The sequence below is a fragment of the Mastigoproctus giganteus genome, chromosome 6, assembly GCF_048544385.1.
Source record: "Mastigoproctus giganteus isolate SK-2022 chromosome 6, ASM4854438v1, whole genome shotgun sequence".
NCBI lineage: Eukaryota > Metazoa > Arthropoda > Arachnida > Uropygi > Thelyphonidae > Mastigoproctus > Mastigoproctus giganteus.
In genome coordinates this window covers 171,785,394-171,929,572 of record NC_143580.1, presented here as the reverse complement: position 1 = coordinate 171,929,572, position 144,179 = coordinate 171,785,394, and the positions used below count along the sequence as shown (strand labels likewise).

The following is a 144,179-nucleotide window of genomic DNA, read 5'->3' as shown; positions in this document are numbered from 1 at the left end:
AGACTAGTTTTAAAAAAAAAAAAAAGCTAATCTTAACGTGTGTGTTTTTCGCAGTGATCCATTAGACAGAATATCTAATAAGTAAATATTTTCAACGTGCTCATGGGAACATAAGTTGCAAACGAAAAGATATCGTAAATAGCACCAAAAATCTGACTATTAATAATAAGTAAATCGATTTCTGATCTTGTTGCTGTAATACGTGGCCGACCGGTAGCAAAGATTTAGTGCAGTCGTATTTCTAATGCATAGAACGTTTTAATTAAAAGGTACAGGGCCAATCTCTCTTATTTTTAAGTTAAGGCTATTTATTACCTAATCATTTTTGACGTATTTTGCCTGAAATTGATTTTGATGTGAAAATTGGACTAAGTTTACCATTTAGATTTTATAACTTGAAATTTAAAATTTGCACGATAGCTGCTTTTTGTGTCTCGCTAAAGTTATTTCCCCCCCCCCCTCCTCGGTGTACTTCGGAAATGAAACTAAACTAATTTTTATTTGAATAAAAAAATAATAATAATGAAATGAAATGACACTACGGTTGTAACTTGAGAAGATGCGATACAAATTGCTCGTACAGCTAGACCCGCGTGAATTATTGAAGAGTGAATCACATATAACAATTGTTTTCTTTCTTTCTTTTTTTTTAAATTGGTTTACATTTCTTTACAGAAGGACACTGGTTTTGGAATAAATCGAGAGCGAGGAACAACTTTCCCATTGAGAGAGAGCCGGTTAATTAGGCAAATCTTGAATTTAGAAATCGTAAAATATAAACTGTAACAATAATTCCAATTTTAACACGAAATTCAAAAATAAAATTCAAAAATGCCTAAATACGACAAAACAGTGCAGACGACAAATAGCCAAACGAGCTACAAGCGAAACAGACCCGGGTGCCTTTTAATTAAAACACCGTGTATGAGATGCAATGGCGTGGTAGAAACCTTCGCATAGTTCTTTAATTACAAATTATCTGGCGAATTGCCAATGTCGGTAACATGGTAAATGGCGATTCATTTTTGAGAATGGAAGCAGAGACAGTGCGAATGTTTCGGTGTTTTGTGACACGGAACATTCAAATCTCTATTTGATCTTAACCGATTTGGTTGTGTTCGCGCACTTGGAAATTATATATTAATCTCTGACGATGGCGACCAGGTTGCTGTGAGCATAAAGACATCCATCAAAATAAAAGGAATTCTCTTGTAAAGCCGCCACTAATCATTAATTACTCGGACGTCAACGTAACTTCGCCGAATGTGCAGAGAATTTCAAATACATCGATCGGCCAGTTCAAATATCAGTTAGTCTGCACTTCCGATATCTAATCCTCTGGTTGCTGCAATCAATCAGTGAAGCCCGGGCAGCACAATCCATGTCCTTTAGCTTTGTTTAGCGTAGATCTCGATAAATTATTAAGTTAGTTTTCAGGAAAATAACGTACTCAGTGATTGTTGGATGTTTTGTCTGAGGTAGCTGTAATATGCTAATATTTCTTCCCGGAACTTCCGTCGATTCCACTAACACATCCCCTTAGCCAACACTCTCGCAATCCTTTCTCAATATTTTATTCCAATTAGTTTTACTTTGAGCAGTTTACATTTTCCGCATTATCATCCTCTGGCAGTAATCTCCTTTCGCAGAGCCATTAATGGATGGATCTGACACTTTATTGGTCGAGAAAGTGTGCTGATCAGTGCAAGTTCCGAAGCTTTTAAAGGCTTTTCGATATGGAACTGCAGTGCGATGCTACCCGCTTACTTTCTCTCTACTACCACGATTTGGTATCACCCAATTAGCGGCCAGCATAGCTAACGTGGTGGGTGATGATTGATTTGCCAGTGTGGCTGCTCATCTTTGCCCCAATCTCTTAGGAATTACGTAAGAGAATTTGTCCATATACATTTACGTTCTGGCTGATGAATGGAAGTTGTTTCCAACTTTGTCAAAGGATTTAGTAAGAAGAGATTTATCTCTCTAGACTTCGTTAATTCCTTGAATGTTACCTGCCTATTATTAAAAATTTAGACCGATAGCTCAATCAAGATGGAGGAGGCAATAAAGAAACTATCAGATTCTCTACGTAATCTTAAGTCATTACTTGTCGTTCACCGCCATGAAACTTTGGGGCACGCCAATATTTGAGCCATCACAGAATTGCTTAGGTTGTAAGTTGATTTCTGCTTCTTAACATTTTGTTATTCTATGCGTCATACTAATGTACGGTATAAGGATTAAAGAATTAACTTGCCTAAATCATTATTGCGTTGCCGATATTAATTAACCAGTGCCACTCGTTGTAATTAGGCGGACCAATGAATCGGCATGGCACGCTGTCAAGCTTCTGGAGAAGGAGTAACCCTACGGAATAAATGTTAAACACATTTGTTCTTCTTTGTAGCCACATTCTTCAGACTCTAATTACACGTGACTGGTTGATTTCCCTCAGGGATCGAATTGCGATTTCTCCTCTTTCATCACACGGACGTTGAGATCCTTAAGGGTTTGTGTCGACACCTCTCCGGAGGAGATGCGACTCTTAGTATCGACACAGTCGATGAGCCGTAGTTGCTGACAGTCTTGTGCTTTTGTTTATCTTTGTGATTACTACTGTAAATTGTGGGGGGGGGGGATTGGAAAGAATAATTTTATTCTACGCACCCTGGGATAGAGATGTCGGAGAAACACGTGTTTGTTCATAAGTATCGTAAATTATCTTTAAAGGAAAATCCAGAGTACCCAGAGAAAATCCATGAAAGTTTCACAGACATGCTTTATAGCACCGATTAGCAGATTGTCAGTCATTCCCTTTGTTAGCTGCATCATCCATCCTTGCTTACGCACTCTTTATCACTTCCCCTGAGTCTGTGGAGAAATCCTTCTCCTGACAGCTACTTCAGTGTAAATATTAAACGCCTGAAATCCTGTCATTGGCAACACCGAGACATTTCTCTGTGCTAATTAGATATGATTATTTCAGTGTGAAGGGCTGCTGTCTTTATACCTTTGAATATACGAGGACATCCGAATGGAAAAGCAATGTTCTTCTGTCATAGTGCGTAGTGATATTATTTTACTCAGTTTAACAAGGCTTTCCATGTGATTTATTCCTTCATTTATAGCAGATGCACATATGAATTGGCGCCTGTGATTTCTTATGCTTTTAGTTCTGCTCCAAACATTGTATAAAACTTTGTTTTGTATTTATAGAATGCTGTTTATTAATAATTTTTTTCTGCGAATATAAGAAACCAAATAGATAAATTATTTTCGCTGTTTATCTTTTAGACCTGGTTGTGTTGAGGTGTTAAGCCAGTTGCGGTCTTGAGATAACTCTTTTTAATACGATTGTTGGTATACTGCTTTTTAACTTCGGATTCGTGAACTCCTGGAGGGTTTCCTAAGTGAATCGCGAAATCCTTAAGTAATTTCACAGAAAGTACCTCCCATAGTATATAAAATGAAATAAATTTTATTGAACAAGTTCAATCAAATAACAAAGTACGGTCCCTGAGGCTTTTTACATACAGTTCTCCTGGTATGAGAGCCAGGACTGCTACCTGGTAGCATCAAACGCTGATGGAGCTTGATATTCAGATCTGACCTGCGAGTCAAGTGGGCTGAATTTTGGCAGATCTCTATCGCTCCACAACAATCAGATCTTGTGCTTCCGCCTTCACGGATGGTGGCAACCTTGAGCTTTTCCTGTATGTGCAAGGCCAGAAGCACTGCACCTAAAATACTAGAGGCGACCACCTACACTTGAACTAAAGTAAACAGCGTTGGTTGTTGAGTTTACGAGCATCGGCGACTAAGGCCATCTCTAAATTGCGTATGTTCTGACGTCGATTTTCTGTTCCGCTGGGCGAAAAACCCGAGTTACCGTTAGAAAAAACGATGCTACACTCGTCTGAGACCGACTAATTCAGCCACATTGTGAAAAAGACCCATAAAAATTCCTCCTGTCATCGATGGGTTTCAGACTCAGGTCTTTTCCACCCGGTGTGGGGAGGGCAGCGATCCTACCAACTGTGCTACCCACGAGGACAAGCAGAGTTGGGGGGGGGTGGCCTTCACATTGCACAGAAGAATGGGGTGTGTGTGTGACGAAGTCCTCTGTTTCACGAAGCAATACTAGATGGTGATGATTCTCATCATTCGGTACAATAACACTTTGATTATTTATTGAAGGCTTGAAATGGTGAAACCCATGTTTAGTTTCTGCTGCAAAGCTCCGACAATTCCCATCTCTTCTTTCATATAGTATGGGTCGTCTTTTCAGGTTATGATGGGCATCATGGCGAGATCCAGTATTCCTTACATTTTGGAGGCAGACGGCTAGACAGTCCACCGGACCCATCCGATCCTATTGACAACTCTCGTGGGAGCATCCGGTCAGAAATTGCATAATCTCATTGTCTGTACTCTGCTAACTAGTGAATGAAGGTAGTCCGAGTTGTGGGCATGCTGGAGGAATTGTCGAGGGAGGTTATGTTATGCAAAGCAGCTGGATATGTTCTTGTTGTGTGTATACACCATATCCAAAAGTATAATTAAATCATAGGGCAGGTTTTCCTTTCCCCTCATCTCCTAAATGCATCATGAATAGTTTTCCGAACTCTGTAGATAACTCGAACCTTTTAACTTCCTTTCTTTGAAATTGGCTTTCTCTAGTCTAACGAGTCTAACACTGAAATTATTTTCTTGATTATTTTAACGTTCGAGACTCCAGATAACTTCGGACCCATCTGGTCGAGATCTAATGCCTTTACGAATACTATTAACTTCACACGTTTGTTTCCCCTTCCCCACACGCAAAACATTCTTGATTTTTGCACCAACCCAAGTACATGGTCAGAATTAGTGGTTTTCTAGGCACCTCAGATCACAACCTGGTGATGGTATCGTCTTCTGTGGAGCTTTTCCCCATGGCCATTCTCAACTTCGTGTTGTTTGCAATTACAAGAATGCGAAGTTGGACGACCTGCTTGGTTTCTACTCATTTATTTGATTACTGTTTAAACCTTTATCCAACTTCGGTCTTTATCCAACCTTGCTTTTTCAATAAATGTGTTAAGGCTGTTGTTCAAGATACGTGTAGCATATCTCAATTGGATTGTATCCAAATTTCCAAACTTATCTACCTATACTAAAGCTCGCTACAATTGTAAAACAGTTATTAATCATTCTAAACTCGATTTTGAGCAGGTTAACAGTGGAAAACTTGGTTATTGTCCAAATGGTAGTCAACCCTTCTAGTCACTAGCCAAAGCTGTTTATTGGCTGCAACGTCTGATAATTTTTATTCTTTTTTTTTTTGTTGTTGGATTACTCAGTTGAAATCTGATACATTCTTAGCTAAAGATAAAATCGACGACGACGTATTAACGTCTTACTTTTCTTCTAACTCCTACACCGATGAGCCAAAACATTATGATGTCGGTTCTCCACATGCAGCCAAAACAATTCGTACCCGCCGAGACATGGACTGAACTCTACAAGATTTCTAAATGTGTCTTGTGGTATCTAGTACCAACACGTAAGCAGCAGATCCTTTTAACTCCAGTAAGGTCCGTGGTTGAGACGCCGCAAATCGGAGTTGCTGTTCCAACACATCACAGATGCTCGATGGATTGGTGTCTGGGGAATTTCGAGGCCAGGCCAATACTTAGAAGCCTTCCTCCGGGCAGTATGGCATGGCGCATTATCCTGCTGAAAGAGGGCACCGCCAGAGGGGAAGACCATTGCCACGAAAGCGTGTGCCTGGTCAGCAATGATGTTTAGGTAGGTGATAGACGTCAGAGTGCCCGGCACATGGATGACTGGAAGGGTATCCCAGCATAACATCGCCCAAAACATGACACCGCTGCCACCGGCTTGTTTTCGTCCCACGATGCATACAGGTGCCATTACTTGCCCTGGTAAATGATGCACACGTACCCGGCCGTTCACATGTTGCAACAGGAAACCTGATTCATCGGACCAGACGACCTTCTTTCACTCAAGTCCAGTTTCGATGCTCGCATGCCCATTGCAGGCGCTGTCGCCGGTGAACCAGGGTTCGATGTACTGTGTGTTGTAACACATTACTCCCGTCACCAGCATTCCAATTATCTGCGAGTTGCGCCACAGTCGCCCTTCTGTTTTCACGCACCACCCGGGAGAGCCTTCGCCAACACCTCGCAGGTCGTTCGTGGGTTCCCCCTACTCGGACCACTTTCGGTAGGTATTAACCACGGCTGACCGTGGGCATTCCACCAGCCGTGCCGTTTCGGATATGCTCTGACCCTTACAATTTGGCCTTTTGTCTAAGTCGCTGCCTTTCCCATATAAAGAACAAAGAAACACTGATTAACGGAGCTCAGTATCAGGTGTTTTTTATACCATGTCCTGATCCGCGCACGCGTCGTAGTTCACGTGCAGTTGTTTCGATTTGCATAACGACTCGCTGATCATAATGTTTTGGCTCATCGGTGTATATCGACACTCCACTGAATGGCTTCCATGTTCTTCCCACAGAAGGGTTTAGAAGAATTCTGAACAATCTTGATGCCATTAAAGCTCCAAGTTCTGGTGGCATTTCTTCACATGTTCTCAAAACCTTGCTCATGTTTTCTACACTTTCTTATTGTACTGATCTACTTCTGCATATAAACTTGCTCTTATCCATCCATTTCCTGAAAAGGGTGACAAATCCCTTCTATGTAATTATCATCCCATTGTACTTCTACTCATTATAAAGTAACAGAGAAATCTGCAAATTGTTAACTCAAACTATCTCGAAATCTTTCTTCTAATCAACGATAACCAATATAGATTCTGTCAGTATCGATCTACTGGTGATATATTGGCCTATGTTACTCGCCTTTGGACAAATTCAACGGAAGCGTTTGACAAAATCTTTTTTTCCTTTGGAAGAACCTTCCTTCATGTATATTTAGCATAAATTACATTCTAGAGAAACTGAAGTCTAATGTCATCAAGCATAATCTGCCTTCTAAACTTTCAACTTGTATGGCATAAATATTAGTAGGTGTTAATACTTTTCGTGTTTGGGGATTTCATCAAAATTTCTTACTGTAAGAAACATCATTAAATAATGTTTCTTACTGTTTTTCCTTGAAATTATTTTTGACAATCTTGCGTTTTATAGTTACGTCTAAGAACCAGATAAACTGAACCAATGCACCTTTTTAATTCCTTAAAAATAGACTTTTTCTCTAGACTTCCGTATTTATTTATGTTTTTTATTTACATCATGTAGAATGTACACTTCTTCCTGATACGGCCGGATGTGCCGGGGTCAGCACTTGAGACTTATAAGTATTTCAGAGGGTTAGAGATATTTATCTGAACATGAGGAGGCGGGTTTGGTGTAGGCTTTCTCCGCACATATCCGTCACAATCAATATAGGGTTGGTTGAAGGAGTCTAGTATATTGGGAGGGAGATTTTCATTGCCTTATGTGAATCTAAACATCGGAATGGGATTGGATTATTCCATTTTCTTTTCCAGTTGGTTGTTGTAAGGTTTTAGGCCCATCGAAACTCCTTATATATTATGTTTGTAAATTGAATGTGTTCTGTGGTCGATTTCCTGTTTGCTGGACGAAAAACAGGAGTTTCCGGAAGGGGGAAAACCACGCAGCCCTGGATTATATGGAGGTTGGATGTGGAGAGAGAGAGAGAGAGAGAGAGAGAGAGAGAGAGAGAGAGAGAGAGAGAGAGAGAGAGAGATCCTGATAGGGGTCTTAAGTTCTGATTCAATTTCCTCATCTCTTTCTGATGAGGAGGTCTTTGTTAATGTTTTGGTATCATCGGCATTAGTTAAGTAATTTCTTTTACCAGTATTATGGCAGCTGTGAAGAATAGGGAGAGATGCCCTACCCTTGGGATACACCGGCAGAAATATCACAGGAATTAGTTTTCATCAGTGGGGATCAAGATACGATTGGACAGATTCAGATGTCTAGTATCATTGTTGCGGGCTCCCGAGTTCCCCCCTCCCCATTATTTGCTGAGTCCTCTGTGCTGGGCATAGCTCAAGTCATTACTTCCGGCCAGCAGCAGAACATGTTCTGCCGTTGGCCAGACCCAACAGGCGTATAGCAGCCAGGCTGCACCAGACACCAGGTCTACCGCCGCCTGATCCCCATCCCTAGTCGCATGGAGGCACGCCGGGTTCTACTATCGATGACTCTTTACTGGGGTCCCAGGGTAGCTCGAGGACCCCAAGTAGTAAGTGAAGGGAGTTGGTGATAGTGGAAGAAGTTTGGGATGTTTGGGTGGGGAGGATAAGAGGATAGTAATTTGGGAATGAGAGAAGGCATTCCCTATAAAACTAAGTGAAGAGAGGAGTAACAGATTACAGATTGAAGTAATGATCGATTACTTCAATCTGTAATCTGAATCTCACTATTTCAATCTATCTTCCGGGACAGATTGAAATAGTGAGTCGATCCCATCTCGGAAAGGGGTCAGCAAGTCCACCTTAGTGATGGGTCCCGGAGGGGTTGATATCCTACCCTCTAATGGTTAGCGAGTGATTCTCTGGTAGGGAGTCTACTAGGCCGATGTCTGTTTCCCACTCAGCGTGACTCAGTCAGATTATGTAATCCCACCCCAATATGGGTCAGCTGTCATGGTCTGGAGTGTCTTCCGAGTTTGGTAGTCATTGTCAGTGGGTTCCTCTTGTCTGGAATTCTGCTAGGATATGGGTGGAACCCGCAGACTGGTCATGTCGGGGTAGGATCCTAGTTCGGGTGAAACATCAGACGTCGCCGCCGTTTGAATACACGTTCTGCGAATTCATTGAATGCGGCAAAGTTTTCCTTCGTTTGTATAAGCAAAGGTGCCTGTTCCGGTTCATATGCCTCTGTGAGAGTTTGAAGAGGCATTCGCAGGCCTTCAATCGGACAGGTGAAGGTAATGTGGTGGGCGTCTCTAGCAGACCCTCATGTGCAGGCAGGGTATTGTACCAGGCCCAATGCATGAAGCTTTGCGTTGATTCTTCCATGTCCATTTAGCAGAAAAGTCGTCTGTAAGCTTGGTATGAACCATTTGTTGAGCTGGTTGGGGTGCTCCTGTACTGTTGGCATGTAATTATGGGTGGTTCTTCCAAGTGGGTTGGCGACCTAGGAATTCTGCCAGATGTAGTTGACGTTTAAGTCTTTTATTCTCTTCTTGGATGGTGTCGTTCAGGTCCAATACTATGTTGTTGCTGCTGCATGGGAGATACCGTTTGTTATATATATTAGATAATGGTATGCCACCTCGAGATGAAGAGGTAACTTGCCGGATAGGATCTGCAGCGCAGGAGTAGAAACTGTTCTGCAGGCCCTAGAGGTCATCAGGAGGATGGTGCGATGTGCTTGGTTTAGCTGTCATTTTACTACGGCTACGGTGTAGTTGGCCTTATGACCTCAAGCACCGGCCCCATAGGTGGCTAGTGAGAGAAAAATGGATTAATAGTAGAGCTTTAAGGTCCGCCCCTTCAGACCTCAGTTCTTCCTGGTGACCCTCAGGAGCTTGCCAGCATATTTTTTGATCTTCTCCTTGATGACAGAAGGACAGTAAGGAAACGCCTCCACGAATGTGGTAATGATACCTGAGAAGGCAAAGATGCTGGGGGCCGATATTTCATCGAAGGCGCTGATTTAATATCCAGACAGATCACAAGCTCCTCTTTACCTTCCGGGGCACCAAGGATATGGCAAGATACAGAGACAAGATTTGTGATGGCTGATTATCTTGATACAGAAAAATGTATTTGTAGAGGACTCTATTAGGACTTGGTTCGAGATATCGGATTTACTTAAAGGTATAATCGCTGTTAGTTGTAAAGAGAAGAGATTTTGCTTTCGTAAAGGTGACTACAGCGGTCTTATACAGTTTTTAAATTCTTTTCAGTGGAACCAACCGATAATGTTATAAACTGCAAATTTTTAATCAAAGCATTTAGGAAAGTAATCGTAGAAGCGACTAAGTTTTTTTATATCAACTAAGAGATGTTCAAGGTTTGGAACCAAATGGCTGTCAGATTGAGACATCTATCAAAATGCATGCATGCGATGATTACAAATTATTAGGAAACACAGTGATGAGTACTACAGTGAAATCACTAGGGGATTAGACAAGCTAAGGAAGATTATAAGAAGAGGCCTTTGAAGCGAATATAAGTAACAAAATTCTTAATGTTAATACTAAGAGAAAATGGATGAATCACATTGTCCTACTAGATAGTGGCAAAACTGCTGATGATTCTGTTTAGGTTGCTCAAAAAGTCACAATTTTGAAAGTGCGTCTAATGCGAAGACGTTTTTATGGATAGGAACAGCAGAAATACACCAAGTTATAACTGGGAGCTAAATGATTTTGTTACAACTGAGAAGAAAGTGGAAGTGCAATCGTTGAAGCTAAAACTAAGTATGGTAATGGAACTGTCCAGTTATATTAATAGAGGCAGCAAGAGAGGTAAGCAAACCTTTATCCATAATTATGAGAGAAACCTTGGATTCATGGGAGGGACTGTTGGATTGACGATGAGCAAAGGTTTTTCCTATCCACAAAGGGAGATAAAAGGGTGAGGTGAATGATTACAGACCTGTAGTCATTCACCTTCGCTTCTGTTCCAGAAGTCAAGGCTACAGGTCTAGTTATTCAGAGAAAATAATGGTCATTACTCAGAGTGATGTAATATCATCGTGATGAATGTAGTTATATGGCAATCACATACTGTTATTACCCTATAACTATATTCCTCACGATTTAAGACTTTGGATTTAAGAGTATCCAATCCAGGATTCAATTTTGGGCTTATTGCTGTTTTCAATATTTATCTTAAAATTAAACTTGAAAAAAGTTTAATTTAAATTTTTTAAAATTATCATGTATTAAACTTGATATGCCTTCATTAATGAAGTTATATCAAGAGTTCTAAGTTTGCCAATGATAAAAAGTTCCAAAGTGGTTAATGACAGTAATCAGGATATAGCAATCCAACAAAACCTAGATAAAATTAGGCAGATGGACTGATAAGTGGCAATTGAGTTTTAACATTGATAAATGTAAGGTACTGCATTTGGATAACAATAATCCCAGAACAACCCACTAGTTGCTTCGTACCACTCAGGGTAGTGGAGAAGTTGAAAGACCTAGGGATAATTGTACATTCCAACACGAAGTTCTCAGAGTAATGCAGACAGGCTGCGGGGTTTTGATATACAGGGTTTCAAAGGTGATGGTCAATAATTTAAAGGTGAACTGTACAGACTATAATATGCAAAAAAATCTTGTTAACATGGGTCCTTAAGTGAATCGTTTTCGAGATATTGCACATTTCTAGTTGGGATTCACCACTGACAAGGTGAACTGTACAGAGTTTGGATCCACCACAGACTTGTTTGTTTAGGTTAGGTTATGCTCATTCTCTCCGTTTTCCCTCTCTCAATGCTCTGAGACGTAGCCGGAATTTTAGTACTTGTCAAAGGATAGTCAACATGGAAAGAGGTTACACCAAGGAAGAGTATGCGAACATGCATTTCATGTATGGTAAAGCCAAAAGCAGTGAACTTGAGGCTGCACGTTTGTACCAAGAAGCATTTCCTCGCCGAAACTGTGTGCCTGTTGGCAGCCCAACAGGCACACATTCATCAGGGTACATCAACGCCTTAGAGAACATGGGCGCTTCGCACATGGAGTACGAGCAGGTAGGCCTAGAAGCATAACACCTGTTGTTGAGGAAAGGTTGTTAGAAAGAACATCCTGTAACATGTAACATCTGTAAAATCCTGTGGTGTTGAAACCAAAAATTAAAAATGTATTATCTTATGTTTGATAAAACCACCCTTAACAAAGGATTCACAGATTTTTGCTAAACTAGTGCTCCCATAGTCAGTGGCAGATCTTAACAGAAAATGTGCATTATCTCGAAAACGGTTCATTTGCTGCCCGATGTTCACTGGGACTTTTTTGCTTATTTTAGTTTGTACTTTTCACCTCTAAATTATTGACCATCATTTTTGAAACACCCTGTATAGGAATGATATAGAGGAATTTTGCCAGGTGGTATAAGGAGGTGATTATCTCGTTGTACAGGACGGTAGTTAGGCTACACCTTGAGTACTGCATGCAGGTTTGGAAGTCTTATTTTGAGAGGGAACGCGGAGAAGCTGAAATGGATGCAGAGAAGAGCAGCAAGATTAGTCAGGGGCACAAAAAGGTAGTCTTATTAAGAAACACTTTAGTTCTGTAAATTTGTGCCTCTGAAAACTAGGCACCTGCTAGGAGATCTGAGTGAAGTTTTTGCGGCTTGAAATGGTTTGAGTAAACTAAATGATGACAGCATCTTTCCCTTTGCTCAGCAACATACATAAACAGATATAAATTGAAGAATGATAGCTGCAGGATAGATGTGCGAAAATCAGCCAGAGAGTGGTTGATTGTTGTAGAATAAATTTTCATCAGATATTGTAGAAGTGGACAATTTGAAGAAATTTATGGAGGATTAGACAAATTATTAGAGAGGATAGATAGATAATGCGGGTAGTTTTTTTTTATGGGCTGCTGCTGTATAAGCGTGATATAAGATGCCTTTTGTGAAAACTTTGTCTTTATTATAAGTATTACTATTTATGCAAGAGTTACCTTTTTTCGAGGCTTCCTGCCCTGAATTGATTATGGCAAGGCTTAACGTAGCAATTCTCTCTCCATCCAAAGTTCTCAATTGAAATTTATCTGGTTTTCGCAATCGATGTTTCCACCTTTCTCATATGAATTAAACATACCAAGCCATAAATCGCAGTTTGTCCTAAGATTAAAATTGCAATGAAATGCAATCCTACCAGCAATTAGTTAAAGCTTGCCATTTAAGAAAATAAAAGGTATTTGAAAGTGTATCACTCTAAGAATACGAGCGTAGCGTATTATAGTGATATCTATCGCTAACTTTTATACTGGGTTTTATCCTAAAAAAAAAAAAAAAAAAAAAACTTCATTTTATTGTGCATGCTGACCACTCGTGGAAACTGCATATTTAGAATCTACTTTGTCTAATTGTGAATTGGTTAGAAGTCCTTTCTTTAGAATAAGACTAAACCTGCATTTCATTAAGCTTAAGACGAAGAAATTTATTTGATCATAAATCATTACATAATGAAAGTGGCAGCTTACTTCTGGGTACCAATTAATTTTACATATCGTGTTTAGAGACTGTATGTGTAAATTTATATGGCGATCGTTCATTATTTTTCAAATTAGGAGGAAAAACACCTTCACTAAAGGTAATGCTTCCAAGCTACTGGAAACATTTGTAAGATATTCCCTTATGTAAGAGCTCTGTAAGATATTCCCGAAGTGTAACCGGATAAGACTGATTATTTAGTTGGATAATACATCTATAAAACAGTAGAGATCGTGTACATCTGAATGGGCAACGCGGGACTTAACCACGGTTAACTACAACATCAGGTAGGTGTTTTTTTTCACAAGCCAAATTAAATATTTTCCAATTTCTAATTTGACCGTGGTTCGAGGTCACCTGACCACTAAATCGGTTAATGATTGTATTATTGACAAAATGATTATTTTTAAACCCATCTGACCTGTAATGGTCATGCCGGATTATAGTGTTTTTTTTTTTTTTTTAAAGAAACAAATGTATGGTCGTTCTTCACGGAGGGGTGAATGCAGCTTAATAGGAAATTTTTTAATTTAAATTTAAATTTATGAGTGGAATCTGTCCACAAAGGATCTGTAATATTTTGAATTTTAATCGTAGTTTTTCATCACATTTGAAAGTAGACCTATTTGCAGTCAAGAAATTTCAATAGTCGCAAATAATAGAAAATACATTACTTTTTTAAAGAGAGTTAAAGGACGAATTGTTCTTGAAGAATTTTAGCAAATATTTAATTCATTACCAGATTGCTTGATTACTTTTATACTTTTTGCGCTTGCTTTTATTAGCCTGATTCTTTTCGCCATGCTGTCATTGCGCGACACTTCTCTGGAGAAGTGTATTTGCGGTTTCGTAACTTCAGACTTTGCTACCATAAGTAGTTCTCTGCGATTTAGCACTTTATGCAAGAGCTTTCATTATTGAACAGGTATTTTTGCTGCTGCATGTTTCTGAATTTTTTTAGTAAGAGAAACTGTGTTCATATTGGTCATGCGGAAAAGGCATCTAACTCTCAAGAGGAGAGAATTTTATTTTATTACCAGTGTGTAGGATAGAACGCATCTTTCTAAATATAGCAGTGGTAGTGGGGATACGACTGATATATTTACAACAAAGTGCAGACATTTTTAAAGATTTCGAAAAGAACTATGCCAAGTGATGTGATGTGATCCATAATGCCTCCAGCAGTCTGGGATGATTGAAGATTTTGGGATGATAGCAGAGAAAAGAAATACAACGTACACTGATCTTAAGTCCAGTCATCTGAAACAGTGTGCACTAGGAATTCTGAAAGGAATTTCATATATTTTTTTTTATTCAATCTTAAGGTCTCCTGCATCTGCGATAAGTTGTTCTTAAAAAAAAATCCCCCTAAACAGATAGAAGAAAAAATGTACTCGATAAATGCTAGTCCCCAAGTACTTTAAAAAGATGAGAAGGAAAAAAAATTCTGTAGAATATTCTTTGCTATCAGTAATGGCAGAGAATGAGACCTTGTTGTATTCATATCTGTTTCCACATCTTCTACCCATTCTGTGAGAGGAGACTTAGCAGCTTTCACTTCGTCACCGTCCTCCCTCCCCAAAAAAAGCGGAAGTGAGCCGTGAACGGTGGCCATCATATGTAGGATGGAACAGCTGGCCAAGAAGTACTCGGTCAATGTTGCTTTCCCCAAGGGTATCCGATGTATCAGAATGAAAAAGCTTTCATTAAAAGAAAAGCGAAACTCCAAAAATTCCCTTGCTGTCAAGGCTTTCTATTAATATTGTTTCATCATATTTTTTATAGGCTTATGTGGTAAATCGCAATTTAAAATTCATTTGTTTCATTTTTTAGACAGAAATTGGCAGTATTAAGCGTAAGCGATATACTGGAAAGTCAAGAAGATTGGTTTCAACTGCCTCTTGATTTGACTGTGTTCAGCACGACGATAAAAAAAATAAATAATAAACTTTGCTTACGCCAGTCCCTTTAGACAGTTGACTTGCTCTTATGGAACTGTGGCATAACAACGTCGAAAAATCAAGCTCCAACAGATGTCAGGCGACTTGTAACTGTGATAAAATTAACACGCAACCATTGCGATTCTCAGCTTCAATATCTGATGGTTCTCATTTTTCTTCGACACCAAGAACCAGTCCGTGTCAATAACTATGTCATGTTTTCTCTGTAAGAAAGAAATAAATAAAAAAAAGTGCCTGACTTATCGTAACCCGGCAAGAGTGTTCGGAAAAGTAGGGCAGGCTTCGGTAGTTCATCTGACACGCACAAATGCAAGGTCAAGAGGGCACAGACTAAGCAGTTACCAGCGAGGCGTGGTTTATATCTTCTTTTGACGGCAGAAATCTCTTCGCATCACGATTCTCAGAATGTTCGAAAGGGGGAAAAAAATTAAGATTTTGAAGTGCACGCTTGGTGGGGACATTTAATATGATCTGGATGATGAAAGGGCGTTCTGACGGCACGAGAACAAGCTGGGCGGAACCGCAAAGAGACGGTGAAAGCAGTACAAGCTTTCTGGAAAGGGACTGATGATAAATGTACCCTGTCTACCTTTCTACGTGTTTTGTGTCGTTACGTTGAGATGGAAACGCTTCAATATTTGTGCGGATCGTAAACAGTAAATGTTTGATCACCACCGCCGTAAAGCAACTTCGAAATCTGAAGAATCTTTCACTATAAAGCAGACAAAGAGATGCGTCTTGACGCGTAGCATCGATTGTGTCGCTATTTTTCTGCTATTTTCCCTTATGCGTTCTTCGTGCTCTCTTTTGCCCATTTCCTCCGAAGTCTCCACATTATCCACCCTCGCTCTTTCCTGAATTGTCCCTTATTTATTCAGCGCCCCTTAATATTTCTTTCTAATGGTTTCTATATTATTTTCTCCATAGATTCGGAATACTTTCCTTAATGAAGACTTGTCAATAACCCCGCTCCTTGAAAAATTTTCTGATAAATTGTCACACTTAATATTTTTGCTAAACTGCTATCTTGAATTCATTGGTTTTTTTTTGTCTTTGCGTGTACAGAAAATCAATCTCTATTCCAAAATTGTCTGGAGAGGTGTTCATTCTCCCTAATAGACGGGATATCACCCTAATGTGAATGTTTTCAAAGTACCGAACAAAACAACATTATCAAAATTAATAAACTGCGAAATTTCTTTTACGTTCCACGAGTTTAAACGGAGTTTTGGTAACTCTTTCTACGTACGGCGTAGTTATCTTTGTTTTGCTAGAAGCTGTTCATGCACTGCATCAGGCGAATTTATTGAGCGAGTTTCTTCATAGATGCTATTTCCATGGATACACTGTGTGGTGATGCTACACTGCGTATTAGCATTGATTGTTTGAAAGACCTAATGTAAATCGTTAAAGCGATCAATATATTGTAGCATGCGTAGTCAAGTGGCCAAGCGGACGGTTGTAGGTTCGTTCCCCCACTCCATAGAAGCACTACACTCTGGTGCATCCACCCATGAAATGGCAGGGGAGTTTAAGGGCTGTCGGTGAGATTTAAGCCTCATCTTTGAATGGAAATCTTCGGCTCTTTCTATTGTATTCAGACATCGAGTGCATCTGGGCAGCCATCATTAGTTTTCAGCTCGGTCTTAAGCATGCAAAGTAGCGACTAATGTTTATAATGGGAGTGTTATCTCTTCCACTATCCATGGACTAATTAACTCTTCCTTACTCTCTCTTGAGTCGAAGTTTTTCGTTCAGTTAATTAAAGGGTTTAGTGTTTTCCTAAAAGCCTAGTGAAGGGGCTAATTTCTCTGCTTCTAGTGTCTAATAGGGGTTAGTGGGATTCCTTTATTTATCTAGTCTTGTGTGAACAATTGTTGACTCCAGAGGAAGGCTAAGATGTTCGCTGGCGTCTGGCGTTAACTGTGTTTAATGGTAATACTTAGTAGTTTTAATTACACCATCGCCAGGGGACCTCGGTTGCTTTCTTTCTTCTAATTCCTTTAGAATGGCTGCACATAGCGGATCAAGGATGCCCTTTAGCTTCTGAGCACGATCTGTGGGTTCTACTGTTCGCTCATTACCGGCTACGCTAATTTTCAGCCATTTAGATACAGCAGTTCCTTCCGAGGTTATCTGAGATTATTATTGTGGACTGGGGTGGTTTATGTATGTGTACGGGGCAAAGGGACGGAGAGAGAAGATTAATTATTAACATTCCATGCTACGTTTCTCAGGAACTAAAACTTCGGTAAAATATTAAGTAACTTGGATGGAATTGTGCTTGCCCCATATCTCCAGGGACATCGAAAGCAGTTCCGAGCTATCAGCTGACTCAATCCTTTTATTGTCTCCATAAATAACGAGGTAATGACGAAAATACGTATTCTCTTACAGATTTTTCATTCTGATCACGTCTCTGTGTTCCAAATTCCACCTTGGATGGCTTAGAGATATAGTCAGCAACTTCTCAAGATGACTGAATTTAAGTTTTGCTCGCGTGGCAGAAATTCTGACCAGAATTATTCTTAACCTATGCGGAGGTTTCTAAGAGACGTGTTTGCACTTTCAATAACTGGCGGAGCTGATATTTCTGTGTCGGTTTCCGATTCCTTTAGAACAGTCTTCGTTAGTACACTTTCAAGATATGTATACTTATGTCAAAATCTTGTAATCTGTCAAGAGTAATCTTTTGTGCTGCCGACGGTTGTTTTTGAGAAAGGCAGGATATTACAGTTCAATAACTTCAGTTCAATTTGTACCAGTCGCAAAACTTCCAGATTGTAGTTGGGAAAGCTGAGTAAATTACTGGAAGGAGGCAAAACTCTTTTTAAATTTAACATAGAATTAATGATGGGAAGAGTGACGCCTCATGGCTGTTTTAATAAGTCGAAGATGTGTTCCAACATCACCGCTTACGCTGGTGTAAAGAACGGAAGCATTGGATATAAAAATGGCAGGACGTAATATGGAGTAAGAAATCGTTGTATTCTACTGTTAACAAGAGAGCTTCTTTATTGATGCGTTTCACCTACTATGAATTTCGGATATCAAAATAAGCATTTGCATTCATGGATAAAGCCATACATGTACGTGCCTATTTTGATATCCTGAAAAATTCTGCGTTACTTCTGTTGTGGCTTTTCTTTGGTGATTGCCCGGATTTTTATCTGTATGACAGCGGTCATATAACGGTCGTTGCCCTCATGGGTAGCACAGTTGGTAGATTCACCGCCCCGGATGAAAAAAGACCTGAGTTCGAGTGCCGTCAATGGTGTGAGGAATTTTATGGGCCTTTCTCAAAACGTGGCTTAGTTAGTTTGTCTCAGGTAAGGATAGCAGGGCTTTTTCCTCCTGGCAATTTACAGATAGTATATACAGAGCAATATGGTCTTAGTCGCTGATGCTCCTAAAACCTTATTGAAACAACAACAACGATGGTTTACCCAAAATAATATAGTAAACCTACTATTTTCAGCCCAAAACCCAGATGTGAATCTAGTCGAACACCTTTTGGACGTTTTCGAAGAAGTTAAAGCCAGAAAAAGATACCTTAAATCAAACAAGGAATTAGCAGCAGCAAGGTTCCAGCCTCTACGTATCAGAAACTTGCAGAGAGTTATTCCACTCGGTTGTTATTATATCATTTGTTGCTCATTGCTTCACCTAACAGCCTTCACCTAGAGGGTCTGTGTGAATTTGAACATTGCAACAGGTAATATACAGATAAAAATATACATCAAACAATACGGAAGCATAAAATTATACATCAAATTTATACGAATATACAATATTACTTGTAAATAATATATACTATTAATGCAATAGTAAATAATAATATATCGTAATGCAATGGAAAATAATAAATATATCGTAATATATACACAGACCTCTGTAGCCGGGTTTTCAGGAGCAGGAGTGCAGTAGCACACGCTCTTTGAGTAGACTAGGGTTCAAGCCCCTGACTACTAAATACGGTCGAACTGCCAACCCGTACTGGACCAGCGTGGCAGATTATGGTCCATTTCCCTCAACACGAGGAGGCTTCTATCCTGCAGTGCCGACCGGGCTAGCCGAGTGGGTAAAGTACCTGCCCGGCAACCCAAAGGTCGCGGGTTCGATTCTCGCCTCGGGCTTGGATCAAAGTACTGCAAAAACCTGGGGAGGTGCAATATGGCCACAGAAGCCGATGCGCCAACAACTACCAAATCAAAAAAAAAAAAAAAAAATCTATCCTGCAGTGGATTGATAATGGCTGCGGCTTACCTTTTGAAGTGAAATTTCTTTAGGCACGCTCCAGGCAGTTTTCAGATGGGAGTAACTTGCGTTCGTGGATTGACAAAAAACGAAACGAAAATGTGGCCGTTGGCATAAGTAAATGCATTACAGGCACTCTGAACAGCCAACTATCGTACTAGGTTAAATGCTCTGGTTCTCGTGCGAACACTTGAAGTTAAGCTCGGTTAGTAATGGGGAAGATGATCACCTAGAATACCTGGTGTAGCTGATTTTTTCCCTTACTTTCCTTTTTTATACGTGAAAATCGGAAGAATATTTTCCTGTGGAAAATATTCTTCCGATTTTCACGTATCATTTAATTTTTTTAATTGTTCAAGTAATAAAGTGTCAACTTGCGCTTTATAACTTCGGATAATATTCCATCTATTTTTGCTTATTAGAATCACCGTTAATAGAATTAAAATTCAATTCGTAAACGAGATCACAATGACCGGCGCTTATTACATATCATATTGTTTGTTTGTTTGTTATTTGGTTTTTAGGAGCATTAGCAACTAAGGCCATAGTGCTCCGGGAATATGCGGTGGTCATTCCCTGACCTTTCCGCATCCTCTGTATTTGGTGGTGACGGGATATAACCTCGGTCTAATCAAGAAGCGTGTGTTACGCACTGCTGCTCCTTCCCACCTGGCTACGAAGGCGGCTTACATATCATATAGTGAATGGTATTTGTTATGGAGTGCCCATCGTAAAGTGATTTGATCGTCCAGTGAACCAATCGTAAAGCAGGTGGTCCCACTGTACTGAGCGCTGTAAGGCGTATAGTGCACGTACACGTGCAATACGTCCGTGGATTGACAAAAATCGCCAAGAAAATGCGACCGAAATGATTCATCCCTCCCTACTGATTGCGTCATTCTCCGCCGTATTTAATAAAAAAATTCCGACGGAAAAATTTATAATTCTACATATCGAAGACTAATAGTGAGCGTTGTAAGACGTATTGAATACAAAGGAGAGATCTACGCTATATGAACAGCGGAAGAAATTACAGCGTGAGATGGAGTTGAACAAAGAGGCCTGAGAAGTTTCATCCACATTTTCAGAGCCTTACATCTCCCCAGAAATGTTAGAAGTGAATTTGGAAGGAGTCATGGACGTTGATACTGTAATTGAAACGATGAAGAGTCCTCGAAGCCCAGTCGCAAGCGAAGAAACCAAAACCGACTGCCAAAAGTACTCTATCAAATCGTTCAACATGTAGCGGGCGTAAGCGATAGGATTTTAAGAAATACCGAAGCATCCACGCACAGTTTAAACGTACATTCCTGGATAATGATTTCGGTTCAGTCTATTCCGTGTGTTTGGTTCAAGAACGATGTGAAGATTGTAGCAGCTCGAGATTACGCTCATATTCAGACAGCATTTCCAAATGAGGATGAAAGTCCAATGTCGGCCTGTAACAGCTGTCGTGGATCGGTCAAGAACAAAGTGATTCCAGCTCTATCGAAGTCCAATGGTTTTAAATATCATCCGATGCCACAGCACTTGCTGAAACTAGATTTGGAAACGGAACGTCTCATATTTCCGATTCATGCAGATTCGTCGCCTGGGTCATTCATAAGGTCAATACGGGATCCTCAGCGTGTTCGGCACACATACATTTTTTTCCCATTTTTAATATATACACGCAACATTTAATCACCTTCAAATAATGTATGAGACTACCAGATTATTCATATTATTAAAGCTCACAGGGATCATATTGCACATTTAAAGATTTTTTTTTTTTCTAACCAGATATTTCTTCACTTAGTGTTACAATATATGTTGTGAGATAGTGGGCATCTGTATGGATTTGTGCATTTTTGATTCGAGTAATTTTATACCACGTTAGAAAATAATATAATATGAATATATCGTCACTGAATTCAATTGCAAATTTTAAAATAGGAGGAATCAATGTATTGTATGTGAGTCGCACCCTTGAAGTAGTGTGTGTTTAGTGTCAAACAGCACCAGGGGGTTCCCCCATCTCCGCGTAGTATACATTTGTGGGTGCGAAACAGAACACTGTCAATGCCAGAGGTTTAAAAATGTATGGATTTTGTATATGTGTAGTGTCGTGTACCATTGTTCGTTTAGCCATTGGGCCCCTAATGGGACACAACGTTGTCCACACTATGCCCCGTGGAGGCAGACCAGGTACACCAGTATTATAGTTATTTACTCTGGCAGGTCCTGCCACCTAATTTCCTGAGATTTCAGTGGCTAGGATCTTAAAAAAAAAAAAAAAAAAAAGGTGGGGAAAAGAAATAAGGTTAGTCGAGGTAATTAAAAATTGTGTTAAGTTTTTGAGTGTGGAGTACGATTACTAGGGGATGGTTTGAACACTAATCATTTAAATTTAAGAGAGAGCAGGGAGAGACTGAAGGCTGGGCGGGAACAGACAGAAATATGGGATCAATAGAGAAGGCGACCCCAAGGTTGTCAGTGGGGCAGGCCAGTGCCCCACCAGAGGGAAGGAGGGATCAGCGGGGGGAGGAGACAAAGAGACCGTCAGCTCCCGCCGCTAGGAGGAAAGGGTTAGAAAGGACCATGCAAGGGAGCATGGTTTTGAGATCCAAAATGGCCTTGAACATCAAAGCTGTGGCAAGTCTTCTTAGGAGTTCACGTTCAGCGAGTCCAGTCCGGTCTAAGAAATGTCACTAATGGGAATGGTGTCCCATCTTCCAATCTGTCCTATTTATGGTCTGAGTCGGGTCGCACTTGGGACGCCTGTCCCGTCCAATTGTCACTTAAAATGTAGAGGGTCGTTCAGTGAGTCTGGTCCGGTTTTGGTAGTCACTCTTGGGACTGATGTCCTGTTCTTTGTGTTCCTGTTCTTATTGTTTCAATAAGGTGACGATGACGTAGTGATTGGTTGGTTTTCACTTTTGTTGTTACAGTCTGGTTCTTCGGGTGTGTGATTTCCTTGCGGCAGGTTGACCAGGGCTTGAGGTTATATCTGCGGTGGATCCAGTAGGTTATGATCAGCAGGTGGTGGAAGTGTCTAGCAAACATCTTTTGGGCAAATTCAGAAAAGGCTGTGTAGGTGATTTCATCCTCCAGTAGCTAATGCTCCTGATTTGTATGTATAAAATGAAGTTGGGTGACAAGTAAATCACGGAGATCTTCGTACAACTCGCACTCGTACATAAGATGGTGCCAGAACTCCAGGGAGCCGCAGGCACACCTTGGATCATCAATAATCCCAGTAGATTTAGTTTGCAGCGGATTTCTCCGTGCCATGTGAGGAGGTAGGTTGTATATAAGCCTGGGGAGAACCAGGATGGATACTGTGGATATGTGGTTTGTACACTTGGCAGGAACTTTCGTGTAATTTCTCCCTTTGTGGAGTCTGTCCAGCGTTGTTGCCAGATGGTCATCAGATGGGATTGTAGTCTTCTTTTCTCCATGGATCGGTTATTGGCAGGATCTGTGGTAAAGTTCATGAATGTCGTGCTCTTGAAGTAATGGAACTAATTTTATGATAAACATATCTTTAATATGAATCGGTGAACTCTGTCTTCTGAAGTATCTTCCTTGTGAAGCTGCACATTTTAAAGACGTTTGCACTGTTGAAATCATTTCTGAAAAATTTTCAAAATATTCGCCATATAATATCATCAGTGATCATCAATGCTGTATAATATTTTTATTTTCGTTGTGTTTTTCAACTTAGTACAAAGAAAGAAGTTGCAGTGAATAAGGATTATGAACAGTTGGCGTGATCTCTCTCCCTCTCTGTGTTATTGGCAAAAAGAAAAAGGTTTTGCAGAAGACGCGTTGAGTTGGCGCATTGTAATGGCAAAGAATCATACAATTCTCCAAAGAACTTTCCTTTTAAGGAAAGTGATGCAATCGGAATGAAGCTCTCTCAACGGTGCAGATAGGCTACCAGGGCGGCTTACCGGATTCTTTCCGTGTATAAACACATGGCTGGATCATATCTTGAGGCTTCGTATACGAGTTTGGAAACAGCATTTCTGAAATTAAGCAGTCCTGTTAGAAAGAATTGGGAAAAAGTAACGAGGTTAGTTATGGCTGCAAGGATATTTTTAGAGGGAGAAACAGCAGTGCTGTAAGTTAGAGATCTTTTTAGATGAGCGTGTTTCAGGCGGCGTGCTGACGCGCTGCCTGGCTGGTCCGGGGCACAATGCAACTGGACGTGTTAGACCCGCGTGACGCGCCTATTTATTTTCGAGATAGGCGAGGTGGACTACCGCGAGCGGTTGACTCTCTTCAGTTATCCTCCAGTACTCTTTGGAGTTACGTCTTTTTATTTGTATTTATTTACGATACAAATGTTGACAGGGTTGTTAAGGACACTACTGACGCTATACTGCTGCAACAGGATCTGGAAAGGTTGAGCAGATGGGCTGAGAGGTGGCAAATGAAGTTTAACATTGACAAATGTAAAGTACTACATATGGGAAACAGCAACCCCAGGCAACGTATCAACTCTGTGGTACTACACTGACAGTGGTAGAGAATGAAAAGGACCTGGAGGTAATTGTGCAGGCAGATATGAAGTTCTCTGAGTAGTGCAGACCGGCTGCAAGAGTAGCTCATGGTGTCTTGTCAATGATATACAGGAATTTTTCTAGCAGGGATAAGGAGGTGACTATTCCCTTGTATAAGGCAGTGGTCAGGCCACACCTTGAGTACTGTATACAGGTCTGGAGGCCTCATTTTAAGAAGGATGTAGAGCTGCTGGAACGAGTACAGAGAAGGGCAACAAGATTAGTGAATGGAACAAAGGGTTGCTCTTACGAAGAAAGGCTTAAGTTTTGCAAATTACAGTGTCTGGAGACTAGGCACCGGCGAGGTGATCTGATAGAGGTGTATAAAGCCTTGAATGGTTTGAGCATGCTCAATGCTGATGGGATTCTTCCTGTTGCTCAGAATAATCACCTGAGAGGGCATAAATTCAAATTGAGGAAAGACAGATGTATGATAGTTGGACGGAAGTTTGCCTTTAGCCATCGGGTAGTTGGTTGGTGGAACAGACTTCCATCCGTTGTTGTGGAAGTTGATAGCCTAAATAAATTTAAGGCTCAGCTGGACAGTTATTTCGAACGAACGGAGGGGTGAAGTGGAATTTTTTTTGGCTGATGCTGCATAAGCTTTCTTTCTTGCATCATATGCCTCTGCTAATGCTATTTATTTTATTTTATTTTATTATTTTTGCTTTTAAAATTGATTAATATGAAAAATTTATTAGTGAAGTTGAAAAACGTCTAGCTGTACACGTTACCAGATCGAAGGAATATAGAAATCATCAAAGCTCTCCACTGATATGCGGTAATACAAAAATAAACTATCGGGGAATTTGCTCTGATCATTAAACTTCGAGTGAAAAACACTTGTCAGCCTATTCGACAAGATAGGATTAATCCACCAACGTTGGTATCTTTTTAAACGCAGAGTGCACGTAGACCGTACAGCTGGGGTTATATCCATTTCTGATGTTCAGTTAAGATCAGATTACTAGAAACCGCTCGTGCTACCCATCGCGTTACACCGTCCGTCTATATTGCCTTGTAATTTGACAGCTTTCCGCGGGATTATGGGATCTTTTAGATTTTTTAAAAGATCTCTTAATCTTCCGATCTGGTTCTGAATCGTGTATGAATTAGAATTTAAAAAAAGATTAAAAATAGTTTCAAACAAATAATAACGAATAATTGAAGGTTTCATCACGTATTTCTTACAAGTTGTTTTCGATTTTAGCATGATAATAATGCATAAACTTTTCCATCCTTGTACCACAGATTATAAGCAATAACTGATTTTTCTGAAGAAAAAAAATTCTATCCTAGTTATACTACAGGTCACGCACACTCCAATAGAAAGCGCATCCATGCCGTGACTTAAAACAAACAAACAAACCGGCTAATATATCTGTAAATCTTCGAAAATTGAGAATTATAGTGATTCAAAGAGTGGCATTTTCAACATACGAGATACGAGATAAAGTTACACTGTCTTTTTTACTGAAATTCCAAATGCAATTTAAACTCTTACCGAAGAGCTGTTTCCGCACCTCAGAACAACTTTATTAAGTTTTAACTGTTGTAATCAGCCGAATAAGGCTGATTATAACAGTTAAGAATAAGGCTTCATAGGTTGAAAATCTTAAATAAATCTCTTAAATATGCTATTTCTACCTCTTTTTTTTCGCTTATTTTAATAAAGGCTACGTTCGAACATTGCAAATTTTTCCATTCACGATTTTTGAAAGTTCTTTGAAGATCTCAAGATTTTTGACTCTTCGATTCTTTAAACAGTGATTTCCATGACCGAGATGCAAAGAGAACGTGGAATGGGGTTGAGTGGGGGAGGGATTGAACTTTGGTATTCGAGTCGGTTAATGGAATTTACAGCGACGATCTGGTTGAAATCTTCCCCTCATTGACCGATCCAACCCTTATCGTAGGCCTATTCAGAAAACTTCTTTGCACTCTCAGAGCCTCAGCTGACGTCTGCAATCCCAAATCACGCGGTCATGTGCTTAAATTGTCCAACTTTCAAAGGAGAATAAATTTTCACTTCCGACTTTGACTCGGGCGTCACCTTGCTTAATACTTTGTGTAGAAAGTTGAGCACGCACGCACACACTCGTACGGAAGAGAAGTCTATCAAATACTCCCGCACACAGGCGTAACGAAAGATTAACGAAAAAAAGAAGCAAGACTTCGTAAGGTCGTCTTTACGACAAACACCCCTAAAGATGTTAGAGTAAAACCCTAAGGCATCGGTGAACCAATTTCCGCTGAAGCTCGTGAGGCAAGCTTTCGAATGACACCTTGCGCTGAGAGACGGGGAGAGGTTACTGTCAAGCTCCGTATTGACCCGGAAAGTACGCTCAGTGTCGCCAGTAAAAGCGATAAAGAACAAACGAAGGGAAAATTTTACTTCTTTCTTTGACAGTTTCTTCGTCTTTACGGCTTTTAGCATATGGTGTTGGCGTCTTTGTCCTGGACCTCGGTGGAGGGTCGAAGAACGAAACGAAGTTCTGGAGGAAAAAGTAAGTTTATGTAATAAGTGCGTGCTGCTGTAGATTGTTAGCTCGTTCTTTCTAGCTCAGTTGAAAGTTCGGGCCACATTTACATGTGACAGTTACTCAAGGAAGGGAAGGTCGAAGAACAGAAAGAATATCCGTAACTCACGTGGACCGTTCAAAGGTAGCCTTAGAAGCGAATAGAAGACACGTGTGTTATTTCCTCTTAACGTAAAGGGTTTTTTTTTAGTAACACTCATGCTGATCACAAAAAAATGCATAGAATAAATGAAAGTACCACTATAATATTAAATTGGGTTAGGTATCCAATGATATGGTACCATTTATAATATATATATTTTTTATAATAGATGGTACTATAAAAAATATTATTATAGATGGTGCTTTTTTATGATTTTCATAAAGTTATAAAATGCTGTTTTCATATTAAGTGTCAGCAGTACTTTGTAAAGTATTATCCTGATTGAACCACCGACAGTAAAAAAAAAACTTCCCGAAATTTGTAGCCGATTTGATGGAACAGAATTGGAAGAAAAGGTGCAGATGAGTAGAATAAATGATTTAAATTATAATTATAAGGTGACTGTTTCTTTAATTTTTGCAGTTAACTGGAGGTGGATGATTCTCATCAACTTTGCTTAATGGAGTGACTAAGTGACAGAAACTATTTGGTCTATAGGAAACCTACGTTCACTTCCCTGCCGTTCTTCAATCACGCGGTATTAGTTCTGTCTTTTGATATCGACCAACAACATAGCCAGGTCCAATACTTCGTATATTTTGAGGGAACATATTTAAAGCAGTTTTCTCATCCCAGTCGCTAGATATGTAGCAGGCTGAACCTATTTGTCACGCTCTAGGAGACAACTGGATTATCTAGTGCAGCGTTTCCAAAACTGGGATCCCTATAACAGTTCCAGACGGTCCGCGAAACGTTCAGAAGGGGTATCAAGTAATATATCTTTATACATACGTGTGTGTGTGTGTGTGTGTGTGTATATATATATATATATATACTGAAAAGACAAAATTCATGGGATACCTGGTCCCTCGCTAGTGGACGAACCCACCGTTTGGTAGGTGTATAAGTACACTGCATTCACGTAGACGGTAATCCTATGTCAGTATGGATGAACGTCGTGAGATAACCGACTTTGAAAGAGGGATGATAATAGGTGCCCGAAGCATGGGTCGCTCTATCGCGGAAGTGGTACAGAAATTGCACTATCCCCGTTCGACAGTATCAAGAGTGTATCGGGAATACGCCATTTCCTGAATAACATCTCATCGTGGACGTGCTATGGGCATAGAAAGGTGGTGGATGAACGTGGCCGTCGACGTCTGTCTCGCATTGTTTCGGCCAACCGAAGAGCGAGAGTGGCACAAATCACCGACGACTTCAACGAGGGGGGTGCCAGAAACATCTCCACGAAGACCATATCAGGCGATCATTAGCCGTAATGGGTTATGTGGGACACCGACCCACCAGAGTCACATTGCTAACGCTACGAAACAAGACTCTACCCATCAACTGGGCGAAAGAACATCGGCACTGGACCTTGGATAATTGGAGACAGGTCTCCTGATCCGATGAGTCCCGTTTCTAGTTATTTAGCACCGACGGGAGGGTGCGTATCTGGCGGAAACCGAACGAAGCTATGCACCCACCATGTCAACATGGAACTGTTCAGGCAGGTGGACGGTCGGTAATGGTCTGGGGTGTGTTCAACTGACACACGTTGGGACCTCTGATACGTCTAGACGCATCTCTGAACGGTCCAGGTTACGTGTCCATCCTTCCAAATCATCTGCATCCCTTTATCGTCATAGTGCACCCACAGGGCAATGAACTCTTCCAGCAGGAAAATGCTCCCCCCCCCCCCCCACAGAGCCGTGGTGACTAGAACATGGTTCGGAGACCATTCCGCAGATTTTACCACCATGGAATGGCCTCCGTGTTCACTGGACATGAACCCTGGAGAGCATGTTTGGGATGCTGTGGAAAGGTATGTTCGAGCTTTGGGTCCTCCACCCAGCAATGTGAACGAAATTATGGACAGCAGTGCAGCAAGCATGGATGGAAATACCTGTGGAATGCTTTCGTGAACTAGTGGACTCAATGCCTCGCCGTGTAACTGCGTGAAAGATGAGCCTACCCGTTACTAGGTAGGTATCCCACGATTTCTGGGATTATATTTCATAAGTCTATAACCTTGTTATTATAGTAAAGGCATAATAAGTACATACAGGTGCTGAATAAGTATAATTCAGCACCTGTATGTACTTATTATGACTTTTAAGTTTTATATAACTATATATTTATCCCTATTGTTGATATATATATAATATAATATATAAAAGATTGTATTAAAGAGTAAAAACAGAAAACATCAGAGAGTTAAATAAACTGGATATGGTAAATGCACCGAAGCGCGCAAAGCAGCAGCAATGGATGCAAATGTAAATATATGTATATTTTAATTAATATGATAAATAAAAGTAAAGATAGCAGTTCGAAACTCCGGAAAGCTTAAAAAATTACATGAAAACGTTAAAAGAAAGTTACGATAGCCTACATCAGATAAAGGCGGGAAAAATTTACTAAACACAGAACTCCGAAACGGGGAATAAAATATGAAATATTAATAAATAATGAAATCTGATGTCAGCAAAATAAATATTGATGCTAAATCAGGTATTTCATCGGGGGACTGCACCTGACATAGCATCAACGGACTGCGTTACCATACTTGCCCATAGTTATGCAAGAGAAAATTTATAAATGTAAATAAACAAATATAAAAATGTAAAAAAAAAAAAAAACGAAAAGGTATCTCTTACAAAGTATGGACAAGGTAGTCCCTACGCAGTATTATAATGAAAATATAATTAAGAGAAAAGGGTGAATATTATAAAAAGTAGAAGATTAAAAATATTATACCTGAAAATGGCGAAGCGAAACTACATGAGGTCAATACGATAGCTGCAAACAAAACAAATAAAACAGCTACTAACGAAAAAATAGATGACTAGTGACCTCATTATTTATTAATATTTCATATTTTATTCCCTTTCGGAGTTCTGTGTTTAGTAAATTTTTCCCGCCTTTATCTGATGTAGGCTATCGTAACTTTCTTTTAACGTTTTCATGTAATTTTTTAAGCTTTCCGGAGTTTCGAACTGCCATCTTTACTTTTATTTATCATATTAATTAAAATATATATATATATATAAAACCTAAATTAAAATAGGATATTTGCCAGTAGAGTGAAAAAGAACTTAGCCAAATAAAATAACATAACAATAACAGAAAAATATATAGGGCGATAAAGAAGAGGGTAGTATTGAAGCAACGTTCCTAAAATAATTTAGAAAATTAAGCCAATTAAAAGAAATTTAGCGGCGTCCCCTTGATGCACCCGTTTCCGAACGTTTCCACCTTAGTGAATCTCACTAAGGTGGAAACGTTGGCTAAAAACATTACATGACCAAATAAATTGAAATAATAATTAATAAAACGAAATAAAATAAAATAGACTGACCATTATGCCCAATCTCGACAGAGGACCATTGGATTATATTTACATGGGGGTATCGTGACGAAGTGCTAACGCTGCGTTTTTGTTTCTATTTTTCAGTTCAACTATTGTTTTGTCAGCGGTGTGGTTTGGCCATGCGAGTACTAGGCTTTCTGTTTTATTATTTTTCGCTGCATAATGACCACCGCTATGCAAATCTATTTCATCGATGGTCTGATCTTAGTATTATTCTGTCGTTGCATTAAGTCGTTATGTAAATTGAAGCAACTGCATGGGAACTACGCGCGTGTCGGGACATGCTATAAAAAACACCTGATACTGAGCTCCGTTAATCAATGTTACTCTTGTTCTTCTCTTGGGAAAGGCAGCGGACTTAAGCGAGTTTGACAATGGCCAAATTGTAATGGCCAGACGACTGGGTCAGAGCATATCCGAAACTGCACGGCTGGTGGCATGCTCACGACCAGCCGTGGTTAGTACCTACTAAAAGTGGTCCGAGAAGGGGGGAACCCACGAATCGCCGACGAGGTTTTGGATGACCACGGCTCATCGATGCTCGAGATGAGCCAAGACTATTGCGGACGGTACGTGGCAACAGAAAGGCAAATTGGCGCAACTCGCTGGTAATTGGAATGCTGGTGACGGGAGTAATGTGTCACAATACACAGTACATCGAACCCTGCTGGAAATGGGGCTGCGTAGCCGCAGGCCGCTCCGAGTGCCCATGCTAACCATGGTTCACCGGAAACAGAGCCTACAATGGATACGCGAGCATCGGAACTGGACCTTGAGTGATTGGAAGACGGTTACCTGGTCCGATGAATCATGTTTCCTGTTGCACCATATGGACGGTGGGGTGCGGTGCATCGTTTACTTGGGGAAGCGATGGCGCCTGGATGCACCGTGGGACGAAAACAAGTCGGTGGCGGGGCATCGGTGTCATGCTTTGGGCGATGTTCTTCTGGGATACCCTGGGTCCAATCATCCATGTACCCGGCACTCTGATGGGCATATGGATGATTAGACCCAGCTAAAAAACCACCTACCTAAAAAAAAAAAAAAAAAAAAAAAAAAAAAACCTGAAACTCCAGGGGCTGTACCCTGATGGTCTCCAGAGCTACAGAGGCTTAGGCAGGAGGTGCACAGGAGAAAAACTCCTCCAGCAGGCAAGGCACTCCCGGCCAGCAGCGGAAGTGGAGGCATAAAGACAAAACTTCCGGGACACAAGGAACCTGTTCACTGCAACCATACGGAAGCGTAAGATGCGCAATTGGGAACTGGGAATTATAACCCCCTGGGGTGTGGTATGCAGAGTAACCACAAACAAACTCTCCAGGGGTGAAGCCATGCCAGCGACGAGGACACGGCAGGGTACTTACACCCAGACCTGGCAGGAAACAATTACTAACATCATGGATACCATGTTTCAAGACCATCTTGCCCCCCCTACCCCAGAGCAGATCTGTGCGGACAATGAAACCTACTGCACGATTGTAACAGAAGAACCTTTCACCAAACTTGAACTGGAAACAGCTGCCATGAGGATTAGAAACAAGAAGTCTCCTGGCTCTTATCTTTTGGAGCCAGAGATTGTCAAGAAAGCCATCCAAACCATTCCAGAGGTGCTTCTTAACTTATTCAACCAGTGCCTCAAAGAAAGCCTGTTCCCCCAGGCCTGGAAAACTGCAAACTCATCCCCAAAATTCCCAACAAACGGCTGGACCTTCCGGGGTCGTACAGACCTATAGCACTCTTATCAGTCCTGAGCAAGCTCTTTGAACAGCTATTAAGAAACAGAATAGGAATCCACTACACTACAGCCGGCCTGCAGTCACCCCAACAATATGGATTTAAGAAGGGATGCTCAACCCTCGATGTCTTGGAAAATATTACTGATGCTGCAACTACCTCAGTTCAGAAATACAGAAGTATTCAGAGGATGCCACAGGACTCAATTCTGCGTCCAAGCCTATGAAACCTGGTTTTTAGACGGCTTTTTGAGCCTGGAACTGGGCGACGTCGTCCCCATTGCCTATGCGGATGATTTGGTTCTGATTCTGCTTGGGCGTGTCTAGGGCGCAACTGGAGAACACCGCCAACAGAGCAATAGAAACGCTAGAGGACTGGGCTAGCAGCAGTAACTTGAAGATCTCATCCTCGAAGACAAGATCTGTATTGTTAAAAGGAACCCTAGATATCAGACGACCCCCTCAAATCAAGATACAAGATAACACAAGCTTACCACCGAATTAAAGCACTTTGGAGTCATAACTAGACAAGAATCTGAGTTTTACACCACATATAGTGCACTTATGGAAGAAAATTAGAGGATACTCCGCGCTTTTGGCGCGAATCACACGCAAGAAATGGGGTTTGCGGACAAAAACCCTCAGCCTCCAAAAAAAAGCTATTTCCCTGCCAGCGATTACATATGCTGCTGGAATATGGCATCGCAAGGCCACCACTGCAATGAACTGGAAACTACGCAGCGACACATATTCATAACCATCTCGAGAGCATATAACACTGTAAATACCCACGCACTCCAGTCCCTAACGGTATCGCTCCCTCTGGACCTGGAGATTATTAAGCATGGGCTACTCTATCAACTGACCAAAGGCAGAACGGCAACATGCCTCGACTACACCATAGATCTGTCAAATGTTCCCGAAGTAGAAAGGAACAGTCTCTGCTTACCTCCAAGAAACTTGGCAGGCCCGCTGGGAGACCTCCAGCAAAGGTGCAGTAGCTAGGAAATTTCTATCCAACATACGGCTGTATATCCGGATTATCCACCGTGGCTCTCACCGGGACTCTACACCACCTACCTGCTGATGGGGCACGGCGCCATCAGAGACAAACTACAAGGATTTGTACTGAGTGATATGCCGTTTTGCATCTGTGGTAAACGTGAAACGTGGGAGCACCTAATGTACAGTTGCCCACTATGTGAGGATCTCTATTGCAGGTTCATCCCTAGAACACAGCTTAACCTCCGTAATCAAGAAGACCTCGCCATAACTGAAGTCGACACATACAAGGCGTTCGGGCAGCTGACCCAGGACCTCTTCACAAGAAATACACTCCCTCAGCTACTGCTGTAAACAACCATGCCGTGCAGACCAGCAGAAAGTCTACACAACGGAAACCTACCCAGATGATGAACTGGACATGACCAGGGTGAAAGAACCATGGAATTAAACATCATAGCCGAATCTGCAATTCAGCTATGATGAATCTCTATGACGACCCACAGCTGTATCCACCTGACGTGACAATCTCATCTAACACATGAACATGACATCCATAAGATAACTGTACCTGACCTCTACGTGACCAAATAAAAAAAATAATAAAAAAAAAAATCATCACACTGTGACAACTTTGACAACCTGATCAAGACAACAAGATCCCCATGCAAGGACTCAGAGAAATGACTGCAGCACATTGCTGCCATCTAGCCATATGGCGATCTGGCCTGGTAACCTTGATCAGCCTGCTTTCACTCCTATTCCTTGGCAGGGGGAGACTGCTCGCTGTTTTCTCCTCCTCCTGCCACCCCTTCTTTCCCTGGGCATGCCCCACTGACTGCATGGGCCATCTGCCCTATCGGCCCCTTATCTTTCTTCCCCCAGCCTTCAGTCTCTTTACTCTTCTCTTGACTATACACGGCGAAAGCCCCACACATCCAAATTTAAATTAATACCAAAATTATTGCCCGCCCCATTAGGCTCCAAAACTTGTCATCTTAGCGTAAAACCCCGTGGTCATTTCAGCGAACAAACCCCACATACATACTGTTTATTAATAGCGATCTTGGAATAATACCATCGCCATTATCATTAAAAAAAAATTTTTTTTTTTAAGGATCCAGCCGCTGAAATCACAGGAAATTAGGCGTCGGGACACCGCCAGAGTATAAAAAATCATAAGGTACACCTGGCCAGCTTCCTCGTTGGCATAGTACGGACAACGTCGGGACCAGAAATACAATGGGAACAACACATGATCCACACACTTTTAAATCTCTGGTCTTGACAGAGTACTGTCTCTCGATACAGCAAACATTCGCGGAGATGGGAGAAATTCCTAGTGCTGTTTGACCCTCAACACACTTTGTACTTGTACTTAAACATCCTTGCTGACCAGCTACTCCCTTACATGGCAACGGTCTTCCTCTTTGGCGGTGCCGTCTTTCAGCAGGATAATGCGCCATGCCACACCGCCCGGATTGTTCGAGACTGGTTCGCGGAACATGAGGAAGACTTACAGGTATTGCCCTGGCGTCCAAATTCCAGAGACACCAATCCCATCGAGCATCTGCGGTTTGTGTTGGAACAACAACTCGGATCTGCGGCGTCTTAACCACGGAACTTTCAGGAGTTAAAGGATCTGCTGGTTACGTGTTGGTACCAGATACCACAAGACACATTTAGAAATCTTGTGGCGTCCAAGCCTCGCCCAGTACGAGTTGTTTTGGCTGCACGTGGGGGACCAACATCATATTAGGTAGGTGGTAATAATGTTTTGGCTCATCGGTGTATAATCTGATTAAATATTTAAAAATTAAATATTTAAAGTCACGTTAAAAATTAACGTGACTTGCATGTTTTTTATAAGATCCCCTGCAGTTGCTGCTTCTGTCTCTATAAGCGGAGTTTTCCTTCCAATGTATAAAACTACACTATGTCAATCGTCAAACAATATATAATCTGATTTCGGAATCATTTTTTTTAGTTTTCAGACATTCCGTGATTTATTAAACTTTGAATGGCTTTCGTTTTGCTGGCGTGTACATAAATTCCTGCAATGCTTTTGTGCGATTTTTATGGAATTCCGAAAATTTTCTGTTATATTTTTCCTAGAATTTTGTTTTTCAAGTTGACTACAGAAATGTTTTATGATTACTTTGCGTCATTAATGAACTTATTATTTGGAGAGAGAGAGAGAGAGAGAGAGAGAGAGAGAGAGAGAGAGAGAGAACAACAACATACTTATTGTTCCGTACAGAATGAGTAAGATAGCAATTCTTCATGATTAAAGTGATGCAAGATTAATTCTGAATCACTTATACCATGACTATTAGTCGATGACCCAAATTTGTTGTTGGCGTCGGCAGCGACCTGGTTGACCGCTCCTACATCTGTGTAGTTATTAGGTTCTCTCATATTTAGTATAATGGTTAGGATCCTTCCTTCCACACCATTTTGGGAATACCTTTTTCGCCCATACAGTTTTTTTTTTAGGTCCTAGCCGCTGAAATTTCAGGAAATTAAACGGCAGGACCTGCCAGAGTAAATCCTGGTCTGCCTCCACGGGGCGAAAGTGGGGCAACGTTGGGCCTCAGCAGGGGTCCAGCGGCTAAACGACCAGATGAACAACTGTACATGACACTACACACATATACAATATCCATACACTTTTAAATCTCTGGCATTTCTTCGAGCCCGTCACCACCAAATACGGAGGATGCGGAAAGGTTAAGGAATGACCACCGCATATACTGGAGCAATATGGCCTTAGTTGCTAATGCTCCTAAAAACCAAAAACAACAACAACAACTGCATTTCCTAGTAAACTGGTTCACCAACAATTAAAACAACGCGGAGATGGGGGGGGGAACCCCTGGTGCTGTTTGACTCTAAACACACTTTACCATTTGGGAATAAAGCTGTCTTCTGGTGGTCATCTGAACTGCAAGTACTAAAGCACCATGTTAATATCAGCCGCAAACGTTTTCAGCGTGCTCGAAGGTTCATGTCCTGAGACAGCTCTACCTTGAGGTCAGGAATGAGTAACACAGCCAAAATCAAGCTCCGCAAAAGGCGCTCCTGGGAAACTCGTCTTCACGAAAGGAAACAGTGATCCTTGGGGAGTGGTGTACAAAGTCACCACCAACAAACTCCCCAGGGGAGAAGTGGTCCCCTCCACTAAACTGCCACAAGGATCCTGTACAAGAACGCGAAAAGAGTCGAACAATAATATCCTGGACACTGTCTTTCTTCCACCGTTTGATCCCCATACACTGGAACAGCTAAAACTCTATGAAGAGAATGAAACTTACCAAACGTCAACCATAGAGATCGCTTTACCCTGGAGGACCTTAACACTGTAGCATCCAAAATGAGCAACAAGAAAACACAGGTGAAGATCAAACTGAACCCAAATTAGTCAAAATGTGTTGAAATCATACCACATTAATCCTTGATCTCTTCAAAAATGCCTCCCAGAGGGCACCTTCCCCTCTTATTGGAAAACTGCCAATGTCCGACTCATACCAAAAAATCCGATCAAGCCCTCCCTGGGTCCTACCGGCCCACTGCCATGCTGTCAATGTTGAGTAAACTACTCGAGCGACTTCTTCACCAGAAAATAGAAACACGCTATCAGGAAGCTGGACTCCATCACCGAGCCAACATGCATTCCGGAAAGGGCGCTCTACTGTGGATGCACTCGAAAATATTAAGGTTGAACTTGCCCAGAAAGAATGACTATTTGGTCCTAAGTATGTGTTCGAGGCGCCGCTTCCATCAGGTGGTGCTCATTCTAGTAGATAATTACAGTTATAAGTAGAAATTATTAAAAATTAATTAGTAGTTATTCTGTGAAGAAGGTAAATTTAGTAGCTTAAAATAAGACCACGTTACTCAAGCTTGATTGTTACTAAGCATTTTTTTTTTTCTCACTGTAAGTTTTGCGAACATCTAAGTTTAATAATTTGTTTTATATTTGAGAAGTGAAGGGAAACAAATATAAGCAAGCTCTTATATTTGTAATTTAATTTGTTTGCTGTTTTATTTATTATCATCTGGACTTGGCGCATCACGGCCTTAGTCGCCCTTGATCCATAAAAACCAAAACCATTTATTATCATCACCAGGAGTATAATATAATTGTCTGGAAGTGTTTCTATATGTATTTTATTGACTGACTCTTATACAGAGATTTAACTACAAATTCCTAACCCCCGCAAGGTTTTAGTTTATGAGAATCGGTCAATAAATAAATACAGAAATACTGCTCTCAAACATTTTGCATGTAATGGCCACGTAATCCAAAAGTATTAGTTAACTGAGATATACTTGTATAATAAATCTTCTTATACAAGAGATATATTTTTCTTAATAAGAAATCGTTAATTTGTTTATAAGCAATAATTTATTATTAACCTGCGACATCTGTTGATTCATCCATCTGAAGCGAAAACGTTGGACTCGCTTTTACTTGTCTTATTAACTCCGTTAAGCAATTTTCTGACCTATCCTTGATTCGTCGAGAATCGGAGTTGTCAGAAACGGGCACAGAGTTAATGTTTTTAAGAAATTTCTCATCAATTGTACACTCTACCAAATCTTTTGCGCATTGTTTTATCAAATCTGCAATTGTATGAGCTTCACCTGCTCTTGCAATGTGGTAACTAACACAGTATGAAGCAATAAGAGCACCTTTGTTGTCCTGATGGACAAACGAACGAAATGTAGCTTTCCTTTCATTTAATTGCAAACACTTTCTTTTGAAATACTCGGAAGTTCGATTTTTAAATTGGGAGTATTTGGTTTCTAGATGCCGTTTTAAATTTTCTGGATGCAAACTGTTGTTAGTCAACACTGTTCCACATCCAATACACAACCCACTAGGTTCATTTTCATTACCTGTCCATGTAAAACGATATTCAATAAAACTTTCATTATACTTCCTTTTCCTGCTTGTTTCGGTACTTCTTGCGCCATCCTGCGTTGAAGTTCTTGCACACGACGATAACGCCGATAAATTCGTATTAGGCCAAGGCCTGGGAAGATTTTTACTCGTATCAGATTTATTACTGATATTCCGCCACTTATCCATTATAAGGGTGACAACTAATTATTAATTTGTTTAACACGCACATTGACAGTCCAAGGTCACTCAGAAAAGGCCAAATTTACTTTTTACTTTTATGCACAGCGTATTCTGATTCAATTTTATAGTTTTAGAAAAAAATATTAACGTTCTAAAATTTCCTCGCGGAGCTCCAGAGAACTATGGCGGAGCATAGTTTGAGAAACTATTGTATAAGGGATGCGAGTGTCATGGATATGACATTCGCATCCTTATACAATTTAAAGAAATAAAAATAATCGAAAGAGTCCTCGATCGAAATACTGTCCGCTGTAATAGAAAATCGTGGATAGTTATTTTTGGGGTGGAGAATAAAATAAATAACAGGAAATAAATGTTTTTGATTTAGCGTTTCAGCATGTCATGAATTTCATCATGAATTTCTTGTCATGAATCATCTTGACATGAATCAACAACAATCATCTTGACATGAATCAACATGAATCATCTTGTCATGAATTTCATCCATGACAAATGTCATGGATGAAATTAAAGTTGGTATGATTGAAGGAGGTTATGATATTCTGTGTCTTCTGGAACCTTATGTAGGTACATTTGCAAACTCTTGTAAGGTCACTGGATTTCCAATAACTGCTCATGTTATACACACTACTGTAGTTAAACCTAAAACTGCTATTGTAGTTTTTAATAAGAGTTTTAATATCACTGTTATATCTAGTCTTTGCTCTGAACATGCTACTTGTATTCATGTTTCAACTAATGTGATATCATTTTATTTAGTATCTCTATACTGTCCACCTTCATTTAATATTGATATTTCAGTGCAATACTTAGAAAATGTAATGAATTTTGTAGCTTCTAGTAATCTTATATTAGCAATGGATGCTAATGCAAAATCACATTTGTGGTATAGTGATATGGTTGATTATAGAGGTGTTCAATTAGAGGAATTCATTTTATGTCATAATTTAAGTGTTTTGAATGAACCTTTTAAACCATATACTTTTGATAACATTCATGGTGTTTCCAATATTGATATCACCTTAGTAAATAATCAATTAAATAGAAGAGTCAGTTCTTGGGATGTTGTTACAAATATGACTAACAGTGATCACAGAGCTATTGTAATAATTATAAATTTATCTGAAATTAGCAATACAGATATGTCAACAGATGATACTTTGAGATTTAATTATAAAAATATTAAGTGGGATAAATTTAAAGGTGCTGTGTTGGATAGTTTTTCAATTTATACTAGGGAAAATTTAAATTCATTAACTGCTTCTGAATATGCATTTTTTGTTCAATCCTCTATTTTTAATGCTTTAAATTTGGCTGCTAAGAGAAGAAAACAGAGAGGTCATAAAGTACCTTGGTGGTCTTTGGAGCTATCAGAATTAAGGAGGGAAGTGTTTAGAATGAGGAAGCTTTTTCAGAGGGTTAGGAGTAGAAGTAATAATGAAGCACTAAGGTATAAAGAAATGTATAAAATTAAGAGGAGAGAATACCATAAGGCAATCTCTGAACACAAATTTAATGCATGGAAAGAATTGGTTTGTACTACTGGAAATAGTGAGCCATGGGGATTGTTGTTTAAGTTAACTAGAAACAAGTTGAATGTTAATAATTTAATTAATACTGTGTATTCAAATGATACTGAGTCTACTGATTGGTATTCTACAATTGCTACTATTACTAGCACTTTATTTTTGAATGACAATTGTGGGGAAGATAGTGTACAGCAGCAACAAATTAGACAGGGGAATGAACAATACACTGGATCATCTGAGATGGAATTGTTTAATATTGATGAAGTGAAATTTGTATGTTCTAAGGTTGGGGATAATAAAACACCAGGTTTAGACTTGATTGAAAATAATTGTGTTAAAAAGTTTGTTGACTTGTGTCCAGAAATAATGGTTAATATGTATAATAAGTGTTTATTGAAAGGAGTTTTTCCAGGATTTTGGAAAATTGCTCTGTTAAAATTATTACAAAAACCTGGCAAATTGTTGACTGATCCTAGGGGTTATAGACCCATTTCTTTGTTAGCAAATTTGGGCAAAATATTGGAAAGATTATTGTTGTTAAGGCTAGAGAAATTGTTCAACGAACAAAATCTTCATTTTAAATATCAATATGGTTTTAAGAGAAATAGTTCAACAGAGGATGCCCTACGCGATTTGATTAATTTTAGTGTAAATTCTGGTGAGAAATATGTGTTAGCATTATTCATAGATTTTGAAGGAGCATTTGATACTGTATGGTATCAAAGTGTGCTTTTTTCATTAAGAGAATTAAATTGTCCCAATTTGTTATACCAAATTATTAAAAGTTATTTAATGGATAGACAGATTATTATAAGATCCCAACATTTAACTTTTAATAGAATTATTGATCGCGGTTGTCCACAAGGATCTGTGTTGGGTCCTATTTTATGGAATCTGGTCTTAAACCAGTGGTTAAGTAGAACAGTCCCTAATTGTTATAAGGTGGCTTATGCTGATGATTTGGTTTTGTGCGTGACAGGAAGATCTAGAGCAGTATTAGAAAGTAGAATGGAGGTTATTGTTCAGGATTTGACTGATTGGGCTACATTAAATAAACTAAAAATTTCATCTTCTAAAACTGTCATGATGTTATTAAAAGGAAAATTAGACTACAACAGACCACCTCGATTATTAGTAAACAGTAAACAAATTCCTCTTGTTTCCCAGGTAAAATATTTAGGGGTTATCTTGGATGACAAGTTATTATTTTTCCAACATTTGAATTATTTAAGTAGGAAAATAAAAAATTACACTGCTTCTATAGTTAGGGTTACCAGAAAAGATTGGGGATTAGGTAAACGCATTTTGTATCTATATTATAAAGCTATTTTTATTCCGATTGTGTCGTATGCTGCATCAATTTGGTATGTTCGTACTGTCAATGTAAAATTTAAACAAAAACTATTATCAATACAAAGAATAATGTTGTTAACTATTTTGCGTGTTTGTAAGACTGTTTCGACTAATGCTCTACAGGTGATTGCGGCGGTATTGCCTTTGGATTTAACAGTTGTGTATAGAGCTTTTTGTTATTTTATAAGAAAAGGAATACAAATTACATTTCTGGGGATTACTAATGAAGTTTCTTCTGCAGTCAGCAAACAGAAGAAAGAAATTTTGGTGAAATTAATTAAATTATGGCAGGACCGTTGGGATTCCAGTAGTACTGGTAGAGTAACTTATTTATTTATACCTAGTGTTGAATTTAATTTTAATAACAAATTGCATCGCTGGTTTTATCCAAGTATGGAATGCTCATATTTGATTACGGGGCATGGTTCCTTAAAAAGTAAGTTGCATCAGTTTAGTTTAGTGGAAGATCCTTACTGTGTTTGTGGAAGGTTGGAAACATGGGATCATATCTTATATGAATGCAATTTGTATGATGAATTTAGATTAGACTTATTTAATTTGGTACCTAATTTTATTAGGGGTTCTGAATTAATTTGGCTGTCTAATGAAAGGAATTTTGTAGAATTTCAACGGTTTTGCAGGTTGGCATTTAATAAAAGGAGGAGTATACATGTTGTTACTAATACTGACTAAAGACCTTTTTTTTTTTTTTTTTTTTTTCCCCTCCTCTGGATGGATAGGCATTCTGTCTTGGAGGCGGGGAGAGGAAAGAAAAAAAAAAAAAAAAAAAAAAAATTTTTTTTTTTTTTTTTTGGCTGGCCTTGTGGAATGACCATGAGGCGGGATTGTTGCACTCACTAGTAAGATGTATTCTCCTAGTTGGTGCATTTTTTTTTTTTTTTTTTTTTTGCTGGCTTTTGGGTGTGGGCACCCCAGGAGCGGGACTGCTGGCACCCACCAGTCTTGCACCCTTACTGGTGGGTGCGGGATTTAGGTGCAATATGCACAGCCAGAGCTAATAGATCCAGGCATAGCTCCTCGTGCCAGGGATGGGCACCAGGTGGTAATTGCCCAATGGACTATCACCTGGTGACAGAGTAGCCTGTTTCACTTATAACACATTACACACACGTGTACACACACTTACACTAACAGGCCATTATGAGAATATGTTATATGATAAATTGGTGGAGATGGATGTATGTCCGGGTGCCACCCTTCGACAGTTAAATACATACATACATACAATACATACATTATACAATTTAAAGAAATAAAAATAATCGAAAGAGTCCTCGATCGAAATACTGTCCGCTGTAATAGAAAATCGTGGATAGTTATTTTTGGGGTGGAGAATAAAATAAATAACAGGAAATAAATGTTTTTGATTTAGCGTTTCAGCATGGCATAGATTGTGCTGTTACCTACTTCCCCCAAGGGGGCGTTCTTTCTGCCGCCCTCTTCGCCACATCTTTAGAACCCTTCCTATCAAACCGTACTAATTTTACCACCTATTCAGATGATATTAAGTTCTTCATAATCACAAAATGCCCCCAATCTCTCCAGTCTATTACTGTGACAACCGACAGCTACATGAACTGGAAAACTACCTTCATGCGATTGGGCTCTCCATTAATAAAGAGAAAACTTCAACTGTATCACCAAGAAGAAAAATACCAACGATGTGAACATCATTATAGCGAACTCTCCAGTTAAAAAAGTCACCCAACATAAGGATTTCGGTGTCACCTGGGACAAAGACCTCACCTTCTTGCCTCACTTTAATGCCACTCGAACGAAAGCATATTCGACTTTATGGGCAGTAAAACAAGAGATCTCCAACTTCCATAACCCGGACCTTATCATCAAATACATTCTTCGCTGCATTTTTCCAATTCCTTTATATGCCTCCACTATATGGTCCTCAGCACCCTCATCGTACCAAGCCAGGTTCCTCTCCCTGGAATTCTGGATCTTGAAATGGCTTAATAGGGTTGCCGGGCTAACACCTACAATCTCAAAATCTGTTCTGGTCACCAATCTTAATACGCTTCCTTGGAGGTATCACATCATCTCTAGGAACCTTCTTACCCTCTCTCAGCTTCTATCCGGAAAACTGAGCTCACCTGATATATGGGATATCATCGCCAGACCGCCCGACAGGAGAAGATGCCAGTCCAACACCTCCCCATACAGATCGAAGCTGCGTAGCATGTCCTCCCTGGACAACATGTTTCCACATAACTCCTTCCAAATATTTAATAGATTAGCCATAGACGTTGAGAAACTTTGCAAGGACAGAACCTACAGATCTTCCATTCTTACAGACATGTATGCCTTAGTCATGCTCTAGGTGGATTCTCTGTGATGCCGCACTATCCACGCTCCGATGTATCCGTATGCACTTTTATTTGTTGTAAATTTATGTTTTTGTATTTGTTGTAACTTTATGTTTTTGTATCTTCACCCATATACAAAATGTTTTTAAGGCTGTTTAAGGCCGTATATTGTATCTGGCTCTGTACACAATGCATTTGTCTGTATTTTGTTTTATTTCTATATGTAACTCATGTCCTCTAGCTGCATAGCTGTAAAGGGACATTTCTTCGGAAATAAATTGATATTAATAATAATAATAATAATAATAATAATAATATGCCATTTATGATATCCAGAGCGGATATCCATCTCCTCCATCAGGTCTACAACAAAGTTTCGCTTTCATATTGTATGTTCATAGGAAAGTATTAGATGCGGATTATTAATTCCTAGTTCGCAACATTTAACTGTCGTTAATGGATCACTTTTCGTGCATATCACACAAAAAGGTGATCCACTTTTTCATTTCAGTGTCCGCTCTGAATCCATATTTGGTCAAAAAAACGAAAATACCGCTTCATCAGGTATTTTGTATGAATTTGAGATTGGACATTCTTGGATGGAATGTAGGTTTTTGGTATCTTAGAAACCTTGCATTGTATACTTTCTGTCGGGGAGAGGGGGCGATATTGCGCATCGACTACCTTACTGGAATTAGTGGTGCTTTTTTTAGAGAAAATGGAATGATTTTAAGTCCGAAGAAAGAATTTCGTGCTATGTTTAATCCTGGAATATAAATAAAAATTATAGCATCAAAGTATATTAAGGAGTACTATTTAAGCCATTCCTTTCTATAATGAAAATCGAAATTCGCTAACATTGGAAATTGTCCTTAAAGTTTGGTTGATATAAGTTTTGCTTGTTTAAATCTGTCCGCAAGAAGTTTTCCATTCCTCCAGGAAAATTTAGTGGCTCGATATTTCTCTATGAATGAAAATTCCACTATCAGGTCGGTGCATACCCGGATTACGTAGATGCTAGCGTCATTATGGCAGCTGGGAACTTCCTATTCAGTTGTCGAACTGGCTGTTTCTCGGTAATATGTTTAATGTAAAGCCAAATCTCTGTATAATCCTATTAGTGGTGCAACGGCGATTGTCAAAACCAGAGGGATTTTACGGTATTTGCATAGTTGCGGTATTCAAAGGTGCTAAATTACTGTGATCACATGGATTGCTTTGTTTCCCAGTTGAATCGATATAAGGAAAATTACACTCAAATTGCAAAGGCTGCAAACGTATGGGTAGTTTTATCTGCTGAACTTATTACATGGAACAGAATTTAGTGGGAATAATTCCTCTCCCTAACTGACCTTTCCTTAGATAAACCCTAAACTATCAATTCTTTAGAAAATTTGGATCTTCCCCACTCCTTACTTTCGCATGTGGACTACAAGATGTGCAACAATAAAACGCAGGGAGCGAAACTAACATCACCCGAAGAGGAATCTGTTAGAGTTCCTTCTGCGCTCCCGCTATCTTTATTTTTTTTTAATGCATCAAAGTTCCCATTATAAGTAATGCAATTACCACGCGATGATAATTCCGCCAAAGTGGGCAAGAATTTAATATCAAGTAGTCTACCAGCCTTGAGAAACGGAGATCTCTTCCACTTGAAGAGCATATTATGAATATTTAATTTCGTCACTGCTTTTACTCCATCAGCAGCATCTATTTATAATCTCTCCTTAATGTGTATGATAATCTTCAGGACCTCATACTAAAATAGGGAAAAAATTAAATCGAATTTTCCCTAAAGGTATAATTCAACCACTTGTCCTCAGACTATATGCATAAGAATCACGCAAGCCACCATAAGTTATTCAAATGAGAGATTTTTCCCCCATTATTAATGTGCTGTTGTTTGCTTTTACTGCTACTTCTCCGGAAAATTTCTATGGATTAATTATATCCCAGAGAGCACGAAGAAGATTCTAATTGCTAAGTGGTAAAATAACATAAATTGAAGTTACTTGCTGTTTCTTTTCGCTAGTTTTCGTTTCACTGGATTAATTTCTAAATTGCAGCGGAACTCAGTTGTGCTAATTTTACCAAACTTTAAAAGTATCTTTAGTTGTGTGGTGACGTAAGTGTTTGCACCAGAGAGGAATCGGAAAACCAGAGGATTGTACTAAAGAGTGTAATATTATAATTGGAGAAAACATTTAAGAAGTACGACAAACGATCTCTTATCAGATATTTTAATAAATTTTTCATTTCTGATCAATATTTCATTCGACGTCAGCAATGTTTCAGTTGTCATAGGAGCAGATCGGAGTTTGATTACGTCAATATGTAGCATTCGTACGAAATCTTGTTTCCATATTTCATCTAAGAAAAAAATTGTGCTATCGTCTGTGCAGTCTAAAAGATTCATAATTCGTTGTTCCATGACTTTCATTTGTTGGCTCAAGTCACCAAACAATAATGAAAAGATAAGAATTTTTCCAATAAACGTAATTTTGGATGTATACTACTGCCGAACTTATTCTATTCAAAATGGATTTCAGTATTGACTTATTATTAAACATGGGCTTTTTACCACTAATTAGATAAAGCTAAAATCAAGAAAATACAGTGCACAAAGTATTCTTTGTTAACACATACATGGGTCACATATATTTCATCAATTTTAAATTAATATCCTTATATATTCTTAATATAATTAATATTCTTAATATATATAGGTCAGTAAGCAATTTTCCATCTAATATTATCCATTCTTAATGCTAGTCTCAGATTAAAATTTATGCATTTCATATTCCTTAAATCCGCGAATGGCTTCAGAAACGGAAGGAAATTAGAGGGGCTTAATACTGCACTGCTGTTAACAAAGGGGCTGCATATGTGCCAGTGCTACCACCATTTAGAGCAAATTTAAAATTTTATGAGGTTAAATATTTGACATTAAACCTTTTATCGTAACAGTTTTATTCCCCCAATACCGATTGACACCATTGCAAAAACAGTCTGACGAGTTAAAATTCGACACGTGTAAATTTTAATTAAAAAATTTAATGAAATACACTTTACCACGAGAAATATTTAGTTTATTGGTATGCAAGAACAAAAGGATGCAATTAGATCCAAACGTCCCCAATCACCAAATAAAATTGGCTATGCTTCGGATTAGAAATACTATCCTCGTGGGTAGCCAAATGATTGTAATCAGTCTTTCCACAACCGTGTGGCAAAGAATCGAATTCGCATTCCGTCAGTGACGCAAGTTAGTTGGTCTTGGGCAAGGGCAGCAGAGCTTTTCTTTCCAGAAAGTGTTTTTTTTCCCCAACCAAGCGAAATAGGCAAACCGACTTAGAAACACAATGCGCTTGAGTTATGAGTCACCAAACGGTGGCCCATAATTTAAAAATGTTTTGTCCTTTCTTTCCAGTAAATTAATTAATATTCAGGGGGGACGATTCCTTTTATTAAAATTTCTTAGCAGCCTGAGGTTTTAACCTTATTCAGTCTCTTTTAAGTGTCAAGTAAGGATCTGTTTGCGATTGCATTTATTACATAAATTAGTGTAAAATTTGTTGCAGTGTTTCATGGCAGTACATCATCTTAACAGCATATTAGAATTTTCTTACAAAGCCTTAGTCTTTCATCTTGATACTTAGGATCAAATGAGTCAATAAATTTAATCGACAACGGAGCAGTTAAATCCACTTAGGATATTTATGAATTTTATATATTTTTCAATGAAAAAAGGATGTTCAAATGAAGCGTAAGAATACCAAATAGGGGGAAACTGGTTTCTATTGAACCTCTATGTGAGCACAAGACACGCATATATAGGTACAAATTAGAATGCCTGAATTGCTGAACTTTATCCAGTGAATGTTTGAATTCATTGGACAATAAAGTGTAAGAATTCGATTATGTATAACACTTGAATGATCACATACGAATCGAGACCTGATTTTTGCTTCAGAAATTGACCCGACTAGCTTCGAGGTATTAAAGATATAAATATGGATGTAAAGGTGTTGATATATATAAATAAGATGTATGAAGACAAAGAAAATTCAAGTCAAGAACTCATAATATTAGTACATAGTCTGTTTCCTCTAATCTGGCAGTTTTCGTTAGAAATACAGAAATTATGAGAAAACTTTGAAAATCTGATATGTTCAGTAAAATAAAAGTAAGCAACGTCTTTTGTTTTTAAATCTAGTTTATCTACTTTATTTCTCGTCATATAAACGCCTTACATCTAGGTGACCGTCATGTTAATATACTTCGCGAAGTTGTATACGTTTATAAGTTACCCTCCACAGAAGGGACGAAGCAAGTGTTGCTAACACAAGTCTGTAGCAGCTCAAAAGCCATCAACTCGGCACTTGGAAAATCTTATTCCCAGGTTTAAGTGGGTGTCATAACGATGTCTCCACGGTCACGACGGAGTGCAGGCGATCCACGCTGGGTCTTCTCTGATCGGACGGTAAGCTTCGGGCTAGGTCACGATCTGTCACCGAACGTCTGAGTGGCAGGAATAGCGGACGACTGACCAGGAGGGCATCTTCGTAGCTGGGCGGATTTTCCTGAAAAATAGCGATACACCTTGGACACGTGAAAGTCCTCCTCAGGCAGTTTCCAGTAGAGGGCGTTAAAGGAGACACATAATACACGACATGGCCATTGGAAAGAGACGAACGACTAATGGACACGGGAAGACCTGTTCTTTGGGTCGACAAACGTCTGTTGAGGTTGTCTGTAGTGTGCCGAATATTCGAATGTCGCCTGCCTGTCCAAATATCCTGCGTGGTCCCATAGTTGTCGGTGACTGGGGACAAAGCCACGTTGAGGTTGGAATCGGTCACACAGATTGCATTAGGAATGTTACCATTCGAGTCGAACAGCAAGGCTTCCGAATAGCTGGGAGCGATGGTAAAGTCATTGGCAATGTGGCGTTCCAACTCCGAACTGTCCACAGTGCTTCCGCGAGACAGCCGACCCGGGACGAGAGTACTGCTCGAAGGGGTGAGGTAGTTGACTCCGAACAGTTTGGTGACCTGGTAGTGGACGTAGGCTGTCTTGCACTCGATGACCACCCTTAGCGGCCACGAGAGGAGAAAGAAGGAAAATAGCCAGAACACCATGTGCGATACGTACCACGGGAGCTGGTCGGGATCAGCAAATGCCACCATGTACTCCTGAAAGTTTACCCCAACGAGGTCCAGCCCTTCTCTCATCTCCATATAGTCGTCTAAACGCTCGTTATCCTGAAAAAACCTCATCCTTTGTTCTTCGAACTCGTTGGCTGCTTCTATGTTGGCAAAGGCGAATCCCTTGCTGAAGCGGATTTTGGTGGCAGGATGCTTCTCAAGATCTACGAGCTTCTTAGAAATGTCCTTCACGCCACAGCTGGTATAGACGAAACACGAACCGGATGCGTGAGAGTTGATCCGCTCATAGTATATCTGAGTGGTAGTGTAAGCATCGCCGTTACGGTATCTGGTTACCTGCCGCGTTCGACGGACGTAATGGTAGCAGATGGCCTTCCACCAGATCATGGGCTGGGAATCGTGCATATGCTGGATGTGATCGTACACGGCAGTGGCATCCACCTTATACGTGAGCTCGAGTCGCGTGCTGCAGTGCCAGCATTCGACCAGGTACACCAGATACAGCATTACCATGAAAGCGATTGGAATGTACACGTAACCTTCGTCGCACGGACTCATGCGACGTCTAGTAGTGATCGGGAAGCTCTGGAAGTTGACTACGAGTCGTGTCACCTCTGCCATGCGACACCAGGCGAGTGCAGCAAGACAACCCAAGATGAGTAACGTGAGCACCAGACACTTGATGTGGGCGTCTCGGCGAAAACTTTGGCACAATGTCTGCTGCTGAGGTCTTTGCTGCAGAAAGAGAACAAAAATGCATTAGAAACTGCTTTGAAGAAACGTTCAGGTAACAACTTTTTACTATCAAGCAAAAAATAAGCAATGAATGATCATAAAAGTGCAAGAAACTTTCTGAATGGATTCAGTCATTCGTATGCAATATTTAGAAAGCTAAAAGACTACTTCGCATGAATAATTCTTGCTTCTTTATTCTGTAGACCAGTCGCGCACAACCTTGGGCTTTGTAAATATTATAAACATTTATAAAATAAATATGCCATGGTTAGATCACAAGTTGAGTTGGGATTGAATAAAATATACGACCATAAAACTATACAATCGCGAAAACGTTGTGCGTCACTTGTCTAGTTTATTAATTAATCTCTTCCTGCTACTGAAGGTATTAGAAGAGATGAGAATATTTGCTGTTATCAGTATACTCTTGCACGCGCGAAGCTTTCAAAGGATTTAATCTTCAGCTCCTGTAAATTAATTCTTTCAAACTTCAACAACGGAGTCAGCATAGGTAGCCACGCTTATTGTATTGAAAAACAGTAATGCAGAAATCGCCAGAATTTCAAATCGCTTAATTTACGCCACTGCAATTCTTGGGGAGGCAAATAAATGAAACGTTTTATTTGGTAAAAGTTGATGCAAAGAGTTTATTATATTTAGATGTATTTTAATCGCATTAATGCCTACTTCTGAAATGCTCCTATAAATATGAGTTGGGAATTGCAAAAGAAACTGTTTTGGATAACATGAAAGTGATAAAAAGGTGATGGGGGTTTGTCTATGTAACATCCACAAATTTCTTTTAAATATATTTCTGTGTGAATGCTTTGGCATTTCCCCAAATACTTTATTGTAGAAATTATTGCCTGCTTGAAGAAAGCAGCCATTATGGATCTTTGCCCAGAAACGATTATCGATAGACGAAGATAACTCATTTGATTTATATCGTGGCTCCCTGTAATGGTTTAGTGTTTATTGATGGTCCTACTGTATTTCCTCACTGGTACTTTTAATTAAAAAAAAAAAAAAAAAAAAAAACATAGCTTAGAACTTTATTCCAATAGTGTCTATCAGCTCTCTTGAAATCCAGTGCCTTTTCTACTGAAATTCGGTTTAAATGGTGTTCTAGATGGTCGGCTGACAGTTAAAATATTTTTTTGTGTTGTAAAGAATACGGAAAGTGATGTAGTCCCAAAGGAATAATTTCAGTGAATCCCGCCTTACTCTGATGTTCAGTTGTTTTATTTCATTAAAGTATTATGCTACGTGGTTAGCAGCTCAGTATCATAATGGAGTCTGCAAACTCTCTTTTGAAACTCATTCGCCACAAAGTAGCGTGTGTCTATGTGTCCATCCATTGGTCATTTCCCAGTTTAATCTCACTGGTAGCAATTAAAGATAGTTCCTGTGTAATAGTTATTTTAGATAAGATAGCTGTGTTGCTGGTTATTCCATAAATAGGCGGGTAGTGATTTTCGGTATATCTTATTACCGAACGACGTACGAAGAGTTACGGCTGTAATGTCTGTTAGGACCTACGGGAGCAGTTATCGTAACCGGTAGCAGACTCCTTCAATTTCTCACTGCATTTTCGCACTGGAAATTAATTTGCTCACTGCCACCAGGGGGACGAGTGACTGACGACGGCAATTATCTTTACGTTCCTTGAGGGACATGCCCAGTGGAAACAGGTAATCTTGAGACTGTTGTAAAGTGTTGGTGACTTACTAGGTGGTAATAGAAGTTGATAGCTTCTCTGGGGGGGAGAGAGAGAGAGAGAGAGAGAGAGAGAGAGAGAGAGAGAGAGAGAGAGAGAGAGAGAGAGAGAGAGAGAGAGAGAATGGTCAGCTAAATATGCCGTTTCTATCCATCAATCTCTCTCTCTCTCTCTCTCTCTCACGTGCACTAATACGTGCATCGTGGCCACTTTGTTCTGGGCATTGGATTCAGGTCAGCGCCATCTGTTTTTATTCTCTTTTTTTTGTTGATTTATGTTTTCCATCCACCTTTTCTCACATACCCTGTCCTCTATCTTATATGCTCTCGCGTACACATCTATCAAAATATTTCTCATAGAATTATATTTATATGCTGCTCCTTTTCTAGATCACAAATAACAAAACAAAACATTTTTGCATTCGATCCCTGTTCATTGAGTTTTTAGAATGGAGAGGAAATTAAGTGTAGCCGACAGCTGCCTCTGCTCGTAATCTTTTATTTATTTTAATTGTAATTAACTATTTTTCTTGTTGGTATCACTCTTGTGTGTTTATTGTTTTCAATAAAATTATATAACCTAAATGGTAACACGAAATGGCTTGGTAGTACATCTCATTTTGAGTGCAGTTGAAATAAACAGGCAGTAGTTCATTGCCGTTTCGTGTCACTATAGGATAATTTTCTGATGTTCTTATTCGACAACTGAACACAGAATTGTGTGGCAATTGTTAGTTAACCTACTTCATGATTTTAATTTTCATAAATTATTGCGTGCTCTTTTTACCATGAACAATCATGGAAACAACCTTTCTTGTTCTCATGTCCGTTATCTAATAAATATCTGCTACACCGCCCTCGCCGGAGCACAACTGATATAATCATCGTCCTCCCCAAGGGTGCAAAAGACTTCAGTTCGAATCCCTTCAATGACTCAAGGAATTTTTATGAACCTTTTTCGCAACGTGGCTGAGTTAGTAGGTCCCAGGAAAAGGTAGCAGGTTTTTTCTTGAAAATTCGGACACACACACACACACACACACACACACACAATGTTTTATGGTTTAAGTCGATTTGCGCTAAAATCCAATAGCAACCTGTTACACCACACCTTCGTCATTAGTGATTCGGTGCTTTGTAAAAGTTACAAAATATTATGTTAACGAAGTTGCACAAATCAATATAAGAATGTTTTTATTAATAGAAATGTCGTATTTCCAAAATGAATACCTGCAAAAGATTAACAATTAATATTTACTGATTAATTACGATATGCATCTTTTATAATACGAAATAAAATCCATTTCACAGTGATCAGTTAGAAGAATGCATAATCTTATCTCAAATATTTCTTATTCCCTATTTTGTCTCTCTCAATGGAATTTTCCTGAAATGTATTAATTTGAAATTAATTAATTTGAAATGAAATTTCAAAGATAAAAAAAAAAAAAACCAGAAATTTCTTTAAACGCATTACATAAAAACACGTTAAATAGGAAGATAAAGATGCTAATCAGAAAGAGGGAGGGGGTAAATAAAATAGTTAAGAGAGGAGAAAATCGAAAACTCTAAACAGACAAAATTGCACGGAATAGAGGAAAAGAATAGAAAGAGTCAGAGGATGTAAAGATAAAGAAATAAATCGAGAAGAGTGTGGAAAGGGGTGGATAAAGAGAGAAACATGATATTGAAAAATGCCATGCATGGTCAAAATACTAGAAACCATATGTCAGTATCCGGTATTAGCACTACATGGTTAATAAAAGCCGATATTCGGTGTTGGTAGAGATGATATTGTATACCCACGTCCAGTGGGTATGTTCGTTGTGACATTCCTTTCGTTCAACAACAACAACTCCAGTTCCTTCTTTAACAGTAGCAATTTGCATAACCCTGTCTGTAATTCCTTCGTACACGAGTGGTGAAGTCTTTGTTGCTGTCCTCAGTCTTCTCAAATAAAATAAACTTCTGATGAATAGTTACAGCCGATTATGTTTTTATAATTTTCTTGAAAGGAATAATTTTTAACTACGAATTAAGGAGAAATTAATTAAAATTGTAAATATAATTTTATATTATATTTTATTTATTGACGTACATGAAAAAATTCTCCGTTCAGAATATTTTAAAAAAAGACGGGACCAATCCCATCTTCCTACCAAAAGGAGCCTACAGCATTGACTTTTATTTCAAAAAAGCAAAAAATCAGTTTTGTGTTAAATGATAGACGAAGACAAATTATGTTTTCTCTTACTCCAAGATAAAAGCAACCCTCTTCATTACAAAAAGATAGTGAATTGCTCGTATGGGTTGAAGTCGATTTAACTCGTTTTCTGACATCTGTATTATTAACCTTTACAACAGTGGATATCTACGCCTTCCCAAAGTAAAATCCTTGCCTCATGAACTCTTGCAATTATTTTGCATAGTTCAATGAATTTCATGGTGCTCAAATATCCGAGTATCGATGGTAACACCTCTTAGGCAGTCCTTTTATCACTTAACTTGCGCATCATGTCGTGGAATGTTAATACTCTTGTAAGTTGCACTGCTTTGAAGTCTCACTGGAAATGTCTCCTTTACTCATGTCATGTGTGACCCATGAATTTGATATCATAGCTTAGTAGGAGCAGGAGTTGCAGCTTTGTGGAGGGGGGATTTAAAAGGCACGTTTCCAATATTTTCGGTCCGAAATCTATATCATAAATAAATGAGATAGAGGGAGGGAGGGAGGGGTTATTTTGTGTGAGTGTGAGCGCGAGCGATGCATGCATATTAAACAGTGTTACGATGAAGTTCTTTCTGGGTTAGAGATAATTCAGAGGTTGCCCGCCCATTAACTGCGAATTCATCAAAGATGGCCCAAAAGTACCATTAAAGCTGATACTGTCTGCAGTAGGTCTCCATTAGACACATTCCCTGATTGCTTTCGAAAAGGTTCCCAACGGAAGTGGGGTTTTAGATAATACTGAGATACAGGAGGAGTGTTTTAACTTCAAATACTATCGACCTCAACTGTCTTTAGTCAGCAAGTAATTTGATCATAGAACTTCTCCCTATCTAGTCAGTGCTGCGAAACATAACAGGAAAATAAAGCCAATTCATATATGGCTAGTTAAACTTCAAAGGTGATGCAACTCAACACTTTTCAAGGATTAGGAGATTAGAGACGAAAATTAACTCTCTTTTTATATATATTTTTAAAAATATTATAGGATTCCAATATACTTAGCCACTGCTATCAATATATTTCGTATATATATTTTTTCATTCTGACTTGCTTATTTGAGGTTGAGTTTTTATATTTCAAATCATTGCAGTCAGTTCCGTTTTTAAATCTGTGCTGTATTTCTTTCGTTTGGATTTTATGATCGGAACGAACTGTTCTTTCCAAGGATGTATTTAATTTCAAACTGTATTATCTGTTTGTTTCGAATTCTCCGACTGTTAATAATGAAAATTCCGAGAAATCTACCATAAACGTTGGAAACTGGCGTTATCATAAATTCTGGGAACGTTAAATGGACGGACGAAATATTGCAGCACTGCTTTCTTTACAAAAGAAAGGCAATTTCCATAAAGAATCGTTTTCATTATCGCCTTATTCCTTTTATATTTCCTCTTCTTCAGCTCATCTGCCGCAACGATTTCTTGAACAAAGAGTAAAACCTGCGTCATGAATAATGAAGGCGTGCACAGAGACGGACCGTTTTCTGCATCCAACAAAGGGACGGGCGATTAGGCACCGTGTTGCTGCTCCTAATTTCGCTTCAGATACGCCCATGGTTAGAGGAGAAGTGGGCCTAAGGAATCAATCTTTTAAAATGATAAAAAAAAGTATTCTTTGTATTAATACGACATCATGCCTGCCTCGAAACGAGAATGTATTCAACACGTAATAACACAAATTACTGCGATGGTGTAAACCAGAAACAAAGCACAATATACCATGGAAATACAGAAATGAGAGAACACATTTCTCTGGGACACATTTGGGAAAGTGAAAGTGAGAATGCAATTTGTAACAAACAGCCCAGGGAAAGAGGCTGAATTAATAAAGGAAGACAGTTCAGTTGTGAACGACCTTAATTAAATATGAAATTTAAATGTACATTTTCCTAAAATTAACTGCAGAAAGCGCGTGACATTTTTACGGCCATTTTTATGTGCTAAATATTCTGAACGCTTGAAGCATTCACTGAACTTTTTTAGACTCCCTGTCTGACACCTTTTTAGCTGAGAAAGAGATTATCAGATCTAGGCGTGACAGTCTGTTTTTTTTTTACTTATATTGCGCATGTTCTGTTATTAAAATATTTTTAAACGTTTAAGACAAAAATTCTGGTCATGCATTAGGATCCAGGAATTATATCAACTGTGTATTACGTCAATAATTAACATGGATGCTTTCTATTTATCATGGACATCACATTTCCTGGTAGGCAATGTGATGCAGTTTTATTTATAAATTTTCTTTTAGCCAAAGTAAAAACTTAAAATTCATTTTAAGTAGGGTTGTTGCGCATAGAGTACATAAATTTAGGATATAATCTGGCTTATTTTATTCTCAACTTGGATGATATTCAATTTCGCTCTCGCGGGCAGCAGGTCGGTTATAATGGCTGCCCTCCGTTTGGAAAAAAGGCCTCTGGGATCGAATCCTGCCTTAGTGGAAGGAATGTAATGGAAGTTTTCCACATCCTGACCAATTTAATCTATCTTAAGCGAGAAGTAAAGTTGAGGGTCTAGCTGCACCAGGGGTTCCTCCATCTTCGCGTTTATGTCACTCTTTGTGCATCACAGACTGAAGGCCAGAGGTTTTAAAAAAGTGCAATATGTGTTTGCGTGGTGTCATGTCGTGGTGTGGTGTGTTGTGTTGTTCCTCTGCCCATTTAGCCGTTGGGCCCCTAGTGGAACCTTCCCCCCATTACCCACCCAGCGCCACGAGGAGGCAGGCCAGACAGTAGAAAGGCATTCGCCAGAAGTTCAATGGAGCCAAGGCTCCATCAGGCGAAGAAAGGGTGGGGAAAGGGAAGGAAGGATACCACGTTAGGCAGCATGGTATAGATCGCCATTTGGCGTATGTTGGCAGCAGAGCTGCTGCTCATCCATCAGGGGGCCAAGTCCTTTAACTGTCATTCTTAGAACAAGATGTCCCGTAACGTCCAGTGGAGATAATCAAAATCAAGGTGGTTGTCCAAGTAGGTGCATGCAGATTTGCTGGGATAAAACAGTTTGGTGCCAAGCTGTTCTAGGTTTGGATCCTAGGTCTTTTTTGATAGCGGTAATTCTATTGAAGTTGTGGATAGGCCCTCCTTGTGTAGAGGTATTAGCTGTCTGATTGTTATCTTGGTGGCAGTGCCGGTTTCATAACTTTTCCGTCTGTTCAATACTTGGTGGGTTGAGCATGTCAGTCAGGGTGAGGTTGTTTCAGGTTGTTAGTTCCTTGTTCTCTTCAGGGAGTGTCTACCCGTCACATAGGGGGCCGTAGTTGAGCGGAAAAAGTTCTTCGTCTTTCAAAAAGGGCTTGGACACAATATCTTTAAGGCAGAATAGTCTCTTTCGTCGCTGAGGAATTTGTTTTCCTGGTCCAGCAGCAAATGTAGTTGTTGTTGTTGTTATTTGGTTTTTAGGAGCATTAGCAACTAAGGCCATATTGCTCCGGGGATATGCGGTGGTCATTCCCTGACCTTTCCACATCCTCCGTATTTGGTGGTCACGGGCTCGAAACCCAGTCTAATCAAGAAGCGTGCGCTACGCACTGCCACTCCTACCCACCTGGCTACGGAAGCGCCTGGCAGATGTAGTCTAGTCATCAGTGGGAATCTAAAATCTTCATACCATTAAATGATCCCAGCTTTCAAGGAAGCAAGAGGTCAATGGATTTTTCCTGTAAACTCAGGTTTTATCTCTTCAAAAACAAACTATGTACGTGCAATTTAGGGATGATATATTGCCCTCTCATGACCTTAGCTTTGGAGCCTGTTCCAAATAACGCCAATTTTACAACTAAACATAAGTGGAGAATTTGAAAGATAAAATTAAAAGTGAAAACTGGAAATCCTCAGGAAACCCATTTGATTGAAGAAGGTTAAAGTAATACACTACTGTAAATTAGTCAGTTATGAATGGAAAAGAAAAATAATGAAGATAAGAGATAATGTATTCCATGGTTAGCAGCAGATTTTTGATCAATGCTGAGATTAAAGTTTACTTCAGTCCCTAGATCTTCCATATTTTGTGTGCGTTTTGCAAGCTAATGGAGGAAACCCTGGGGTCCGCCACAACAACACATTTTTTTTTAAATCATATTTCAAAAATTAAAAAAATTATAAAAAAGAAGCTAATTTTAAGCTGTTTAATGGTTTAAATTAATTTAAGCTTATTTAACTAGGAAGTTTGCTTTTAAAAAAATTCTCCTAACGACTTGACAATAATATGGGCAAAGATACTAGTAGCAACAAATCTTTAAGAAATAGTAATAACTTAATCAATTAAAAAATTAATTCTGAATTATTAAAATACGAAACAATATACCCTTTCTTTAGAAGGAGCCTCGCTGCAAATGGGAAAAGAATGATTAAATCCAAACCCATTAAATACTTTATCACCTCCTTCCAATGGGAAGGAGGTGATAGCCATCTTTGACGAAATGACCAGAGAGAATACTCGTTGTCTTTGTTAAAGATTTCTCAGCACTTTTAAATAAAACTAACAATTTCACATATAGCTAATAAAGCTTTTATTCGCAAGTTTGCCAGTGGATCATGTTTTCGAACATTCTGTTCAAAGGCTCGCTGTCTTTGGAGACAGAGAGACAGACATTGGCAAAGTTATAACCAGAGTTACTGTCCTCCGTGGTAATATAGTAGTGGGGCCATTTTTCCCCACTTGGAAAGGTCTAAATTCGATTTCCTTTTCCTGTCCGAGAGACTTATTTCCATCAGTGGAGACGATTGGAATTTCTGATAGACTTTTTTTAAATAGCTGCTCTTGTTAGTCAGCCTCTCAGCCGACGACAAATTAAATTAAACAATAGAAGACGCTAAATATTTATGCGAAATTGCATTTAGCTGCTTTGGTGCTTTTATGAGAAGACAAAAACTACAGCACGCTTTAAGAAGTTAATTAGTTACTTTTAGTTTTATGCTGTTCACTGAGCGGTAGGTTTTTCTGTACTAAACTAGTTGTAATGTGAATAACTCACTCTTTACTGGCTTATGCTACAAGCGTAAATTAGAATTCTGACGAACTTCTAGGAAAGCGTTAAACGATTAAATCACTAATGCAAGCATTAAATAATAATGGTCCTAAAGAGGAACCTTGTGGTACTTGCATTAAAAAAAAGCGTCACCTTCTTAAAAAGAAAAAGTATTTAAAGGTATTTTACATCCCCGTCCAGATGAATAAATGGTCAGTCGAGCTATAGTGTCGTAATTTATATTTTTCTATTATATGATCAATCCAGTCAAACGTTCTGAAAGATTTTGTATAAACAACGTCTACCCAGGTCCGTCTGTGAATTCCATAGGTACAAACTGGGGAAGGGAAATCTGATTCTTTGTCTCCCAGGGCGAAATCCGTGTAAACCTTGTGGTAGCGTAGAATTTCATTAAAATTATAACTTATTATGAATGATTTTATCCATAATTTTGGATATTCTATTCAATGATATCAGTGGTTTTTATCTTCTAATTTGAGTCTTTTTATGTTTTGCTAAGATGTATATTGTTTTAAAATGTTTGGGATAACCTCCAATAACAATTTATTGAAAACAAAATGTCCAGTCTTATCAGCGTCTCTCAAGGTTGAGACCATCGGGATTCGAAAAGTTTTTTTTAGGTGTTGTTTAGCAAAAATAATATGATTTAATGCTCTTTTGAGTTCTGGGTGGGGGGGGGGTAACTATTTTATTAGTTACTTTTTGAAACAAAATTGAGTTGTAGAATCATTTATTAGAGGATTGGATTTCTAATTACCTTGTAGAAACACTTCTATGAGTTAACTCCAGCCGACGTTTTGAAAGTTTCTGATACCTTTGTGGAGGCGATTTGCAGTTTTTTTGCAGATTTCTTTCTTTCTTTTTTCTCAAATTTTATTTGATTTATTTCGTGTCGAAACGTACAAGGAAGCAAATACTAAAACATTAGGTAACATACAGGATCAAAGAAAAAAATGTCCAATAAATAAATAGCTAAATAACATATATAGCAACACAAAATAAAATCTCTGGATATAGTTCTTTATTGCCCAGAAACGAGCCACTTCAATAGCGTTCTCTGTTGCCTCCAAGAGGTCGAGCATGTTGTAAGTTGAAGGAGCAGGGGGGAGGGCGCAGCTGATGATGTTTTGTTGGTTGTTGATAATATTTCATTTTTCCAAATGAAATTATATTACCTTTTCTTATCTATAATAATTAAATTGGATACGTTTCTGTTTTGACCATCCAGAAATCTAGCTAATTTAATTTAACATCAGAATGTTCTAAAATTTATAGATTTGTAATCTATAAGCTCTCAGATAAACTTCTTTATTGCTGCTAAGTACGGTACAAGTACTAGAAACAATTATTCTCATCACGGCGACATGGCCAGCAGTTTTACACTAAGGAATGACACGTGATTAAAGTGGCATTGTTATAAGCAGCTTCAATATCGGCTACACAATAACTAATTCGGATTTAGTTTCGAAGGCCGGAAGAATTGATGTCTGTATCACCACGAGGTTTGTTACGATGGATCTATTTGCGACTGTGAAGTGGAACTGTTTTGGTTTCTGTGGCATCAGCTGTTTGTTTAATGCGGGATTCAGGAAGGTGGAAGAAGTTGAGATTGATCTGAAATCTTTTAGGCTTGTTGGCGCTTCAACCTTTAGGCAATGGACTCACAGAGTATTCATTCCATTGAGCAGGAAAAACTCGTGTGGAAAGAACAGAGTTGTAGATCGAGAGCAATACATCTCGGATGTAGGGGATAAATCATTTAATTATGAAATGAGGTATCTTATCTCGGCCTGCTGTACTAGATGGACGAAGAGAATTTATAGCATTTATCAGTTGCTGTTTTGTGATAGAAATGATGGGGAGGTCATTAGTAGGAGCAAATTGAGAGTTTTGGAGAGGAATTTCTGCAGAAGCGGAATTGGCTTTGAATCTTGCAATGTAGTCCATCCAGTTATCTAGATCAAGATTGAATTAATGACACTGTGTCTGGATGAGTATGGTGCTTTTCCTTTAGAAAAGCGCCTTGAGTCTGTTGAAAAGAACTCTTGCTCTGGAATACAGAATCCGATCTTTGGTTGTGCCAGATATTTTCCATTGCCTGTGAAGGTACTGCTTATTGTGGAAACTGCGCGCTAAATCTCTGGTCCACCAAGCTGTAGTCCTTGGAGAAATGCGTACAGTTTTGGCTGACGCATAGAGGGTGACTGTATTTTATCCTTCTTGTGATTAGATCTACTGCGATGATTGGGTCACATCCATCAAGCACATGCCATGGAATACACTGTTCTGCCTTGAGGCACTTTTTGGAATCAAGAAAAGTCGGAGAAAATATGATTTTCTTTTCTACTGTATTATGGCAATTGAAGCTGGGCATAGGCAGTACTATAAGTAATGCAATTGGGTCGTGATCTGATTTGAAGGACATTTCTGGTGGAATGTCGACTTTGGAAATGCCAGAACATAGAATCAGGTAAAAAGACGATTAGTGCTTCTCGTTGGTTCCTAATGGATAATCGTAAACTTTAAGATTTTAGAGTTCCAAAATAATTTTTTTCATTATTAATCTTTTCATATTCTTTATTCCGCCCTAAATCCTGTAGCGGTACCTACAGGATTCAGGGCGGAAATTAATTTATGGCACGCCAACCATTCTAATAAGAATTCTAGCTAAGGAGGTTAAAAAAATAACCTACAAACGTTTTGCCATATCTGATAGATCAAGTCAGTTTTTACCACATTCGATCAGGAATCATTTTTAGTTTTCAGGATCGTAGAAAGTTAACCCATGTTCCAAAGCGTACAGAGATTATTACGTCCTGGAACACTAGATTTGGTGGATTTGCTGCAGAGAAATCTCCGAAAGATCATTACGGGCAGATGCTGAGGTGTCATCATTTCATCTAAACTCAGCCACTATAAGCAAAGTTTATAGTATCTGATCTGCTATATTGTCAAGGAGGACAGGGATAATCAATATCTCTCCCAATGAACCAAACGTGAGGAGGGAAGCATTAATCAGAGAAATAGAAGCAATCTGTCAACTGTGATACCACAGTGAATTTTCAAAATTGTGTCAAGTGCCAGTTTATTCGACATTTCAAATTTGAAAACACTTTTTCAAAATTATCTGAGAGGATATGATATGTACTCTCAGATAATAGGCAAACTTAAGATGTTCAACATTAAATTAATGCGACATCGTGAAATCCTTCCCAAGGAGTTCACAGTATGAGGTGCAACGATAACTTTTATACAAAACTTCGATTTGTTTTATATTTTAGCAATGTGCAGAACTGATGCAAGTGTACTAATTTGTACGTTAGTGATGGTCAGTGTACGAATCTGCAATTTTTTTCGGTTATCTTGTGTTTTATAAAACAAAACACAGGATAACTGATTGCTTTCTGCGCTATTTAATTTATTACATGAAGAGGTAAAGAGCGTAACTGCGTTGATCCGTTTCTTATTTGGTTTTCACGTATATTTAAAACTTTTATTGCTCTAATATTTATTATGTATGCAATACTTTTATAAATTAATAGTTCGCATTATAACTGCAGCGATATAAGCATGAATATTTAAGTGAATTAATTACTTGAAGCATACTCATTAGTAATACTTAACCCCCCAAAGACCTGCGCTTATTTAATTAATTTGATTTGCGAACACTTATCTACAGCATGTTTTTGACGGTAGTTCATGTCTTCGTGGTAACGCAATCAGCCCACGCTTTACTACGATCATTTTGCATCGAGTTTCCAGTGCAGAAACAAAGTGGTATAATATCACTTTAAAAATATTTTTTCGTGAGTGAAAATGTTTAATTTTTTTTCTTAATTGATTGTGGACTAGTTTGTTGAACCGGCATGGACTAGGATAACCACATGCAGCCATTACGTTTACGTGAAATGTTTGGTAAAATCTGTTTTTTTTTTTTGCATGTGTGTGCATTAAAAATTATTCCAGGTTTAATTGCTAGTAACGATGTATGAGACAATGCTAGTTTTGTTTACGATATGAAAACGTTTAGAAAGATTATTTAACTTCTTTGATTAAAAACTAAAATAAAGCTAGTGAACAAATATATAATTTCCCACCTATTTCACTGTCGTGAGACTAAAACATAACCTGTTTTAAAACTGTGGGCTGCCTGTATTTATTTTACGTTATTTTTTTATTTTCATATTTTTGCGGATGTCTATTAAAATTGCCTTTAATTAGATTCCATGTAGGTGAATAAAATGTTCTTTTATACTCTGTACGGCTACCGTCGCAAAACTGTTATACAAACCACCGAAATGTTAACAGTAGGCCTTTTTTTTTTTTTTTTTGCTGCATCATGAGACTGTTCAGGAGTTCTCATTTTTAAATGTGTAGTTATGTCTATAAGAACATTAGTTTGTCCCAAGAATTTCCTTCAACAAGAATCATGTCTCGCCGAGCCAGCTTGAGACAAAAAAAAAAAAAAGAGTAAAAGGTTGTGTTCGTTCAACGTCTGTCATATCCATGTGACAGATGTTGAACAAACAAAGTTGTCGATTGGAAAAGCCAATATTACTTGAGTCCGACAGGCTACAGAAAACACACACATCAGCGAGGGTTTCTCTCTCTCTATCTAAACTGCTGTCTCCTTAAGTAGAACGGACGTTGACTATTTGTAAACTTTTTTTCAGTTTTATAACCGCTGTAAGCCGCAGCAATTATTTAAGATTTACACACGTTTGCAGTATGGTGGATTGCGACGTGAAAGCTGATTAGTTCTTAGGTAAGCTGGTTTTATTATAAGGCACAAGAGCCTTACTTATCTCTCCCACCTCTTATTTCAGTCGAGAGAGAAATGATTTGCTGAAAGACTTAACTGTCATTTTCTGTTTATTTTCAGTTTCCGTCCATTAAACTAGTGTTTCGCCATCTAGATTATTGTGATGATTATCTTTGTTGTGACCGACGGGTGAGTCGCTGATTACAACATGCCTTTACCTCCAGAGAGGCCAAGGATTTGACAAGAGGAAAAAGTTGATGTAAAACTTGTACGAAAATTTAATAATGATTGCTAAGTAGTTCAGAGCATATGTAATGGTAGTGAGCTATGGATGATAAATGCGTAAGATACATTACTCTCCGCCGTGTATTGGGATATCTCACTTTTGGAAAGTAATGGTTAATCCTAGAGGTCACATGACAGGCAGATGCCAGTATCTACTTGTCATGTAAAACAGTTAAAAGTAAGATAAAAACGTGCATGTCCCGTGAATCCCTTCAGTAGAAGCGAATAGAACAGAATTTCTTCAGAAGAGGCGGATTCTTGGTTGTCACGTAGCAGGCATGTCCACTCACCAGAGACCGGAAGGAGTAGGATATTTAAAAATCATCTATTGGAGACATCGCACGTTAATGGAAGACGGAAGATAACGCTCCGATTATCCCCAACTGTTAGACTACCATTAATAACCCAAACTTATGTGAACGGTTGAAATGAAAATAAATCGCAAAGGGTTACCTTAATAAGGTGATTCGAGATCTGGGATAAGTGCAGGACAAACAACCATCAGAAAAGCACTTCATAGAATGGGTAACCACAGTCGCGCAACTGCTTGTAAGACGGATAAGGATACATCACAGTAATGCACATCGTCTATCCTAGAGCGGAAGCATTTAACATTGCCGTAGCGATAGAACATGATGTGAATGATGAATTGCAGTATGCATTTCAAGCTTCAGATGGTTGCACTAGGGTGTGGCGTATGCACAGAGAACAGTTTAATATAGATCAAAGTTCGCCTGTGGTAGTTTCATTGTATGATTCTGTTTTATGTCGTATAGACTGTCTACCGGTTGTCGATGAAACCGTGAATTCACTGTCTGTTGCGATCTTCCGAACAGTGCATCCTTACATACATTGTGGAAATTCTTTGGAGAGAAGATGTATTTGTTTCAACATGACAACGGTGTGACGGTCAGTATAACAGTAAACTGAGTAGAATAACGTAGTGAATCTGCCATTTCCTGACCACAGCACAGATCTGAATTTATTTGAACTCCTCTGGGTGTTTTGAAACGTCCAGTAGTCCTGAGGGATGAGTGGAGCAAACTTTCATTCTCCATATATCAAAAACGTCCAGAAAGTACTTCATAGAAGGGTTATTGGTGTCATTAAAGCCCATGGGGGGAATCACAGATCCGCTAAGAAGTCCATGTGAGTTTTTGTCATTTTGTGTCCTGATACATATTTGAAATTACTATAATGGCAATAAGCTAATGCGGTTCATCGGAAAAACAAAAGGTAGCGTTATATACAGAGTTTTCCGATAATAAGTTTCTTTACTAAGATGTGTAGGTTTGAAAAGATACGCGATCATCGTTACACACATACCCGATTAAATCCATATGCCACAAAGGTTGCAAGGCTCATTATTCACTAAACTCTATTTGACTCCTGTAATAATGAAGTAGAAAACTCATTTGTTTCGTCGTCCAAGAATATAAAAAGATAAATGTTAGTAAGTAACTTGATCTGCGAATCTATTTGATATTCTGGAATTTTCGCAAACAGTGCGGGATATTTTTATTATTCTTTTGGTATATGAATTATACTTGTCTGAGGTTGTGTGCATAGCATATTAGTGTGGTGGCATTGGAATTGGATCCAAGTGTGGGAGCCAATTTAATAGCTTCTTTTCTTCTTCAGCTGTTCAGTAACGAGTTGTGGGCCTGCAGAGTTTGGTGCAGTATACGAAGTAACAGGATAGTTTATTTTGTTATGTATTTTACATTTTGTTTTTCCTGATAACATGCAGGTAATTTGCACGCTATTTCACGAAACTAATGTTAGTATGATGATGATTTGCATGATGCCGGAAGCTGAATTTAGAGTCGATGATGACCCTTAGATCACTGTAGTATTAACTTTAGAAGTTTTCTCCTTTTTCGTAATATACCGTTACTCTGTTGAATGTGGCTTTGTTGGTCAGACGTACTAAGTAGCAAACAAGGGTTTAGCGGTTGGTATTCACACAGCTAGTGGGCCCACTCTGCCTGGATTTGTTAGTAATAAGCAGTTCAATGTATTCTGAATAGCAGAGCGTACGTATAATCGTGAAAGCAACAAAGGGGACGAGAATAAGTATGAACAGAAAACCTGAATATGACATATAACTAACTTGCTGTGGAATTAGCATTAGTGGAGGCATATGATGCAAGAAAGCAAGCTTATACAGCATCAGCCAAAAAAACCCCTTCCCATTTCACCCATCCATTCGCTCCAAAAGTTTGTCCAGTTCTTCCTTGAATTTATTTAAGCTATCAACTTCCACAACGACAGATAGAAGTTTGTTCCAGCAATCAACCACCCGCTGGCTAAAGATAAATTTTCGCACATCTGTATTCAGGTTCGTTGGTTGCTCGGGAAACGTGCATTACAATTCTATCTATCTTTTTGAACTAGAAATGCGTTTTTGAAGTGTTCAAGTTACGTGAGATTTGAACAAAACATTGACTCAAAAAAGTTGGTGATGCCGCTGAAATTCGGTACAACAGAAAATGTCAGCATAATAAAATCGCGAAATGAGCTTTTTCTTCTATATCGAATCTTTTGGTTTGATAAAGTTCCCTTATTGTCTTGTCTTTTTATTTGGCTACATAGATTAATGAATGTATAAATTACCGTAATGATAGATCATTAAAACTAATTAATGCGAGATCATTAAGGCTAATTAATATTTACGTGATTTTAGTTCCACGAAAGAAGTGCAGATGAATGCCCTTAGAGGATGTCTGCATCAAACAACCAGATGTGAGACTTAAGCAAGTCACAGAAAAGGAATACTAAAATAGCCGAAGAGGTTCGATAGCATGGATTATCTTTCGTTTCTACTAGGCGTGGTCTCGTATGTGTTTCAGAATCAGATAACACAGGGCTGCAAATTGAAACTTGTAGACTGGCGGGTTTCTATTCTAATGGGTTCAGTTTCCTAAGTTTTTTTTTTTTTTTTTGGTAGTTGTTAGCGCATCGGCTTCTGTGGCCATAATGCACCTTCCAAGGTTTTTTCAGTATTTTGATCCAAGTCCGAGGCGGGATTCCAACCCTTGACCTTTGGGTTTGCGTATAGGCACTTTACTCACCCGGCTAGCCAGATCGGCTTCCTAAGTTTGCTGACTGGCTTTATTTTCACGGCTTTCCTTGTTTTGAAAATTTAATTTTTCAAAAACAAATGAGAAGAAAACAATGGACAAATTTCAAACAGAAGGAACGAGAAGAATATGAATGTGAACATTTATGCAGATTATCATATTTCTGGGAATTAAAATCTAAGGACGTTCGTTGTCTTCGTTAAATTGATAAATTTCAGTTACAAAGAATTACTTTTTTTTTTTAAATATTTTCTTTGATTTTGTCTCGTTTTAATATGCCGTCATTAAAGATTTGGCGTTTAAAAATTGTAACGGAAGCTATGGCCATTCTCCATTTCCTTAATATTGAAGTGCAATTTAAGGAACCCGCTGCCAAAATCCCCCCATTTGGAGTGTTTTCAAAAAGTAAAAATAAATTAAAAAGTAGCGCAATTTAGGCTACTTTATCCTATATTCAAATTTCAAATTATTATTTTTAACGTTACCGAAGCTTTGTTGCACGTCTGTGTTTTTTCGCATTTGGCTGCGGAAGTGCGCACGTTGTGCGGTTGAAAAACCTGGAATAACTCGGACAGACCCCAACCCTTTTCGCAGACTGGACAACTGCACCCCATTTGTTAAATACTTGACTTTTAGAAATTCCTCCAATCATTGACTAACATCGAACCCAGAACCTAATCCACAAGTCATCAGGATACATTGTCATCTCGAGGGTTTAGTGTCAAACAACGTTAACTTCAGAATTGCATTTTTGTTTTGAGACAACTTTATACAAATAACAATACATATCATGTCATAGAACGGTATCTAGTAGTTCACAAGTTAGCTTGGGCTATAAGCACATTTCCGGTAAACCGAGAAAATGTAAAATGACTATTTCTTGGTTAATTACAAAAACGTTTACTACAAAATGATTTTGTAGTTTAATGTTGTTTGACACTAAACCCTCGATCAGCTACTAGTGTGTCAGATGGCAATGCATCATACCATCTGATACACTAGTGTCAGATGGCATGAGTGTCATGCCATAAACAGTGTCAAAAGCTTTCCTGAAATCCAAGTACTGTGTATGATATCAAAATTATTTTTTGCATCAAATTCCTTTATAACCACATCATAATATCCAATCAGATTTGTCAGACAAGACTTTCCCTTAACAAACCCATGTTGTGTCTGAATTATTACTGCAGTCTTGTCTAGATGATCCTTCAATGCATCTTTAACCACTGACTCCATTATTTTACTCGGAACAGAAGTTAAACTAACTGGTCTGTAATTACTCTTGTCACCCTTCGATCCTCCATTGTGAATTGGGGATACATTTGCACATTTCCAGTCCGTGGGGAACCTCCCCTGAGTTCCAGGATGCTCTCATAATTATGGCTAAGGATTTGCTTAGTTCCTTTGCCGCCTCCTTTAATATAACTGGATAGATACCATCCACCCCCAGGTGCCTTTCTTATGTTTAACTTCAACAATAATCTCCTGCATTTTGCTCTCAGTTATTACAAAATCATTAAGCACCCTGCTATAATTTGATAACCTTCTGGCATTTTCCTTTCTTAATAACTCCTTTCTTAGCAACCCCAGAGCAACGTATAAACTCTATGGTACTACACTGACAGTGGTAGAGAATGAAAGGGACCTGGGGGTGGTTGTGCAGGCAGATATGAAGTTTTCTGAGCAGTGCAGACGGGCTGCAAGAGTAGCTCATGGTGTATTGTCGACGATATATAGGAATTTTTCTAGCAGTGATAAGGAGGTGATTTTTCCCTTGTATAAGGCAATGGTCAGGCCACACCTAGAGTACTGTATACAGGTCTGGAGGTCTCATTTCAAGAAGGATGTAGAGATGCTGGAACGAGTACAGAAGAGGGCAACAAGATTAGTGAATGGAACAAAGGGGTGCTCTTACGAAGAAAGGCTTAAGTTTTGCAAATTACAGTGTCTGGAGACTAAGCACCAGCGAGGTGATCTGATAGAGGTGTATAAAGCCTTGAATGGTTTGAGCATACTCAATGCTGATGGGATTCTTCCTCTTGCTCAGAATAATCACCTGAGAGGGCATAAATTCAAATTGAGGAAAGACGGATATAGGATAGACGTGAGGAAATTTGCCTTTAGCCAGCGGGTGGTTGGTTGGTGGAACAGACTTCCATCCCTTGTCGTGGAAGTTGATAGCCTAAATAAGTTTAAGGCTCAGCTGGACAGGTATTTCGAACGAACAGAGGGATGAAGTGGTTATTTTTTATTTATTTATTATTTTTTTTTGGCTGATGCTGCATAAGCTTGCTTTCTTGCATCAAATGCCTCTACTAATGCTAACTCCTCATGTGTGAATGTAGATGCAAAATACTCATTCAGTTTGTTTTCTGTCTGAGCAGGATCATCAACAGTCGGACCATCGCTATCAAGTGGACCAATCTGATTCATCCCCTTCCTTTTAGAGTTTATATAAATAAAGAAATCTTTGCTGTTTTTCCTGGCATCCTTTACCAGAGATTTCTCGTAATCTGCTTTCGCTTGTCTAATCTCTTTTGTGACTTGATTATAGACTAGCTTATATCTGCCATAGGCTTCTGTATCGCCTGATAATTTATATTAATCCCATGCATTTTTCTTCTCTGCCACGAATCTCATTAGTTCATTTGACAACCATTTAGGTCTAAACCTTGAACAATATTTCTTAATAGGTATGAAATGTCTAGTATCTTCCATGATTAATTCGTTGAATGCTTCCCACTTAGAATTTGCTGTTGGTAACATCATCAGTTGGTCCCACTGTACAGAATTTAAAAACTGTCTGAGACCACTGTAGTCACCTTTACGGAAGCAAAAACCTTTAAAGATATAATTACCCCTGATTGTAATTATATCTTTAAGTAAATCCCACATCAGTACACTGTGATCAATGCCACTTAGTGGTTCCTTTATCTGCAAATTCTTAATACACGAATGATCACTGCTGATAACCAGATCAAGAGTATTACTTTCTCTGGTTGCCTCTCGAACATGCTGCTGCAGAAAACAATCATCCAATAAATCCACAAAAGCCTTGCTAGTGTGCGAGTGACCAGCTCACAAGTTTGAGTCAATATCTGGGAAGTTAAAATTCCCTATTATAAGACATTAATTTACTAGCTCACTCTGTTTCTCTGTACAATTGTTCATCGTTCTCATTCAAGTCATTAGGCCTATAACACCATATAACAATATAACCATAACACCATTATATTTACCATTAAAAAAAATACTCTACGAGGAGGGTTCCACGTTGGATGAATAGTGAAGTTGCCACATTACTTGAGCAGAAAAGGGTGGCATGGAAAGGTTACAGAGCAAAAAAAGCACTGAAGCCTATAACAGCCTCAAAATGATCAGTAATAGAACCACAGAAAAGATTCGACAGGCAAAGGCAGTTTATGAGAAATCACTAGCAAACAGAGCAAAGAGGGGGGATAAGGAATTCTTCACATATATAAATGCCAAGAATAGCAGGACAGACCAGATCAGATCTTTACGTAAGAGAAAGGAGATAGTATTAAATACACCAGCTTCCGTTGCAGATGAACTCAACAGTTATTTTCCATCGATATTTACAAATGAAAAACCTTTTGTGACAATGGGAAATTGTGGGAGCGAAGGTGAAAAATATGTAATTAATGATATTGAAATTTCGTAAGATAATTTAATGAAAAAACTTTTGAGCCTACAGGCCAGTAAGGCTCCTGGAGTTGATTGAATATACCCTATAATCTAAGGGAGGCGGCAAGTGAGTGCAATGAACCATTGAGGCTAATTATGCGAGCGTCATTAGACTCTGGGGAGATTCCCTTGGATTGGAAAAGTGCCAATGTATCTCCCATACATAAGAGTGAAGGCCGACCGGGCTAGCTGGGTGAGTAAAGTGCTTTCCTGGCAACCCAAAGGTCACGGGTTCGAATCCCGCCTCGGGCTTGAATCAAAGTACTGCAAAAACCTTGGGAGGTGCATTATGGCCACAAAAGCCGATGCGTCAACAACTACCAAAAAAAAAAAAAAAAAAAGCTAAGAGTGATGTGGGAAATTATCGACCTGTCAGTCTGACTTCAGTGGTAGGGAAAATCATGGAGGCAATGATGAAGGGTGGAATTCAGGATCATTTGGATCGAATTGAAATTCTCAAGGATACTCAGCATGGTTTTGTAAAGGGAAAATCATGTTTAACAAATCTGGTTCGCTATTTCGAAAGGGTCACTCACGAGCTGGATTTAGGGAATAATTTGTATATTGTTTATTTAGATTTCAGCAAAGCTTTTGACTCAGTCCCACATGAGCGGTTGCTTTATAAGCTGGAACAGGTTGGAATCACTGGGAAAATCCATAGATGGATAGAAGGATGGCTTCAGGGCAGGAGGCAGAGGGTTGTGATAAATGGCTATTCCTCAGATTGGGTTGATGTAAGAAGTGGGGTTCCCCAAGGATCAGTATTAGGACCACTGTTGTTTTTAATTTTCATTGATGAAGGGATAGAGGGCGTGATGTCTAAATTTGCAGATGATGTTAAAATTGGTAGAGTAGTTAATGATCACTGCCAAGCTCAGCTTCTTCCGAGAAACCTAGATAGACTTCAGGAATGGTCATAAAAATGGCAGCTATGCTTTAATCCAACAAAGTGTAAGGTATTAAACCTGGGAAATAGTAATCCCAAAATAACTTATTCACTTAGTGGAGTTCAACTAAACCTGTACTGGAGGAAAGGGATTTGGGTGTTACGATACGGTCAGACATGAAATCCTCTGATCATTGTAAACAGGTTGCAAGGAAGACCCCTGGTCTCCTATCGATGATCTATCGAACTTTTGCACGTAGAGATATGGACGTGATAATCCCATTATATAAGGCTTATGTTAGACCACACTTGGAATACTGTGTTCAAGTATGGAGACCGCACCTAAAGGAAGACATCGAGCTTCTTGAAAGGGTGCAAAGAAGGGTAACTCGCCTGGTGAGATCGGCAAAAGGGTGTTCTTATGAAGAAAGACTTCGAATATGTGGGTTGCAGAGTTTGGAAACCTGACATCTTAGAGGGGATTTGATTGAGGTGTTTAAGGCTCTGAGAGGCATCAGTAAAATGAATGAGGACGAAATTTTCAAGATTATAAATGATGCTAGAACTAGGGGACATAAATTCAAGTTACGGGGGGGAATTGTTTAGATTGGACTGCAGGAAGTTTTATTTTAGCCAGCGAGTTATAAATTACTGGAATAAGTTGCCTTCATGGGTGGTAGAGGCCGACAGTTTGGGGAAATTCAAAGGTCATCTGGATAGTACCTTCGGGTCAGGGAAGCGCATAGGATGATAGGTTTAATTTCCTTTTCTTTTATTAATTATTTTTATTTATTATTATTTTTTATCATTGTTTTATTCGGTTTTTTTTTTTTTTTTTTTTTTTTTTGGCTGGTGCAGCATAAGCCATAGGCTTTCTTGCATCATGCGGCCATTACTAATACTAACACACTCCTACTCTTATTTTTGCTTTCCCAGCGCTTATGCCACACCAAACTGACACATTGCACTGTCCATCTATGTCAACTGGATGCACTTCCTTATATTTTTTAGTTTCCTAACTAACAGCATAACCCCTCCTCCCTTCCTATTCTGTCTATCCTTTCTGTACATTGTACTCTTCAAATTCCAATTCTCATTCTTAATATCAGTGTTAAATCACATCTCTGATATCCCAACAATATCCGCCTTTGATGTCTTGACTAACACTTCAAATTCATCAAATTTATTTACTATACTTCTAGCATTGGTATACATGCGCCTATTCTTATGCTTAGTTACCCTAACACATCCCATATAGTTACCTGTTTCACGATGACTGCCATCAGTCCCTGAAACCCCCAGCACCCCTCGCTCCAGGTCGCTGCTTATTCTAATAGAAGTAGTGCAAGAATCACCTTCACCTCTGCCTGCGGCTACTTTTAACCTTTAATCTGTGAATCCCTCCCAAGCTAGCAGTTTTCCGACCCACCTAACACTGCTTTCATAGCATCAGCAAATATTCTTGCACCCTTTCTATTTAAGTGTATCCCATCCCTGTAGAAGCAGTCTCTCCTGTTAACAAGCATAGACCACGCTGAAAAAAATTCTATCCCCATGAGCCTTGCACAATCTCTTCAGGGCTGAATTGATTGACAAGGCTCTCATCATGTACTCCCTCCTATCGTGCCTGGGCAGAATTGCAGGCACTTTCAAATTTAACCCTAATTCACGGCTTTTTTTCAACATTGACCTGTACTTGTTAAGTAAATCTCCAGATCTCCTAATCTTAATGCCATTAGTGCCAACATGTAGAACAATATCACCCTTTGTGCCCTTAAAAGATGATATCTGCTTCACAACATCAACTTTTCCCCCTGACAAACATACCCTGGTCCTATTCCATATATCTTTTTACACAATATATTACCCGTCTCTCTGACAATAGAGTCACTAACAATAACTAACTCCTGTGGGACCAGCGCGTTCTGCCTTGGAGATTGCCACTGTGTTGCATGATGCACAATAGTGAGCTCTGGTGTTGAGTTGGGCAGCTGAGAGCTTGATGATCCCCTCATTATAATTTCTTCGAGGCCATCTACCGTACACCTCAAGCTCTCATAGACGCCCATCGGAACGCTGAGTTGACGCCTAATTTCTATACACTCTTTGCAACTGGCACACACAATGACATCCTTCTTAGCTAGATCATGTTCTGTTCCAGAGAGTTCGGCAAACATTTCACAAGTTGCACATTATTTTAGGCTGTAATGTGTGGGAGAATCGCCCCTTCAGTTCTCCCCCGAGTCACAGCACTCCTGCCACTTTGTGCCCGTTGCTTTGCTGCTCTGGTCTGGGGCATGATATTTTAAATTAATAAGATCAATAAATTTAATTAATTGTCAATACTACACTATCTAATAGAATCCTAAATGCAGTGATGCGTATAACGCTATATAATTTTACGTTAAACTCGACATGTTGGACCTGTCGAGTGAAGTCCAGTCCAGGGCTTTGATCTCAATCCTATAGAGAGTCTCTTCGACGAACTGGATCGTCGGATGCGTGTGAAGAAAGACTATCGAAAAAAAAGAGCTGAACTGTCCGCTGTTTTGAAGGCCCAATGGCGGAAACTATAGGAGAAAATTTGCAAAAAAATTGATGCCTGTAACGTTTAGTTTTCCTGTAAATAAAGATTATTTATATATATGAGTGTTCGGATATTAATGGTCGTGTCCTATATTTGTCTATGATGTCATTATAAGGAATGGACATTAAAATCTGTTAGGAATCTCTACTTCAGACGACTGCGGTGGTTTCAACCATCTTATAGGTGGCTACCAATCTTTCCAAGTTTACTACGAAAATCAGAGTGAGTGTCACTTTCTGAACTTCGTTAAAAAGAGTTGTAATGCGCTGTTATGTTAACCAAAAGAAGGCCCTTTTTCACGTATTATAACATTTTTGTGAGCTTGCATGCGTGATTAGAGACACCGATAGCAATGAATGTGTAAATCCCAACAAAACTGATATTAAAAATGGTAAACAGATGATGTTATTTTGCACAAACTTTACCAAGCAGCAGTCTTCAATATCGATTATGCGATTTTTTCGGGATGTTTTAAGCATCTTTGGAAGGCTCCGCGTATAAGAGGATATCCAAGAAACACAAGTCTCGTTCTTCAGTGGAAAGGGTAATTTCCTCTGAAAGCTTTAGATCAGTTTATACCGTGTTTTGTAATTAATGTATATTTTATTACTTTTGTCGAGGGCTAAAGTAGATTAATTCCATTAAAAAATTGTCATTAACAATTTTTGATCACTTTCAAGTGCTTCTCTTCCGGAATTAAATTTTTTTACACATATATCGACATCTCTTTCTTGGAAGAAATCCTGGAACTCATTTTTGGAATTCCTTTTGGTAGCTCCATCTTGAAAGGATCTCATCTTGCGATCCTTTCAAGGATCGTTCATGTTTTGGGAACATGGAAAAAATACCAGCAATACAAGAGGCAACGAAATGTTTAAGCAATGATATTACTCATCATTTTTAGACAAGCTGCGTTACAAAACTTCAAGGTGTAATGCCTGGTGAATGTTTGCTGGGATGGGTGGACAAATTCGTAGTGTAAAATTGCTCGAATATCGAAAAAGGAGATTGTCGTCGTTGTGAAACTTCCATTTTGATATGCTGTTGTACTTTTTAAGTCTAGGAGAATCCGGACTTTTCCATTGGAGGCGATTTGTTTCTGGATTGAATGGGAATACCCATTTCTCTTCATGGGTTACAGATTTTTTTCCCCAGTAAAGGTGGGGTTCTTCCAAATTCCGTTATGGAAAGTCTAAACAGATTTCTTCTCTTGTTAGTTTTTCATTGCTGAGATTCTTAGGCGTAGACCTAAATGTTCAGGTCTTTGGTTAAAATCAATCTGACAGTTTCTGTGTTCATGTTCAGTTTTCTAACTTCCAAGATATTAACTCACTGTTTGATTACTTTTTGGACATTTTAATCTGACCCTGAAGATTTTCAGTTGGCCAGACTCCTTCCCTCTTAACATATATAAAGAAAACCTGTAGAGTACAGAATAGAAAATCTGTACTCTTCAGATTTTCTATTCTTCACAAAATCTGTACTCTTCAGATTTTCTATTCTTCATAAAATCTGTATTCTTCAGATTTTCTATTCTTCACAAACGTGTAGCATTTTCCTTCAATTTCACAAAAAAATTAATGTTGATTTACTGCTGATTTCTCATTTTTGATAAGAAACAAAACAGTTTAATAAATAAAAAACTTACTGCTACCACAGAACAAACTGAATAAGCGATTGGAATTGCACAAATCTGCTTATTTAGTCTCCTGACTGGTGTTGTCGGAACTTGCACCAAAGAAGTGCTTGGTGTCGTTATTCTTAGACTTTGTATATCATCTGTGTTTTATTTATGTAATTTCAATAAAGTGATTTTCTTATTTTATTTTCTTTAATTAAAATCTAAAAGCCGTTTTCTGTTTTCATCTGTGTTTTGACTGGCAGACATTAAATTGATATAAACGAATTTATTTTACCCTCATTTATTGAAAGAAGCAAAGCAGTTGGTTATGTCATTCTCGATGTCATATTTGGTTGAAAAATTATACATGAAAAAAATTGCCTGAATGCTTGCGGAAGTGGGCAAAGCGAGGTGATTTAAGGTTAAACTTATCAAATAGAGCAGGTAGGTCAAACACGAACTTAAATGTTTGTCGTACGGCCCAAGTTGGCAATTTTTATATCGCAAATTTATAGGGCAATTCGTAAATGAAAATTTTATACCTAGGATTCATGCGATTATTCGAGCTGTGTGGTGCCATAAATACGCAGTTTGTTGAAACAGTGATTGCCATGATGGATAGGTGTAAATCACTATATATGAATTCTTTTTCTAATATACTCAGGAACACAAATCGATTTTTCTCTGTTTGGAAGGTTCTTTCATGAACGTTTTACAAATTCTAAAGGAACGCATTTTTTTTAAATACTTTTCATTCACAGTTTTGAATAAAACTTTTCTTGCCGAACTGTTCTTCATTCACAAGTGTGACATTTCGTAAATCCAAAAGAAAGACACCCAATATAGTTTTCTTGAATACAGAGATTTTTGTGTACACACGAGTGTTTGTGTATGCAGAGTGCAGTAAAATTGAATCTCGCAAGTGCAAACACAATTGCAAACGTTCCGATTCCTAAACATTCGATTTAAAAGCAAACTATTTCCAGTTTGCTTATCCGAATAAATAGAAAACTTGGCGAGAAACACTTTTCAATTTAATCTAAAAGGAGGTGATGCACCAATAAATGCGGCATGTTTTATTTTTGACAGTTCCTGTGTTCCGAATGAGTAATATCTGAACACTGCTGGGAAGAGTTGCCAGGAAATTGCGATCGCTGTTTTCTCAGCATCTCCACAAACACAAAGTCAGGATTGTTTTCGAAAGCCTTTAAAGGATGCCACGTAGCCTTTACGGTCCTGCTCCTAGTTCACTAAAACCTCAGTTCGTAAAGTTGTCGGCAAGAGACCAAACGTAATGCTTAATGCGCGGTACTGTTTTCTTTAGAGTTTCTAAGACAAATTTATCTTAGTTCATCCGAATAGCTTTTATATTTGGTTTTCGCTTCTTTGTTCTAATTCGCAAATAAAGTGCATTGTTGGGAAACGCATTTCCTTCAAGGGATGATAAACAAAAGTAAGAAGTGCGTAAAAACTCGGAATGGCTTCGGAAGAATCCGACTTTCATGTCAGCCTTGTGTACAGGGCTAGTAGACTGTAAAGTAGATTACCTAAATGCATTTCTGCTGATTATGCAAATTGATCTTTCTTGCTTCTAGAATGCCTGGGAGAATATGTAATCAGTTTTCAATCCCGTACTCTTACCCTTTAGCCTGTATAATTGCAAGCAATTATATCAGCGAAATATAAATATCGGTTTTTACCGTTTACAGTTACTTTTGAAACTTTTAAAGGGAATTCGATTAGTTGCATACTAGTAAATTAAGGGCAGTTCAAGATGAGGTTCCCAATTTCAGAACTTCATTGCGAATGAAGCTATGGAGATTGGAAAGATTTTTAATAGACATTTGAAAATAAGATTAAATTTAGAAAGACAGACTTTGTAAGTTTTATTCAAGCTAATCAAGTTCAATACGCGGTGCACTTATACCCTTCAGACAACAAAACATCAATTTTGACATCTTGCTAAGTAAACTTTTCAAAATGTAACCTTTAAATAGTTTATCCGAAATGAGTTTTTGGCTAAATGTTTGAAATTGGGGAAGGTCATTTTGAATTATCCCGTATAATCTCATGTAAAAAGCAAGCAATCTATCAAATACACATGCAGACGTGTGTACATAAGCAGAGAGGGCGTTGTTGTCGTTGGGACCTTTTTTGTCATATTTAGTCCGAAATTTTTGAATTTTACGTTAAAATTGAACTAAGTTATTATCGTTTCGATTTTACGGTTTCTAAAGTTAAGTTTTGTCTAATCAACTGCTTTTAGTCTGAAAACATCATTCAGTACTTCTGATTTGAACATAAACCGATTTTATTTGAAGAACAAACAAACAAACAAACAAACAAACAAACGAATACAACAGCTGTACGTGATGATTCGCTTTTCTACAGGCGCGTTTGCCTGCGTCGAACGGCTAACTGTACAAGGCGAGTAATGTGTTGCGTCTCCTCATGCAAATATTAACAAAAGAAATAACATTAAAAAAAAATTTAAGAAAATAAATTCTGTGGTGGAAAGCAGCAGTTATCTGAAATACACGTTTAAGGAAAAATACTGAACGTTACTGATAACGAATGTTTGATAACAAACGTCAGTTATCAGTAAGGTTCAACAACTATTATTTCCAGAAACGAATGGTAATAATGTAACAGTGTAACTAATAACGACAACGGCAGACTCAAATAATTTTAATCTTATAACAAAATAGCAAATACACACAAATAATTTACAACGTTCTACGCTGTTCATAGGAAAGACTGGCATATCAAATAATAATAGGCCTATAACTGATACAGTAGTACAGTTTAGAAAGAAAGTGCAAACCACAGAAAAAATATAAGGGACCACTGAGTTAAATCTAGAGATTGTCGGTTTCAACGTCCCATGAATTGTCACGTTCTCGCCGGTCCACTGTGAATGATAGATACCTTGCAGTACAGAATTTGGCTACGAAAGGAACCTTCAATTGGCCCGGAAAAATCCATTAAAATTGAATTTTTCGCGCCACTGGATGAAGAACGCAGCGGTATTCATTAGAAGTACAACTCCTTGGTCTTTGTTCGCAAGTATATTTGTAAAATCGCGTGAAAGCATGTTTTACGAAATGATGTATGCGAGATGGTATTACTGTTTGGAGATGCGGCCGAAATGCTGGAGCATCAGCAAGATTATTTTCCGAGGGACATCCTCGGAGGCTGCAAATATCACCTAACATAATTATTATCTTTATATTTATTGCTGCAAGTACAGTACAAGTACTAGGAACAGTAATACTCATGGCGACATGGCCAGGAGTTGATTTTGCCGTGTTGTGAATTACTTTGTGCTAAATGGAAGCGTAATGCATAATCAAGGATACAAATCTATACTTCTTCCTGTCATATCCAACTAGTAGTGTCAGGTCAGGGAAGCTTCTTTCACATGTAGGATCAAGCGTATGCAGATTTGAAAAATCCTTCGAAAGAACAAACTGCTTTCCTATCAATTGTTTTTACATTACTTCATGCAAATCTACAATTTTAGATTTGCATGAGTCATGATACAAAACACTTGGAGTTTTGTAATTTTCTGTTGTTAACCAAGGTTGAATAAAATCCCAGTTTCCTCAGCAATAACCTGTGGACTGACGAGGTTAACTTCATTCGTAATAGCATCACCAACAGGCGCAATTCCTGCTACTGAGTTCCTATCCGTCAAAACCTATATTTTTGCAGAAATACACGTTATCATGTGAGACGGTCCGTCCGTGGTTTGGCATATGGAGGTCATGAAGTTGTCGGCCCGTTTTTCATGACAGCACGCTCACTGGGGTGGAATATTATGAATTACTTTGTACTAATGCATTTGATTGGTTATAAAGTTCCGTAAACATTAAAGTCCGACAATATTTCGGTTAAGCACGATGGTGCCCCACCGCACAAAATTGTAGCAGTACAACAATGGGTACAACGCATATTTTAAAGGTCAGTGTACAGGACATGCGATTCTGTACAATGGTTTTGGCTACTGTGCTCTCCCGCTTCCCCTTTAATCTTTTGGTCTGGTGCTTTGGTAAAGCAAAAATGTGCTAAACATCCACTGACAATTCAGGAGATTTCAAAGAGGAATACATAATACATGCGCTGAAATTAAAGTTCTGTTATTCTAAAGACTGTTCATTCTAATTTATTACATAGGTTACAAGCTTGTATCGTTGCAGAGCAACATCGTGTTTATGAATAACATTTAAAGCACATTTTGGCTCTCTTTCGAAACTATGTCGCCTACAGTATCTCGTAGAAACAGAGTAGAATGTTGTAAATTATTTGTGTGGTGTGTATTTGCTAATTTGATATACGATTAAAATTATTTGAATCTGCCGTTTTTGTTATTAGTTATTTTGTTATCTTTCGTTTGTGGAAATAGCAGCAGCTATGCGTACACTGTGTCGAACTTTACTGATAACTGATCATTGATAACACACAGCTAAAATCACAAAGTTAAGCACCGAAATATCCATTCTCGTTTCTTCTATCCCTTCTTTTTTATTTCTTGAATAAATTTATTATTGCGCATTTCTTCTTTTTTTTCCCTTAAACTTCTGTTTCGAGAAATTGCTGTTTTTCTCTCTACTCTTTATTATTTTAAAATAATTCTTTTGAATGTTGCTTGTTTTCTCATTATTTGCAAGAGGAGACGCGACACATTACTCTCCTTGTACACCTAACTGTTTGACCAGACAAACGCGCCTTATGAAAAGTGACCATCACATACAACCGTTTTGTTTGTTTCCCCCCAATAAAATCGGTTCATGTTCGTTTCAGAAGTACACCAATGATGTTTTTAGACTAAACCAAGGACGGGAACGACTGTACTATTGAGGGAGAAAGCAATTGATTAAGTAAATTTGAAATTTATAAATCGAAAAATCTAAACGGTTATACATAGTCTAATTTTAATATCAAATGCAAAAATTTCAGGTCAAATATGACAAAAAAGGTCCTAACGACCATAATTTCTACATAAGTTAATAGTCGTGAAGGGTAACCTTACGTTACTGGTAACGCTAGTTATGGAGAACAAAGGGCGAACGGAACTGTGATCGCTATCACTGTGAACAAAGAAGAGAAATAAGATAAAGGAGAAGTAATAAGGAATAATAAGAATTAATAAGCTGTTCGTCCTGTGATTTCAGCGCCTTTTACGAGGGACAGCCGCCGAAATCAAAGGAGGAAACGGCAATAAGTGGGTATAGCCTCTGTTTCTGACATGAAATACACGCCCCACGTGGTACACATCAAAAGTTTAAGTCAGTTAAAATAATTTATTTAAATTTAATATTAATTTTGATGGTGCGGCGCGTATATTTCATGACTGACCCGACAGAGGCTGGAAGTAAAGATTAAAAGAATAACATGAATAAAAAGCAAGAAATGGGATAACTTATATGTGGTCGTAGCGATCACAGTTCCGTCCGTCCTTTGTTCTCCATGGCTAGCGTTAGCAGTAACGTAAGCTTAGAACATTGCCCTTCACCACTACTAACTTTTATATATATATGTGCGTGTGTTACCAGTATAACTGATTTTTCTTATTATTTTCATAAATATTTGTATTAAATAAGGACATGATGCATTAGCTCTCGGATGCATTTATTGGGTTGCAGGCAGCTGTTTCTCATCATTTGATTGGAAATCTGACTCCTGTACGCTTCAGAGTTGAGTAACTTCTGCTGAGATGAACATAGGTGTTAGAAGGATGGTTTCAAGCAGATGTATCAGGAGGAAGGATAAATGGACTATGATGCGAACCCGTCCTGGTATTCTCTAGCTACGCAGAGAGTTCAACAGATTGAACTCTCCGCGTAGAACAACTTCTCACCAGAGTTGTCGATAGATCCTCGAATAGTTCCATAAAATGGCATGACGAGAGACCATTCGGCCAGATATCAGGATTTAGATACATTTGAAGGTCACAATCCTTTAGCTCAATTTTCTGAAGGATGCTTATGTGGGATGTTTGGTTTTTATTTTGAAAAGCACTACCCGAAATTTCTAGCTCTAATAGTAGCTGATCCATCTGCTGAGAGGTAGTATTTTGATCTAGCCTGCTAACAAAAATATTATTACTTAAATAAATCTTTATTTGTCCTACCAAGATACATACGTGTTACATTGGTGAGAGACAAATTCCCTTCACGGCAGTATATGCCAGGGGGATTTGCATATAATACAATATAAAGGAACAAAAACATATATTTGGTTAGATTTACATATAATATAAAGGAATATAACAACACCACCGCTGAATACACTATATACGTGGTACACTTGTTCACATAAGCACAGCATTGAGTCACATAGTTATTCCAGAACGCACAGAACTGTTAGGCGATAGTAGCCTCAGCGAATTACATCGCGGTTTGTTTCATGTACTTAGGATCTTCTATTAGCCTTTCGAGGTCAATTCCAATTTGAGACAAGCTGTGGATTGATTCCAATGCCCTGGTTGGTATGAACCTATCGGCCATCTTCAGCCTATTAGCTTTCGAAAATCCTCAGAGATTTGATGCCAGATAGCGGGATGTGCCAATCACAAAGCTGCTAGAAGCACGGTGATGTTATCACTCCAATCATCGTCTTGATTGTTGTTATTAGTCGTTTCCAGGCAATAATGTCTGGTATTGCTGAACTGCTGGTTCAGCGGAACGCAGCTTGCTGAACAACTGTATTTTCAGTTATTCAGCAAGATGCGTGGTCCTTAACTGATGGGGGAGATGGTGTTTACTGTTGGCCCACTTCAGCAGCCAGAATTCAGTCGTATATATACTCCTAATATAGGTAGGGGTGACTGACGCCCACAATTCAGCACCATACAATGTGGCCGAATACACCGTTGTTCCTATATCTTGCGATTGTCACAGTTTGTTTCACGTGCAAGATGTGTTGTTTGGTTATCCAACGTATATAGTTTAATCTCTTTACAAGCCCGTCAACATGGGCCGTGAACGTAAGTTTGGTGTCAAATATTATTCACGGATCTCTATGAGTTGTGACAATTGGGACAGGTGTCTCATTTAGTTCTGGATATACGAGTGTAGGTGATTTTTTGGGACTTCTAAACATAGGACGATTTCTGTTTCTAATTTTAATACAAGATTGCATATTTCTTGTTCCTACTATGCTAGCATATCTGTTTTTTCCGCGGGAACCTTGAAACTTGGAGTTTGAAGGCAAGCTATTATAGGTAGGCACTATTTTTAAAATATCCAATCTGCCCTCCTGTGACGTTCACGAACGCCCCCCCCCCTTCCGTGGTATTACACTGTGCCATTCAACAGCTGTGTCAGGTGGGCCAAAACATTTGACCCGCCTGACCCTTTGATCCCTTCCCGCATATCTGCAGTGGTGAACCGAACTTTCTTCATTTCTTTTTAATTGTAACGATTTTTTTGAATCTTTGACGTTTATCTTAAAAACTTCTAGGCTTTTGTCATAATGCCATGCTTAGTCAGTCTGATGGCTTTGCTCCTCTGAGTTATATAGTTGTTTGACTTTAATTAGCTCTGTTCTTTGGAACTACAGTACTTTATTTTGTCGTATCCTTTTAGCGACTTGAGCTTGAATAACTGAATGCTCTTATATATCCCATAGGGGTACTTCATTTGAGCAAGGTAGTTTTCGTACCTTGCCTAACATGTGATCTGGTGGCCACCCAGAAGTGATATTCACAGGGTCGCAAACCTTTTCACGTCTACTGCTAATGACTTCAGACACCCACTTACGGAATGATAACAGAGAGGTAGTCAGACTATAAGAAGCGTTGGAACCACTCATCTGGAATTAGGTAGTGTCTCAGGGGTCACATTACTCTCTTTGGAGCATGGATACATCCACTCTTGGTTCTGTTCGTGTCCGCGATTAGAATGGAAAGAAATAATGATACTGTAGCAGTATATGATCTCAATTTTGGCCAAAGTATTGCTCTATGGATGTTTAAATAATCGAGAAGCCGCATGCCTTTTCGGTTCTTGCACGCTGTCTGTAATAAAGTAAATTGCTGTTTCATTCAGAAAATATTATAATGAAAAGTTGTATGTTCCATAAACACATTGACAGTTTTATTGGTCAAGGTAGTTGAACATTTTCTAATATAATGTAACACAAAGATTGCTTCAAAAATGGATAAAGGAATTGTTGATACTAACCATGCATTTGTGAAGAAGATGCAGCCTTGCATTAGTGTTAATTTATTGGTGGTGTGTCATAATTACGTGGGTCCTTATCACATTCATGTAACAAACCGGTATAGTCGGTAAAATCAGGCGCACTTAAAAAGCATGCGAATTTAATACTTTACGCTTACTTTATAATAGTGGTTTCATACCTATTGTAATGTACGGCTCCTGTATCTGGTTTAGACGCACTCCCTTCTCACTGTCCAGGCACGATTGGCAACTACTGATTGATCTTTTTCTTCTGGCAACGTTAAGAACGTGCAGAACAGTGTCTACTCCTGCATTATAAGTTTTAGCAGGAACTCCACCGCTTGACCACCTAGTATTTAAAGGATTTACTTATTATATCATAAAAAGTATACCACTAAATTTTTGTAGATAATTCCTAGATGTTACAGCCGATCCTAAAAAGGAAAAGATTAAATGCTGGAATATTATATTACAAAAATGGCAATCTAGATGGTCCGTCTCCTCCAGGGGAGCTACAGCTATATCTTTTATCCTTCACATCTCATTTACTTCTGATAAGAATGTACAAAGCTGGTTTTTCCTGGACTTGACTCGTCTTACCTTTTAACAGGCCATGGTTCGTTAAATGCAAAATTACACCAGTTGAATCATTCACCTACTGATGCTTGTATCTGATTCCGTGGAGGACTGGTGTCATGTTTTGTTTCTTTGTACGCTCTACCAAGATCTTCGTCTAGAAATATTAATCTTAGCTGATGACTTCTCTTCTTGTAATAAATATGCCCATAATTCAAACCAACAACATTTCATTGCTTTCCAAAACTTTGCCAAGAAATTGTTTGAAAGATGTCATCATCATTGTTCGCCCAATTATTCAGGAACTGCGAATTCTGGAGCTTGAACTATTTAAATATGCCAACAACGCAGGCTACATCTTAAAGACGTTTTGGTAGAATGCCTTTGGCCTACATCTACAAGCATTGCATCGAGGACTGCTGGCACCAAACATCTGTTTGGCGCGCAATCATTTTATGTTGTACTGTCTCTCTTTACATTTTATCTTTTTTTTACCTTCAATTTTTTCTATTCTTGTCATGCGTGTGATTCTCTGCATGCTTGTCAGTGTACTTAAAAGCACTGCTACACTTGGATGGGGTGGGTAGCTGGCTTCTCTGGGTTGAGCCCTTCTTTGCTCCTTTTAGTAATGTGTTCTGCTTGCACCCATAGGACTTGCCTGTGGGTGGGAGTTTTTCTTTTTTTTTTTTTTTTGACAGTACGTGTATAGTTGTGGCCCACCTCATCATGGTGTGGACGGGTACCGGGGACCAACTTTCTAGGTGATCGTTGCTCCATGGTAGAAAAGTGGCCAGAAACAACTTTACAACGCAAACAGCACAGACATAGCACTGCACTCATATCTGGCTATTTTTCAGAGTTCTGTATCATCACAAAATACATACCATAATGGAGTGGAACTGGCTTTCAGCGGCCGCTCTGTATAACACACACACACACACACACACACACACACACGCGCGCGCGCGCGCGAATTAAAACTTAAATACAGTCAGCTAAAAGGATGGTATTGTCTCTTTTCGGGAAGGTCCATGAATAGCTGTTTGCCCACGTTTCTGTTATTACTTTCCAGTGTTCACTGGCTCCACATGCGGGTGAATGGATGAATACACGTTAAGTGCTTATTTTCGTGTTATTCCACGTGCATTAGCACGCAAATAAACGTTTCTAACCAGGTGAGGAAATGCTTTCCACAGTGCGGATTCTTTACCTTATACGCGTGTTTTGTTATTTCATTTGTACGTTTCCTGCATCTCTTATATGCCAATAATTTATTATCAATGCAGTCTTGGTATTAAGGTTTTTTTTTTTTTTTTTTTTTTTTGTTCATTGGCTAGTCGACCTGCATTGATTGTTGCTGCGTAACCACAGTCATTTATTGTCCCTATGTTTCCGGACAAATATCCTTAAGTAACTGAGCCTATAAATAACTAAAAAAAAAAAAAAAAAAAAAAAAAAATCGGAACACATAGACGTCCGTGCGCGCGGAGACTATCACTAAGAGTTAGTTTTAGGCTGCTTCCTACTATGTTTCGGAAGAATAATAATCGCCGTCCGATCCCTAATGTGATATGCATTCCTGTGAATGCTAGTCTTCGCTTGTTTGCTTTGAAAGTCGAACCGAAATGGAGAATCCGCCACTGCTATTCCCCAGAGAAAAAGAACTCTGAAAGACTAAAGTACTTCTCTATGAGCAACTAATTTCTTACTTCGCTTTCCATCAACTTATGTCACTGATCCCTGCACGGATCGACGGAAATGCATTCCATTTCTTTATCTTTCATCATATCCGGTCTCGACGGAGTACCGGAGAAAAGCTGTTCGATAAGATTCTAAAACACACGACACTGAAAGCTTTCAAATGCCTTCAGTCTTTCTTCGCTGATACCTAACGGCCATCATGAGGACCGATAGGCAGAGAGAGCGGGAAAAGGAAATGTCCGTCGCCTTCTTTTTGGCGATCACCTGGAAACGCATCATTTTCATCTCTTCGGATTTGACGCCACTTTCCATTTCTCGCTGGCCTGCGTTTCCAAGACTTTACGGTGGCGAGGACGACATTTCTTACTTTGACAATGCAGAAGGAATAGTATCTGAACACGAGGCGGTAATAATCGAGTGGTTTTCGCATCACGCACTGACGTCATCTTGAGTATATCTTCGTTGTTTGTGTCAAGTGATCGTAGGGAGGAAGTTATTGGCGCAGCATCCGAACTAGTTATTACACTTCTATCCTTTTCATCCCTGCAGATTGGCAAACGTTCGTCCTCTTTTCTACCCTCCCTGTCTTTTCGAGTAGACTTCCTTACTTAGAACAAAGGCGGCCATCAGACATAGCAATAAAGAAATGAAAACGTCTGAGAAATGGAATTCTCACTTCCTGAAGTAAACTACAGTTAAAAGAAACTTTTAAAAATTTGTCATATAGGTCTATTTGTTCCTTGGTGACATTTCGGTAAAGGGGACTATCAAGGGGAGTCCATTATCGATTAATTTAATCTCAGATTGTTAACGAAAAGAATGCTGATTTAATGATTTTTTTTTTCTGTTGTCCATCCCATCTCCAATTCGTTAGAAATTTGTTGTGTGAAGTCACAAAGGAGGTTAGGCAAGCAAAGGCAGATTATGAAAAATCTTTGGCAAAGGATGCAAAGAAAAACAGCAAAGACTTCTTTACTTATACAAATTTTTTGTATAAACTCTAAGAGGAAGAGGATGAATCAGATTGGTCCACTTGATATCAATGGTTTTACTGTAGATGATCATTCTCAGATAGCTGCCGAACTAAATGAGTATTTTGCATCCACATTCAGATACAAGGAGTTATTCAAGGAGGAGAAGAAGGCCAGATGTTTATCAAACTCTTATACAGAGTTAAATGATTTTGTAATAACTCTGAGCAGAGTGGAGGAGAAATTGTTGAAGATAAACATAAGAAAGGCAACTGGTGGGATCTATCCAGTTATATTAAAGGAGGTAGCAAAGAAAGTAAGCAAAGCCTTAGCCATAATTATGAAAGCATCCTTGTATACATATATTAATATTAAAGATATGCCTTATGGAAGGTATATTTACTTTCTCATTTTTTTCATGATAATAATATTTGTAATAGTCTGAAATATACATTTCAGACTATTAGACGCAATTATCTGAAATATGCATTTCGAAGGGTGATTCTCTTATTAGGCGCATCTTTTTTACGATAATCACCCTATATGATTATCATAAAACACGCTGTACTACAAATTTTAGTAACCAAAGGCTATGTGATGAGAACCAGAAGTGTACTTAATTGTAGATTTTAATTTTGCGAAATACATAGAAAGAAAGCTTGTTCCACAGATTAGAAGGAAAAGGGATAAATGAACACTTCTATTAGTTCATTAATAGGAGAAGGTCAGTTCCTAGAATTTGGAGTTGGCTGTGAATGGATGTTAGTAAAAAAATATATTTTCACATTATTGAATGAAGATATAACCAGGAATCCAAATCCAAACTGAGAAGTAAGAGTTATAGACTGGAGTATAGGAAATTTCCTATGACAAGCGAATTGTTAATCATTGGAATCAGTTACCTCCATTGGTAGATAAGGCCAGCAGTTTTGGGGAAATTCGACGGCCAGCTCGACTGGTACCTAAAAGAAGTGTGTGGGAGGCACAAGTAATGAGGTTTTTTTAATAGCTGAAATGAAAGCCTGGCCTCCTTTTTATAGTGAATACTAATATCTGTGGAAAAGGTGTTTGTTAGTGAGCAGTCCCCAATTAACATTGCTCTCATATGGGCAGAGTCTAGGAGTTTAAGATTCTAGGGTGGGAGTTACCTGATAAGTGTAAATAGTATTACACATCAGGCTGAATTTGATATGTGAAAAAGGCAATTTTAAGAACGAATGATTCTGTTTTGAGAGGAAGGAATGAAATGATGCATATTTGTCATGCGATTTGATAGACAACTGAAAACAGGACCAGTACAGATTAGTGCTAGTCATGAAAAATGAGACTGCAGCGTTTAGAGAAAAAGATCCAGATGAATAGGCCCCCCCCTTTCAAATCCCACTGTCCTTTGCGAGTAGCTATGTATTAATAGACGTTATGAAAGGATGCGTCGGTGAACCACTAAGAGTCTGTGGATTGATTTATGGGGACATTTTTGTCACCCCCCCTTGACCACTTTCTCTCTCGTTGGGCTTTTATGGAGAGAGGAAGGAGCTCATTCTCCGACAGACGGGATGAATGATATTTATCATGTAATGTCGACACTTGGAAGCTTAAATATTGGATTATTGAAGTCCAAATGGCCACCTTCTACTTTAAGTGGCAGCCCACACAAAGCAAGGCGGAAAATAAATGGAGCGAGAAAAAAATGAAGTGAAGGGAAGAGCGAAGGAGTGAGTTGGATAAATGCAAATGCAGCTCAAACCGCGATATAGCAGTGTATTGTCTGTAAAGTGCGTGTGTTCCAAAGGTTGGTTTTTCTATTTTCCTCCTGGAAAACAGCAATTTCCAAAACCTTACAATTTTCGCCTCTTGTATGCAATAAATCATTACCAGGATTCGACATAATTCGAATCCTAAACGTTGCTAATGTAATGGCAGAAATCATTTCTTACTACGGTACGATATTAATCATCGGGAATGATAAAGAAAGAGCATTTTTGAACCTTTTTGCTTAAAATATTCTTTCAGTAACGTGTACTGAGTAAGTAGAATAATAGGATCTTATTAGATATGGTTTGTCGATCATACGATAACATTCCTTAATTATAAGAAGGAGAAAATATTTTTTTTTTTTTTATGAAAACCCCAAACACGAAAGGTATCAAAACGTATAGTACTTAGTACCGGGCTTGGGTTGAAGGAGAAGGATGGGGGGGGGGGGGGTGCCGGAAACTTTGCTCTAGAGACTAAACATGGGTTTCACCACTTCAAGCCTCCAATAAGCAAAGTGGTGGTATTTCACCGGTTGATGAAAGTCATCTATTGTGTACATGGGATGTACAATACAAATATCAGCCACATACAACACTAACATACAATATGTGCCCGCCACGGCTAGGGGCATAAATTAATTAGAAATTACGCCAGATATATTTTGAATTTCTGATTCTTTTCCTATTAAGAATTTTTAATCATTCTAATAATAATTCCAACTTGTTGGCGATAAATAGTGATAATTCACTCCTCTGTTTTAGAAGCAACTTAATTGAAAAAAATTAAAAGTAAATCTATGCTCTTTGTCATGTTATTGGCTTGTGGGATCTTTGCTGCTGTCCCCTACCTGGGGGTGGGATCTTTCCTGCCTGCTGACCCCTACAGAGGGGTGGGATTTCAGCAACTGATCCCCACCTGGGGGTGCAGTCTGCACTGCTGACCCCTAAGGGGTGGGATTCCTGGACATGCTGTCTAGTGCTCTACTCTATCACTTTAACTAACAACTCCTCCTTCCTATTTCTATGTGGATGCCTCTAACTATCATCTCCATCTTTCTATCACTATATTCTCCCCAGTCCCTCCTTCCCCATCTTCTCCCTATTTCCACGGGCTTCTCCAGATCATCAGTTCTGGGGTCACCCAGCAGGAGCTAAAAGATGAATCTGGCCTGCCTCTGCGCAGCTAGAGATGTGAGCAGGGGGGCAATCAAACTCGTGTTTATTGTCCCCCGGATGCTAAATCGCCTGACGCCGGCCACTCAACAAAAAAAAAAAAAAAAAAACATATCACACCATATATTCCAACACTATGCACAAACGGCCGGTGATGGCGCTTCCTCGTCACAAGACGACAAAGCGGCGAATGGGGGGAACCCTAGAATCCGCAAAAAAACCCACTAATAATAATAATAAAATTGGCTTGATACGCGGTCCTCGTCTTTTAGTTAATTCAGACTTCAAAGAAACCTCTCTTGATTGTCAGATGTCAACGAGTTACCGCTCTTCTTTCTGAATACCCATTCAAAACTGAAGCTCATAAAATTTGTCTCAACCTAGTTATTACTTAGATATTTGTCTAATCGTCTAGTATAAAATGCCATGCAGTTACCAAGAAATTCTTCCCTCTGTTTTCATTGTCACCTCTTTTCTTTTCCGTCTATCAAATTCGCAGTTATGGCTCTTGTTCTAGGACTGATCATTTTCAACGAAAAATTATTCATGTACTCGTATATTGTTCATCTCCGTTTGATAACGTAAAATTTGGAGGCACAAATCCGTTTATTACTGGAGGCTGTTCGGGGATGGGAGGGAGGAGAATATCGCTGCAATAAGGTGATATAATAATAATATAATACTGTAAAATGATACATTGTAGATATGTAGTCTAGTCTCTTAGCAAGTTCCTTTTAATTTTTAAATCGATAAAAAATGGAAGAAATATATGAATCGAAATATATGAACTTTCCTTTATTGAAGAATGCATTGCATTATGTTGCTTCTAAAATAGACATGCATAATCTCTAATGTTAACGCCAACTTGATAAAGTCGCGTGACAATTGCATCATTATATACATAGCTACAAAATAGGTTTTTTTTTTTACGTGGGCTATAGGTATAAAGAGGAAGAATTGTGTTGTTACAAGAATGAACGCTAATAAAGAATGGAGAAAATAAGGTAACTGCCGTGGGACTGAGACATGTATTTACAAGAAAGTTATCCGTGTGTGAGGGCGATAAAACAGGAAAGGTAAGTTCCTATTTTATGTAGTTATTTGTCAATGAGTCTCCTTTCACTAATTTGCCTCAGTTCAAAAATAGTATTTGTGGCATAAATAATTCGACATAGTTAGCAGTTTTGTTCCAAGGAGGCTAAGTAATTTGATTCCTTTCTCAAATGTGTTATCTGAATCCCTGCAATTCATTTTTCTCGTTAGCCTGTTCCTGATACAGAAGGTACTTAACAAATAACGCTGATGATCAACAAGAGAAGTGACAGTATTAACCTTATCATATGAGACAAATATATATATTCAAGTACCATAAAGATTATGGGGATTAAATATCTCCAACCGGGATCATTCTCTTGTTAACTGATAAGGATTCATTCTCATGGAACTTGTCACATGACTCAAGAATGAAGATAGCGTTTTTTAATTCCATGTTTGGTGACTTTTGCGCTAAGTAATAATCAACAGGGAGATAGAATTCCGTGAATGCACTCCGGCATGTCAATGTGCCTTCTGCCCTTTTACTGCGCGTCGAATCATTCCTCTTGTGTGTTTGAGTGATATTGCATTTTCCAATTTCAGAAGAAGAGCCGCTGCTCTGTCTCACGGAAGATTAAATGAAGACATGCGCTCGAGTATTATTTTAAGCTGATCCTATGGACCGTACTCGTTAGCTGCCTACTACAGCTCTTATAATCCTTCTGGAATACCTATCCCTCAATGGATTGAATCTCTCTCTTCTCTTATATTCTGCATCTTTATTGAAGCTCCGTTAAGGTTAAGAGCATGTTATTTGTAATATTTGATTCTTTAAGTAAACCATTTCTTAAAAATTGATGGATTTTGTAATGTTAGATGTGAAAGTTTAAAGTTTCCGACACACACAAAAAAAGTAGCTTGTATATGTCCGACGCTCTATTGAAACTTCTCGTTGATTGTTTACTATGAGATCGGCAGAGTTGGTAAATCCCAGGCGAAGATGGATTTTTTCCCTTTCAAAATACCCATTTTTCATCCGCAAAGAAAATCCATCAAAGAAAATACTCAGTTTTTGCAAATACTCTAAACTGATGTATCTGTGAGGGCGAGTGATTGCTATCGTATGTAACAGTAAAAATATAAGATAAATAAACCTACTTTTGCTCATATTTTTGGCGCTATTTTGATGCATCAAAATATGCAAAATGACTGCTTTGTGTGACAAAGCAGTTATTCTCGGTTGGCGAACCCGTTTTTACTAGTAGGGAGCTCAATGTTTAATGAATATGCCTTAGCAATCAAATCCTTGTTGATCCTGACCGATGGATGGACCACATTGCGAGATTTCAATCGTAAAGTTTATTGCCACCAAACCTAGAAGTGCTAGATCACATGGCTCATCTGAATATCCTTCATAGTTATAATTTCACTACACTTTAACTTATAAAAGCTATCAAGTCATTGTCTCCCATTGCTGTTGCAGGAGCTGATAGCCTTCCCCAATTCATCGTTAAGTGCCTGAGCTCTTTCATTATTCAATCACTTTGTCTATCTACAATGATATCCTGAAGACTCGTTCGTTCCCAACTGAGTGGAACAGCTATATAGACCTGTCCCTAAGATCCATAATCCATCGCTGATTAAACGTTACCATTCAATCTTTAAAGCTTCAACATTTCCAAAGTTATTTGAAAAAAATGCTGTTACCAGTCCTCACCAAACAGATTCTTGCAAATAAGCCTCCGAACATTCATTACGCTTTTTCACAGTTCGACGACTGCAAACCTCCTCACAATCACAAATGTCATATCAGCGTTCGAGAACAGAATCTGGAATTAGTCATAACTACTTAAATATAGAGGCTGCTTTTAATGCTGTGAATCCCTTCTCTGTGTGTCTTTTAGAATCATACTGTTCTAATAACGATTCCAACTTGGCGTTAACATGGAGATAATTCATTTCTCTGTTTTAGAAGCAACTTAATTGTAAAAATTAAAATTCGACCTATGCTCTTTGTTCTGTTATTGGCTGGATACGTGGCCCTCATCAACGAAGACGTTCTGTGCTTTCTCTCTCTCTCTCTGCTCTACTTGGAAAGTGATTGTCGCGACTTTCCATAGGTAGAAGATGCTATTAGGGAACTGTTACCGCTGTAGTCTCCCAGGGTGACATCCCCTCTGGATTGTTATTCACGGCAATTATATCCCCACTGATACGGAACAACCAAAAAATCGTCTCCTACGCCGATGATCTTAAGTTCTTACCCCAAATTGGGCCCAGTCTCAGCCTCATTTTACCACTAACCACATTAATAATAGTCTAATGAAAATTGCATCTTTTCTTCAGCACTTTGGCCTGACGATCAGCGCTGAGAAGACCAAGATGATGATATTCTCCCCGACGACTAATCCCATGCCGACCGGGCTAGCCAGGTGGGTAAAGTGCCTGCCTGGCAACCCAAAGGTCGCGGGTTCGATTCCCGCCTCGGGCTTGGATCAAAGTACTGCAAAAACCTTGGGAGGTGCACTATGGCCACAGAAGCCGATGCGCCAACAACTACCAAACAAAAAAAAAAAAAAAAAAAAAAAAGACTAATCCCATAGTAATCGCTCGGACTTTCGGTAACAGCCAAATCCCTGTTGTAATTACTTATTCGGACTTAGGTGTAATGTTCGACCCTAAACTCCATTTTAATTACTTGGGATATAAACTTGCCTAACGAGCTTCAAGTCTACGGTGGACAACAAAACAAAATCCGCTGCGTATTAAAGATTCTGGAATCTTAAGAAATACATCAGAACGTTTGTCTACACACTACTATTGTACGCGTCGGAAGTATGGACTTCGGCCACCCTAACAACCAAAAAGCCTCTCATTGCATTTGAATATTGGCCAGTTGGAAGTGTGCCAATTGGAAGTCCAATCTGCCACCGCTAAACAGACCGACAGCATTAACAAATGCAGTGGGGTTCCCGTCTCTCCGAGCTTATTGATTCCGGCGGCTGGTCATTACGGTGAAAATGGTTGGTTGCGGGACTTATTTCAGAACCATCCATATGGGACTCATGCTGCTCGAAAATTCTTCTCCCAGCCTTGCGGACTGCACCAAGACTACCCCCCCCCCCTCAGAATACGAGACTTTTTCTGATGGATCGATTCTTCCCAAAAAGCTTACGGATACTAACATTGCAGAAGGAACCTTTCATTCAGTTTCCATAGTGCGGCACCGAAATGTTAAAATATTATTATTTATTGTTACTGAGATCTTGCATTTATTTAGTGTATGGGGGGGGGATAGCCAACTCGTAGAAATCCCTTTTCCAATAATAGCCCTTCGCACTGTTCTGTCTTTCACTTTCGTAGTGCGATGTAAATCGATATGAAGTATCCCTTCATGAATTGACATGATTTGTGCAATTTCCGTCCACCTCTGTGTCTGTCATCGAGCCCGAAAGATGCTGATAAATTGCGATCCTTCCTCACACCCACCAGTTCATCTTCTTTGCAGTCTCCGAGGCATACTTCTCTGCTTGTCTAAATTCTGCATCCCATTACTATTCTGATAAGAATCGTTTCGTCAATGTCTTTATAATTCAGTGCTTTGTCAGGTATTTTCTATTTCTTTATCCCTCAAAAAGTTTCTCTCTTGTTTATAGTGATTTTGGCTGTCAGCATCTCAAATGACACTATCATCAATCAACTGTTAAAATGGGCTCCGTGCCAGACCAGATTATTCCTCAAAAGAAACTTGTCTTCTCTATGGCAGATACGGTAATAAGAGAATGAGTATGATTAGGGCGTTTGAATGGTATGTCACTTGGCTACTTAGTTGGTCTCTCTACTGGTCGGTGTCCGGAATCTGGTTCTTTACCTCAAGGAAAGAGGGAAAATACACAATATTATACATCAGTGGCTTTCAACCTTTTAGGACCGCGAATTATTTCGCAGGCCACTGACTTAAGACACCTTACCAACAACAAATTGTCTGGTTTGTAACGGTACAAAGCATTATTTTGCTTCGCTAAGAAGTAAATTTTATATCACGTTTACAGGATGCCTCTAAATGTGATATCCTGGAGTCCACATAATGCATGAAACCCTACCTATTTTTAAAATTATTTTGTGTGAGCGAAAATTCGCCCAGAATATTTATTTAAATGATGTCTGTTGGATAGTTTGATACCACTTAATATCCTTCACCACTGTAATTTTGTCTGCGGTAACAGCTGTTCGGAGCGGTAGCCAGGAATGCGAAACAGATGCCTACTAAATCCTAATGACATTCAAGGTTGCCACCAAAACTGATGACGGGGGGGGGGGAACTATGTGGTTGATAGAAAGCACAAGTGCAAAGTGTGTTAGTTGTCTGACGGCACCAGGTTTTTCCCCCATCTCCGCGTTGTGTACTCTGTTTGGGTAGCACAGAATTCTGTGAAGGCCAGAGATTTAAAAAGTGTGTGGGCAGTGGACGGATGTCTAGTATTGTGTCCCTTTGTTCTTCTGACCATTTAGCCGTTGGGCCCCTGTTGGAACCCACCGTCACCGCACTTGGCCTCGGGGAGGCAGGTCAGGTACCCAGTAGATTTTTTTGTACTCTGGCAAGCCCTGCCACCTAGTTTCCAAAGATTTTCAGTGGCAAGGGCCTATGTGAAAAAAATAATAATAAAAAAGGGGGTTAACGCTAGAATATAAAAGGCCAAGAGAGGTTTAGGTAAGCATGGTTTAAATTTGGACGTTATTAATTGATGAGTTGCGTGGGGTGTACACTGCGAGTTAAACAGAGCAGGGGAAGAGACTGAAGACTGGGGAGAAAACATAGAGGTATGGGAATGATAGAGAAGGCGACACAAGAAATTCAGTGAGGCAGGCCTCACCAGGCGGAAGAAGGGGGATGGCAGGGGGAGTAGACAGGAACCTATCTCCTTCCCACGGCCGGGGAGAAGAGTAAAAGAAAACCAGGCTAGAGTGCTCGGTTTGATTGCCAATGTGGCTTCTGGCAGAAAAGCTGCTGGTATCTCCAATGTCTGGATTTGGAGTCTTGAGTGGGATCAGGTACCGGTTGATCTTGCCTGCAGATTCAGTTGCAGATATCAGCCCGATGGAACTTGGATGAAGGAAGTGAATTTCAGTTCAGTTGAGCTTCGATGAGGTTGCCGGTTGATGCTACTGGAGAGGGGTGCCCAGAATCTGTCTCAAGTTGTTGGTAGTGGTGGTTTAAAAGGCTCCTTAGTGTTCTTCGTCTGCTGAAGACATCCTGTGCAAAAGTGGTGAAGTATTTATAATTGCCATGGGTATGAATTAGTATAGTATATGTTCTTGGTCCTTTGGCAAATTAATAATCTTTGTGATCAGAATAGATCTCAAGTCTTCATAGTTAGGACAGTCATACATTATATGGTGCCAAGATTCATCAGTGCCACAGTGGCAGCGTGGATCATTTATGATGCCCAGAGACGCTAATTTTCTTGTATCGACCCATGGCCTGTGAGGAGATACGTTATGTACAGGCCAGGGGAAAACCAGCTTGGGGCTTTTGGGAACGTGAACGTTACTTCAGGGATGAATTTCTTTGTAATTGCTGCCTTAGTGGATGTCGTCGATCTATCCCGCTAGGCTTTCTGCAAGTGTGCGAGAAGGCGCCTTTTCTCTGTCTTGCGATTGATTGATGGGTTGGTGGCGAATCCAATGATGGCAGTGGAGATTCCTTTGGACAGATGATACAACATGCTGCATCTAATTATTTCAAGGTCTACAGGGAGGACTCCAGCGAGGGCTTGGAGAGCAGGAGTGCTCATCGTGCAGCAGGCTCTGATGGTGGTAAGTAGTATTGCTCTTTGAATGGTGGCTAATTTCTTCTGATTTGTGACAATAGTTGCCCGGTGATACCAGACCCCCTGCAGCATATGAGATGGCTGGAATAAAGACTGCTTTGTAAAACAGGGCTAGGGTATGTCGTTTAGACTCCAGTCCCTGCGAGTGACCCTTGCCACCAATGCTGTGTAATTTCTTATCTTCTTTTGGATATACTGTAGGTGTTGGAGGAAGGACAGTTGAGTCTAGGATTACACCAAGATGCGTGGTTGTTATGGCATTGATCTTAATCTGCTGTGGTCTGGTTGAGCTTAAATTCCCTTTCAGGAGGATGCTGGAGGTTTTCTCAGTCGAGATTGTCAGGGTGTGCTGGGTAGTCCACTCTTGTAGCCAGAGTGCCCAGTTAGCAGAAATTTCAAGCTGGGCTCTTGAGCTGGCAGGCACAGGAAAGATCAAATCGTCTGCATAGGCTTCGGACTTAACATGCCCAAGATCTTGATTTAGGAACTGGTCCAGGACCATGTTCCAGAAAGTTGGTCCTAGGACCAAGCCCTGTGGGCATCCCCTGTGGATCTTTCTGATCACTCTGGAGTAGGGAGTCTCTACACTGACAGATCTGTCAGTAGATAGCTTTTAATGCAGGAATAGAGAATTTGAGGAATCTGTGCTTGCCTGGGCCTGCCAAGGACGCTCGGCCACCAAAGTGAGTCGAACGCCCCGGCGAAGTTCAATGCAATTACAATGAAGTATTTTTCAGATGTGGATTGAGCAGATGTCAGGATATTTAGTGCATCTACTGTCGAGCGCCCCTGACGGAATCCATACTGGTTGTCGGCCTGTAGATTTGTGTTTGTATAATACCTGTGAATTCTGAACACGATGAGTCTCTCAAAGAGTTTGCTGAGAACACTTAGGAGGGCGATTGGTCTGTATGATGTTGGCTATTGTGGCGGTTTATTCAGATTCTTGAGGAGAAGTCGAAGATTAGTTGTCTTCCAATCAAGTGGAAAGGATCCTTTTGCCGGATAGTGGTTGAAAAGATTCAGCAGTAAGTATGGCTTGTAGTTTGCTACTCTTCTGACAGTCTCGGGCTCCAGAAGGTCAGGACCTGGGCATTTCCTATCCTTGAGTTTCAATACTGCTCGATGAAGTTCCTCCAGGGTGAAGGGCTCTTCGGTTTCTGCCTGGTGTAGCACTCATTGGAGGCACACAGTTGGGCTTGTATTAGTGTGAGGTCAGAGATTGAGGCTGGAAAATGGTATTCAATATGTTATTAATTGACTGCTCCCAGGTAGTGGTTATTGTGCCTTGTGGTGTGTGAGAGTGGTTGTCAGAACCTCCCCCCTGGGGAATTTATTGGTGGTAATTATATTATATACAACCCCCCCCCAAGGGGTTGTATATTCCCAAGATGTCCTTTTCCATTGGCGGATTAGAGCCGTATAGGTGTTCCTGGCTATTCTACATTGTTGTCTCAAGACCTCCACCTCTGGCTGCGGCCATGATCTCCTTGCTCTTTGAAAGCTTTCCTTTTACTATTTACCTCTCTTCTCTTTTACTATTTACCAGGGAACAGCGCTGAGGGGCGGATTTTTTCGTTTAAAGGTTGTGGTACAGGCGTTTATAATGACCCTGGTAACAGTTCTCTGGTGCACTTCTCGATTCAGCAAATTACAGTCCCCCGCCGGGAGTTGCATGACAGATGTCCAGAGCTGCTATAAAGTTGCCCCAGTTAGCATCTTCTATTTTAAATCTGTTCAGTGTGAGTTTGGGATTCAATGGTTGCTGTTTGATTCTAGACATTTGTAAGGTTATGGCCTGGTGGTCCGAGGTGGCCCAGGTCTCATGGACACACCAGCCAGAGATGTAGCCAGCCATCTGTCTGCTAGCCAGGGTGATATCAACATTTGATTCCCAGAGAATGGATGAAAATTTTGGAAAATTGTGTGGCCTATTTAATAGGGTAAGCTGTGAATTGGAGATAAACTCTTCCAATCACTGCCCATTATGGGTGTCACTATGTCATTAGACTCCGAAAACCAAACAGGAGAGCTGCAGTTTACATCCGCCCCCATGATAATTTTCTCATCGGGAAAGAGGGCCGCTATGTTTTCCAGATACTTTATTGTTGGTAGAATATCCTCTCCAGGTCTGTTATATATAGAAACCACATAAAAGGTTCCAAGGGGATCTATGACATTCACGTACACTGCCCAGGATGTGCAGAGACTTGATATTTTGGTGATGGTGGTGAGTTCTGGGTTCCGGACTACAATTGCTGCTCAGGGAGTTTCATTATCTGTTTGGATTATTTTGTATGCAAGTGGGTAACCCTGCACTTGCTTGGCATGGGTATAAGGTTCTTGAAGGATCATGATGTCGATATTTTCTTCATTTATAATTGCTTTTAGCTGGTCTGGAGCTACCTTGGCCCGTTCCGCATTAAGTTGGATGAATTTGATCTGCTGGGTGTTGAACTGTTTAAGGCGTAGGCCCATAATCGATTCTACTTTGTTGTGTTCGCTTTGCGCTTAGATAAACTGGCCAACTGTTGTCTCTTATTGAGTGATTATGAGGAAGTTTTGAGCTTTCGCAATTTGTGCAGACAGGCTCGCTGGTTTTTTGGGGGCAGTCTTTATACTGATGACCCTTTTGGGCACTGCCCACAGGTTGACTCAGCCTGAGTGCAGGTGTGTGTGGCGTGGCCACTTTGGGACAGCCACGTGTTCTTTAAAATGATGGCTTCCCCAGTCTATATATATATATATTGTCTTGATTTTTTATTGTAGTCTAAGCTGGGGTGGTTAACTCCACCAGCCAGTTGACAATGTTATCTGACTTAGACTTTTTATGAAATTTTGGCTTAATAAGCTCTTCTGGGGCCGAGTCAGGGTGAGACGCTTGCAGGTTACGGTAGTATAGTTCCTCGATGATTTGCATAGGTGTGGAGTCCTTGCTTACATCAAATATGACTACTGAGGGGCCTTTTTTCTTCGGTTGTTCTGCAGTAAAGGCAAGTGTCGAGATGGCAGGATTTTTTATGATGTCTTCTATTTGTTTTGATGTTTCAGTTTCGATCAGTACCCCAACACGTTGGGTCTTCCTGATCGATTTAATTCTTGTAGTTTTAAAGCGCTCCTTCAGTTTATTGACGACTGTATTCTTGACTTCCTCGCTAGTCTTCATTTCTTGGTTGTCAATAGGTTTTAGAATAACTAAATTTGGCGTTTTTAGTAATGTTTTTCTTTTGGTTGTCGGACCAGAGGCCTCATTATTCGCCTTGGTAGCTGTCCTCAGCGCATCTGCGTACGAACGAGGGCGCTGTTGCATTTGGTTTCCTCGTACCTCCATATAAGCCTCTAATTTGGCCGCAGCCTTCTCGCATTCGATGTGGTTATTTAACAGTAAGTATTCCATTTTTGACCAGATGGTAATTATATTTCCTCTCAGGGCTGTAGTTATGCGATTACTGGAGTCAGCCATAAGTTCCTCCAGTTCCCATCAGAAAGTTTTGACCCAGTCCATGATAGGGTCATCAGGGAGTGTTGGATGGATCCAGCGCTGTAGCATTGTCATAAGGTGTATTTGGTTGCTCTTCATGGTCGCCCCTGTTTCTTGCAGTCTCACTGTCTTGCTTCCTGCCACTTTCGGGGTTATCGGTTTCGCCTAATCGTGACTCCTCGACAGACGAGTCCGCAGGAGTGAGAAATATTAAGTCGCTTGTTGTGCTGTCTCTCTGTGCGTTGTTTTTATCCGGACTTGGCCCGCTGCTTTTTGCACTGACTGCAGAAAGCACAGTGGAAGACCATGCATTTGTATCGGTTAAAACCAGGCAAACCATGATGCTTTTTATATACAAATTCACCATTGTAAAAAAGGCCTACGTTCTCTGGATTCATTACGAAAATTTATTTTGTTTCTCAGAGCAAACTAAACATAATTACAATAATTATGTTTAATTATTATTGTAATTATGTTTAGTTTGCTCTGAGAAACAAAATAAATTTTCGTAAATTCACCATTAGAAATCCATCCACCATAGAGCATGTGTGAAACTGGGCTGATTTGCCATTCTGTAAAGAAAAGTTGTGAAAATTAGAACTGATTTTTTCACAATTTTTAGTAACTTTGAAAACATGCCACATCAGGTGTTTTCGTTATCCTTGAATGCCCATTATACTTGAGAGAACGACAGATAGCTTTATCTTCACATCTATATTCCTCTAATCAACTTACTTTAAAGCAAATTTTCGGAGATCGGCCGGATATAAATGATCTCTTTACCTTCCTGAGAACGATAAACGAATACCGTTTGATCTTAATCCAGCTGTTTAGTATATCTAAGTCTGTACCAATTAATTTTGTAATCGGTGCATTGTGGCCTTAGTAGCCCTTGAACCAATAAATCAACAAAGAACAACATGAGGTTTTTATATTTAAAAAAAAGAGAAAAGTTTGTTTATACTATGGGACTACTATATAGTCAGTGGGGTTTACAACATAGACAATACAAGATGGTGGAAATCCGTGTCATGTTCTCCGAACCATTCTTGCACGATGCGCTGTTGCATTATTATCCATAAAGTGGGCGTCACCTTTGGGATAAAAGTGTAACATTTGATACAAAATGCAGGTACTCCCTGAATGATATTCGATCTTCCACCGGTATCATCGGACCAAGAGGCGCCTCCGTAGCCAGGTGGGAAGGAGCAGCAGTGCGTAGCACACGCTTCTTGATTAGATTGGGGTTCGAGCCCGTCACCACCAGATGCGGAAAGGTCAGGGAATGACCACCGCATATCCCGGAGCAATATGGCCTTAGTTGCTAATGCTCCTAAAAACCAAATAACTAACTAACTAACAATGGATCCAGTCCGCGCCAACAAAACATTCCTCATACTATGATACCACCTCCAGATGCTTTGGATTGTCTTAACAAGGCAAGCAGCGGCTATTTTGTGAGGTTCTCGCCACACTCTCTGCCTACCATCAGTGCAAAACAAAATGTATCATGATTCGTCTGACAACGTGAGTTTCTTCCATTGTTCCGCTGTCCAAACCAGACGTTCTCGCCCCACTGCAAGCGGATTTTTCTGTTTTTCTCTGAAACAAGTGACTTTCGAATAGGCAGACTAATACGTAGGCAGGCCAATACAATTTTTTTTTAAATTCTCTTCACGTGATACAGGTTGAAATAGGGTAGTTCTGGGCTCGGTTAAATTTAGCTGTTATTTGCTGCACACTGGATGTTCTATTTTTCCGTACAGTCCCCCTTAGAGTACGACAGCTTCGTTCTTGAAATATTGTTTTTATGATATATTTACGCCTTTGAGATGTGGAAGAACCGCTTGATTTCCAGTGATTAAAAACCTTTGACATGGATTCTTTTGGGAAATCAGTTGTCTTTCGTTTTTTTTTCAATTGTGGTTCCTGCTAAACATGCACCCAGATAGCCTTTTTCAAAGTCTGATAGATCACATTTCTCCCATTCTTGCTTCAAAATGCTGCAGTCGAACAACCTGTGTAATCTTTATACCAAACGTGGCAACACGTCTTCACCCCGCATCAGTTTTCTTTGTATCTATTTGTATTTATTCGCATTTTTTTCTATGTGTGACTGTCTGTATTCTTGCGTGAAACTTGCTTGGCATTAACTTCCATCTCAGTTGAATTTCCAGAGGTAGGTCAACAGACTGACCTGCAGTGGGTATGTATGCTTTTCATCCAAATTATTTTTTAGGGTTGGGCCTATCTTAGGCCTAGGCAAACTAGGCACGTGTCTAGTTTGCCGTACTTTGAGGGGGCCCGTAGATGGCAATGGATACAGCCAAAATCGGCGATATCCAGTAGCGTAACCACCAGCATGAGTGGTCGTGTTCCTTATAAAATTTGCTTAGTAGCATCTAGTCAGAATGCGCGTGCCGCCGATATGTTCAGATTTGTATATATTTTCTTAGAAATATATGCAGATTTATTTGCTTTACATTTTTATATTGATTGTGTAATCCTAATTTTCCGACGACCCCTATGCCCTATGGTTTTTACTACTGTATTGAAGTAGGACGTCGAGTCCCCGGAAAATATTTCGCCTCGGGACCAAATATTCCAAAGAAAGGCCCTGCTTATAATAAACATTTTTCAGGGGCCCAAAACAAATTTTTCCTATGGCTTGCATATCCTGAAGTTAGGCCCTGGATCCAGAGATGATTTGGAAGTCATTACGACTATTTGGATGGTCTGTGTTCAAGCTGTTAACGGCTTGTTAACGCCGTAACGTTGTATCGGCTTGAACTCAAGAGATAAATAACATGAAAAAATAAAGTTATTAACGCTAGATTAACAATATCATAGACACGCTTTTATTATTTCTAGCATTTGCGGATAAGATGAAGTAAAGAGCAAATTATAAAGAGAAAGCAAAGCATGAAGAGAGAGTACATAGTTTGGAAGGAAAAAGTTTTTTTAAACATTACAGCAGAAAACAAACATTAGTAAATATCATTGTAGGTAGACAAGAAATGTTAAACTTATAATATAGAGTAGTTTGTTAATCTACGTATGTTATAAATAGTATTTAATAGGCAGAGCAGCGTTAGCATCTGTTTGCAATAGTTTGGATTAACAAAGCTGACGAATCCATCTTGGCGTAGATCCCATGCGTTTAAAGCAGAAATAGTCTCTTTTCTTTTCGTGATTTTGATTGTTAAGGATAGGGATATTTTAAGCACGGTGTAAAAGGCATTTATCCTCAACGCATGGCCTGTGTGTTTTTTTCGTGTTTCATCCTAGAACGAATGTTTGGGAGTTGCGCCAGCTTCGGACACTCAGCCTTTGGCACCATATATAAAGTGCTACCAAAAATTTACAATAATATTTATGTAACAGCGCTACTGACATTAATACAGATTTATCTATCTAGGATGTCGTGCGTTGCCTTAATCAAGTATGTGAAGGTGGGTACAGCGTGTTCATTTTTTTTTTTTTTTTGACATTAGCCTAATCGGCACGATGCATCACCGTCTGAAACTGGTTTGGAGAAGTCTGAGTTCGATTCCCGTCGACAACTGGATTTTTGAAGTCCTTCTTTATGAGGTTGTTATTAGCCGATCTCAAGGCGGAGGGTATAGGATTTCTCCATTGAGTTATGGGCCGTTAACTCTCTCCACACACACACAAATGCAACATGAACTAGAAGTGAGTGTATAGTATGTATTAATAATGTTCAGTCGCGATTCATTTCTCCATAGCTCAGATATCAAGGCATAACATGTGATACACATATTAGAAATGACTGGCATATGCTGCGATGTCCGCTGCTTCGACTATGCGTAATTCATTTGCACAAAGCAGAAAAATGACTTACTTTCATTTATCTGGCAAAGCGAAGATCCCCTTCCACAAGATGTCTTCTTGTTAACAAAAAGAGGTAAATCTATATTTGTAGTTGTGCGTTATCTAACACAGAATAGAAATGAACTCAGTATCAAAGTGATAGAATGGCTTAGTTGACCCATTTCAATCAGTTGATCAAAGGAAAACACTAAGTAACACATTGAATGCATGGGAAGCACCCGAATAACTTACTGATTTCTGTTCAATTTAGTTTCTCCCTGGAAAATCACTCCACAGACCTGTCCTGTGGAGACCGTTTACCAGCACACACCATTCTCCCCGCTCTCTTTCCAATCCTGCAGCCCACATAATCACTCTGTCAACAATCTATTCATAGTGTAACGAGGCACACGTAGCACTTATTTCGTATGTAGCGAAAAACCTGTAATCAGTTAAATAGTGCATAATTAATTGAATAGATTATTTATTATATTAACTTTCAAATCGCCTTTTATTACTTCCGAATCCAAGAAGTTTCGTTCAATTATTTCTTTGCCGTTCTGTTAAAATATTACTTACAATCCAGACGATTATGACAGGTAAAATTATGCCATACATTTTTGTGGGATAATTTATTAGATTTTAAGAAAGACATTTTTAGTGCAAAAAATGGGGCCCACATAAGTTCTTTTCAAGACAATTGTACGACATTTCGGTGCATGAAAATTCGCTGTATGCGACAATTCATTGCATGACAGTTCGCTGTATGTGACAATTTAGTAAAAGACAGTTGACTGTTGCGACAATTTGATGTATCACACAGAAATCAGAAATTAACAAAATCAACGAAGTACAAGTTTTAGGAAACAAGAGACATTTTGGTGACTTATAAAGGTGGAATGCAGAAATTTAGAAAAAAGAAAATGTTTTTTATCCATTTTTTTTCCCTATAAATGGATTCACGCCAATCCTTCTCATATGCAGGTTGGAAAGTGATTTTGCATGCCTATTTTAGTAAGATTCAGGGCTGTAGTGTTGAGTGTACGCTGTATACCCTCGGATTTTTTTAGGTGAATAGCGTATACTATCTGGTTTTTGAAAGACGTTAAAAAATAAAAATATTTACTGAAAATTAAAAAATAAATTTATGAAAATTTGATTCTTAGCAGTACTTATAGTTTTATTATTTTTAATATATACCGCATATATATTAAAAATAATAAAACTATAAGTACTGCTAAGAATCAAATTTTCATAAATTTATTTTTTAATTTTCGGTAAATATTTTAATGATAATTTTAAATATTAAAATATACTCTCTGCATACGTGTAACTTTACAGAGTATACCTTCGGCTAATTTTACAACTACAGCACTGGTATGACTCCGTCCATACTGTTACATTTTTAATCCAGATAAGGTTATTTATTAATTTTTTAACATACCTATTCAGTTGAATCCTGTTATTTTCCAGGAGCATCAATTGATTGAGGGCTAGGGAAGCCTACCGCCTATCTTTAACTCATTCACGGCGACAGCCTACTAATTTCTTTCAATAAAAACTATAGCGCTGGGTGCAAACCGAACGTCAGAATATCACCCATCCCGTATTCAGTAATGATCTCTGCTTTTAGTCTCTGAAACACATCCTTTACGGATGTGTTTCAGAGACCAAATGCGCATGGGGAAAAATGCGCCTTACAGACATGTAAAGTGCGAACAAGGTTCTCCTGCATCCCAATCTTTATTCTGTCCGTAGCACTTTCTTAATAAGATCCCTCTTAAAAAAAGTAGAATGTAGATTAAAAACGAAGGCGGATAGTACGCTCCATCAAAGATATAAAATATCAAGACAGTATCGTGATCGCTAAAGTTACTATTTACAGCATTGCACGTTTAAAGGTTTGCATTTTCTGACTTGCCTTGCCATACACCGAATTCTTCCAAAGAATTCACTGAATTGTCTAGCCACCAATTGTTTTTTACCAAATTGTCTCGTACCAATTTTTTGCATGCACGAACTGTCGTAAAGGAATTGTCTCTTGCAACGAATTGACGTGATCTCTAAAAATCATATCTTCTTTAAAAAAACACGGATAGCAAAATAGTCAAACCCTTACAAGTGACTCCAACGGAGTCACTTATAAGGGATTGTGAGATTTCACCAAGAAGATTTCACCCACTGTGAGATTTCACCCACTGTGAGATTTCACCAAGAAGTTCACTTCTTGATGCCTCAAAAAACCAAAGCGGTTTTGACCATTACAGATGCATCAATCCTGATATAACCTCCCTTTCTTGAAACCAGGACAATGATGATAGCTCCTTCCTTGCCCATAGCATTATAGCCTTAGATGCTAATGCGCCATAAAATCCTAAATCCTTGCCCACAACCAACATTTCACCGTGGCCTATAACATTTCCAATGTTCAAACGCAGAGTAAAGCGTTCATGTCAAGATGAATCTGTTACCAGTTGGGTTGGATATCAAGCCTACGTTTGCTTTGGATTATGGGGTGCAGGTGGAAGGTGATTGCTTTGAAGACAAGATACCACATTTTTGCTTCATTTCATGTGCCCCTGAAACAATATATTGTGCTAGACCTTGAGCGATTTCCCTCGGGGACTCTGGTAAAACCTCATTTGGAGAGCAATTTTGAGCTGGGAAGGTGTATCAGTCGGAATGTTTACGTAGCTTAGCACACTACAGTCTCTTCACCTGCAATTATTGCTTAATCTCTCCAGTACGATGCTTTCAACCACTGGAGGCTCCAGGAGAGGTATGGGTGTAGCTTTACTCTATAAAGATATCTTTTTAATCGTGAAAACCAAATATAGCCAAACACATAACTTTGGTGTCCTGTGTGTAACCTCTGCCAAGGAGGCACAAAGAGTAAAAGTCTGTGTTGTACCCCCAGACCACCACTGTAGGTACGAGAATGGAGCTCCACATGTGGTTGGCAAGGAGATATAAAGGGTACAAGTCTGCGTTATACCACTGTAGGCACGGGAGGGACTTTGTTACGTAATGGAGGGAATCCATAACGTAACCAAGGTGGTCGGTATCATAAGAGAATCATTGTTTTATTTCTGGAAAGGAGGGGAGGAGTTTGTTCCAACAAACAAACGAATCGAAGAATAGATGCTATTCCAGACACAGTATACTGTCGCCTCATGGTCTTATTACTTTGGTTTTATTTTTTACTTGTTATTACACTAATGTGTAATAACAAGTCAGAAATTTAGATTATACTTGTATTTTCTTCGCCGTTGTAAACTGTAGTTTGCCTTTAGATTGGCTGCAGAACATCTTCTCCTTAGCTTAATAGCATTTTTTCCCACTTTTAACTCTTTTGGAGAGGTCTAGGTTCGATTTCTGTCGGAGACTGGATGATATTTCTCCTTGTGATATTACTGTTTTTTTATCCCTCACAACGTGCAAATCGGAACATAAATAACATTTCTACAGAAAAATTTCTACACCGTAGAAATAACAGCAAGAATAAGGATTTTATTTGCACAAAAGTGACACAAAAACTCATAGAGATAATTTTTGGATGCGGATTTTGGGCGTGGCGTTCTGTATTTTATACACTATTAATATCTGAAATTTACGTTCACAAATCAGCAGTTCATAATGCAATTTAAGTAACATTGTAATACAAGTTACATAATTTGATCCCTTGGGGAAAACATTGTTTGTAAAATTTCTTAAAAATAGAAGTGGAATTCAGTGTACAGAGTTTATTTTTATGCGGTTGTTTTCAAACTTTTATAAATTCCTTTAATGGTTGGTTTTATCATCTTTACTCGAACTTCTTAGTACGCTACCAAGCGAATGATTTCGAAATCTCATTCACTTAAAATGTTTTCTTCGTATCTTGTATTCGATACGATTCCAGCAAGTAGCATCTAGATGCGATTTTATCTTCTGTTGAATGAATGAAGATTCAACCCAAGGGAGCGTAAAAAACCCGAATAAGTCTCTTTCATGGAATAAAAACAAGCGTTTCTTGAACTTGCGAAATATTTGTCTTGAAGAAAGTCTCGAGAATGGAGACTCGCAAGACCACATCGTAATCTTCTAATTTATTTCTAAATTACGTGGTCCCATTAGGATCGCTGTGCCGTGTTTTCATCAGGAAATGTTGTGGAGGTAGAACAAAAAACAGTGAATATGAGGATCCACTGATCATTTTTTTTTTTCAAACAGAATATTACGTGGCAAAAACTATTAAGATGAACGCAAACGCAGCCTCTTACTGTATGTGCGCAATCATCGGATTGCGGCTTGCGCAAATACACATGGTAAGGCATTGGTTGCAACATTCCTAGCTGCATCTGTTTTAAAATCAAACTCGTAACGTGTTCTTTGTCTCATCCATTAACCTCCATCTTACTGACACAAGTGTACGAAAGATTACTCACCATACTTGAGACTGAAATAGTTTCCCTCCCTTCCTCCTCCCCATATACACACACGTGCTATTCTCCTCATTAACTGCACCAAAGAATAAGCAATTTACTTCGTGCTTTCAGGAAATTACCTCCATCCCACCAGGAAGTTCCCACCATTTAATAAAGGCTACAGGGAACATCCTTAACAGAGAAAATGGACCTTTGTTTTGCTTGTCTCCACCTCGATGAGCTTGTTGAAGTCTGGCATCACCAGTGATGAAATAGCTTCTACTTACAGTCCTGACGTTATTTTTCTTTTGCACTTTCTAGATGTGATAATTATTTACTTTAATTATTCACTACAGCTAAAGACCACATCGTAATCTATTTTTTTTTTTTAAGGAAAAGTAACCTTTCGCAGTTCTTGCTTTCGTTTGTCTTTCTTGTCTCATATAATTGTAAATGTAATGACCTGCTACTTTTTTAATAAGAAGTGTCGCTCTCAGTTTGTGGGAAAGTTTTTTTTTTTTTTTTTTCGTATTGATAATGGAAGGTTATAAACAAAAGAAAATGAAATCTAAAATATTTGATAAGATCGGTATATTTATTTTCAATTAGCAGGAAATACGTCTTTCGATATAAGCGGATAAAATAGAAGTTTTTCTCCTAATTCCAAGGTTGCGATATCCTCACGGATGTTATTTTGATTTACCCAATTAAATATAAATGGGATACTTTATTTTGTTAATTCTGTTGCTGTGACCGGGTCCTGGCTGAGATCTGGGCAACTTTTTTTGCATAAACTGAAGGGAAAAATGTTTTTAAACATTTTTGTAATGAACTAAATTTTAATATGCTCTTAAATAAAGCTCGAAATGATTTTCGAGCTTTATTTAAGCTCGAAAATTTTAAACCAAACTTTATTTAAGTTTGGTTTAAAAGTAGGGTTTTAATTTTAAGGCAGCAAATGGAAAGCAGTCATAAAAAAAACTCCGTTTAGTATGGTACGCCGTTTCATACATAATTTTCCAAAATTCCTTCTTTTACTCGTTTTCGTTTTGTTGGATCAAAGCTTTACAGCTTAAATTTTGAAAATTACATAACACCCTCAATATACTTCAATATCTTTCGATGCTGATCGAAAAAAGTACATTAATATGTACAGTTGAAAAATGATGACTGAGAAATGATTTTCAAATTGTTTTTATCAGAAATATCTTTAAATTATAAAAATATTTTGTTTTGGAGTGGTGTGTGTGTGTGTATACATATATAGTAGAAAGTTGTCGCAACATGTTTGGTACTCATTTAGACACTCACTAGTAATGCATGAATAACTGTTTATCTGAAGTTTTTCTTAATTAGCGTGCGCGTTGAATAGGTGTTTTTGTGTTTTCATCTCATTTTAAAATGGATGATTTTACTGAGCAGTTGATTTGCATCAAATTTTGTTTAAAATTAGGGAAAGAACAACAGATACCTAAAACATTTTAAAGCTAACTTTTCGGAGAAGATGATGTGTACCCTTTGAAGACTTTTAAATGGTATTGTGTTCAAAAGTCAGTTGTTGCCTGTTTAGCTGTGGCTCTACCGAAGGCAGCTTCTATTCAATATCCATGTACACAGTAATTGAAATCTCACTCGTCGTTAGCTAATAAGTAACACCGCAATTGAAACTATTCCTCGTGCGCGTCATTCATAAATAAGCGATCATGGAATAGATGCAGATGGAACCTCACAGAATTTTACAATAAGAAAGTTACGCTTTTCAATGCGATTCTGTTATGGGAATACAACCAATCTTTGGACATAACAGAATGTAGTGGTTCAGAAAACTGATAAAGAATGATCTGTACTCCATATGCTTTATTAGTTTCCAAAGTGTAGATGTACTTGGAGAGTTTAGAGACTTTTGGAAGACCTAGATGCAACTTAAGTTGTGGTGGTCACATGACCAAGCAGCATTTGAGTGAGTTTGGATGGCTTGAGCAAACATGGCCAGCTAAACTTCTGAAATGGAGCATTGAAACGCTCATAATTTCTTTCCAATCTAACGTTAATTCCAACCTGTACTCAGAGTGTTTTGCGCTGAAATAGGTTCCTAAATAAACCTAAACACATTTCTTTCCAAAGGGCTAATGATGACAAAGAACTATTTTTGCATGTTGCTGAGGTGATTTCTTTATTTTCCCTTTCTTCGTCGCTTTCTTTATCCGGCCAACGAAGAATAAGAAGACTTGGAAATTGTGTGTTAAGGAAATAAAGAAAGAAACGGTTTCTCTCCGAAGCCATCCAGCCGGTGTAGCTTAGACATGGAGATGTATTATTCATATAATCTCAGTGCGGTCTGTACGTCTGAATAAAGAAGACGCATTAAAGGACTAAGTGGCCTTTTGAGGACAGGGTGGCACGAAGACGAAGGTGAAAGAATGGGAGCGGAATGAATAGAGAACAGGTCACAAGTAAATTTTCGGAGTGTACAAAGGAATATGCAGAGTGAGAGAAAGATGAGTTCTCTGAGATGCTAATGGACGTTAGGCCTCTCGATACGTGCCGAGCAACGTCGGCATCAACGTAATCTGCCCGGCAATGCTCGTTTTCAATAAACATCGCCAGATTTCTTAAAAAGCCAGTGCTCTGCATTCAAAACATTCACTAGCGCATGCATGGCCGATGAATATTTCGGCTTAGTGAATATTTCTATGCTGTTTTTAGTGTTGAGAACTCCGAAACAATTTAGGGGGCTATGAAATACGGATTTATTATCGGAGACTTAAACGCTGGTTTAATCTCTATGTCGTACATCCTTTCAGCATTACTTATTCCGCATCCTTTCATACGAAATATGTATGAAAGGATGCGGAATAAGTAAAACCAAATAACCCCACAACTGCGTCATCAAAGTTTTCCATTATCTTCTGTCATTGAATACGAACGTTGCTCATCAACAATTCAATACCCTATGCGCGCGCCTGGCACACCGCTCTTTAGGTTATATATTGGTGTTTTCATGTATTCATTACTTTGTTGTAATACCGTAAAAGTGTATCATGAGTAGTAAGTCGAAAAAGGTGACTCTTGGTGTACTACAAGCAATAAGATTTTATTAACGATTGCATCCTACATTGATATTATCATATCACATATTGGCACATGGTAACAGGAGGAGGTGTGGCATCCTGTAACATACACAAATTAGTCACACGATTCTCAGTGTTTAATATTCAAGGTTTTTTTTATTATTATTATTATTATAGCCTTGTGCTGTGTTTTAATCCACTTTTTTTAAAGATTGTTCAGTGTGGCTAGTTCATTGCTTGGACATCAGTGATCTCGTTAAAGCGCTGTCGCAAACAAACGCGCGATTTCCATGGGAATTATCGTAGTAAATATTTAAAAAGTTTCCTGGATGCAGGAAACCTTTTAAGATATGGTTTTTCCTAGGTATAGTCCTTGAGGTTGTCACAGACTTTCTCTCAGATATGCCTGACAAGCAGTACATGCTTCCTGGGAGTCTAAAACGCTGATGAAACTGATATTCGGGTGACACTCATGTCAAGTGGACCCAATTTCGGCGACGTCCGGACGGTCTGTGACAGCCAAATCCTATGCTTGCACCTTCACGATGGTGGGAGTGTTAGTAATCCTGGGTATAACCTCCATGCACAAGTACATGGTGGGTGACCACCCAGGTGTGAACCAACGTAAGCAGGGGTCGAGGTGTGGCGCCCACACCATATGGAGGAACGCCGCATCTCTATGTTACCAGGCAGTACTAGGTGGTAGATGACTCTCATCAACCGGTGCAATACCACCACTTTGCTTATTGGAGGTTTGAAGTGGTGGAACCCATGTTTAGTCTCCAGAGCTAAATTCCGGTTAACCCTTCCCCATCTCATTCATCATGCAGTATGAGTGATGACTTTTGAGTTTATGATGAACATCGTGGCGAGATCCAATATTCTTTACATTTCGAGGGTAGTACAGCTCTAAAACTGTGTTCGCAGGCCGGCCGCTAGTTAGTACATCGGACCGAACCCTATTGGTAACTCTCTAGGAGGCTTCCGGATCAGCTAGTGTATAATCTTACTACCTCTACTCTGCCAGATGGTGACTGGAGGGAGTCCGAGTATTGTGTATGCGGGGAGCATTGTCGAGGCCACGTTATGTCAAGGATCTGGGTATATTCTTACCATGCGTACGCCATATCTAAAAATTTCATTACTTCATACAGCATGTCCCACCCACTTTTTCTTACTATTGAATACACCATGAATTCTCGAACTAATAGAGCAAGCTTATCTGCGAAAAGATCTAAACCTTCCAAACACTTACTAATTAATTTCACAAATATACGTGGTCTCAATTCTAATCTCAACGATGTCCATTTCCACTTGCAGTCTGCCAAACCTCATGTACTTTTTCTGACAGAATCTCAGTTATCGGTTGATTCAACTACTGCTCATCTCAGATGCCCAAATTATACGCTGTATGATTCCTTTCGCCTCAAAGGTGGTACTTGTGCATATGTCCGTTCTGATATTCCCTGTCAGAGACTTGGCAATATGGAATCTCCTCTCTTTGATCTTCTCTGGCTTAAAATCTCTCTACCTCATTGTGTAAAATTCATCTGTTGTCTCTACCGTTCTCCCAACTCCACTAATCACTTGGAGCTTTTTGACTTCCTCTCTTTGCAACTTGACTTTCTCCAGTCCAACTTTTCTAACAGTGAGGTAATTTTCCTTGTGATTTTAACGTTCACAACTCCAGCATGCTTCCATTTTCTTGTCACTCAGACCCAGCCGGTCGAAATGCTGAGGTTATTGCAATTACTAATGACCTTGCACAGATTGTTCATTTACCAACAAGAATACCGGACAATCCTAAATCACACAGCCAACACGCTTGATCTTTTTCTCACAAACAACCCTTCTAAGTACACGGTCGAAGTGAGAGGTCCTTTACGCACATCAGTTCACAACTTTGTGATTGTCTCTTCTCCAGTGGAGCCTTTATCTCATGGCTGTTCCCAATCTCGTATTGTTGGGCATTACAAGAATGAAAAATGGGATGACCTGCGAGATTTCTTTTCTTCTTTTCCTAGGTCGGATTACTGTTTCAAAACTTCTGATGTCAACATTTGCTGAGATCGTGTCAGTGAAATTATTCTTGCAGGGGAATGGAATCCTTTATCCCACACTCCACTTAAAAATCTCGTCCTTTATCTAAACCTTGGTTTTCCAATAAATGTGCTAAGGCTGTTCAAAAGAAGAACATTGCATATCTTAATTGGCTTGTTTCTAATTTTTCGGTTTCATTTTCTGCCTATCTCGCAACAATTGTAAAGCAGTTATTAATCAGTCCAAACTAGAGTTTGAACAGGCTAAGAGTAGAAAACTTGATTCTTGCCCTAATGGTAGCCGAGCATTCTGGTCTCTTGCCAAAGCTATTGGCCGCAACTTTTGCCCATCTCTGCTCCCAACTCTGTCCAAACCAGATGGTCCTGTTTTCACTTCAGCCAAGGATAAAGCTGACCTGCTAGCATCCCATTTTTCTTCCAACTCATGTATTAATGATCTTGGTAAAACACCTCCCACCATTCCCAACACGCTTCATTCGATGCCTCCTGTGGTCGTCTGTCAAAGGATGTAAGAAGGATTTTGACGAATCTTGATGCTAAGAAAGCTCCAGGTCCTGATGGTATTTCTCCACTTGTTCTCAAAACCTGTGCTCCTGAACTTACTCCTATTCTTTGCCGCCTTTTTTCACTTTCTTATTCCAAAGGTGTTTTTCCTTCTGCTTGGAAATTTTCTTATATCCAGCCAGTTCCTAAAAAGGGTGACAAATCCCTCCCATCCAATTATCGTCTCATTGCAATTACTTCTATTCTTTCTAAAGTAATGGAGAAATCAATTAACCGCCAGCTCTTTAACTACCTAGAAAATTCCGTCTGATCAACGATCGCCAGTATGGATTCCGTCAGTGTCGATCCACTGGTGATATTTTGGCTTATGTTACCCATTTATGGACTAATTCAATGGAAAGGTTCGGTGAAACACAAGTAGTTACTCTTGACATCTCAAAGGCTTTTGATCGTGTTTGGCATAAAGGTGTTCTAAACAAGATTCCATCTTATGGTTTGCCAACTGTTTTTAGTAATTGGTTATCCAGTTTTCTCTCTGCTCACTGAGGGTTATGGTAGATGGCTATCTCTCTTCTTACTTCTCCACTAATGCCGGTGTCCCCCAAAGGTTCAGTTCTTTCCCTCACTCTTTTCCTCTTGTATATTAATGACCTTCTTCCATTGACTGGAAATCCTATCCATTTTGCCGATGATAGCACATTGCATTCCACTTTCCATTTTGAGAAACCTTGCCCTGCTCAATCAGCTTCAACTTCTCGTAAATCTGCTACCAATTCCTTACATGCCGATCTTCAGGTAATCTTCCGTGTGGCAAAGACAACTTAGTTGATTTCAACCCTTCTAAAACTCAGTCTTGTCTTATATCTCGCAAAAAGGATTCTTCTGCTCCTATGTTTATCTTTGGTGACACTCCGATTTCTAGGCAAAATGATATATCTCTTTTGGGGATTACCCTGACAAATCACTCTTGGCACAAGCATATTACAAATATTGCTTCCACTGCATCTAAAAAACTTGGTTTCTCTTTCGCTCTCGGCGTTACTTTTCTTCCAAACAGCTGCTCACTCTGTATAAATCGCAAATCCGCCCTGCCATGGAATATTCTTCCCACATCTGGGGTTGTGCCCCCAAAACCTCTCTCAGGCTTCTTGATTCCATTCAGAAGAGGGCAATTAGGCTAATTAATGATTCATCTTTAACAAAGTCTCTCCACTCGCTGTCTCATAGACGTACTGTTTCTGCTGCATGTGTCTTCTACAGATACTTCCATTGGCACTGTTCTTCTGAATTGGCTTCTATTATTCCCGCTCTCTCTTTCAAAACAGTCCGAACACGTGCCGCCACCAGCCAACATCCATTTACTGTCCAACTTCAAACCCACAGAACCAACTTTTCATCTTCCTCGTTTATTCATTCAACCGCCGTTTTCTGAAACAACCTTCCTTCATACGCATTTCCTGATAATTACAGTCTACAGAAGTTCAAGTCCAATGTCAACAAATATCTTCTTTCGTCTTCTCAACCTCCAACTCAAGCACGGTACTAAGTACTATAGGTTCTAATACCTCTTGTGTTTGGGGTATACATAAAAAAATAGGATGTATATAATTTATTGCTGCTTCTTCCCTCCCTGTCGCTAAAGACTGGTTGTCCATATTGAATCGGAGACTAAAGCAACCTTTCCGAACGTGCTGTTCTGCCTGATAGATTCTTCGCAGTCTCTTGACTCCATGCCTTCACCTTCCGTGATGTATAGTCTGTGTGCACACGTTGCAGGTGTTCCGGGACCAATTCCTCCGCTTATACTCTCTGATGCGTGCCTTCGCCGCGCTGACCACAGATGACTTTGATAATGATCAGAGAAAACGACATTGTTCCGAATTTCGCCTCTTCTGCCTTTCCCACTTATCAACGGCTGTAAGAAGAATGCTTTTTTCGTAGGTAAGGTAGTCAAGTCTACTAGACTGCGCCTTCTGCTTGGTGATTGTCTTCGAAATGCCTCTTATTAGATTTGCCTTTATAATCGAATAAGTAGCCGTCTTCATATCTCCGTGTACTCGCACGCGAGCAAGCTCGGAAAGAACCCATTCGATATTCCTCTGGGTGGTTTTAGTTTAATTCCGTAGCGATTCATGTGGGTTCACTTGGGCACACCAGACTTAAATTGAATTCAACGAAGGCATCTGTTTCCTTTTTTAATTGGCAGATTCGAAACGCGCGAGCGAAGTGCATCCATGATGCAAGGAATATCTTACAAGTAGTCTCACTATTGCGAGCCTTGTTATTCTAATGGCTTCGTTTAGAGTCCAAGAGAATTCTTGAGAGCCTTTTAACGTTAGCGTGTCTCGTGAGGTATTTCACAATGCCGTTTTTGCCCCTCCCCCCCCACAACTTTTCTGATGCTTTTTAGTTTCATTCACTTAAGCTATACCCTGCCGACGAGAGTCTTTCGATTTAAGAAACTTGTTTAGTTTAAGGTTAGTAATCATTAGTTTCTGTAAATGTGTATTTTGGGTTTATCTTTAAATCTGTGTTCGCTCTTGGTTACTTTTTATTTTATCTTTTATTTCGAGTGTGTGTCATTGAGTAGTAAGAACTTCAAACATTTTTTTTCTTTTATGACACAGGAATGCATTCTAGTCTACGAAGGTGGAGGTTATTGATGATTAATAGGGAAGGAATTGTAATAACGTTGGCCACAACAAGGCTTTGGAAACAAAGCGAAACTAACTTTTTAAATTAATTCTATTTAATTCGCTGTTCCGAATATAGCATATAAATTTTACAGCACGTCTTAGACTTTTAAATGTGAACAAATAAATAAATAAATAAATAAATAAAACAATAACTGATTTTTAAATTATGGTAACTGATAATTATGAGTTTATTATGGTAACTGATAATGTCTTAAATGAACTTGTTACGACATGTTTGTTCATGTTTTCGTCAGTTGCCAGTGCTTATTTGAGGCCAGTGTCTATTTTAAGTTCTGTTTTGCTTTATATAAATGGTTTTCTGACAATCAGTGAAGACAAGACACCCCATGTCCGTGAAAATTCACCAAAATTCAAAGATTAATTAAATGTGCCTTACTACCGATACTTTGGATGTCACTTGGGAAACAAAAACCGAAGTTGAGCACCATGTCTATTTTGCATATTGTTCTTTATAAACTGCTGTTAAATGGATGAAAGGAAAGATGAGTATATTGTGTTCGCTGTTCCCATGGTATGGCATGGACCATTCGTAATTAACATGTGTAGTAAAAATAAAATAAAATCTAACGTTGGATATTCTAATTATACTTAGGCCCACACAGCTATTTATAGCTGTATGGGCTTAGCTATAAATAGATTGCAACAATTGGGATTTGGACACAAAGCTGAAGAAAAGCGGTTGTTCATTTTGACGTAAGTTTAAAGCCAGTTTTATTATAAAACGGAAACACAATTTTTAATATTCTGTTTTAAAGAAGGAAAGTTATGAAAGTATCCCAAATATTAAATGCAATACGCTGGTAGTTACACGATTTTAAAGTCACCGCACTTTTACTAAAGCGTTGCAGGATAGATTTACCGCACATTGCTGTTTCATCTGCTTTTGAGAAAGTTGAGCAAGAAAATGGCACTCTTGTCTACGATTAGCAAATGCCAGAAAAGTTCGTTCTTGAGAAAAGTAATAGAAAATTACGCCATTAGTAAATCCTCAGTTGGTGGTCTTCTTTATGAAGCTTAATGAAAAATTTTGTGAAGGTATTGGGACGAAAAAAGTGAAGATTTCAATTATTTAAAGGAAAATTTTAAAAATTAAGTGATTCAAAATGAAAAGAAAAAAAATCTTTGCGTTTTATGAAAAATTAGAAAACTGTTGCATGATAACAGTTTCAAACAAAAGGTAAACCCCATTAATTTAGATTAAACCAAAAAAATTCCTTCATCTTCATGGTAGTGTTTTGAATTCTTAGTTCATGGATTTTTGGTAACAAAACAGGAGAAACCGTTAACGACTAGTCTAACTGTTACCTTACTAGGAAAATTTAGTTTCACTTAAAAATACGCTGCTTGTATTGGCATCTGGATTTCTCCCAGTAACCTCTATGATTAAAAAGGTTAAAAGTTCCACTAGGACGCAAATATAATTAAACAATGCGATCAAAAAAGGTAGTATCCAGGTATATTGAGTGACTGTTTCTGGTGTTTTCAAAGAGAAGAACGAGATGAGCAAAAAATAATAATAATAAGGCCGGATAATGCAAGGAAGCGAATTTTTCTTGCATCAGTTCAAAAATAAATAAATAAAATAATAATTATAAAAATTCAAATGAAACAGAATATTCATACTATTCCATTTCCTACAAGATAATCATCTAATTCTGCTTTAAACTTAGTCAGACTGATGGGCCTCCACACGTTGGAAGGCGGCTTAATACAATGTTTGGCAACCCACTGCCCATAGGTGACCTCCATGAGATCCAGTCTTCTGTTATTCACTGAGGTTTTTTTTATATTTGTGTGCCCTGGTGAACCCTCTGACCGTGTGGTCGTCCCGGAGTATAAACAGAAAATTTATTTATTTTATTTATTATCCATGAGGGAGAACAGACCTTCCTCATTCATTTTACTCGATCCTTAGAGTGCCTTATACCCTCAATTAGATCTCCCCTCCCCCTAGATGTTTAGTTATAAAACTTCGCAGTCCACACCTTCTAAGCCGTTCTTTAAATGAGCATCTCTTTATACTCATCATCAATCTGGTCCTTCTTCCCTGAACCCTCTCCAGAAGGTCTTTCTTTTTTAGGTGTGGTCTCCAGACCTAAATACAATACTTCAAATGAAGTCTAATATCGCCTTGAAAATAGAGATAATGGCGTTTTTCCTTCTTCCTACTAGTAAAGGCCCTATAAATCGTAGCCAGGAAACACTGGCTACGATTTATAGGGTCACGAAAATTCCATACTAAAATTCTATAAAATTAAATTTTATGTAATTTTAGCTACTTCAGTATTTTTTCTTAATGTTTCAACCCATCGTAAGAATGCGAGGTTTTATTAATATATAAAAGCTTATAGTCTTTTAAATAAGTCATTATTTCAAACTGCGTAATAAATGCACGTGTGCTCAGTTGCTACTTTGCATGATCAGCGTAGCAGTTTTAGTCGAAAGTAGCTGATTTCGCACGTTACTAGAAAAGGTTAGTTCGTTAATCTGTGCAATTATTATAATTTTATACTATTCACTATTAATAACTCAATTAATACACGCATAATGATCACGCCATTGGAGTATATTAATTATTTAAACTAACCCTAGAAATAGTTGATTAGCTGGTTATTATCAACAAATGTGCAACAAAGAGAAAAATTACTCAAACTTTCGTTTGCTTCATTAGGTGGATTCATTGAATTTTTCGCCAAAAGCTGAGAAAAAATATTTGCAATGATAATTAAATCTAGTCCTCAGTAAATTTACAACAAAAGTTTCAGAAATACAAGAGCTGTAAATGGACATATTTTGTAACAATTTGTTCTTCGCTGTAATTACAACACTAGCAGAAGGAACGACTTGCTAGGTGAACCGAGTTATTTATATTTACACGGAGTTGTGTATGTTCATTAGCTGCACAACAGTAGTATTCCAGTAAATCCACAGCCATCTTTGATGTAGGTTTACATAAATATAAGCCTAAATGTCACAAGTGATTCCTTTTTTGTTTTCTGCACAACCAAATCGCTACTTATAACACAACTTTTTGGAAAATCAAGTTACATAAAATCATTATGTAATCTAAAGTTTACATAATGATTTTATTCGAACTTTAATGAGTTTATCTTTCAATAAGCGGACGATATGAACGAATACTACTTTAGAAATGGTAGCTAAGAGCGTTGAAAATTTTAAAATCCGATCAGTAAAAAAAGGTGTTTAATTCGAAAGCACTGAATAAAAGATGCAAAAGGTAAATACGTCTTTCTTAAAGGGTGAGTCACTGCAGTTTTTTCTTTCTTTAGAAGCAAAGAATAAGCACAGCAAATATTAGAATTCTGGTGGCCATCTCTTAACTCACTGTTAATTAATGGTGTAGCATACTAATTGATGGAATGCATTACTACTCTATTAGTGTTTATAAGAATTTGTTTTTTTGGTTGAAGATTAATTGAACGTCTTATCACGTAATACGTGTCATCTTTATTGGCTGCTCGTATTTATTTTATTCGTTTTCGCTGCGTTTGAAAGTTTTCTCTTTAATTAGTAATTTATCTTTTTTTTACAAAAAAGGAAAGCATTTTCTATTCACAGTTCTCTTGTAAGATGAACAAACACATTTTTTATGCTTGTTTCGTCTTTCTTGTCGCTACTGCAAGTTACGCTCTTATCGTGTAAATCATTCCACTTAATTTAAAGATTTGTTCAAATACTCCAGAAGTACCTGACAGTTTCTGGTAATTACCTAGAAATAATTAGCATGTGGAAGGAAACAGAAAGAACGTAGATTTCTTTAGAAACAGTTTGTAAAGATGATATAATTTTCACTGGAATACAATTTTTGATAGGAATGCCATCTTCCCCACACTGGGTGGAAAATACTTGAGTTTGAATACCGTCAATGATGCAAGAAAATTTTTATGGGTCTTTTTCACAAAGAGTCTGAGTTCGTCGATCTCAGACGAGGTAGCACAACGGTTTTTCTTCCAGCAAATCGACCACAGAACACACACTCCATTTACAGATATATTATATACGGCGCAATATGGCCTAAGTTGCTGATGCGCCTACACCAACCAACAGCAACTTCCAACTCGTAAATAAACGTAGGTTGAAACAATAAGGAGACATCAGCAGAACAAACGACAGTGGTAAACGTAGTTATTTCTATTTACGTGGAGTTGTACAAGCGTAGTATGCTAGTTTGTTTCTACCATCTATCGTTCTGGGTCTTTTTAGTTACTAACACAATCAAAATGGAAAGAACTTTGGTGGCCTGACAAAGTACTCACCTCTTCCTGTATGTCATCGACTGCAACACTCATGTCGGAGAACCGGGGTCACCAGTAAGCATAGGCATCGTGGGAGGCAGCGGCTGCTCCACCCTAGGTCAAGGGAACACCATTACGCAATCACACAAACTACGATGTGACGTGAGCAGCACCCGAACGAGGAGATGGCGAGATACATCTCTGGTCAAGCTGGTTTTCATCGCGAGCTTGTGCACGGAGCGAGCTGGGAAAGAATGCTGTACGAACAGGTCTGTTAACATCTCTGGATGGCAGTGAAGATGTCGAAGATTTCGTCGCTTTTCTCGTCACTTCCATCACTCGTGTAGCAACCACCGTGTCTGCCGTAACGGGAACACGCTGATAAATTGCTGCAGACGACGTGTTGATGCTGCAGCAGCCATCTGGCGAACAAATGTTATCTGTTGGTGTCTTTTGTCTGGTCGATATACTTGGGGCGACCTCTAGCGTGAGAAGTGTTCACGATCATGGTTATCACAAAGTGACAACAATGAACCACTTTCTTGTGCTACGATTCAAGGACGGGGTTGCGTATTTTGTCTACCTACACAAAAAAGCATGGGTCAAAAAATTGATCGTGAAATGTACGGTCAAAATCATTTTGAGGTTAGCAGAGCTTCAAGCCGACGCATAAAACTAAAAAGCGGAATTGTATCGTAGCATTCAGTTTATCGCAGAGTAATGGTGTTTAAATAAAACATATCATAAAAGGATTACATCCTTTCAGTCAAGAATAGTTCAGTTGTCAGTGGATATGAATAGCATCATTAGAAAATGGGTTTTTAACATTTTAAGTGCTTTTTGTTTTAACTTTATTTTCTCTAATACTGCAACAGCCTCATCACTGAGAGCAACTTTAATCATATTCGGCTCCCAGTGGTGATTATTTCTTCTTTCTCTTTCGTAAAACTTATTTACCAGTCGCCATGAAACGTTGATTTCCTTTATGAAAAATTCTTCGCTAAATCACAAGTTAACATTAAGAACTAAAGGTAAAATTTCAGTTACGTGTGATTAATGAATAAAAACCACCAACCATGAATAAAAATAAATCCATTGGCTTCCATTAGAATTTAAAAATAAAACCCGATACCATGGCCTAGAATTAATAAAATTATAAAACAGCAATCACATTGTTGATATAAATTGATTATATAAGCTTTTGCGGTATTTTTCTCTCTTGCGGATCACGTGCAATGCTATTAAAAGGAGCAGAAAGAGATACTAACTGAATAAACCAGCATCTGCAGAAACCTCTTAGTAAGTTCGGATAAGCCATATTTTTAATCAAATAAAAGAATCGAACTCTGCGGAGGTCTAATCAATACTAAAAGAGAAGCCAGCCGCATAAGCGGAGCATCAGTGCAAATAGCGGAGCTGGATGCGAGTTTGGAAGTTAAGAAAACGCTATCTTTCGTGATAAATTCATAACAGATCTGGCAAAAAAATTGACTGTTTCATCTGATGAATATTTTAAAAAGGCTCTCATCAAGAAATCTGGCTATTTCTTCCTTGCTCTGAATAAAAAAATAGGGCTTGAATAAATGATCATTAAAATAAGAAATTTCCAAGTAAACAAAGAAAGGAGAAAAAACATAAAAATTAGCCAGATAACTTTTTCTTATCTTTTTGATAATACAAATAAAACAAATCGTAAATCAAAATCTTGTGTATTCAGATTTTAAAAGCAGTTCAATAAAATCCTATTCTAAATGGATAAGCATGGCAGAATAACATGTGTGTGTGTGTGTAGGTAGGGTGGCTCCTAGAACGTTCGTTCAAACCTCTTTTCTTTGTACGTTGAACAGACTCTGCAAAACAGGCCAGCGTGTAGTGTAATGTTCGTGTAGTTAATGCATGTTATGTTATACTGACCTCTTGGCTACCTAGAAGCAGCTATCACCAGGAAGGCTGCTTCTAGATACTCGTCCACACCACGGGAAGGTGGGCCAGTTCCAGTAGATGGGACGCATAAGGTCTCAGGTTATGAGACAACAAAAAAAAAAAAAAAAAAAAAAAAACACCTCTGGGGGCCCAATCCAGAGCTAAAAAATATATATATATAATAAAAATAAATAAAATGGAATAAAAAGGGAAAAAATAATATTAAAATAAAATAATAAATTAAAAAAAATAAATAATAATAAAAATCCTCCTCATCATCACCATTATTCTCTTGAGCATTCTGAACACACTTAAGTAATCTTTCCAACACACTATTGAAATACACTCCTGTCAGATAAGAATATTTCTTCCTGACCTAACTCATTCTCAGCAATGATTTCTATGGTTACTTCCCTGACACTATCATAAATTGTACACACATATAATATATGGGACCAACTTTCAGCCTCGCCACAAAAACAGAGATCTGTATCCGAAAGTCCCAACTGAAATAATTTCTCTTTCATCGAGCCGTGACCTGTTATTAAAAATGATGTTTGTAAACTTGGTGTAAACCAGCTTCGAACTGTTCTGTCACTTAAAAAGGTAACATCAGGAATACATTTCTTTGTCACTCGACCAGAAGGTAGTGTCTCATCCTGTTTGCCACAAGTTAATAATCTCATTTAAACGTCTGCTTTTCTCCCTCTTAATGTCAGAATTTATATCAACTTCTATGCCAACGAGTCCAGTAGGTATTTTCTTAATGCCATAACACAGCCCTCAAAAAGCCACGAACAAATCCAAGTGGACTGCCCCAGCCATCACTTGAAGTGCAGTCATAGCTACAGTTCTACATACCCTTAATATACTGAGAAGCACAGTTCTTTGCAGTCAGTTTAATTTAGCCTGAAATCTAACAAGAGCCACTCTGAGACCAAACTCCCTTTGCATACGTAACCATAGGCAGAAACGCTACCTTATAATAGAGAAACAAAGTTTTATTGGACACACCCAATCTGCTCTTGATACTCTTATAATCTAACCGGCAAATTTCCTGATCTTGCTATGTAGATGTGTTATATGCGCATAATAAGACAACGTTTCATCAATAATGAGCCCCAAGTATTTAGTTTCAGAAACCAAATTCAGCTGTCTCCCATTTAATTTTATTTGCGGCAGTCGTCCCAAATAAAGTTTTGTTTTAAAAAAAACATCATTTTTGTCTTTTGGGGGCTAATGGTAAGCTTAAATCCTTGTGCCCGGGTATTAATATCATTTATTACACTGTTTGCATTTTGCTCCAAATTCTATCGTGATCGGCCTGCCACAATTAATGTGACATCATCAGCAAAAGCTATCACATGACAATTTACTTGTGGTCGAACCAGCCAGGTAGCACCAGATTCCAAATGGAAGGACCTAATACAGAGCCCCGAGGGCAACCTCGCGTAATCTATCTTTGAAGGTGAAAATGTTTAGACCTTACAGTCACATATCTCTCAGAAAAATAACTCCCGAACAGACTGTATAACTGCTTAGAACACTCAGCACGACACAGTTGAGAAAGAGCTGCCTCCCACCATACTGAATCGAACGCACGTTCAAAGTCTATATATATAGCAAGTTCATATTTTGAATCAGAGTTTGAAATATATGTTTGAAAATTCAAAAGAGCATCCTCTCACGCGATTTTCCTGGTGTAAAACCATACTGATTAGGTGTAATCATGTCATGGCGTTCTAACAATTCTTGTAAACATATTGCCATTAACCTCTCTAACACTTTCCCCAGATTAACCAACAAAGCAATTGGATGGTACGACTTAGGCTCAAATAAAGGTTTCCTAGGCTTCCTCATTAGCCTCTAAACACTTATTATATAATAGAAGCAACATGTTAGCTATCAACTTGAAAGACCTCACTATAAATGTATTCTCAATCAAATCTATTCCTGGACATTTTGCAAAATTAAGTTTCTTTAACACCCCTGCCAGTTCATCTATTGTAAACGCCATAGTATTGGCTCTAGCTACATAAAACCGATTTTTTTTCTCCGCAGTTCTGATTGGCACTGTGAGTCCAAGATAGGATCGTCATCCGGGAACAGCCTGGTCAATATTACATCCACTGAATCCTCCCATATATATCCAGATAATAACTTTTTCTTATCTTTTTGATAATACAAATAAAACAAATCGTGAATCAAAATCTTGTGTATTCAGATTTTAAAAGCAGTTCAATAAAATCTTATCCAAAATATCTAAATGGATAAGCATGACAGAATAACAGCAAAAAAGCGTGTTACTGCGCAGCGAAAGTTAAAGTTAATTAGGAAAGGGCATTTAAAATAAGGTCTAAGCAGAAGTTAAGCACGCAGAACTTTGGTTCAAATAAAATATCTAAAAAAAAATAAAATAAATAAGGTGCAATTGATGCACTTGAATCTTGTAACTTTTAAAATCCTTTCATATGACAGTATTTATACTCCGCAGAATGTTTTCAACGTAGTATGAAAGAATCCTTAAATTGACAATTAAGATTGTATTTAATAAGAGGATATATATCCTCTTATTAAATATATCCTCAAGAGGACTGGGCTATACAGTGTCTATTAAGTCCTTGTGCACTTTAAAACTGTATTAATTTGTGTTCTATGCGAGTTAAAAACAACCTGTAAAATGCATTGGAAAGATAATTTATTCTAGTTGTAGGGCTTGCAATTTTAAGATTGCCAATATTCAACATAACCTCCATCGTTACTGATAAAAGTAGTGCAATTCCATAAACACGTTCTCCAGTAGTGGTTCAGTTGAGTCATTAATCGCATTTGTGATTCTGATATGAAGATCGTTTAAAGAGCGAGTCTTTGAAGAGTAAAACATACTTTTAATATGCCGTTATAGAAGAAAGGCCAATGGGTAAAAATCGGAAGCGAGCTGCCCAAGCAATTGGTCCACGGAACAGTTCGAACCGTTTCGAACTGTTTCTTGTTTCGATCTATCCTCCAAATATGGCAGTAATGGCGATTAACCTTAGTACTAGATTAACCTTGTTTCATCACATTAGATTGTCAAGAGTTAAGATACCATTTCCATTAAACTCGTGGCAGAAAGCCAATCTCGCATAGTAGTCCTCTTCAACATTTGATGCACTTGAATCTTGTAAAGTTGCTTGTGCACTATTGCTTTAGGAACACCGGTTTTCAGAGATACCCGTCTTCGTTATTGTCTTGGGCTTCCCTGAAAACCTTCCTCGACACATACTACAGTCTGCTGTTTACTCCGGGCCTTCCAGTTCGCAGATTAGCATTAACGAAACTAGTCGGTATCGGCTGATCTGGACTTAAGCTCTTCTCGCCAGAGGACACAATTCACTTTATCTTCTAGTGAAGCTATCTCTTGTAGGGTAGATTATCTGAAAAAAATTAAGAAAACAAAATAGAGTAAATTAAGTATTTTTTTATGCATGCAAACTAGAATAAATTACCCTCCCAATGCATTTTACAGATTGTTTTAATCCCTATAGAACCAACCTAGGTTATTTCAGTTTTAAATTGCATGGACTTTATTGGACACCATGTATATTAATATATTCCAGTAGATATTTTGGGCAGCTAAAATATGTAAAGATAGCTCCGAGGTAATTATGGTTACGAGGCATTTATTTGTAAAATGACATGTAATTTGGGCCAGTTTTCATGTCCATTAGAGAGGCTAAAGGGAAAAAAATCCCTCCCCTGAGACAGGCTAACTACATCTAATGTAAAACGTAATACAATGTTTAGATTTAGAAGCTTAGTACTGAAGATAGAAATGATACGATACTTAAAAAACATGTGGAAAAGGTACAGTCTGGAAGAAAATAAATTTTTATGGGCGTTTTCATAATGTGGTAACGTAAAAAAAACCAACAAAAAAAAAAAAAAAAACCGCCCATTAACACCGTTGTGTTCCCAACGTTATTTCTTGTATCTAATGAGTTAGTTGAATGCAAGAAACACCTTCGTTATCTCGATCTCAGTAAAGCTTTACTTCAATTACTCATGAAAGGCTATTATGCACTCTCAAAGAAATTAATAGCAGAGCATGTTTAGATCTTTGGTTGAACCAGGAGTTCAACGAAACATCGTTTTGACCTGGATGGCTTTCCGTCTGAAAAATTGCACTTTCGAAACTTCCACTCTCTTTCCCCTTCCCTACTGCCTTCCACTGTTTCAAAAGCATAATAGACATCATCACAACTTCTTCAATATTTAAAGAAATGTACTTCAGGAATTTTGTACTGCCATCTTCATTGCAACATAATAGAACAGTGATTCTTTGTTTGCTTAATTTGACACAATCAAAAGACTCTCCTTCAATACCAAATGTTTTGTTTGATAGCAAATTATAAAATAAACCCCTTGTCGTCAAGATTAAAATATCCTTTGTCCCATATTTTTTAAGGATGGACTTGACAGAATACAACTATTCTGTAGCCTTTTCTTTGTCAACTGATCCAGACTCGCTACAAGCATTTCGAGAAACAAACCAAATTATTTCTCCTTAGATTTTTGGAGCCAGTCACTGCTGCATTTGAAGTCGCTAATTCCATGCTGCTGAGTTTGATAATTAGCCTTTTCTTGCAAAATTCGACCTGACGTTATTTATTTCCGTATTCAATTTTTTTTTTTTAATTTATTTATAATTGGTGTCCCAGAAAGCACGGGAAATTTGAATGTTCTGTATGTTGCTAACTGTCTGCTACGAGTGAATATCGCCTTGTTACAAAATTATTGTACAACACCAAATAATATCAGCACTTTAGGTTCCCACGGTAGTCACTCTAAGAACATATGTATGGAGCGCGCCACCTAGGAAAGGTTCTCGTGGAATAAACCTCGAGAATTTTATAACAATATTTATTTATTTTATTTTATATATTATTATTTTATTTCCTTATGCTGTAAGTTAATATACTTAACATTTACTTATAGCTTATACACTGATATTGTAATGCTGATAACTTGAGGTTTTTGCATTGGTCGTTTCGTTTTATTAAAGTGAAGTTATTAAGTGTAATAATTTTTTTACCTACAACCTCACCCGCGTGTGGAGAAAAGGTCCTATGTGGTTTTTTTTTACGTTAATGTTTTTACTGGCGTTATTCCAAAAATTTTGTAACGAAAAACCGTCACGCGAAAAGCGTTACGAAAATTATTCCAGTTTAATTTCTCTTTTACTGGACCAAATTTAACGAAGTTTTGCACGGAGCTTCATCTTAGCTCTATACTAGAGGAAAAACTTTCAAACCTACTGAAAATTGCAGTAGTTTTTCCAGGATAGTGGAAAATATGAACATGTGATCAAGGAAATTTTCTCACGTGATAAACGGGATAATGTGGACGTATAGCATATCGTTGGAAGGCTAAGGAATTTAGAAACAGAAATATTAAGGTTTTAAGATACAAAAAATCTTTCGGAAACTGGGAAATGCGTTAATTCGAAAATGGATCTGGTTTCAAGTCACCTGGTGTTTTCAGATTGAATGTAATTTTTTTCTTTACAATTAAATTCTGAGGCCGGAAAAGAGTTCTGCACATTTATGAAAACATTCTTCAACTTGGACATGTCATCCGATCTTTCAATAAATAGTACGCGTAATGGAACAACTATAGATGGGGTATTTAATCGTGAACTCTTCAATGTAAAAATTATATATCCTACTTTAGTCATCACAGACTAATACTGTAAGTAACGGATATGTAATTATTATTAATAAAATAAAAAAAATCTTGTTATATTATTATCCATGAATTTCATTAATACCTGAAAAGTAAAACGTTTTTAACGCCTGCCGACGACTCTTAAATGTAAAACACGTTAAATATGCTAGCAGCAGGACACATTATGTACCTGCTACAGAATTAAATTTTTTTTCTTTTTCGGAGGAAGGGGGTTGCTGATGTTATATAATCTTGATTCTTAGCATCGTTTGCCCCTGCTGATACTACTACTACTAACAATAATAATAATAATTTTAAAACGAACGTTGGGAAAGATTGCCAAACCTCTTTGTATCGAAATCAGTTTAACAAACTGACAGGAAGGAAATCCTAAAATTCATCTCAGCCAAAATTAATAATTCTGGAATTTACCCAAAAACCTCATACTCTCTACCAGAGGATTTTAATTTCTACAGCTGGTTGGAACATACAAAAACATTTCAACCGTAAAGAAACACCTGTTCAAAATATAATGAAAGCACACTATTCATTAACAAGCTGATCACGATTTACATATCAAAAGACAAAATCAACGCTGCGATTAAAAGCCTTTCTGCAAAAGGCACCTCTAGCTTGGACAGTATTCCTCCCTTCGTGATCAAAATTTCATGGAGTTCATGTTATTAACCTACTTCTCTTGTTTGTTTAAATACCTAATAAAGTAGGTATTTGAATTGATAAAGATTGACAAAATTCTGAGTAAAGAGAACAGAAAGATGTGTTTCCGACCTTAATAACTCTGCATGAACAGAGGTCAGTGTTACTAAGATTGAAATATTTTAATTTTGCGTTTATTCACCCATGGCTGGTATAAGATGCAAATAATCCGGGATAGAACCACATTGATTTTCCTTGTTGTGAACAAAAGATAAATTTGTTATGAAGGTTTTTGTAACAGATCCCTTTTGATAAGCCGTCCATCGGGATTGCCACAGAAGAATAAGTTCATCGTAGTGTTGTCGGTAGTTATGTTAGAAAATTGGAGAGGACTGTTCTTTATGTAATAGCAAATACCTTTATATATAACATGGAAAACTAATGGGATTTTTGCTGCGATAACTTGTAATGCTGGTATACATGCGGTTCCACAGTTTCTAAGTGTAGCTAGAAGAACGTTGAACTGAAGCCAGCTTAGGTTGTGTCACTATCGGAATAAAAAGCGTATTGTATAAGAATGTAAGAATTTTGTTTTTAATACCTCCCAAAGAGGCACTAACAGTAATACTGTTACTGTTGTTATTGGACCAATCTCTATACACTCGAGACAGTTGTACGTGAAAATCCTAGAGGGGTTGTCGTATCCACGATACTCATACCAGTGCGTCTGGCACGGACTACCATGCCACGTTCAAAGCCACTTAAATCTTTAGTATCACTCATTCTCGCACTGTATTGCACACATCCCTTCCTATCTACCCAGCTGCTTTATATTTCGTGGTGTGAACACGTGAGACTTACTGATGTAGCGCCATTTCATGAAAGGTGAGGTGCACCTAATAAAGTGGTCACTTAATGTAGGTTTATGTCCATAGGATTTGTTACTCAAAATTTATGACTTTAATATTAAGTAACTATTATGGGATCCAGCTTATCGCCAACCTCCCAATGCAAACACGTCATAAATGCAAAATAAAGTGCATATAAAAGTTACTCACCTCCTGTAAAATAACACGTTCATTCTTTTTCGAGCGAGTATGAGAATAAACTCATTCTGATTGGACGGCCACTTCCTGTCTTGGGTGAGTAATGTAGTAGTGTCTTTATTCCCGTAAATTCGAGTTTTTTTTATTCTGTGGTTGCACAGTTATAATCACCGTCCTCCTACATCGAATGACAAAACCCGAGTTCGAATCCCGTAAGTGACGGGAGCACCCCCCACCCCCCCACAACGTGACTGTTATTTTCAAAAGAGGGTTGCGCAGTTTTCTCTCACGGAACTCTGGTTTTTTGTCCAGCCCGACCGAAGAGTACAGACACTTAGCACACCACAAGTAATTGACAGTTACTAAAAAATATAACTCGATTATAAGATGACACACGCACAGGATATTTTTAAATCGCAGTTGTTGACAATCCCTAAACACATATCTACACATAGGGTAATAAGAAACTTTGCAGTCCTTAGAAATATCGCAATGATTTGCACTCATCTTATCTGAAAAAAAAAAAAAAAAAAAAAAAAAAGGTCCTATAAATAATCTGCACCTTTTTTTTTGGTGAATTTCCTTTATCCAATTACTGCAAAGGTTAGACTACAAAGCTGTCGAGATTGGCTTTGTAGCAGAATAATAAAGCAGTCAATTCGATTCCAGTATTCATAGGAACAGCCTCAACCTAGTTTGCTTTTCGTCACAAAATCTTCTACCCATTTCTAGTACGGCACAATGAAAAACTCAGGCCGTAAAGTGACCTTATTATTTTGAGTTTTGCGAATTTTAATTTAATTACTAAAAAATTAAGGGATTTGGGATAAAGAGATGTTGTTTACAACTTGCTGGAATTTTACCTTTCACTGCTTTCTGACCGTTGTCTTATTTTAAAAACTACGAAATGTTTTGTTTTAATAGTCTAGCAACGGCTGTTTTTATAGGAGGAACAAAGTTCTATGGAAGTTTTAGTTAATTGATAAAGGTTCTGGCAACAAAATTGCTCCCAAAGAATCCATCCGGTGGTCCCATGGGAACCGAGTTATGGCTTGGAAACGGGACGCTCGTCAGATATGAAACTTTCAGATTTGGGAAAAAGAAAATTATTCAAAAAAAAAAAAACAAATATTCTTTAATTCATTTGATTTACATTTATAATATTCTCATCCATTGATTACCATAAGTTTAATAAAATGGGGAGGACTGTTTCCATTGCCAATCAATCCTAGAAGAGATTGTCTGGTGATGGCTGAAAAATGAAATGTAAAAATTTTCTTCAGAATATCGTGGATTCCTAATCTATTGATTTATTAAATTTCCTCTTCAAAATGTTACTCCGTCGTGAATCTGTAACAGAAAGAAAGAACTGTGTGGAAAAAAAAAAAACAAAAAAAAAACAAAAAGATAAACCCACTCTTTCCGGTACACTGTATCCATAAAATTGAACTGACAGTTTTTCCAATGTTTTATATTCGGTAATCTAGTTTATATATGTATATATTAAGTGTGAGGATGGCTGCAGGCTGCCTTCAGTCTGTTCTGACTCTACTTTATAAAGGATAAAAACAGATCCAGTGATTACTTGGTTGATGGAGGAAAGCAGGATGTGTATCGGCTTCCATGCTTCTCCGGTTGTGCTACGCGCCAGAAATATTTTAACGTGAGGGACGAAGAATGCTATTTCCACTTTACTACATTCTGTTTTACAAGTGGATTAAACTTTCTTCTGGGTAATTCGCAACCGTAATGCTAATGTATATATGTATGTATTTAGTTTTGTCACGTTGCAAGAGTACCCCGTGAAATATTACCCCTTCTATCTCTTTGTTCTTAGTAGCTTTTATAGGCCATAAAGTTTCGCGCCTGACTACCTCATCTCTTTTTGCTCTGATTTTATTTGGGAAGTTTGGAGAATGTTCCCTTCAATTCTTACGAAATGATAGTGTTGGAGTTTTAAAGCGAAACAGCCACTGGACCATCGTGTTTTAGTATTTACTGCTGTGTTCAGCATGGCTGGCTTACTCTTTTAATGCTTACATTTTTACATTAGGCTCCATCTAGTTTCGAAAAAGCTATTCTACGATCAAATTTTCATAGAAAAAAAGTTTTCCGTAGGCTTTTTTGAATTTCAGTTTGAAAACAAAATTGACTCGCATAATATTTAATGACTGCGACTATCGGGACTGTAATTCATTTAAAATTATCATTAATGTCGTTAAATTAAGGCTATCATATATATAAATATCGAAGGATGGAGATTGAAGTCTGTCTTCATATATATATATATATATATATATATATATATTCATCAGTGGAAAAAGAGCTTTAGTTTAAGAACGTCTTAAGAAGTCTTCGCACACAATATATTCGAATAGATGAATTTTCGTAATTAGTTTCATTTAATATTCATATCCAAAAATTTAAGGAAATGGCAAATACGAATGCTTATTCAACCTTTGTCAGTGTAGAGGAAGAAAGGGATATGGGAGTTATAATACTGGCAGATACGTGTGAAGTTTTCTGAACATTTTGTAAACAGGCAGTCAGGAAAGCCCATGGTGTCCAATCGATGATATATCGAACTCTAGAGAAAGAGAGGTCATAATCCCACTGTATAAGGAAATTGTAAGACCACATTTGGAATACTGTGTTGATGTATGAAGATCTCATCTAAAAAAAAGACATCGAGCTTCTTGAAAGGGTCCAAAGACGGGCAACTCGAATGATGAGATCGGCAAAAGGACGACTATACGAGGAAAGACTCCGATTAATGGGCTACAGAGCTTGGCAACTAGGCACCTCAGAGGTGACCTGATTGATGTTCATAAGGCTCTTAGAGGGATTAGTAAAATGAATGAAGGTGAAATTTTCACTGTTATAGAGAATTCCAGAAGTAGAGGGCATAAATTCAAATTACTGGGGAAGAGGTTTAGACTAGATTGTAGAGAATTTTCTTTTAGCCAGCGAGTCGTTGATTGCTGGAATAAGTTGCCCTCGCAGATAGTTGAGGCTGACAGTTTGAATAAATTCATAGATCAACTGGATAGTTACATGTGTGAAGATGGAAGCATATAATTTGTATTTGCTTATCTACTTGGTGTTTTTTTTTTTTTTTTTTTTTTGCCAGTGCAGCAAAAGCCTGTGGCTTCCTTACACTATATGGCAAATACTATTACTATAACACATGGTAGTTCTACGTTCAACATTCATCTTTTAATTAATAATTGCGTATACTGTATTATTTAATTACAAACTTATTCTGAGAGTTTACTTATCGGCTGCCGTAATACAGAGTCTTTGAAGAAACATTCAGAGCGTTATCTCCTTCTTAATATTGCTGTTGCGACGATTCGGAATTCGCAAGTGGTTATCTGAGGTTGACAAAACGTTCGCTGTATTTGTTTGAAGGTTGCATATTCTAATGGATGTTCTAAAAAGTGCTTAGTTTCAAAATACAAGAAATATTTGCCATTATAATAAAATGCGGAATGAAGAATACGATTTTCCCTCATTCTCTCGCGAGTTGTTTCCAGGCCCTGCGGGTAGCAGTTCGTTGTTTAAATGCAGTTGGAACAAGTCCAATAGATACCCGAGGTTTCTTCATCCTCCGAAATGCTTCGAAAAGATTACGGCAGCAACATCGTAACTCTGCTCATCCGTTCTCGCCGCCTGGTTGCTCCTGGTCGTCAGTCCACTAAATCATTTTAATGGGGATTCCTTTTAAATTAAAGGATTATTTATGTAGAGTATTGTGAAGATAGTTATCTCATTATTGATAGGGAATTTGGCCAAACTCGCCTTCTTAAATAAAATGCTCGAAAGATATTTGAGAAATTCCTGAGAAACTCCAACTAGCTTGAAGTGATAAGATAAATGCGCCTAATAAAAGATCTCTTCCTCTTTCTCCCTTTGCGAAACGAAATGTACTTTTCGTAAAGAGATAGAAAATTTCCAGACCAAAATATTTGATAATTATTATTTAATTCAAAGTTATTGAAGATTTGATAGCGTGAAAATTGGCTGGAAGTCAGATACCCTACTTGGATTTTAATAAATGACTTGGATACTTAAAAATTGTCTCTTTCTTATTCATTCCGAAAATGAAACTATTTGGATGAATGAGAAGAAACTAATTGCAATAGTCAAAGGCAGCAATAAATTCACATTTATACTTGCTATCATGGTTGGTTAGTTAGTGGAGTAGGAGTAGGTTGTTTATTGGTTTCACTGCCTTCACTACGTTTTATATTTTCAGTTAGTTGTTAGAAGGGCTCTTTCTTAGAAAACCCAAAAAACCTCGTGAGCATTCGCTTTATACACCCAATTGCACAAGACAGTGGCATTAGGAAAGAAATATAAGCCAGTTTTCTGAAATTTTAAACGTAATGGTTTCAACATAAGATCTTGTCATTTGTTGTTGTAATAGAGTCCAGTTCGATCCATGTGAACAGTATGTTTAGGAGCATTAGCGACTAAGGCCATATTGCTCCTTATGTATTGTGTGCAGGTTGCATGTGTTCTGTGGTCGATTTTCTGTTTGCTGGACGAAAACCCGAGTTTCCGGGAGAAAAAACCATGCTATCCTCGCCTGAGACTGACTAGCTCAGCAACGTTGTGGAAAAAAGGCCCATAAAAATTCCTCCTGTCATCGATGGGATTTGAACCCGGGTCTTTTCCACCCGGTGTGGGAGGACGGCGATCTTACCAACTGTGCTACACACGAGGGCGTGCGGCCGTCACTGGATCCCAAAAAGAAACGTGATTCATCACTAAAAAATTGAATACTGGATATCATTCTTGTCGCCTTTAATGACCTTGACTTAATGTGCGAAATGATTATATTTAAATTCATTCGATCCATGTGGTTAGAGGAATGAATGTACTATATGGCGGATGCGCAGAAACGAAATCTTGTTGCGGTTGGGGGTCTTTGCTTTTTGCTCTTTTTTTTTTTTTTTTTTTTTTTTTGTTACAAATCAAGAATTATTACTGTTTGCTAATGCGCCTGAAATGTAACGCACTGCGTACTTGTTTCTTCTTTTGTTTTGTTTATTTATTTATTTTTTTTTTCTTTCTGGGCTCTTCCTGAAAGCCTAAGTAACTCCAGGATTCGCCCCGTCAAAGCTATTCTCTCCTACGGTCCTGGCCCTCCTCCCCGGGGCGGTGACGGAAACTAAGTGGCCAGGAGAACAACATAATCCACACTAGTACTTCGCAAAACACACTCCGGCCTTATACAGAGTATTGTTTTCTACACAAAGTAACAACCCAAAATTGAAGTAACCCCCGGTACTACCAGACAAAAAACACTGTCAATGTATTCACCCACGTTTTTTAATAAAAATCAAAACATACACTTCACGGATATTTTCACCTCCATTTATTCAGTGATTGTAATACTGGTGTCAAAAATCGTTATACTAACAATTTGGTCGATTATTCTTTTTGTGTTTGTACTATTTTGTTACATGCGTAGAATTCGACAATTTTTAAACGTTTGCGTTTCTTAAAAGAGAAGCTACAGCTGCTTCTTTTATATGAAATCCTGAAACAAGAAAGGTATTACAACCTGTAGTATTTAGTTCCGTTCGTGGGTTGAAGATTAAGAAGATGAAAGAAGATAATTGTTTACATTAAGACTTGAAATTCTGTAGTTTGCGATTTTCAGGAAATACGTGTGAAGGGAGGTTGTTGCGGAACACAGAAGTTGAAGGGATGCATGAGGAAGAAGAAAAGTTGGTTCTGTAGGTTTGAAGTTGGACAGTAAAAGGATCCCGACTGGTTGCGGCACGTGTTTGGACTGTGTTGGAAGAGAGACGGGGAATCATAGAAGCCACTTCACAAGAACCAACGTTTATGACGCACAGAGTAAAGTCTCTCCAAGACTTTATAAGAGATGAGTTATTAATTAACCTAATTGCTCCCTTTTGAATGGAATATAGAAGCCTGAGAGAGGTTTTTTTTTGGGGGGGGGGGGGGAACCGCCCAAACGTGGGAACAATATTCCATAGTAGGGCGGATTTGAGATTTGTACAGAGTGAATAGCTGTTTGGAAGAAAAGTAACGCCGAGAACGAAAGAGAAAAAAAAAAAAACCCCAATTTTTTGTAGTGTATAGGGAGCGATATTTGTAATGTGTTTACGCCACGAGGGATACGAAATCAGGGATTACCCTGACTTCTAATCTCTCTTGGCATAAACACATCACATTTCTAAACACAACAGATATGTGATCTTCTCTAGAAATATAAATGGTGTCGAAGATAAGCATAGAAGCAGAAGAATTTTTTTTTATTTTTAGAAAAAAGACAGGACTAATTAACTAAGTTATCTTTGTCCCACTGGAGATCATCATTTAAGGAATTCGAGAAGTTGAAGGTGCTTGTGTCGGTGGATATTCGAGAAGTTGAAATTGTTTTTGAAGGACAAGGTTTCTTAGACTTTAAGGTGGAATGCAATGTGCAATCTGCAAAACTATGGTTTTGATTTCCAGTCAATGGAAGAAGATCATTAATACACATGTGTATACAAAAGGACAAGGGTAGAAGAAAGAACTGAACCTTGAGGAACACCTGCGTTAGTGGAGGAGTTTGAAGACAGAGCCATCTACCATCACCGTAGCGAGCTGTCTGAGAGAAAACTGGAAACCCAATTAAAAAAAAAAACAGTCGACAATCCATAAGATGGAGACCTTTATGCCAAACACGATCATAAAACCTTTGAAATGTCAAGAGCAACTTCCTTTTATTGAGTACTTTGTATCGTCTACAAAACTATAATGACATTTTCTAGACCCCATTAACAATAAAGAGATTCTAAAACTTCATACAGTCCCACAAGCTAAGTGCTTTCAGCTTCAGTATTTAGATAAAAGATAACCTGTGCAACATTCCGTTTAAATGTTATATTAATGCGTTACATTACATTAATTGTTATTAAAACATTCTCATCTCTCTCCCCCCATGTTCTTAGAGGAGCTGACACAACAGCGACCCAATTAACAAACCTTTTAAGTTCTAAGTGCAGAATCCGAAGTCCGTGACATTTTGAGTTTGAAATTTTTCTCACCGTCGAGTCCTCTATTAATGCCTTCATTTCAAAGCATTTGCTTGGATAACTTAGTTTTCTTTTACTGAGAGCACTTTGTTCGATGGTCATCAAGAGTGCCAAAAAAAAAAAAAAAGCACACATTGATTTTTGATAACCATAGGATTCTTTTTCATGATGGAATAAATTCACGGGATAGGAGGTCGCATCGGTGACATCGTGTTTTTCTGTCGAGATGATGTCACTGAATGAAGTCATTTCTGTAGACAGCAGAGATTATGTCTATCATCCTTGGGTAACTTGTATTACGACTTAAATCTTCATTATGTGGGTGCCTCTACTATATACCTGCGCACAGAGGTTCAAACATCAGTCAGCTTGCACTGCCAGCACGTACCACTTTCGTTAATTAATTGCGGCAGCTCCGATTGCAGTAATTCGCGTACGTACACACCAACGCAACAGTGGTACAGAAGCACCGTGCAGGGGCGTATTAGTTGAGTAGGATCACACACTGATGCATTGTTTGGTAACTCGAACGGCGTCCACCCTGGTTAGCGGACGTGACGATATTTCTAACTTTAGTCTTCTGTAACCCCTCGTTAAGTTTACCTAAATGCCTCGCATAATTAATGCCATTAGACGTGCAGCGCGTTCAATAGGAAGGGACTCATCACACCCTCCCATCAGCGCTAAATTACTTAATCACACCTTTGTTCTCCCTGCTGCACTTTCATTCCGAAAGAAAACATCCCACAGTGGTGATGGGCGGTGCGCCTTGCTTCGTTACAAATGTGATTATAGGCTTTCGGCTAATCCTGGACGGCTCTTTAAAATGAAATTATGTTAAAATGCCGTGGCGTAAAAAGGGGGAGTAATTTAGCACGTCCTTGGTACAAAGTTTCCACTTCCTTTTATCACAAGCACTAGAATTTAATTCGCCCATTTTGCGTCTACCCTTTTAATTTGCTTAGTTTTCGGTAGGTATTTGTCATTTTACGAGTTTTCGACCATTTTTTAAACGTTTGTGTTTACTTTCCTAAGGAGAAGTGATGCTGACAGAATTTTAAATCTTAAAACGTGACAATATTGACTTTTATAGTTGTTAAAATTAATGAGTACTGTACTTAATATTCATCATAATAACGAGTTCTGGTGTTGTCTGTGGATATTTATTGCAGCAAAAGCAAACTCAGTTACGCCGTTCCGTGTACCAAGAGATCCCTGACATTAATAGTTTCGCGTATTTGCAATAGCAACGAATAGGACCACTACCAAAAATTGTTCTGTTATCAAGGGTATTAAAATGACGTCTAGTACAAACAGTAAGCACACTGCTATTGTTAAAATGTAAATTTTTAAATCGGGATGTTTAGCTATTCTTTTTGAATAGAAAATGGCTTTTGGTAGGAGTTCTCAAACTTTTCTATACCTCTAAAATGATAAAAGAAAATTTCCGAGACTCCCTTCCCCAACACAAATAAAACTAATGATTCCATTTTTGGTAAAAATTTAACAAAAAGTAATATACCACTTTTAATAATGAAATTTTAATCTGTATATCAAATAAAAGAGCTATAGAGCCTTACACCTTTAAAATAACCGCTTCATTTGGGGGAGAGGGACTCATTTAAACCCCGAGGCAAATAAAAAATAAATAAAAAAAAGCAACACCCCCCATCCTCTTTAAATTGGTCGCGACCTACAATTTGAGACCCCAAAGCTTATTGGTTCTTTGTATTCATGTACTCGTGTGTAGCCCCAATAAATTCTCCGTTGAGAGCCCAATCTGAAATCGGTTTTCATTACGCGTCATAGGCAAGATAACCTAGTAGGGCACCACCATTTTGAAACAAGATGGCGGCTACTCTAATTATAAGCATCGCCCATTTTCCGAACCGATGTGAAAGGGGAAGAATTTATGGGCTATTTTAACACCATAGTCGAGTTAAGTCGTTCTCAGTCTAGGATCGCTTGAATGTATCTACGGGATACTATGGTTTTTCATCCCACAAAACAATTTCACTATTCTGTTCACGGAAGGGCTGCAGTGAGCAGTTTAATCTCCGTAAGCAGTGGCATATTCCGTAAATGTTATCCTATATAACCCCGAAATTTGGGCGTCTGCAGCTCCCAAGAATATCAAACGTGGCGATCCCCACCATCGAGGCAATTGGCGGCGATCTCTACTGGTTTGTGAAGGACAAGAAATACCTTTGATATACCCTTGAATAGTCAGTTACCCTCCTCCAACTGTTTGTTTAAAATTACGTGTAGATTAGGAGCCCACAAGCAGACCCGGCCTGATGTCTCATTCCTAACTACTACTCAGTGTTTATCTGAGACAGATGGCTGGCTATAATCGAGAGCAGTAAGCCGTGCTCTGCATGACATGCTACGAGTCCCCACACACACAAAGCACCTGCTTCTCCATGTTTATTCGCTACTATTCAGTTGCTGTCTGACTACGTAGTGGTCATGTTGTTTACGAACTTTATTCTGTGCTGCGGGTAGCTGAAATCTGCTTTAACTCTGCAGCATATAATAATTTTTGGGAGGTTCTAACTATACTGTGTACAGTGAAGCACATTTACAATTACAGTGCATAAGAGATCTTCCTCTCCATTCATCTATGTATAATTGTAAAAAAAAAAAAGCTCATAAGAAACAATTAATATAAAAAAATACATCTCCAAAATTTAGTATATTTTAACAATCAAAGGGGGTGAGCCTAAATTCTCGATGTACGTCAATTAATATAAAAAAATACATCTCCAAAATTTAGTATATTTTAACAATCAAAGGGGGTGAGCCTAAATTCTCGATGTACGTACCATCCTCCGATGACAATATCTTTTCTCACCTACAAGTAAAGCCCCTGGCGTTGTTGTTGCTGTTAAGAGTACATTGTACATCTTCCTTTACAATAACGATTATTTATTTTTAGAATATGAACAGTTTATGGACACGATATCTCATAGCCTTAACTGCCATATTCTAAAATTGCCCAACACAAACCACACTTATGGTTCTTGGGAGAGGGAACGGAACTTTTTTTTTAAGTTATTTTCTCATTTCAGATTACATCCGCGACCAGCGTAGCGTTCTGCATCTCTTGTAAGGAAAATTCTTGGGTGAATGTTGATCGTATCACCGAAAAGATGCAGTTTGCTCATTAGCAATACCATTGAATAAAGTAGTACAGAGCTACTTTTTTCAATTCTTAACCCGAGTAGTGCACTAATCCTTTATTCTAATGACATTTCGTTGTAACAAACAAAATGCTACATTTTTCAAGTTGGCCCGTTTACTATTTGACTGATACTCTTTTATGTCTTTTAGCAAGCAAAGTATCTGGCGTTCCATTTATGCTCCCTAACATACTTCGAATAGTATCGATCTTCAGAAAGCACCGTAATCTCTGGATGACATATCAGTTTCGATTGATGTGGAACAGTTTCCATATCACGAATATAAACAGTTGCTCTTTGGCCGATGTTAAAATGGTTCACTTGTTCTTTTTTGATGTTGGCTTCTGTTTTATTAACATGACAAAATGTTCAGTAATTCCTGTTCTGCAAAACCTTTGTGGTATGTTTAAGACAACTTCGGATATTTTTCTTTGCGATAAGTAGAATACGATTTGCTGGAAATGCCTGCAATCAGTTTGAGCTATATTTACATTTTGAACAAAAATATTTATAGGCCGAGATATTTATTGCACGACAAGAAGATTGCAAACTCGAGGGTCCATTAAATGTTTCTGTATCACCGAAATTACTTTCTACTCTTCATGCGTATCACAAGATGAGATTTATCCGTTTGTTTTAAAAGATTCCGCTACGTGACAATCTTTTAACTTTTCCGCACCAGATGTGTTTGCTTTTTGTGAGTGGTTAGTCCTGTTCTTCTCCATTGGGAAGGGATTAAACGGAACCACGGACATCGCCGGATCGGATTACTGTGTGCGCGCTCATTAGCAATACCAAAGTGGTCCGCGGTCTTGCTCTCTAACGGTCACTTCAGGCGCTAATATAAACTTCCCAACCTCAAAGATGGTTGTACAAATCCGAGATTAATCTTAGCATTGAAAGAATATTTCATTTTTAACTTGCTTCATTTTGTTCATTCTGGTCTTGTTAATTTAGTAGGAAATGTGTGGGAAGCCGTTCAATTTTTTCTTCGCGTGCTAACTGATATGAGAACGTGTAATAAAATTATTTTATTTCACGTGCTTCGACAATGCCAAAAATAAATATTTAATAAGTAAAATTATATTTAATAAGTAAAACTGAATTAATAATTAGTGACTGTGGTACTTCTGATGCCGGTATCGGAATTAATCTGTCCTTGAAAGGTACTGAAATACGACGACACTTCCCAAATTTCTGCAGGTTCTTTTACAAACGTTAGTATTCTTCAAACTGACATAGTTTGCTTTCCGATGCATCAGTAAAGTGAATTGATAATGACCGTGGCACTCGCGTGCAGCGAGACATTCCATCGGCGTGACTTTTAACGATGTCAAAGTTCAGTCTTACTGCGCTGTTTGGCCTCATTGCGGATTAAAACTCCGTCATCTCTTCTACTTCGGCATCGCATCACAAACAACACAGTGGAAGTAGGGGACACATCGATCAGGTGAAACTGATTATTTTTTTATTATTTTTTTTTATTTTTTTTTTTGTTTCCTATCCCCGACTTTTACCTCCATTTATCTTCCCGTCAATGAATTTCTTTTATCACACTCCACGTTGCTTTTGGCTGATGGAACAGTTCCCTAGCGCTAACACTACGTAAATGTTTATTTTACGGAACACGCGCAGAAGATTAATCGCAAGCGTTTCCATCACCTTTCAAAAGACTTAACGCTTTTCCCTGGGCGAGTTAAGAACAGGAAAGCGTATCAGTGTTCCGGTAAACCTCTTTATTTAGAGTTCTTTATCTCATCTATATAAATAAACAGCTAGCTTCTCTACCTGTCTGTCCATTTAGTTTTTGGTTATCTGTTTTATCTTTTACCCTTTTGACTATGGCCTTCTGGCAACGTGCTGTAGTGGAATTCGGCACATCGTTAGTTCATGCCGGACTATGTCACTAAAGTATTCGGTGTGCATTTTCAAGCGGTATGCTATCAGAATGTCATAACTAGTTATTTTCGCTCTAAATTCGCCTCCCGTTTCATAGATGTCAGTGTAACTGGCAGGTATAGTTCAATAGCTGAAGATGGTAGAAACTGAAATCCTGAGATTGTACTTGCCCATTTTGCACAGTGATGAATATTACTTGAACTCTGTACAAAGAGGAGTACAAGTAATATTCATCTCTCTCTTCCCCACAACCTGGTATTTTGCCCAGTCTCGTCTTTCGACTCAAAATGGCGGTTAGAAATTTAATGTATTCTATATCATTATTTATCTGATGACGCATTCTTCACTGTTGTATTGTTACTTTTTTTTTTTGGTAGTAGTTATTGGCGCATCGGCTTCTGTGGCCATAATGCACCTCCCAAGGTTTTTGCAGTACTTTGATCCAAGCCCGAGGCGGGATTCGAACCCGCGACCTTTGGGTTGTTAGGTAGGCACTTTACCCACCCGGCTAGCTCGGTCGGCAGTGTATTGTTACTATTTCTCCATAATCTTTCAGCGACGTGTAATGTAATTTGACTAAAATTCTATTCCTATGCATTTCGAATATTGTCTCCGAATTTGCTAATAATTTGGACACAATTTTTGCATTTTAATCTATTATATTATGAAACTTTTCGTGAACGTTTCATAATATAATAGATTTTTGGCGTTGACGATATTTGGCTAGAGTTTTTCACCGACAAGGATAAACTCATACATCAGTCGAAAATTCTCAACCAAGAATGCAGTTTATGATATTAACCAGAATTTAATTAGTTAATTTTTAAGTATGAAATGAAGAAATTGATGCTTTTAAGCACATGGGGTTATAAATCAGGATATTATAAGCACAATGATAACAATTAAACAAGTTGTGTAATGGATTTAGTATGTGTTTGTTTGTTTTTATCACTTTGGCTGTGATAAAATCTAGATATGGTCCTTTTTTTTCCCTAACTAATCCTTGATGCTTTTGAGAGAAAACTTTTAAGTGATATAAATATACATAAAAGTGATATAAATATACATAAAAGTGATATAAATATACATAAAAGTGATGACATACATAAAAGTAAATATACATTGTTAGCGGAGTGTACGTTCTGTTATGTTAAAATAAAATAAGTTAGTAGTGCGTTATGTTTCAGGCGCATTAGCAAATGGTAATAATTCTTAATTTATAAAAAAAAACGAACAAAAAGCAGAAACGTTTGTGTACGAACTAAGAACATTTCATTTTGAAAATCCGTCCAGTGGAAGTCGAATTATTACATGCGTACGGACGGGCAAAAAAATAATAATTTAAAGATTTCTGTTGATCTGATTTTAATAAAATTTTGGATAGTTGGGAAAATCTTTCTACAATTGTCCAGCCCGTTAGAAAAACGGGCGCAAATGAAAAAAAAATTCATGAAAATCTGTCTCCGTAGGTGCATTGACAATTTTTTTAAGAAATCCCCTAACACGAAAGGTATTAGAACGTATAGGACTTAGTACCATGCTTGATTTGAAGGTTGAGAAGGTGAAAGAAGGTACTTATTGACATTAGAATTGAATTTCTCTAGATTTTAATTTGATCTAAGTGTGAGGGAGTTGTTCCAGAAAACGAAAGTAGAAGGGATAAGTGGGGAAGAAGAAAAGTTGGTTCTATGAGTTTGAAGTAGGACAACAAATGGATGCTGTCTGGTTGCAGTACGTTTTTGGACTAGTTTGGGGGAGGGGGAGAGCGGGGGAATTATAGAAACTAATTCAGAAGAAAAATGCCCATGGAAGTATCCATATAAAAGGCATGCAGCGGAAACACAACGTCTGTGTGAGAGAGAGAGAGAGAGAGACTCTTAGAGATGAGTCATTAATTAATCTACCTGCCCGCTTTTGAATGGAATCTAGAAGCCTGAGAGAAGTTTTGGGTGCACTGCACCAGAATATGGGAACCATATTCCATAATATGGTGGATTTGCGTTTGTACAGAATGAACAGCTGTTTGAAAGAAAAGTAACGCCAAGAGCGAAAGAGAAAACCCAGTATTTTTAGATGTAGACAAGCAATATTTGTAATGGACTTATGCCAAGAGATATTATAAGTCAGAGTAAACCCTAATAGAGATATATGATGCCTAAAAATCAGTGCCATCTAAGATGAGGAGAATAGGAGCAGAAGAATCCTTTTTTGCGAGATGTAAGACAGGTCTCAATTTTAGAAGGTTTGAAATCAACTGAGTTATCTTTGTCCCACTGGCGAATTACGTGGAGATCAGCATTTATGGAATTGG

At 38.5% G+C, this 144,179-nt stretch overlaps 2 protein-coding genes across 3 annotated transcripts; both read right to left on the bottom strand.

Moving 5' to 3' along the window:
* Positions 1 to 37,154: 37,154 nt before the first annotated feature.
* On the bottom strand, positions 37,155 to 37,835 carry LOC150084748 (zinc finger BED domain-containing protein 5-like). Its single transcript, XM_090376344.1, has one exon. The coding sequence runs from the start codon at positions 37,833 to 37,835 to the stop codon at positions 37,155 to 37,157; it is 681 nt and encodes a 226-aa protein (XP_090232470.1).
* A 9,490-nt stretch (positions 37,836 to 47,325) lies between these two features.
* On the bottom strand, positions 47,326 to 120,802 carry LOC150084747 (transmembrane protein 151B-like). 2 transcript variants are annotated; one of them, XM_090375489.1, is made up of 2 exons: positions 120,419 to 120,802; positions 47,326 to 48,974 (listed from the first exon to the last, which is right to left on the bottom strand). In XM_090375489.1, exons 1-2 carry the CDS (start codon positions 120,449 to 120,451, stop codon positions 47,487 to 47,489), a joined length of 1,521 nt encoding a protein of 506 aa, XP_090231615.1. In that variant the 5' UTR covers positions 120,452 to 120,802; the 3' UTR covers positions 47,326 to 47,486. The 2 variants fall into 2 exon arrangements, with proteins under 2 accessions (XP_090231615.1, XP_090231616.1); XM_090375490.1 differs by lacking the exon at positions 120,419 to 120,802 and adding an exon at positions 83,207 to 83,319.
* Between the last annotated feature and the right edge of the window lie 23,377 nt (positions 120,803 to 144,179).

Excerpts from the sequence above, each read along its gene's own strand:
- LOC150084748 (XM_090376344.1), bottom strand. The coding sequence starts at position 37,835 with ATGGATAAGTGGCGGAATATCAGTAATAAATCTGATACGAGTAAAAAT.
- LOC150084747 (XM_090375489.1), bottom strand. The coding sequence starts at position 120,451 with ATGAGTGTTGCAGTCGATGACATACAGGAAGAG. Across the intron at positions 48,975-120,418 it reads TCGATGACATACAGGAAGAG|CAAAGACCTCAGCAGCAGAC; the intron begins GTGAGTACTTTG and ends CTCTTTCTGCAG.